This window comes from Pipistrellus kuhlii, unplaced genomic scaffold, assembly GCF_014108245.1.
Source record: "Pipistrellus kuhlii isolate mPipKuh1 unplaced genomic scaffold, mPipKuh1.p scaffold_m20_p_7, whole genome shotgun sequence".
Lineage (NCBI taxonomy): Eukaryota > Metazoa > Chordata > Mammalia > Chiroptera > Vespertilionidae > Pipistrellus > Pipistrellus kuhlii.
Window position 1 is genome coordinate 32490395 of NW_023425573.1, and position 144179 is coordinate 32634573.

At 39.7% G+C, this 144179-nt stretch overlaps 1 protein-coding gene across 3 annotated transcripts; it reads right to left on the reverse strand.

Annotated features, from left to right (window-relative positions):
• Positions 1-36545: 36545 nt before the first annotated feature.
• Positions 36546-109891, reverse strand: UBE2E3 (ubiquitin conjugating enzyme E2 E3). Of its 3 annotated transcripts, XR_004984923.2 has the most exons (7): positions 109523-109891; positions 108140-108358; positions 106288-106338; positions 42832-42964; positions 38909-39056; positions 36930-37181; positions 36546-36600 (listed from the first exon to the last, which is right to left on the reverse strand). XR_004984923.2 is itself a non-coding variant. In XM_036421414.2 (6 exons), the coding sequence occupies exons 2-6, from the start codon at positions 108331-108333 to the stop codon at positions 37084-37086; spliced, it is 624 nt and encodes a 207-aa protein (XP_036277307.1). In that variant the 5' UTR covers positions 108334-108358; positions 109523-109891; the 3' UTR covers positions 36546-37083. The 3 variants fall into 3 exon arrangements, 2 of the variants coding, with proteins under 2 accessions (XP_036277307.1, XP_045431216.1); XM_036421414.2 differs by having other exon boundaries at positions 36546-37181; XM_045575260.1 differs by lacking the exon at positions 109523-109891 and adding an exon at positions 108874-108889 and having other exon boundaries at positions 36546-37181.
• Between the last annotated feature and the right edge of the window lie 34288 nt (positions 109892-144179).

Here is a 144179-nt window from a genome sequence, read left to right on the forward strand (position 1 = left end):
CGTACATAAAAATCAAACAGGACTTCTATTACCAGTAATGATAGAAATAGTGCACTTGTGTAGTTTGTGTAGCTTTCATTATAGAAACAATTATTAAGAAGTGATTGCCAAAATCAAGTAATTCATAATCATTAAATCTGCAGTACAATGAAACCTATTTGAGCAAACACTAGAACACATATAGTCAAACGTTTGCTGCCATCAGTCTCTCTGCAAGAAATTGTACAGCCAATGCTGCTGCCTTTTGGAACTGAAGAGAGAATCTTCAGTATATGTGTGCAAATTGTTCTTACTTCATAGCTTCGTGGCCTTTCTTCCCTTCCTTCCATCCATTCTTTCTCCCATCTTTCTTTGACCTAAGAGTTTACTAGAAATCAACCACCTAATGTAATCACATATGGCTTTTACTGACCTTCATAAGTGAAATGTCAAATCTAGACAACTGTTGCAGGTTTGCCACCAATGAAATATTCACCCACCACGTAACTCATATTTGTAGGGCAACATCTTTACCTATGGAATGCAAAGTCATGAGAAATATTATCCTTCACATACTGTGAATTTACTAATGCTCAGTAGAGCTACTTTTTCATTTGATAGCTATGTAGAATAGATTCACCCTAAAACAGGGTCTATCTAAATTAGAGTAATACAATTTTGCTATAAAACACCATTCCAAATTATTAGGATAATTAATCTTCTCAGTCTACTACAAAAATTTCACCTGTGGACCTTTACCTCCAGCTGGAAAACTCTTTTTCCAAAACCTTACATAATCATACTTACTTCTTTAGCTTCCTATACTTATTGACTAGGAACATAAAATCCTGGATTTATCAATCAACTTGTTTTGAGACATTCTATTCAGATAAAAGAATACCTTTGCACCCACTGGGCTGATGTGTTTGAAGCATCAGCATTGGGAATTCTCAGAGGGCGTCCCTGCGCTGTCCGGAACACTGCCCTAGGCTCCGTGTCTCACTGATGAGGTCTGTCATTACAGAGAGCTGCAGGCTTCTGTCAGCTCAGGTTTGTGTGCAGAGAAGTCATGTGTGTAAGGCGCACTGAACGCCAAACTAACAGATGTCCACAAAACATGCGACGGAGAAGTCATTTTTAAAGCATCTCAGAAACAAAATCACTTTTTCCGAGGCACTCTGAAGGTACTAATAACAAATGTAATGTTTGTGATTGTCACTGGTCGATTGGGTTACACACAATTGGCCTCCAGATTCTTTCAAACCTGGGAATGGAAGGATCCCCATTTGGAGATGAACCTCACAAGCAGACAGAAGCCACTTGACATAGTGTGATTTAGAGAGATGTATTTGAAAAGGTCACCAGTCCCTCAATATTGCTGGTGATGGCTTTTGCCAATAATGGCCTTCATTTCCTGGTGTGTTCAAGACTGCAAAGACTGAGAGGAGGGTCACAAAAAGGGCAATGGACCACAGATAAACTTTTCTCACCATCTTGTATAGGACCTCACTTGATTATGAAGGCATAATTCTAATCTATGTAGATAAAGCATAAACTGCCGTTTCCTCCTAATAACATCCTCCATTAATTTTGAAGATTACTGATCCAGATTACCTGTTAACACCTTTTCTCCCATATCTATTGTCTAACATATTAGATGTGTTTTCCAGAAAATTGGTAAAATAATATTCCTTGATTTGTATCTACTTGTTGACTTCCAATGCAATTTTAGGATTCAAAAATATCAGCCCTAAAAATTCACTTAAAAATCACCTTTGAGAATATTAGCAGTCTCCTCCACATATTCTGGATAAGAAAGCCCAATCCCCAGATGCTGCATCACCAGTGGTGGCCCATCCCTGCTTCTGCAGTCTAGACCCTAAGCCATTCTCTTTCCTCCCAGCTTTGAATCTCATATCATACGTTAGCTAGCGATCACCACTCCTCTCTACGGATCATCAACCAGTTCCCCGGTCATTTCCCACCATTTCTTGAAGAATTATTCCCAACCAGCTTCCAAAACTTCACATCTTGAATCATATTTCGGATTATATCTAATCCTCTCTGCTATAGAGTGAATATTTGTGGCCCCGCCCCAATCATATATTAAAACCTGTGAGCCCAGCTGGTGTGGCTCAGCAGTCGAGCGTTGACCCAGGAACGAAGAGGATGCTGGTTCCATTCCCAGTCAGCAGGGCACATGCCCAGGTTGTGGTCTCAGTCCCCAGTGGGTGCTATGCAAGACGCAGCCAATGTGAGCCCTCATGAATAAGATTAGTTTCCTTACAAAAGAGACCCTGGCAAGCTCCATTGTTCCTTCGACAGACAGCAAGCCAGGGATCTATGAGGCAGGAAGCAGGTCCACTATAGATACCAAATTTGCTGACACCTTGATCTTGGGACTTTCTAGCCTCCAGAACTGTGTGAAATCAATTGCTGTTCATAAGCCGGATATCCAGACTATGATATTCTGTTCTGGCAGCCCAGACCAAGACCAGCACTCTGCCCTGCTTATATTTGGCTTCCTCCATCTTTTACTAAAACTTGGTGACTTCTATTTATCGATATTTCAGCTCCTCTCTGAAGCTTTCCATAATCCTTCAAGTCCAGGGCTTTCCCAACTTTACTTCATGTCGCTGGGGCACCTTGTTAAAATGCAGATTCTTATTCAATAGACCTGGACTGAGTTTGAGAGGCTGCATGTCTAACAACCTCCTAGGTACTGCGGAGGTTGCTGGCTCTCAGGTACACTTTGAGTCACAAGGTTCTAGCCTCTAAGTTCATACAGGGCGGGGCGGGCACTATGCATGATTTATTCATGTTTTATCTCCAGTGACTCACAGAGTACTTGACACACCAACAAATTCAGTAAGTATTTGTTGAGTAAATGATTGACTGAATGAATAAATGTGTAATATTCTGGCACTTAGAGCATTCTGTTTGAAATGGAGACGTTTTAGATGCACTTTTTCTTTAAAATTTCATTGAGGGCAGGTATTGTATTACACTTCTTTGTATCTTTAATGGCCTGTATATGCCCTTTGTGTCCAAAGAAAATAGGCACTCATAAATAGCGATTAAGCAGTCAAATGTTAAAATGACTGGATAAGTACCTAGCAAAGGAGGGGTATCAAGAGCTACCTAGAGTGCAGGGGTCATTTGACAAGCTGGCCCTACCAGCAGATAGAAAAGGCAGAGGAAGGGGGGCAGAAATATTAAAATGAGCCACCAGAAAAAAAGGTCCTTTGTAGACACAGACACACTCTAATGAGAAAAGTGCTCGGTTAGTTAAAATGCCACGCCAGTGGTTGACATGCTTGGGAATACAACCAAGCATTATTACAGTGGTAGGCAGATGGTGCATTTTTTTTTTTTTTCTTAATTCAGAGCTTCACTTTTGTAAATAACAATGGAAATTGAACAACTGGCACATTCCAGGCTTTGCAGACTAAAATTCGGAAGTGAATTTCCTCAACAACTTCTGCCTGTGGAGCAGTTAAATGTACACGGACTTGCAGCTTTATTCAATATTTCATATCCCTAGGTCATCTTCATAACCGCTCTGCAGCCGCCCAGGAGAGAGACCTTATCTGTGCAGAGAATAGACACAGGGTCTATTGAATCAGCAGACCTGGATGGCACTCATCTGGTTCCAGACGTGGGTCTGGTATTGAGGAGAGCAGAGCAGGGAGGGTCAGGGAGTGGAATCCGAGGCGTGTAACTTGAATGGCTTCCCAGCCCAGAGAGGGACTTCCCCTGCACTGGGTGTGGGTTTCTTTCTTCTTTTCCTTGTTCTTTCCTTGCACGCCCAGAAGAACTAGAATTCTGCCGTTAGAATTCCCCCAATGACTAGTTCCTAAAGAACATCATGTCATGTAAATAGGTGAGAACTGCTGTGCCCTAAAGCTTTCAGAATCTCATCACCACAGTGTTGACTGTCACCACATTACAAGCAAGCCAGATACAAGTGATGTATCAGGAGGGGCACTGTGCTATTATATTCTGTTTATATTTTATTTGCCAGAAAAGTAGTAGTTAATACGTTGATTCTTAAAAATATAGGGTATATTGCCAGAACCGGTTTGGCTCAGTGGATAGAGCATCAGCCTGCCGACTGAAAGGTCCCGGGTTCGATTCCGGTCAAAGGCATGTACCTTGGTTGCGGGCACATCCCCAATTGGGGTTGGGCAAGAGGCAGCTGGTCGATGTTTCTCTCTCATCGACGTTTCCAACTCTCTATCTCTCTCAATTCCTCTCTGTGTAAAATCAATAAAAAATATATTTTAAAAAAATATATAGAGTATATCTATGTGTATATGTGCATATATATATGTGTGTGTATAAATATATATAAATATTTTTATATATAAATATATATATAAAGATACAGATATCTATATGGTTCAAAATATACCTATAATGCTTAGGATTCACGTGGGGTTTTTTTCTATTAACTACCTATTCTATAATTACTTAGCCAATTATGCTTTGATTCAGCTTACAAGGTTTCTGCAAGTACATAGAAGCTTCTCATATAAAGAGTATTTAAAACGGAATCGAGCTAGCAATCTGTAACTTGAAATTATACATCACATTTAGCTTCATTTAGAATGAGAGTTCCAGAAGACGCCGATTTCCATGGCATTTTCATTATGCAGAGAGGTAAACAACAAATAAATACGAGGTACATGAATGTGAAATTAACACCACGATAATTGCTTTACTCCTAGAGTGTGTACGATATTAAATCCTCAAATAAACACTTACTTAACCTCATTCTCACATCTGCCTATTGCCTCTATCAAAAGCGGTATACCTGGAACATTCACACCAAGGCACCTTCCGCAATGGGAGGCTAAGACCACAGATTTCTCTGCCAGCCCCTGGAAATTTCAGGGTGATTTCTTGGCAAGCTCTGGTATTTGGAGATGCGTTGTACAACTAGTGGAAATTTACAAGTCAATGAAGAATGCGTTTCACATACCATTATTGCTTTGTATGTGACATATACCTAATTTCTCTGCTACTTCTTTAAAAAGCCTCATCCCGGTTCTGGTGGTGTTGGTCAGTGGTTAGAGCATCCACCCACACACCGAAGGGTCTCGGCGCAGGGCACGTACTTGGGTTTCAGGTTTGATCCCCGGGTCCTGGTGGGTGCAGGAAGCAGCCAATCAATGTGTCTCTCACGTTGATGTTTCTTTGACTCTGTCTCTCTCTCTGTGTATCTCTCTTTGTCTCCACCTTCCTCCCTCTCTTTCACTCTCTCTACAAATAAATGGCGAAGAAAAGCCTCCTCCAGGTCATCTGCTCAGCCACCCAGGGCAGTGTTACCACCCTGCTGAGCTCAGGGCCATGCTCTCCCTCCCTGTACAGACGCCTGCTGACGTGCTTTACCACGTTTATGCAGGAAACTGTTAAACCCGGTTTCTGCTGAAATTTCCCTTCCCTGCGGTAATGTACAATAGAACGGCTACAGTCTATCTCGCATTCGGGGCTCAGCCTTGCCCTAAATTTAACCCCAAGTAATGGTTTCTCCTTCTTACTCAGACCCTGAAACTGACTCATTTCCAGCGCGCTTCTGGCACTCGGGAGTTTTCCACTAAGCAAGGGTTAAAGGGTCACTGATACTGTTCCCTCTACTCCTGGGAGCGCAAAACCGGCAGAGTTCAAAGTTATTTGTTGTAACCTGACCAAGTCTCATCATTTTCCTCAAACGTACTCAAAGGTGAGATTCAGACTAGGCCTGTGGCTTGTGCACACAGGACACCCTCTTTCCTAGCAGGACGTGACAACTGCCGCTTTGGAAGCCAGTGACTGAAACATTAAAAAAAAGTCATAAAATAAGAAATAGAACCGTTAGAAACGAGGTCCCCAAGGAAAGGAAATCTCGTCCTCCCAAAAGAGCATCTTCAGAAATTATTAAATCCTGTTGCTCCGGTGATGAAATGAGTGCGTCTTTGTTGATCCAAACTTAACTTGGACACAATGGGCGAACTGCAGCCCGAGGCATTCCTGCCTCTGTCAGGGAGTGCTTTAAGCTAATTACATTTGATGCAGCAAATCAACAAAACCACTGCTGGGTATGACCTCTGCCAAGAGCACTAGCGAGCTAGACAAATGGAGCTTAAGATGCTGTTAGTTGCTCTGTTGCGAAGTCCCAGATACAAACCCGACAGGAGGCTGCCGCGCGGCCCGGGCAAGCGCCCTCCAGATGGCATTCCGCACTGGCTTGTGGCAGAGCTCACGGGGAGGCTGGCACGTTTCCCCCGTCAAAATGAAAGTTTTCCAATTACAAGGAGATAATGTGAGGAGATGCAAACTTAATCTCTTGGACAAAAGGTTGCAAGCTGTGTAATAGCCGTTTTCAGGGGAGAGATTTCACTATCGTTCAATTGATTTAAACATCGCGGATCACAGGACGGGCTATGGTTCCCAGTGAAGCCGAGGCAGCGGCGGCGGCGGCGGCGGCGGCGGACTTTATTTCCCGGAACGGGGTTTGTAATGGTTTCATCACGGAAGGGAGGCTGCTTTTAAGCGAGGGCTCTCCCATTGAATGGACCGCTGCGGCTTTTTCCTGATGTGTAAACAGACGCAAAGCAGCCCTGTTTCCTTTTAAACACCCAGGGGCTTAAACGAAGGCTTTAGGTGCGATGTTACAACAGACTGCTGGCTATCAGACCCTAGAATTTCATGAGCAAGGCTGTACGTGTTGAATAATAAAAAGGCTCTGGCTGGTGCGGCTCTGTGGGGAAAGCACTGGCCCATGCACCAAAGGGTCACTGGTTCTATTCCTAGTCAAGGACACATACCTGGGTTGCAGGATTGATTCCCAGCAACCAGTCAATGTATCTTTAAAATCAATGGGAAAATACTCAGGTGAGGATTTTAAAAAAGAAAGATTATCATCAAAAATCTTTTAGCAAGGCCTGGCCAGTGTACCTCAGTGGGTTGGGCCTTGTACCATGCACCAAAGTTGCCAGTTCGATTCATGGTCAGGGCACAAGCCCAAGCTGTGGGCTGGACACCTCCTACACTCCTCCCCACGAGGGAGCATGCAGTAGGCAGCCGATGGATGTTTCTCTCTTCTCCTTTCCTCTCTCTCTTAAAAAAAAAAAAAAATCAATAAAAACTGATTTTTAAAAACCTGTTACTAAAATTCTGTGTCTTCATTTTCTAACCTGGTGAGCACTAGTAAAAACGATATGCAGAACTGTCAATAGTTCACCTAAAAATGAGGTGATATGCCTCAACGGTTGTCCAAAAATAACGGACCCATCAAAGCAAGTTGGTGGCATGCTCTGCTGAAGGTTACTTCTCAGGAAGATGTGGATTTGCCACTTGACATGGACACGCAGTACAAAGCGGGAGAACCGCCATCCAGCCTCCTGTGAGCTGCATCAGGGACTCTGCAGAGGGAGAGCCTGCCTGTGCTGGCTTCGAGCAGAGTGTTTTGCTGGGTAACTGTGACCACACCCCTGTAGTGAACCGACTATACAGAATTTCAACAGAGTTCATGCAAATGATTCTGCAGTTCTAACGTAAGCAAAGATCCTTCAACAGTTATGTTGGATTCCTTTTCGTATGTGGGATTTAAGAAGAATTAACCAATCCAAAACTTCTAAGCACAGATTCAGAATATTAAAAGGGACAAGGTAGACTTCCAAAATTTAATTAAGCTAATCCACCAACAGAAAATGCTTTTATATCACCTTCCAAATTCAGGTAGAATATATACTTTACTCATTTCGATGAAGACCAATGATATAAGGTGGTGCAAAACACCAAATTGCAGTCAACAGGGTAAACCTGTAGTCAGCGGATGCCTTTTGGCGTTGCTATAGAAAGCAGCTAGGAAGCTGTCAAGTCTCTGTGAAAAATTCCGTCAGCTAAGTAAAGCAATATTATAAATTCTAAGTAGTCTCAACTGTAACATTGTAAGATCTGTAAATCAGTCAGAAATATAAGCAAGACCTTCAAATCACTCAGAAAACAGACTCCTACCGAAGAGTTAACATTTTCAAGCATTGTTAAAAGTCTCAGCATCAACATAAAGTGGTCTACAGCAGCTGTTGTAAAGCTCCACATCAATTTTATGTCAGCTCAACTGCTAAAGAGCAATCACAGTGACATCCCTTAGGAGGTATTTAAGGGCCCAAGCGTATAGCAATTTAAAAACTGAGCAGGAAATCAAAAATAATTCCTGGCCTGCTTACGAAAACATTTCTCCCTATGTTCTTGTACCACCACCTAGTGGTTACAGAGCTCCCAATCGGCCCATTGATAGAAAACAAATAGCTGTTGTGATGTTTTAAAATGGAAAGGAGAAAGACAGGAAGAAAAAAGGGGAAGGAAAGGGGGAGAAAGGAAGAGAGAAGGAAAAGAAAAACAGAGGTGAGAGGATGTAAAAAGAAAAGAAGAAGAAAGTAAAACAAACAGAAACAAGTAACATAATTTCCAGGTCGTAAGATCTACATCCTCATAAAATTCATAGAATGTTATCACTTGAAATTAAAATATCATTAAAAACCATTTTGCTTTGTGCATTTACCAATTACAAAATTCTATAGTTGACACGATGCCTGTTTTTGTGTGTGTGTGTGTTTTTTAAAGGTAGGTTTCTAGGGATTTATCCTACACTATAGAACATATAGATATATTTACCTATGCATATAAACTGACATAAGTACAAAATTATACAATTATTTGTAATTGCTTCCCTCTACTATTATGTAGTAGTAAAGCTATTTACATAAATTATGGCATATCCTTAAAGAATGAAATTCAATCTCTACTTAAGTGGAGGGAAAAGCAAGATGTAGAACAATGTGTTTTGCCTACACCTACTACTTGTTTAAAAATATGTTTGTTTGTTTTTAATATATTTTATTAATTTTTTACAGAGAGGAAGGGAGAGAGATAGAGATTTAGAAACATCAATGTGATAGAAACACCAATCAGCTGCCTCCTGCATACACCCTACTGGGAATGTGCCCGCAACTAAGGTACATGCCCTTGACCAGAATCGAACCTGGGACCCTTAAGTTCGCAAATCAGCGCTCTCTCCCCTGAGCCAAACCAGTTAGGGCAAAATATGTTTTCTTTGATATGTATAGAGTTTCTCTGAAAAGACAGACAAGAAGTTGGAAAAATCACCTCCAGAGGGAAACTGGGAGAGTTGGAAGCCAAGGTAGGCAGGACATTTTGTAGTTTAAACCATGTAGATGTATTCTCTATTAAAAACTAAACAAACAATTTTTAAACCTAAAAATTAGTACATGATTAAAAGAAACTATTACATGATTATTTTTCATCAATGTAATTGATTAGAATATAAGATTTTTTTCATCAATAAAACTACCTTTGAAAAAGTTATTTGTAAAAGGCATAAAATTAATGAAATACTAAAAACCCTTTCATCCTCATGGTTTGACAAGTTTTGTAGACCTGGACTGAGAATAGTCTAGTTAGAAGAGTCAGGACCCTCAGTGTGAGACCCTCGGTGCTCTGGGCAGAATTCCCTAGACCACATGTGTCAAACACAAGGCCCGAGGGCCAAATCCGTCCCGCCAGGCCTTGCAATGTGGCCCGCACCGCGCTGTCATCACTGCACTCCGCTGCGTTTCATCACAATGACAGTTTATGACTGTTCAGTAAACCATTCGGCCCGCGATTTAGGCTGGATTTTAGATTTTGGCCCCTTCTCTGATTGAGTTCGACACCCCTACCCTAGACAGTGAGACAAGTACATCGGAAGCAGTGGCAGTGAGACAAGAACTTCGGAAGCAGGTGTCTAAAGGTAGAAAATTCAAGAACTATTAGGAGGTGAAAAGAAGAAGGGAAGGAATATACCTTATTTAACAGGAGAGGTGTAAGATCAGGATGATTTGGACTCAGCTCAACCTTTTCAAAGGACTGTGCTTTCAGATATTAGCCGTTATCTTCCAAATGAGATTCCCCCACCCATAGCCACAGGAAGAGGTAAGATCAAGTGGCAGAAGATTGGGGTCCATTGTAAACTTTTGTGTTAAAATGTTCATTTGTCAAATACAAGCATTTAACATGCAGCATCATATCAGCACCCCTGACTTAGCTGTGTTTTATTTTTCTGAGAATCTCACAAAATGAAGATCTCTGAGAAGTTCTGGAGACAACCTTGAGTTAGTTCAGGGAAGCTGCAAAATGGGGTCAGAAAGGAGGAAAAGAATAATGAGACCTATGGAAGCTGAGTCCTGGGACTGAAAATGGGCATCTGGGAAACACCAAATGAAAAAAGTTCAGCATGGCCGAGGCACAGACAAGGAACTGCCATCCTGATAAAAGAGAATGCATGAAAAAGCTTGACTTTTTGCTTGGCCAATGTGGCTCAATGGTTGAGCATTGACCTATGAACAGGAGGTCACAGCTCCATTCCTGGTCAGGGCACATGCCTTGGTTGCAGGCTCCATCCTTTTCAGTTCTATTGGCTTTTGCTTCACATGTTTTGTATCTCTATTGTTTGGAGCCTCCTATGTAGAATTGCTATGTCTTTGCGGTGGATTAACATTTTTATCATTATATAATGCCCCTGTTTGTATCTAGTAATTGTCTTTGACCTGAAGTCTTCTTATCAAATAGCCACTCCTGCTTTCCTTTAATAATGTTAGCACAATATATATTTTTTCATTGTTTTACTTTCAATCTGCCTACATTATTACTTTTTAAGCAAATTTCTTATAGGCAGTGGGTCATACTTTTTAATCTATGTTGCCAATTTTTGTCTTTTAATTGGTATATTTATAACTTTATATTTAGTTTAATTATTGATATATTAAGGTATAAGTCTGCCTTTTTTTGTTATCATTTCTGTTTTCCTTTTCCTACCTTCCTATGAGTTACTTCAACAATTTGTAGAATTTTATTTTGATTCATCTAACATGTTTTTGAGTGCATCTCTTTCTATATCATCCTAGTGGTTGCTTTAGGCATTAATTATATATGCATAACTTATCGCAGTCTACTACCCTTTCAGCCTTTTACCAGTTTAAGTATGGAAATCTTACCTCCCTTCACACCCCTTTGTCTTCCTTCATTTATAATTGTCTTAAATATTTCCTCTACATACATTTGGAACCTTAGACAGTGTTGTTATTTTTGCATCAGCCATCAAACAGAAAGCTGAAAAGAAGTAAATTCTATTTTATTTGCCTATTTTTTGGCCAATGGAGAGGGCCTGAAACTGGAAGCATGTGGGCTCTCTGAAGGCAGGAACAGGTCTTGGAGCACTGACCGAAAGTTAAATTTATCTAAGGGGCTTGAAGGCTGAGAGGTATGAGTCTGAACAAAGCCCACGGGACATGCTCTAAAGAATCTTTAGACAAAAAATAGGAAAGCGAAGATAAACCGGTTGGGGTTTTGAGTGACTGCAGTACAGAGAAATGCATAAAAAGGCTCATTAATATGAGGCATGCTTGTTCAAGGGTTTAAATTTAATTCGTAACGTAAGAGACGCCATGCTGGTGGCGATGTTCACATTAGTACGGCTGCAATTCTTTTTTCACTCAAGCCAAAGATGAAAGAAACATTTGGGAGAGAAGCTGCAATAGAAAGTAATAAGGCACCAAACTAACTTGTTGTTTTCAAATTCTTATTCTGTCTTTAGTTTGCCGAGTTGTCTTGAACAGGTTATTTAATCTTTCTCATCTTGTGCTTCCATATCTATAAGAATGAGGATGACTATACTCTCTCACATGGATATGGAGATAATTAAATAAGAGGACATCTGTAAATGTAAAAACCAAATCATGTGGGACAAGAAGTCATGCTTCCAGGGAGCAGTTTGAAGGACAGGAAGTCTTAGGTGATTCTTCTGGAAGTGGGGTTTCACTGCCTCCTCATCACCGGGGAGAGCAGGGGGAAAGGAAGGGGAAAGGGAGGAGAGAGCGGGAGAGTGGGGGAAAGGGATGGGGTGCAGAGGGAGGGAGAGAACCCTGATCCCCCAGAAATAAAATGACTGCCATTTAGAAAAAGAATGTAAGTGGAGTGTCCAAGCTAGTGAGGCAGAGAAATGAGCTACAGGAATGAGCGAGGAGGAGGAACCTCTATAGATAAAATACGTTTTTTATTATATCCCTTGTTTGTCATTGTATGTGTAATAAAGTTAACTTTATTAATGTTAGTTTTATTGTTGACACTATTATAGGTGTCCCCATTTTCCTCCCCTTTGCCCACCCTGCACCCACCTCCCCATGCCCTTCACCTCCCTGTGGTCTGTGTGCATGGGTACGCATATATGTTCTTTGGCTAATCCCTTCACCTCCTTTCATCCAGTCTCCCGACGCCCCTCCTCTCTGACAGCTGTCAGCAATAAGGTTAATTTTAATTAGGACTTTGAGAGCTGGCCCAGAATTTCTCTTGGGGAGAGAACGGTCTCTGTTCGGGAAAATGTCCTGCCTATGCTCCTTCCCACCTCGGTGCCCAGCAGGGTGGTGACAGGAACCAACAAGCTGGAGGCCTGGGAAGCTGCTCTGCGGAGATAAAGGGAGGGATTGCTTGTCTATTCTTGGTTTTGTGGAATTTTTCCCCAAAAATGGATAAAAGGGGACAAAAATGAGTAAATGGCAGAGAGGGTAGGAGGAGAAGCCAGCAAGGTAGACACACACCTGGGAGGAGGTGGGAGGAATCAGTAAACCCTGGACTGGTGGAGTGGCCAAAGAAGAAATGCCCGAGGCTATTTTAGGTATCTGCTCTGCTGCATGGAAACTCACATTTCTTTAATATGACTTTTTCTCCTTCATCTCCTTTAAAATATATATATATATATATGTGTGTGTGTGTGTGTGTGTGTGTGTGTGTGTGTATATATATATATATATATATATATATATATATATATATATAGTAGCTATTTAATTAAAGAGAAACTTATCCACACAGCTGAGTCACCAAAAACATAGCATGGTGTTTACAGAGAGGGAGAGGGATAGAGAGTCAGAAACATCGATGGGAGAGAAATATCAATCAGCTGCCCCTACACACACCCCGCTGGAGATGTGCCCACAACCAAGGTACATGCCCCTGACCGGAATCAAACCTGGGACCTTTCAGTCTGCAGGCTGATGCTCTAACCGCTGAGCCAAACGGGTTAGGACAACCTTCCTCTCTTTTTGATTCAAACTGGCTGCTTCCAGCACCCTGCCTCCTCCTGCCTCCTCCTTCCAGGTGTGTGTCTACCTTGCTGGCTTCTCTTCCCATCCTCTCTGACCTTGACTCATTAGGCCCTCATGACAAGGTTCTGGTCAGCATCAAGCAATCTCAGGAACAAGGCCTCAGGGCTACTGACCACAAAGACAGAGTTTCAATCAAACTAAAAATAACATCTAGAAGTGGGATCGCTGGGTCAAATGGCAGTTCCACTTTTAATTTTTTACTGTCCCATTTTTACTGTTCTCCACAGTGGCTGCACCAGTCTGCATTCACACCAACAGTGCACAAGGGTTCCCTTTTCTCCACATCCTCGCCAGCACTTGTCGTTTGTTGATTTGTTGATGATCGCCATTCTGACAGGTGTGAGATGGTGCCACATTGTCATTTTGATTTGTGTCTCTCGGGTGATTAGTGACTTTGAGCATGTTTTCATATGCCTCTTGGCTTTCTGAATGTTCTCTTTCAAATTTGTGATACTTTAAACAATGAAATAAAAATAAAAAATAAAAAACACACACAAAAAAATATCTAGGCCTCAGTTGTGTTTTGGCTCGAGGCCCAGAAAAGCAGTGAAACCAAATAAAGCAGCATCATGGCTGACATCAGAACCAGATGCAATGACCAATGACCCCCTTACCCTAGTGCTGACCACCATTCAGTAGAGACCATGACCCTGGCCACAGCTCTAACTCTCTTAGTCCCCAGGATTAGATTTTCCTACCATAGAACTCACCCCTGGAAGTCATTGGGATGCCAGGTTTCTGAGCATTAGCTCCCCCGTGACTCTGGGTGTAGGCCACTTCCTAATGAACCTTCCTTTTCTGACTGCAAGTTCCTGTTCCTGGTCTATTGGGCTTTGATCTGCTCAGGCCAATGGACCCCTTTAGTCTGGGAATATCAGGAGCATATAATTGGAAGATTCTGGGGCAGAAGATGTGGTGTGCCCCATCTAGTGGTTTTCTGTTTATTTATTTATTTACATAGGTGTCCTTTTTCCCCGTTACCCCCCACTAATGCCCCACCCCCCTGTTGTCTGTGTCCATCTGGTGGTTTTCAATGAATTCCCTTTTACAACCTTATTGCTCACTCCTCCTCGATGCCAGTGTTCTCCTACAACTACTTCTCAACACGTCATCTACCAACTGCACCTTTTCATTCTCACCAGGGCCTCCGTCCATCTTCTGCTCCCTATTTCATTTCCACACTAGGTGCATTCAAGAGCCTCTTCTTCCAGCCTTCCCGATTATTTGTCATTAATTGATGATTAATCTTTATTTTTTCACGTACATATACTATAGCCTCTACACCACATTGGGGGGGTGGGGGAATAAATCCAGTAAAAGTAACCTGAAACATGTGTGTGTGATTGTTTAAGATTGTAGAGGCAAATGACAAGGAAGTCTGAGTTTTTCAGCTCTTCAAATTTTTACAGCAGAATCATTCATAGCAACATAAAATCTGGTTCTCAGCTGAGATTTTAGACTAATTCCTTGTCACCATGCTTTGACTGGCAATCCTAAATTAATCTTCATTTTAATTACAAGCTACCAAACATGTTCTTTTGGGAGGGTGGACTCGGGCTCTGCCAGGGAGTAGTGCACACCTATGGCACGTATTTATCGAACGCTCAGTGAAGTATCTCTTCAAAAGGACTCCTTGTTAGTACTAAGCACAGTTTTCTGGGCACAATATCTTCTTGGTTAAGGGTCTTCAGTCAACATCTCACACCCTTAGCATGAATAGGGGCATCAAATTATTTTATCGATAGCTCCATAAATGTAAAAATAATGGAATTTTGGAGCCACAAAGCTGTCCACAGACCCACTCTACTCTGCTTTTTCTTGGGTCACTTTTGGCTTCATCTGACCCTGTCCGAGACAGCAGAGTGGTGATGACAGAGGGTGCTGTGCTCCCTATGAGACTTGTATTTGCTTCCCATTTATTGGCTGAGCATTGCGTTAGGGTACACTGCACAGCACTACTAGGATAACAGTGCCTTACTTGGGAGAAAAACATTCTGGGCCAAATCCAACAAAAAATCACTGCAGATGACCCCTACAGAATCATTTTTAAATGCCATGAAAATTGAACCCCAGTGTTTTGCAGAATATGAAATACCCCTCTCACCGAAGCACATCAACTTTTAACCAGCAAAAGGCATCTTTTAAGAAGGCTATCGATGTAAGTATCTTGACTGCAGCAATGATCACAGCGAACAAAAGACCTGTGTTCTTCTTATGCCCCTATATAGCTCAGGATATACGGAAGAAAAATGGACAATCAATGGCTGCAGGAAAAAACGTTTCCAGGGACCTGTTCTTGCCTGTCACCCTGGAACGAAGGCCTCTACTGTCAAGGCTACTGAATTGCAACAGTGATTCGTGTTCATACATCTTGATCAGTTGTTTCAAACGTCAGTGTGTATGAAAATCATATTAGACATTTATTGAAATGCAGATTCTTGGATCACTTTGCAACAATCTGTTAGAGTACATTTGGAGTGGAGCCCAAACACCCATCTATCAACCCAGCTATGGGACCATTTTTAAGAAACCCTGCTTTGGAACTTGGACAGTAAGGCGGCCCTACACGCCCTATTAATGAGAAATGGAAATAAGGTGGATGGGTCTCCCCCAGTACTGTTTAGGACACATGTGTCAAACACAAGGCCCGCGGGCCAAATCCGTCCCGCCAGGCCTTGCAATGTGGCCCGCACCGCGCTGTCATCACTGCACTCTGCTGCGTTTCCATCACAATGACAGTTTATGACTGTTCAGTAAACCATTCGGCCCGCGATTTAGGCTGGATTTTAGATTTTGGCCCCTTCTCTGATTGAGTTCGACACCCCTAGTTTAGGACCTGAGCCAACCTGGGCTTTGAGGCAGTGAATCATGCCTGAAACAGCATGCTGCACTAGGGAGGTTCCATGCCCCACTGTGGAAGGTTCCATATGACAAGGTCGCATGACTGACAATCGGTTTAGGACAAGAACATTTGATATTCAGTTTCAAAGCCTGTGCAAATGTATAATCAAAGACCAAACACTTCCATGCTATGTTTTTGGTGACTCAGCTGTGTGGATAAGTTTCTCTTTAATTAAATAGCTACCATTGCCTTGGCTATTTGGCTCAGGGGTTAGAGCGTCAGTCAGCCTGTGTACTGAAGGGCCCCAGGTTTGATTCAGATCAAGGGCATGTACCTTGGCTTCAGGCACATCCCCAGTAGTGGGTATGCAGGAGGCAGCTGGTCCATGTTTCTCTCTCATCAATGTTTCTAACTCTCTATCCCTCTCTCTTCCTCTCTGTAAAAAATAGTCAGCATTTGACGCGAACTGAGAAAATCTGAGTGGGTAGGCTGTTGCAGACACTGGGTGCTTACAATAATGACTCATGTTTCGGCATTTCAGTACTTAGAGTCATTTTTAGAATTGTGGCACAGTACTAAGCATAAGAAGCATCCTCACTTAGATTGTATGGCTTATGTTCCTATCACTGAGGTGTAACAGAAGGCCACTGGCTTTTCCGGACAGGGTCCTGAGTTTGAATCCTGATTCTGCCAATTTAGCTTTGCAACCCTGAGCAAATTACTTGGTCTCAATAAATTCTCCTCCTTTGAGGTTTTCTTAAGGAATTAAAGAAATCCCATATAGAAATGACAAGGTGCAGCAGTAGTGAGTTCCCAGACTCTTACTCTTGTATTCCCTTCCTTAGTAATATTTTCTTTCTTTGCCTCCTCCTTTGTATTGAATTCATTGGGGGTGTCACTGGTTAAGAAAACTATACAGGTTTCAGCCTTGGCCCTGTTTCTGTGGTCAGAGCACTGGCCCCAGCACAGAAGGGTTGCGGGTTCGATCCCCAGCCCGGTCAGGGCATATGCAATCAATGTGTCTCTTTCACATCGGTCTTCCTTATGCCAAAGAAATAAATAAGCCCCCTATGAGGAATGGATCAAGTCCAGTTAATCATGAGATTGGAGCTAGAAAAAGAAGCAGGCCAATCAGACTGTTTGGAAAATAGGGTCCCCTTTCAGAAAGTAAAGACCACATGGAGCCGTTTGATACTGTGTACACCCAAAAACGTATGTGCCAGGCTCCTGCCCAGCTATGCTACCCTCTTCACAGCCCTCGCTTACTCGATTCTCACAGCCACCCTGTGAAGCACTACTGCTATAGACATTTGCAGATGAAAAATTTAAACCCAGAGGTTAAGTAATTTGACAAGGTTAAACAGCTAACATGGAGTAGAAAGCTGTTTACTGCCACACTATATGTTGTTTTACCATGTAATGTTGATAGTTTTAACTAATCAATTTTTTTCTTCCTAAGTTAAGTTGAAAAAAACAAAACTTTATTAAAACCTTCAAGGAGCTACCAACACATTCTTCCTAGTGAACATAAAATCAAATACTTAAATAATCCAGATAAGTGGATTAAACTGTAAAAAATATATCATAACAGAGAAATTAGAGGAAGGGGAGGTACTATCTCCATGAAAGTTGGGGGATGGAAAAGCCAATAATGTTCTTCATGAAGGTTTAAATCAAAGTTGTCTATTTTTTTAAAAATATATATTTTATTGATTTTTCACAGAGAGGAAGAGAGAGGGATAGAGAGTGAGAAACAACAATGAGAAGAGAATCATCGATCAGCTGCCTCTTGCACACCCCCCACTGGGTATGTGCCTGCAAGGTACATGCCCTTGCCCGGAATCGAACCTGGGACCTTTCAGTCCGCAGGCCGACGCTCTATCCACTGAGCCAAATCAGTCCCGGCCAAAGTTGTCTATTTAAATGAAACAAAATTAAAATTGGCAGATGGTCCAAGATAGTAAGAATGAAACACCTAGGTAATATCTTTCATTTTAACTTATAAAAACCTTAAAACCTTTTTATATCTCCAACTCTTAAGTAATCTTAAATGTAGAACTAAATTGGATGCAAAAACATTTGCTTCTATATATTTCCCTATTGTCACCTTTTCATAATAAAAGACCGCCTCCCCTCACCCACCAGATATGGTGCCCGGAGTGAGAGCAGGTGGCTGGCGGGCAGAGGACCTGGGACAGCGAGGAGGACGCAGCCCGGTGGTCAGTGGACTAGCACTCACCTCCCTGGAAGAGGAAGGACAGAATGCGCAGGCGGGGCTGGGGTGAGAATGGCATGAAACGACTCACAAAACAACTTGAGAAGCATTAGAAACAGTGTGCCTGGTCAGCTAGCCCTTTGCTAGTCTGCCCCAGGGAGTCCAATCACCAAGCGAAAGGACACCAACGTCTCAGGCAGCACAGAAGTAGAAAATAACCCCCAACACTCGTCTCTACATGAATGTATTAAGGACAAAAATGTGTCTGCCAGCAGGTGAGATACTGAATAGAAAATGACAATTCTAGTTCCAAGGAGCCTGCTTACAGTCTAGGATGGGACAAGTAAGACTGACAACAGTCCCTGGATCCAGAGGTACTGCTGAGTCCCCTGGGAGTGGGGGCTAAAAGGTATCATTTCATGAAACGAAGGAATGGCCGAGGGATAATCAAAGACCAAACACTTCCAGTGAGTCTCAGGCCTGTGCTGGGAAGTCAGCCAGAGGAAGGCAAAGTAGCTACAGTTTAGCGGGAGGAAGATGGCAGCTGAGAGGCTTCCAAGCAATCCCTTCTCCATCATTTGAACTAGAGAGATATTTGAGGGATGAAAGCACAAAATAACTAATAATACACACTCCAAATGGCCCCCAAGGCTGAAGATCTAGGGCACTAATACCTGTTACCTATGAGTACAGAGGAATCTTTAATAGCAATCATTAATCATGAGGAGTTTTGAGCTACCAGCACTCTGCTGGGCTGTGGGTAGGGCGTTGAGGAGTAAGACAATGGCACGGTCCTTGTGTTTAAGTGCTCCCCAAGCCCAGGTGGGGAAGGGAGATAGTCAAAGAGCCACACCTGAGCAGATACCTGATTACAGACTGCAGTGGTTTCTACGACGGACAGAGTCAGGTTATACGAGAGCACCTATGACATGGGCTGGTGGGATGCAGGTTTCCCACTTGTAAATCATTTAAAATGATAGATAACGTACACTAATTCTTTATCTTGAAAGTGACCTAAGCAACCTGTCCACCAAAGAAGGCACAGAGGTTTCGGTAAGTATGGGAGAAGCAGGGTGCTTTGGGTAGAGTTGTTCAGGTTAGCCCTGCTAAGTAGGCCAGCCTCTACCAGGCAATGCTTATTATTATAGTTTCCTGTTATACATGTTGCTATGTCCCTATAAAACAAGGTTTCTTAGTTATTTCCTGTAGTGCTACCCAGCTGTGGCATGGGGGACTTTATTATTTATCAGTTCTCTCACAAATCCCCGAGGACACCACCGTTCTTAAATGCATGCCTGCTGAGAGAAATTTTACAAATCACAGCACACTAGAGCTCCAACAGAATGGCTATGCAGTGCAGGGTAAAGATAGGTTCACATGGAAAATAATCTAAGAATAAACTATTTACAACTGTAAAGCTACTTTTGCCACACCGTGTACACTAATGAGAGGAGTAAAACTGATTAAAAGGAGAAAAAATATATAATCTCCATACCCAACATGTTTAAAATATATTTTAAACATAATATTTAGCATATTTAATCTTTGAGACAAGTTATATTTTGATAACTCTTACACTGAAGCAATTATTATCAAACACTGCTACATGAGGGCCAAGGAGCTAGAACCCTGTTTTCTCACAACAGTAATGATATCACACGCAGGCCCTGAAGATTAAAATTGAAAGGGAACAGTTAGTTGAAAACAAACACTCGAGTACCAGTTGTATATTTTAAGCTGTGGCAATAATGATTAAAACTGAAATTTTTTTCAAGTTAACTTATTTTAAGTTAAAATACTTTTCTGTTTAGCCCCATCTTTACCCCTTTAACTTTCCAAAAGAATAAGCATTATTCTAAGAAGAACTTGAAGAAGTTTCTTCCAGTTGCCTATGGAATATTTTCAATGTGTTGAATTCTTAAATTTAAAACAAAGTAATTATTTCCAAGTTGTTAAAATATTTCTATAGAAGTTTTCACCGAAACCGGTTTGGCTCAGTGGATAGAGCGTCGGCCTGCGGACTGGAAGGTCCTGGGTTTGATTCTGGTCAAGGGCATGTACCTTGGTTGCGGGCACATTCCCAGTGGGGGGTGTGCAAGAGGCAGCTGATCGATGTTTCTCTCTCATCGATTTTTCTAACTATCTCTCTCTCTTCCTCTCTGTAAAAAATCAATAAAATATATATTTAAAAAAAATATATATATATAAATATATATTTTATTAAATATATATATATATATATTTCTATCGAAGTTTTAAAGAGTTTTGCCACCAAGAAAAGCCTGCAACATTTAAAAACAGTATCATTCTTAACACCTACAGAATATCCCTACGTTGTGGATTTTAAGTAATTGAACCCACCATGACCAGAAAACTAAGATCTAAATAATTTTTAGATTCCGGGCCTATAGAATTTCTACCCTTTATCCTCCTGAGTATGCAGACTATCAATATAAAATTTTCATCTTTCCGTGTGTGGCTTCCAACTATTCAAAGTTTACAAAGACAAAAAACATGACATTAAGAGAGCCTGAATGGCGAGATCAGCTAGCTCACTGGTCTGCAAACTCATTAGTCAACAGAGCCAAATATCAACAGTACAACGATTGAAATTTCCTTTGAGAGCCACATTTTTCAAACTTAAACTTCTTCTAACGCCACTTCTTCAAAATAGACTCACCCAGGCCGTGGTATTTTGTGTAAGAGCCACGCTCAAGGGGCCAAAAAACCGCATGTGGCTCGCGAGTCGCAGTTTGCCGACCACGGAGCTAGCTGCTCTTCTTCTGGCAAAATGTGAGGACGAGGGGCTCACCTTGGCATGTCAGGAAGTGCCCGCCACTTGGGACTTCAGCCTGTGTGGGACGGCAGGCCCGGGATTGCAGACACGCCGGGAGATGCTGTCTACTCTAGGGGCCCCACTTACTGAAGCAGAATCTCAGACAGGGTCCAGAAGTCTGTTTTAACGAGCTCTCCAGGTGATCCTTCGTCTCACTCAGGGGCAAGGAGCTCTGGTCCCGTGGGCCGCTGTGTGTTACAGGGCTTGTGTAGACATACAGGTGAAGGAGATTAAGTTCCTCCATGCCAGGGACAAGGACTAGCTGGAAATGCAGAGTCCCCTCCCCCAGCTCCACAGTCAGAATCCGAGTTTTAGTTGGAAATTGATCTTCTCTCTTCTCCTGGAGGTACTGCCCTGGGCAATAGAGCCCTGTCCATCCTGCCCTTCCTCTCAAGCAGTGGCTAGAGCGCTCTGGGCTTCTTTTCACTCTTCTCTGTGAATATCTTCACTTACCCAACAACTTGCTTCAGCCAGGTGTGGGGGTAGGGACGACGGAGTGCAGGGTGGGGGAGGGGATGATTTTTCAGAGCTAATGAGCTTTAGTGCATGATCACTGAATAAACTCAGCGTGTTATGGATCCCTGAAATATTACCATTAAAAAGAAAAGATTTCTAGAGATGCACACATTTTAAGACAAAGAATGAATCCCTACTGGTGGGATTCTACCCGCAGTGAGAAAGCTGGAATAGAACACAAAGGTCTTATGGGAGCTGAGGTTTTCGATGCGCTACGAATCAGACACGAGGCCGGAGGAGCCGACCTTGGTCTTCCACCTGGATTCTTCCCCTTTATATTGAACAAGAAATAACTGAACAAGGAGTTTACCTCCAAATAGGAGTCTAATCACCTCCACCAACCTATCACCTAGATTTGTTTCAAGTCTAATGATTCTGGGCCTCTATAAGCCCAATACTCAGGATGTTTTAGGCTAATAGCACTTTGTGGCTCCAGGAATCCAAGAATTAACTTACACTTGGGGGTGGGGTGACTTTGAAGGTTTAATATGCACCAGGACTTTACGGCACCCTGCAAAATCCCAAAATTGCACACTCTTGCCTCCTCCATCCATCTACTCCATTGCCAAATCTGGAAATCCAGGTTTCCAAATATCACAAGGATAGGCTGTGGATGGTGGCAAGGAAACACGTATGGTTTTCAAAATGTTTTCTAGGCAATTCTGGTACACATGCCCAACTTCTCCAACTGATAACCACTGGTCAGTTGGTTAAGTTTTATTTTTGTCCATTAAGTTTTATATATAATTCATTGGTGGCTACACTGTTATTTCTTGAAATGAGACATATCATAAAAGAACAAGTTTTATTTCATACGAAGTGCTACTTTATACCTCAATTTAATCCATGCATGATTTGATATGTATAGTTTTGAATCAAAACATAGGTTCAAGCATGCAAAATAAATAGCTATACAAAGGTTTAATTTTAAGAATCTTTAGAACTGGTAATTTTCTTAATCTTGCACCACTGAAAATGAAAACACAAATTAAAGAGAGCCACATTTACTAAACACTTCATCAATATACACATTTACTAAACACATCATCAATATTTAACACCAACAATCACTGTTGGGATTTGGGCAATCATTTATCTTTACTAAAAAGTCATAGTAAAATTTGAAAGTATGACTCTCTACATCTGCCACATAAAAACCTTGATTTAAACCTTGAAGTAAACAAACCAAACCAAATCTTGAATTTCAATAGTTTACAATGTACCTTATTGGTATGAAACAAGCCTTTCTAAAGCTGAGATTGTGGCAGATTTTTACAAGATGGATCATAAAGGAGAAATCACTTTTTATTTATCATATAAATAATATTAACCCATAATCCCACCACCCTAACATGTTTTCTGGGTATACTTTACATCTTTATTCACAATCATAATTTTATAGTTGTAACCTGTGTATTTACTCAATTTGGAGGAAATCGCTATTTAAATCCTAACATACAGGATTATATGCAGTCCCCTCTTTAATAAAATTATACAGTGTAAAAACCTACAATATACAACATGTCCCATTATCCCCAAATACCCAAGAGCTTCCCCATCCAGACAAAATTACAACAGCCTTTCTTTCTTTCTCCACTTGAATACATGAGTAAGATGAGGTTCACATCAGTCTGAGCTCACCATCTCATGTAAAATATAGTTCTGTCTTGGTTGTTTAGCACATTGTCTTTGTGCAACCTTTATAAAATCTTAAAATTCCATCTTAAAGATCATCACTCTCTAAGCTGATTATCTCAAACATCCTTTTTTGTTAGTCCTCTCTTTTGGAGTTTGTTTTTTTACGCAAGGTAGTTGATACTAATGGCAGAGGAAGGGAATCTGCGTCTAAATGTACTACCCACACACAGGAGAAACAGAACTATAGGGTGTCCCCCAAAATGCATACACACTTTGAATAATTATTAATTCCAATGGGTTACATCTAAAAAGAAACATCAATTGAGTTATCACTATTAAAGTGTGTATACATTTTTTTGGAGATACCCATATTTAGGCAGAGTAGACTTGGTGATTGCGAAATACCAGCCTGGATCTATTAGATGTCGACTGTGTGATCTCGGGCCAATCATTTGTCCCCTTGCACTTTAGGTTACTCTATTGTAAAATGTAAAATGACTGTGTGTATCCTATCTCTTTGTGAATATTATAAGAACCAGAATACAAGTGAAGCATTTTGAAATTCTCAGACGAAAGTATGAGTTTAAAAAATACATATAATTTTTATTAATATTCATTAGGACAAATATAACTTATTCCTAACCTACCTATGTACTAAAACTTCTCTGCATCATTCTGGTTAAATTCTGTGTTCACCTTTCCAATACAGTATGTTTCAAGAACAGGTCTGGAGAGCATGGGGAACTGGTCTCACTTAGGGACACACTGACATCTAGTGGAGATTTATGGTGCGCTGTGGGACACCACACCCCAAAATAACTCCTTTTGGTGGAGCAGAGTGGAAGCGAAAGCACCTTTTGGTCTTTATGCAAAACATTAAGAAAACATATAAACAATGTTTTTAAAACTGTGTTTCTTGTATCTATTTTTGCTTGTTCCATTAAAAACACTGGCCAATTCTCAAGACGTTAAATCAAAAGTTAGGAGTTGATGCAGGTGTTGGTGAAGAGCTGTTTAGTGTAGCAGTGTGAGGTCCCATAAGACCCCCGTCTCAGGGTTCAAAGGAACAAGTAAGTATGTGTTCATCTGCTCTTTTCTTTCTACCGTGAATGTCTGCAAGGGTGAAGGAAAGTGAGGGGAGGGGAGATGAGGGAAGGGAAATGTGGAGGAAGTTAAGTTCTCTAGGTTTTTCATTACAGACCCTTGAATTAGGTTCTGTACCTCTTTGTGGTGAAGAATTTTATTAACTCCAGAGGGAAGTTCCTTTAAGCAAATGTATATGTCAGTTCCTTGGCACATCACTAAGCATTTCTCTAACCTTGCTCATTGAATACACTGCATTTACAATGGCGCAGAAATACAACATAAAAGGCTTCTATGACCTGGAGCTTTCACAAATGCCTTTCATCATCAGTGGCTCTGTCTCTTCTCCAACTTTTCCAAAAGCTACAAGAGGCTGGGGGAAGGTTAATCGGGGGCGGGGGGAAGGGGGAAGGGGGGGAGAAAGGAGATATATGTACTATTATATGTAATACTTTAAACAATAAAGATATATATATTTAAAAAGTAAAAAAATTAAACTCCCCCTAAATTTATCTCCAAAAAAAAAAAAATGAAATGTTGAGCAGCTGTGGAAGTCATAGGTTAACATGTGATTATTTAAATGAACAACTATTCATTGGAATATTGTCACAATCACATTTTACCTGCTACAGCACAAATTACGTTAAATGTCGCCCCGAGGCAACCCCTCTCCCCCGCTTTCAGTGAAGTGGGAAGGGCTGAGTGTAACGCTCTCCTTGATCTAACCAGCCTCCTCCCTTGCTGCCTACCAGGGTTCAACCATGGGACTGGACTTCTTTACACCCCTGTTTAATGGCCTGGGAATCAGAAAAATCACCTAGAAATTATTAGGCCAGGCTAGACCAGCTCTCAAGTATAAAATCCTAAGAGAATCTATGGCAGGCATATTACTTGATTATGATCCAACACCCTCAAGTATGTATTCACTATTGGTAATGTAATTTTAAAAAAGAAATATACTCAGGTCCTTCTTGGCAGTTAATAGTAAACTTCAATCTTCAGAGCCGAGACAAAAACAAACAAAAACAACAAAAAAAAGATGTAACACTGCCTATTAGCACAAGGCAAAACTAAATTCTAATAGTGAAGCTTCATGCGGCACGCAAACATAGAATTATCCATACAATTTGCAACTCTATTGTTTTGCTGCTTTAGATCTTTCCAGATACTTTATACTGCCCAGTGTTTTACCACTAATTTTTTTCCTGTTACAACATTTCTGCAGTATTGTTCATTGTTTTTGGTTCACTTACATAATTGAGAAAATTAGGCCCAGAGGGAAAAAAATCTATATACATAAAAGCCTAAGCAACCAGCCCAACCAACTGGCTAATAGCTATGACATGCACTGACCACCAGGGGGCAGACATTCAATGCAGGAGCTGCTGAGTTGTGGTCACTTGGCAGCGGTGGTTCTTGGGTGATGCACCCAGAACCAGAGAGGAGGGAGCCTGATTCTGGGGTGCGTCACCTGAGAACCACCCTCTCACAATCCAGAGAGCCTGTTTTGGCCCCATCCCCGCAGGCCAGGCAGAGGGAACCCACCAGTGCATGAATCTGTGAACCGGGCCTCTAATATATATATATTATTAGGCCAGGCTAGACCAGCTCTCAAGTATAAAATCCTAAGAGAATCTATGGCAGGCATATTACTTGATTATGATCCAACACCCTCAAGTATGTATTCACTATTGGTAATGTAATTTTAAAAAAGAAATATACTCAGGTCCTTCTTGGCAGTTAATAGTAAACTTCAATCTTCAGAGCCAAGACAAAAACAACAAAAAAAGATGTAACACTGCCTATTAGCACAAGGCAAAACTAAATTCTAATAGTGAAGCTTCAAGCCTCTAATATATATATATATATTAGAGGCCCGGTTCACAGATTCATATATATTCCTACTTATAAAGCAAGGTCGTATATAAGAACTTTGAAACCTTACTTTATTACAGGCTGGTGATTGTGTTGGTCTCAGAAGTCAGAAGTAAAATAATTATTATTAGTATTTTGCTCACAAACTACTGTGATTAATCCATGACCTCTAAGTGATCTAAATGTTATGATCTCCATATTCATCTCTTTCATTTAGGTAAAAGGTCAAAATGTCAAGATATAACCCTTAGCAATTAATTTTCATATATGTGTAATATATATTTTATTTGATTATTTTAAAGCAGTAATTGTAAAGATTCCTGGGCAGGACCCTGACTTTGAGGCTAAGGTTACTCTCTCTGCTGTGTGAAGATAAACAGACTGCAGTGATTTTCAGAGAAGCCTTCTCTTTGGTGTGTCTTCTTAAAACACTCTTCCAATGCCGTTCTCCCAGGGTATGCCACTACGCAGTCCACAGGAACGGAGTCCTCCAGACATGCTCCAGTTGTAGATGCTAAAGAAGGGGCAACTATTAAGAGATCAGTCCATGGGCATGTTACATGAAATGAATCTAGATGTGGTCCGAGTACCTGTGCACAATAGCATACATGTCAGAAACAGGATGTATGGTAACATTATAATCAACACCAATAGCCCCACACCAGCACCGACCAGCCTCTGTGATAATGGCTTTTGAAAATGTAGAGAAAAGAGAGACAAGTCTGACTTACAGAATCCAAGGAAACTTTTTATTAATTTCTTTATCCATTCAGCATTATGAGAACAGGAAACACAGTATTTTTAACCCAAGCTCAAAGGTTTAAGCTTAATGGGCTGCGAGTTTTCTCCACGGTATAGTATTCTCTCCCAAATCCATAATCATCCTCCATCAACAGAACCCACAACCAGTACAGAATAGGGGGTGCTTTGGCTGTTTCTCTTCAGATGTCCCCTGGAGTGTTCTACTTGTGGGATTTGGCATTCTATACTTCACACCCAGTGTTCCCCAAATGGTCATCCCAGTTACGTAAATCCTACTTTGGAAATAGATGAAGAGAAAAAACTGCATGCCTAGATATCCACTAAGAAGGCTCTAAAAAGCTGCAAGGCAAAAGGAATACAAAATAATTTCTAAATTTATGTGACAAACACAGGGCTTTAGAGATGTTCTTCGTTGCAACCTTCCAGCCAGGCCTTAAACAAGGAAACGCTGTCTTAGGAAGGTGTCTGAGAACAGGTGTTAACCAGAGGAACAAAAGAAAACTGAAAGGAGACGACTGACATGAGACTTAAAACCTCTGCTTCTTTAAACTCACTTCAGAAACATGCGAGGAGCCTCCCACTGGATCTTAACTCACCTTAACCTAGCTAACAGGTAATAGCAGAGTTTTGTGCCCGTGTTTAAATATGGTCAAATACTTGTTAATCTTGCTAGAAACATACTACTATAAAGAAAATAAAAAAAACAAGTGGTACCATACACCAAAATGTTACACTGCTTACCCATTGATTACGCACTTGCCTGTCATATCATTTTTTATATATCTATGCTACAACACTTCCAAATACTCAAATCCAGCCAAAAAATAAAATAAAAAGAACCACACACAGTTGCCCAATCATCACAGACTTATCTCGGATGGCACAGGAGGCTCGATTTCAGCATGGCCAAAGGCTCTCGGGCACAGAAGCAACGCACTACCTGCCTTGAAGCACCAAGCACGTTAATTCAGATGTAAAACACCGGTGTGCCCAGCAATGTATCTTAAGCAATCCATTTTCTGATGTTTGACACTTAACAGGGCCAGCCACAGGGTTACATGCATCAATACTTTGAACTGCTAGTGGTGGGGGAAAAAAAAAAAAAAAAAAGATAAAAATGTCAGAACATGAAAGAGTGGCAGTCCTAGGAGCCGAAAGCCTTGAAGAAGAGTCAGAGGACTGGGGAAGTGTTCTCAGGGAGTCACTGCTGCCGTTTCTCTGGGAAAACCACCTGAGTGAAAGGTGGGGCTGTGGCCATTGGAAGGGCAGACAGGCCTTTCGCCACAAACACCACAAAACAGATGCACAGAGGGGCTAACTGCATCCCGGGAACACGATGTCCGGAGAAGCTGGACCTCGCTCTGTGAACAGTAGGCAGCCACGCAGTCTTCCGAGCAAGGAGCGCCCTGAGGAGGAGCTCACTCTGGGAGGCCGAGTGCGACAGGCATGTGAAGACTAGATGGGCGTCCTCTGTACCAAGAGGTTAACTTCAAAGGCTCCTGTGGATCAGGGGTTAGCAAGGGGCTGAATAAGACTAGGCCTGGAAAGGAGAGAACAGAATCAAAATGTGATGCGCTTCAGGAATAAGGGGGAAAGTCAGCAACAATCAGGCTGTGGGCATGTGAGACATTCTAGAGAATATTGATTAATTTCTGGAAAAAGAGACCTACCTTATTTTTTTTTTTAATGTTCAGATAATAAATGCGCAGTAATCACAGCAAAGGGATTGTTCAGTAAGACTCATTCAGGAGGGAAAAACTTAACTTCTAGATACTTGTTAATTCTTGACTCTCTAAGCAAACTTAAGTGGCTGAACCAGCTATGATTCTGCATCTGTCTCTGACTCCATTTTCAGAAAAGGTAAGCTAAGACATGCCCCATTTCTTATGTATGAACCTGGAGATGCAGGAAGTCAAGGGCAGGAGAAGGGAAATGGAATCACAACAGAAGGCATGAGCCCTGGTCATGAGCTCACTGCCCTATGGGCTCTCTGGGATCGAAACCTGCTCTTCAAATTCCCTACTTCTTGAGAAAGGTGTGGCCCCAGAGAACAGAAGGCCTGGAACCGGGTCTTACTCTGTGACTAGGGGGAGAAGTCAGTGGGTAACAGGAGTGGGAGTCACTATCCTCTGACCATATATCTCCAAAGCAGGCCCGGAATAAAGAATGCTCAGTTTTATAGAATCATCTGAATGGTCAAGAATGGATTCCGAGAAGCCGTTCTCCCCCATCCCACAGAGAGAAGACACCTGCCATGCCACCCACTGTGGTGTTCCTCCACACTCACCTGTGGCCTCTCTTTCCCTGACCAGACTACGATGAGCAATTTGGGAAACATCAGTTTCTTCTCTTTCTGGCATTTAAAGAAAAAATAACTTCTAATAAATATTTTAATTCCTCTAAAATTTGGTGTCAAGGTAGATTCTTCAATGACAAAAGGAAAATCAATCACTCAAAGAAAATATTAAGGTGCTTAAGATTCAAACCAACTATCAACGGCTAACCACACCTGATGAAAAAGAGACAATCCAGATGCCATGGGAATTTCAGCTACTTGTTCCTCACTAACATGCAACTGAAATTAAAGGCCCATCTAGAGAGACAATTCACGTAATCATTCTTTTATCCTCTCCACCACCAATGACCACTCCACTGGGCACAGAGGAGTCAACCAGACCAGTGAGCTCTGGTGCCCACACCCTCACTTCCAGCCAATAACCACTTTCTTTTCTAGAAGTAGATGCAACAAGAGAGCTTCCTACAATAGAATGGCCTCTACCTACCATCCTGGACCTATCCCCTTGTCCTTTGCCTGTTCTTCTGCACCTATGGATGGGATGAGATGCCTGAGCAGACACGGAATTCAGGAATCGGGATGCTGTGTCTCCAGAGTTCCTAGCCTAGTCAGAGAGACAAATGCCCAAAGAAAGTGCAGAGACCTTTGGAAACACCCTCAGCAAATGGTGCAGCAGGTGATTTTCCCCAGGACAGTGCCTCTCTGTTCCACATCATTTCTCCTCTCACACCAACATACCTCAGCTGACTTTGGAAATACCCTTCTGGAGCCTTTTATATAGTCACCTTTGAATTCTACCTATTGGTGCAAAAACACGTGGCAATAAAGAGAAAGTGGCCCGCTTGGTTCTTTATCCTATTTCCAGTTCCCATAAAAGCTAGAAGCGGGGAAGAAAGAAAAATGAAGAGACTTGGACATTATCTCAATATCCAACATTCAGCACTCAAGGACTTCCCCTTACTGTATAGCAGGCGTCTTCAAACTACGGCCCGCGGACCACATGCGGCCCGCAGAGGAGTCTGATCCGGCCCGCCAGGTTTTTTGGGCAGTGAGCGCAGCCGAGGTGTTACAGTAGGAATTAGTAGTTCATACAGTCCGGCCCTCCAGCTTTCTGAGGGACCGTGATCTGGCCCCCACTTTAAAAAGTTTGAGGACGCCTGCCACATTCCTTTTCCCTAAAATACTTCTCTTAAATTTTTTCAAGGGCTATCACTTTTCATTGTTCCTGTTAGATTTCCCTAAAAGAATATGGTAAGCAGGTACATATATTCCTTTGTATCCTTTTCTATTTTGAACAGAAAAGGGAATTTGGGAAATAGATCAATTAGAAAATAGTAACAATGATGGAAAATTATGTTAATTTTGTAAGACAAAAGGCATTTTGGTATATTTAAGGGCTTTTAAAATTACCAAATTAAATCATTCTCCATTTTAAACAAGTAAACAGTAAAGATGGAACCAACCCATTGCTACTTCTATTTAAAGTTAACAGGAATACACCCAGCACCCAGCACTGAATTAGAATGATGGGGAATTAAAGAAGACATGACTGATATGCTGCACATAGTCTCTGAATAACCTTCTGCAGAAGGCTCGCATCTATGATATCACACTCATATTCATTCAGCAAACATGTATCCTGTTAGATGTTGGGCTGAAAGATAAGGAATATAGGGATTATCTCCAAAAGTTCAATGCCCAGAAATATGTTTAAGGTGACAAACTACTAAGCGTAGTTTGAAGACAGTTACTAAGAGTAGTTTGAAGGACAGAGAGTAATTAGTAGTATTTTAAAAGCATCAAATAGTGTTAAGTATATTTAATATGTACATTAGGTAAAATTTAGGAAATCATTAATGTTTTCATAGTTAAATCAGCGAGGACATCTGTTAAATTTCTCATTCAACAGAAAAGGATACACATTAGTGAAGATGTGTTCTTCTGTGCTGAGAAGAGGGAAAATCTATCTGCACAAGAAATACTAAATTAAGGATGTGACACTGTACTATTCTCTGTGGACACCACAGTGCCTGAAAGGGCCTTCAATGAACAAACACTTAACATTTGTACAATCAACTTACAATGGAAGTCAGTCAAGGGGTCAAATAGCATAATCACCCTCCACACATGCCCTCAGAAGGAAAAAATAAAAAAATATTTTCTACAAGGGAGGAAACCTGGCTTGTAGTTTGCTTGTTATTTAACATGAACATGCTTGAATTTATTATTTCTTTTTTTTTTAAATATATTTTATTGATTTTGTACAGAGAGGAATTGAGAGAGATATAGAGTTAGAAACATGGATAAGAGTCATCGATCAGCTGCCTCTTGCACACCCCCTACTGGGGATATACCCGCAACCAAGGTACATGCCCTTGACCGGAATCGAACCCGGGACCCTTCAGTCCCCAAGCCAACGCTCTATCCATTGAGCTAAACCGGTTTCGGCTGAATTTATTATTTCTGATGTTTGTGCAGACAATTGTCTCAGAGAGAGAAACGGACTCTCAGAGAAACACGCTGACAGATAGAAATCACGTGATAGCAAAATGGAATGGTTTCATCAAAGTTGTAGGACTTGAGATAAACTTTAGGGATGGAAGGATTTGAGGGGTTGGGGGGTGTGGATGGAATGGTTTCATTAAAGTTGTGGGACTTGAGATAAACTTTAGGGATGGAAGGATTTGTGGGGGGGAGGAGTGTGGAATGATTTTAATGTTCTGTGGTGGGTAGACCTGCATAAACAGGACTTGAGCCTCATTGACTTTCAGCAATGTAACCTAAAGGTAGTGACGATTTAAACACACCCAGGACTGTGCTGCCTAAGCAGTCAAATCACTGGTTCTCATCTAATTAAATTAATTACTAACCACTGTTCACAGGTCCCTGTGCCTGATTCTGGGTAATGTTACCTTTCTACTTTATTTTCAAACTTAGCTTCTTACATTTGGTCTTACGAAAAGCATATTATCGTTTAACTATCGCCTTGGGCATCTAGTCACATGAGCTACTGAAACCCCAAGATATTGAGAACACAGGAGGTGGGCAAAGGAAAACAAGAGAGATACTGCTAGAAACCAGGATACTTACTCCCTTCAGAGAAGGGCTCAGTGTCACCATCAGGGAGGAAAGGAGGAAAGCCAGCCCTGGTGTGTCCCTATGCACCCGCCGCAGAAGGCAGAAGATCACTCCTCATGGCTAATTAACAAGACCAATTCTATCTGACGAGGCGTTAACACCACCTAACATGGTTGGCAATGCAGTTTACAAACCAGTTCCAGACATTCGCTTTATAACCATTTTGAAAGAACTATCAGTCCACGGTAGAAACATTCTATCAATCATTCTAGTACACATTTAAATCACTGAAGAACTCTATCCACCAAAAGCTGACAACAAAAAATGATGTTTCAAATAGTGCCTATCTACTAAAATGTAACTATGAATTATTTTTTATTTGGGTATTACTTAAAAAAAAAAACTTCATTTAGACATGAAACAAATTATTTATATATTCTATTTATCTAAAATAAGGAACACTAATGAAAATATATGTAGATAATGTAATTATTGTAGAATCAGCTCAGTCTTTTAAGATAATTTTCAATGGTTTTATAAAAATAGTTTCATATCATGCCATAATTCTTTCCAAAGACCACAATATAAAGGTCAACTGAAACTGTTCTTGTATACTACTACATTAACATGATTCTAATGCAGGTTAACATTTGAAGTCTGTATGACTGAAACTGACTTACATTTTACAAGAGAGTCATTCTTATGTTGTTACTAGAGGCCTGGTGCACGGATTTGTGCACCTGAAGGGGTCCCAGATTGCAAGAGGGAGGTTCTTGGTGACGCACCCCAGAATCAGGCTCCCTCCTCTCTGGTTTCGAATGTGATACCTGAGAATCGCAGCTGCCAAGTCACCGCAGCTCAGCAGCTCCTGCATTGAGCGTCTGCCCCCTGGTAGTCATTGCACATCATAGTTACTGGTCCAACGGTTGGATGGTCACTTCAGCTTTTATTTATATACATAAGAATACACGTGGGCAAGTTAGTGGACTCAGTTCAACTACACAACACCTCAACATTGTTATAAAGAGTAGCATGTACATTAGTCAACGCACAATTTTAACCCTGTGATTACTTAAGATTTCCTAGCAAAAAAAATAAAATAAAATAAAAATAAGAAAACAATGTTTAGATAACTAATACATCTAGTTATTGTGGAAAAGGTAGATTTCCTGATGTGATTTATGGCTAAACAGATTTAAAATAACATCATTTATCAATGATATTAAAAGTATTTCTATGACCAGTGTCTAAGTCAGAAGCTAAATAAACATACCTCATATTCATTGGAAAGTACAAATAAAGTCTTATTTTGCAAGGTCCCATTCAAGACTTTTAAAATAGACTATTAAAATGAGGGTTTACTAAAATAGAAAATTGTTACCTTATCTTACTGAATAATTTTTGTAAGTTATCAATAATATTAACTATGATATTATTACAAAAACTCTTAGCTTAGTTGTGAAGAATAGAGGCTCTACCTGCACATCATATTGGCTGCATAATCTGGGACAAGTTATTTAGCCCATTTGTGCAGCAGTTTCACTATCAACTGAGGATCACCAATGTCTCCTCTCCCAAAGCTCTTTAGGGGACATTAGATGAGCTAGGGCCCTTCCCTAACTAAGTGGTACCTGGCATAGCTGTATCTGACAGCATCCTATATAATAAAAGCATAATATACTAAGTGTCCAATCATTCATTTGACCAGTCTTTATGATGTGCACTGACCACCAGAGGGCAGACGCTTCGATCAGTAGGTTAGCTTGCTGCTGGGGTCTGGCCAATTGGAACTGGGCAAGATAGTCCCAATAGGGATTGGGCGAGATGAGCCTGACACACCCTGGAGCTCTCCTGCAGTCCCTCCCCTGCTGGCCCATCTCCTGTGGTCTCTCCCCAGCCTCTAAAATATTTCTTCTAATTCATTTCCTTTCTATGTGCATGAATCCAGGCACTGGGCCTCTAGAATGATCATATTTAGAACACTCCAGGCTCAATGGAATGCATGGTGCCATGACCATCCTTGAATACATTTAGACTTTAACTTGTTAAATTTGCTCTTAATGGGAAAAAAAAAAAAAAAGTCTGCATTTAGAAATATTACGATTTGTATCTAGAGCAAAGTTTCAAGGAAAAAAGGCCCTTATTTAAGTGTACACAGATGAATACTACCTATGTAACTGGGAAGTGGAGCTACAGTTTTTCAAAAGTAGAGAGATTTAAACATTTCATAATTTTAAGGAAACCTCAGAGGAAACCAAACAGTTGGTTTTTATTTTAGTTCATTTAAAGCTGTAGCCTGTTCCCTGACAGAGAGAGCAGAACAAGCAGAACAAATTTTATAAGGTTAGAATTACCTGAGGACTTTGAGGGTTAACAGAGACATGGAAATATTCAAATTCAGCTCTTTTGTTTCATACGAAAAAACTGAAACTCAAAGAAGTTTAAGTATCTATTTCACCCCCCAAGGTAGTTTGTGCAAGAGCCACAAATACTTCCAAGGAACCAATTCCCCCCGCTCTGCCCCAGGTGAGTTGAGAACACAGCCCACAAGTAAGCAAACTTGGGTTGTGACAGTCTGTAGGATGATAGCAAATGAAGAAAGTCTAATGACGGCATCCCCAGACATCCTAACGTTCAGTGCAACAAAGGCGTTTCTAGCACTGAGAGAGAAACGCAATACTTCCTGGTGGAGAATGGACAACACTGCGAGTGGGGAAAACTACTTCCTACAGCTGAACGACACAGAAAGCCTGGCAGCTTATAGAAAGGCCCCCACTTTCATCACATGAACTTGGACTCCATTACAGATTATTGGTCACCACTTACTTAATATAGTCAAAGCTTAGAGGTTTTCATAGGCTTAGGCCTAAATTCTTCAAAATACTCCCTTTGTTTGGCGTTCCTTTGTAATATGGAGAGATTTTTTTAAGGGAAGAGTCTAAGTGAAAAGACTTTCAAATAATTTTACTTTTACCCCAATTTAATACTTCTATTGACACTCAATAGGAGACCACTATTCTTAGTTACTTTATTATTTGAAGCTATACATTTTATGCTAATAATTTCACTCTATAAATTTTGAGATGGTATTCTATTTCCTTATTTAGGACTGGAAAAGACATGTGCCTCATATTCCACAACTTTGGTTCTATGACCAGAGAATTACCTCAGAACTTATCCCTGTCATAGGGAAAGTGTAGCACATTTATACTGTTTATCATATCTAAATACTGCAAAGCAATTCTAACTCCTTTTAAGAAATCTAATATTTAACAGATGCAACTAGAAAGAAGGAATTATATAACCTGGGAAACCATTAAGATTTGGTATGTTTGCAATCGAGAAAAAAAGCCACATCTGTACACCAATCCAGAGTTCTCATCTACCTTCAGGCAGAAAAAGGTTTCCGTGTTCAACTCTGCCTCTGGCTACAACTGCTGGCCAAGTGCCACAGTAAGAATGGAAATGCACACAATACACCATAGACATTCAAGACCAAGGTCAGAAGCAAACGAAAAAAAGTGCACCAAGACATACAACAGCAACCAGATTATGTCAATTGACAATATTTTCCAATGGTGGAGATATCACCAAATTTGGAAATGAAATGTTCCATAAGACAATATCAGATTCCTGAGTGAGCCTGAATTTCATTTTATTTTTACCGCAAATATCGTATTATCAAAATAGAGCTTTATATATTTTTGAGACCAAAAGCTTTAAAATCCAATTTTCCACCCTAGCCAGTTTAACTCAATGGTTAAAGCATCTCGGGTTCAATTCCCAGTCAAGGGCACAAACCTCAGTTCTCAGTTGCAGGTTCTATCCCCAGCCCCAGTTGGTACCTACAGGAGGCGATCAATATGTGTCTCTCTTACTTTGCATTTCCCCCCCCCCCACACACACTCCCAATCCCCATTACTCCCTCCCAGTCTCTCTAAATATCAATGGGAAAAATATCCTCGGGTGAGAAATAAACAAACAAAAAATAAAAACCAGTTTTCCATGTTTAAGTTCATTATATTCTCTCAGTAGGACTTAAAGGGGGAAAACAAAAAAACAATTATACACATTTAATAAGATTCCACATGTTTTCTATTTAATAATTTATTTGTACTGGTCTTTAGTAGTCATCTTCATATCTGTAATTTATTTCATCAACAATCATCTCAGACACACCTTCTAACAAGACTGACTTAAAATAGTACGACAGGAAACTATGCCTTCAGGAGCATGTTTATTGTGTTTGAGATGATACATCAGGTGCTCTCTGAGCTACAAAGGGTAAAAGGAAATCCTCCCATTACAAACTGACAAAGGTAAAAGGTAAAACATTTTTCACAACAGCATTAACCACATACTCAGAAATAGATCTGGGTTTAATACAAATGACATAATTCCTAGTCATCTACAGCTACTTTTATAACTTCATACAGATAATGAATTGGGCTAAAATGCACTATAATATTTGGTAGACTTCAGGACCAGTATCCTTAGTACATCACAAAATACATTTTGATATCCCAAAGAAGCAAGACTTGCAAGTAGGCATTTTAAACATAACTAATCTACAGCTACAAAGTTCTACCCTTGACAGCATTTACCTTTTCGGGGAGCCTCCCAGTCTCCAAAGGATAAAAGCGGAGAGTAGAATCAGTATAACATATACACAGAAGTCCGTATTGTAAAGGCTATAAAGATTTGCAGCACAGTGAGAAGATGCCTCTGCGCCTTCACACTGCATACAAATTGTGTGAATTATGTTGCGTATCTCTTGGTCCACTGTCTGGCTATCCTGTCATGTTCTGCTCTGTTGGTCAAATACTGAGTGGCTATGCTTCCAACCAGAGGATCCGCTGGAAAAGTGAGAAGAAGAATAAAAAATATTAGATATCTAAAAGGTACAGTTTTAACATTCTATTAAACGGAAATGCTGAGTTTTAGCAGCATCTTAATATTAATATTCAATTTAGCTAAAGGCCCTGTAACTAAAAAATGAGTGTTAATAAAAGAGGTATACTTTTAATATACAAAAACTGTTTTTTACTCTTGGCATTTTATTCAGTGATCAGTGTGCTGCTCTGGCCGGTGTGCTCCGTGGTTAGTGTCGAGCTGCACTGCACAGGGAAGGGTCCCAGGCTGGATTCCCAGTCAAAGGCACAGACCTGAGCTGCAGGTTCATCCCCAGCCCTGGTCGACTCAAATATCCTCATCTCCAAATGAAAACTTACCATTCTGCTTTAAATTGAATCTGAGATATAAACGTCCATTACTCAGGAGTTTTTTCCATGGCAAGTGATCGTTACCTGATTACAGCGTTTCTACCCAGAGATATACATGTGTACAAGCATGTAGAATACATCGTTATGCATATGTGTGTGTTTTCAGTGTCTTACTTCTTTTTTCTCCACATTATACATTTATTCTGCTTCACACAGAACTAATTTTAATGAATTCTCAACAATACATCTTAAATAACATGTTGCTGGAAAAATTAAGTTAAAATGCACTACGTAATAGTGCAGACATAAAGTGCAGCTGCCAATTTAATACATGAAGCAATGCTGAGTCAGTAGTGTTGGGAACTCATTTGGTTTTCTAGAAAGTGATACAATTTGTAGTATGCAGGCTGAATGACATAGAAACTAAAAAGACTAAAATACTGAGGACCAAACTGGGCTGCTCTAGAGTCACTTTTACAATGAAGTGTTCAACAGCAATCTGCCATATTCCCCACTGCCCAGTGTCTTACTTTTTTACTTAATATATCTTAGAAAGCTTTCTCTATCAGTTCATAAAGAGCTGTCTCATTCTTTTTAATAGGTAGAACCTCTATTAATGGACAGTCAGGTGGTTTCCAATCTTTTGCTGTAATAAATGATGTTATAATTATCTATCTATCTATCTATCTATTATATATGTATAACTGCTGGGCAAAAGATAGTAGTGATAGATTTTGGTGACTAATCAAATGTTTAGAAAAAGTAAGTTAACTTCTTTTAAAAACTGACCCCTCAGTGAAATAACATACAAAATTCCATTTTTTTCAATTCCTCAGTTAAAGATCACATGTAGGAGTTATGTATTTCTTTTAAATGTTACAAATTATGTCCTAATAACTTTAATCTCTAAGTTTATATAATCATAATCTAGTCCAACAATCTCATTACCTAGTTTTTTAATATTCTTCACTATTACTACATCTAATACAACAAACTATAATCCAAAAAGGAATAGAAAACAAGAAGTTCTTCATTACTAAGTGGTTGCTTTAATGCACATGGAGGCAGAGAAGAAGAAAAGGAGGCACTGGAGTTAGAGACATCACTTTACTGCTGTCAAAATGGTCTGTACAGGTACACACCTCAGAAAACACAGCAGTCCATCAATGAGAAGCAGAAAATAAGTATAGGCTAGTAGTTATTGTGAAACTTTTGTCTATTCTAATAGAAATGGCATTGATAATTTCCTTGCTAATCTTTTATGCTGATCTTTCCACCAACAGTACTAACTTTCCAAATCTACCAAGAAAATGCACTGGTGTCTACAACCTCACTGTATGTGGTAATAAAGATGTGCTTACCAGGGTTGCAGTCTGTCAAAAGAGAACAAATCGACAGCAAAACCTTTGAAATAGTCAAAGCGGGACTCCAGTTGTCTTTGAGGATGTCCAGACAGATGACTCCCTGACTGTTGATGTTGCAGTGATAGATCCTGGTGCGGAAAGTAACCTAAGGGCAGTCACGTTACAAACAGGAAGAAAATTAAATGCTTTCTTACCAACTAAGACTCTCACCAGCAAAAATGAACAGTAACATATCACATGATACTAAATAGCAAATAATTTAACTGAAGAGATAATAGAATACTGAGTTTAAGTGCTAACAGAATCAAATGGTTTCATTTTAATTTGGTTAAAAAAATTATCTGGTTTTTACCCAGTATAACAAGAACTATATTGATTTTCAACCAACGTGAGTAGCTGATTTAATTAGTTTAATTAAAATGAATGACACGGCAATTCTATGTATGTATATGTGTACACACCAAACACACAAGCATGAGTGCACACAATACCTCTTTAAAGACAGAAGGGAAAAACAAAAATGTGTTGATGTCAAAGATAGATGAACTTTTAAATATAAGGAAAAAATATATTTTTTTAATTTAAAAAATATATATATATTATTGATTTTTTACAGAGAAGAAGGAAGAGTTAGAGAGATAGTTAGAAACATCGATGAGAGAGAAACATCGACCAGCTGCCTCCTGCAACTCCCCTCTGGGGGTGTGCCCGAAACCAAAGTACATTCTGCCCTTGACCGGAATCGAACCCGGGACTTTCAGTCCGCAGGCTGACGCTCTATCCACTGAGCCAAACCTGTTTCGTCTGGTAAAGAACTTTTTAAACATAAAGTGAAAAGTTATATTAGTTTGTTAGTAGAAAATATCAGTATCGACTCAGCTAATTTCTTGCCATATGTCAGAAAATACTAAAGAATTTAGAGGAAGATTGGTTAAATCACTAACCTATTTCTTACTCTTTTATTTCCACAACTGGCTCACTGTCTCGTTGGATAATTACGTAAAATAAAACAACCAAGGTCTTAAGCTACTGAATAAAGAAAGTGTATCTCCAGATGCATGAAAAAAAAAAAAAAAGGATAAATCCTAGGAACAAATACTGTCAAGTTTGAAAACAATCACAAACACTGAGTAGTTAATCTCAATTTGGAGTTTTGGGGGGGAGGGGGGGGAAAGGACAGTTTTTGATCCCTTAGAACTAGTATAATATCCCAATGGAGTGTGGGAAGAAAATATTAAAGTCCTCAAATATGTATTTCTGATAAGGGTACAAAATTAAAAACAAAAAAATTAAAGGTAACGGGGAAGAAACTACTGGCCTTGCAGGGGTAAAGGGAGGGGATCATGAACCTCTAGAGTTGCTTTAATTTAGTTACACAGAGCTCTTAAAATGTGGCTAGTTGAATTGAAAAGGGATAAAAGTGTAAATTACACACCATATTTCAAAGACTCAATACCAAAAAGAGAATGTAAAATTCCCTCTTATACTGGTTACAGGCTTGAAATTACAATATTTTAGATATACTGGGTTACATAAAATATATTATTAAAATTAATTCACTATTTCTATTCTTTTAATGTAGCTACTAGAAAATTTAAAATTACATGTGTAGCTTGCATTATATTTATATTAGACAGTTCTGCTATTTAATACAGGAATAACACATATTCAGATTATTGACAGCTGACTATATGGTTTACAAACACAATACAATTAATATTTTGAATGTGTTTAGCTATTAACGAGTGAACAAAATAATTAAATTTTTATTATTCTTTAAGAAGCTCAATACCTTCTCTGAACTTCAAAAAGAATCAGTATGCAGAGAAATAATTGTACCTAACACTAAGATAACAGAAGTCTTATTTCTTTTTCACTTGTCCACCTAGAGATCTGAATGCTTCATAATACTGTATATGATACCTTAGGCAAAAGGAATTAATAAACATTAAAGGGTTAGAAAATTAAAATGAGACCAGTAAAAATACTTACATGCTAAATTAATTTTTTAAAATATTAACCAAAACAATTATGATAAATCACAGATAGGTAACCACAGTTTGAAACCTTTATTTCAGTCAGTCAATTTCTATTTTCCATTAAAGATACTAAGAAGTCTTTTTCTTCAACAGATTTCCACTAAGGTACAAAGTTTATTTTGAAAAATATAAATCTTGCAAATTTTTTGTTAATTTTCTATCATGTTAAAATCACTTTTCCAATATGCAAAATGAGGCATGTAAAAATAAATATCACTATATAGTAATGAGCTATTTTGCTGAAGTTTTGTTTTCTATAATACCGAATGCAGTTGAACAGTTGGTGACATGCTGCCATTTAACATGTCATGTGAATATGAATCAAGTTTATGTTATTATTAACATGAGGGTCTTATGCCTTTATTTGATTGATCTAGCAAGACATACACTATATAACTGAGAGCATTAAGGCAACCATTTAAAGATCTTAAATTCTGATGGGACCAAAGAAGAAAATACTCAAAAAACTGATGGCCATATTTGAGAGCTAATACCTCTAGGGTAGGGGTGTCGAACTCAATCAGAGAAGGGGCCAAAATCTAAAATCCAGCCTAAATCGCGGGCCGAATGGTATACTGAACAGTCATAAACTGTCATTGTGATGGAAATGCAGCGGAGTGCAGTGATGACAGCGCGGTGCGGGCCACATTGCAAGGCCTGGCGGGACGGATTTGGCCCTCGGGCCTTGTGTTTGACACATGTGCTCTAGGGGCTGGGAAGCCTTGATATCTGCAATTTAAGGTAAATAGCACTTGGAGGGAATATTCTTTCCTTCTTAGATAATGTACTGTCTGGGTTTTATATTTTTCTTTTTCAGGCATTAAATTGCTATCTATATTTTACACAGCTTTGGCAACAAAATGAACTATGTTGAAAAGGAAAAAGTTTTATCACAGTTAAGGGCTTGATGGCACGGGTTTCCCTAGCATGTCAGAAATCTCTGAAACAAAATTACGCTCAGGCTTAATATTGGTGGTTTTACCCGCTAGCCTGACAGTTTTATTTTATAATGAGAAATCCGAGGAGAAATTTATTTAAATAATGGTTATGTTCAACTTGACAAATAATTGCAAATCATTACAAAGCACAATTCAACCCTTCTCTGTTATCATCTAATTCATATTCAGAGACAACAAGAAGGCATTAAGTCACCCAGCCACCCTCATTCCCATTACTACATGCTACCAACAGAGGGCACAACATACATTTACTAAATGGTATTAGTTTCCCTCTTCTTTGCCATGGTTTTCTAGATTTTGCTAATCTATAAAGATAAGGTATTTAACACAAAATTCAAGTTATTTAACCCTTTATTTCTAGAAGCTGTTAAACAGGTTTACTTTTGAATCCCAGTATTTTTCTAAGGAAGTTCACAGAATATTTTCCCTCGTATCAAAAATCCATCTGCTTTTCTGATAGTATACTTTTTTTTAAAAATATATTTTATTGATTTTTTTTTTTTTTTTACAGAGAGGAAGAGAGAGGGACAGAGAGTTAGACACATCGATAAGAGAGAATCATTGATCAGCTGCCTCTTGCACACCCCCTACTGGGGATGTGCCCGCAACCAAGGTACATGCCCTTGACCGGAATCGAACCTGGGACCTGTCAGTCTGCAGGCGGAAGCTCTAGCCACTGAGCCAAACCGGTTTCGGCTCTGATGGTATACTTTTATTTATAGTTAATATACCCTCTTTCTGCTGATTACAGTTATTTGTAACAGACAGAAATCAATTACTTTCAGTTATATCTTAATACATGAAAGTTTTCATATCACTCATAAAAAAAGTTAAAATGACTGCATTAATACACATTTAACCTCTGAAATAGACTGATTTTAGAGAAGGATAAATATTAAAGAATGTACCTCTGGGTTCTTACCTTTGGTGGCTTAAATGGATAATCGGATGAAAACGTGATATCCAGAAAAAACACACCACCTTCATATACAGAACCTGGTGGACCAAGTATAGTCGATCTCCATTCATAAATATTATCTCCTTTAGGCCCAGCACTATTTAAAAGAAATTAAAGATCAATGCGTATATCTGTAAGCAATGAATGTTAAAAGCTATTACCAATTTTTTTTTTTTAAAAAAAAAGCTTATATCAATTAAATATTAAAGGTAAATTAGCAAATTAGAGTAATAAGAGGTAAGTTCCAATGAGTGCATGCATATGTATAAACTTATTGGAAATACTTCAAATCTATGGAAAACTTGCAACAAAGAACATCATATTACTTTACCCAGATCTCTTTCTGTTAACATTCTGCCCCATATGCTTCATCTCACCCTTTTTCTCTTTCTATGTATACATACACCCACATATACACAAAGTGCTTTTTTATGAGCCATTACCCCATAAATACATGAATTTTCTAAAATAATCCCCAGTATACAATCACAATACACCTATAATTTAGTAAATATAGTATTAACACATTACTTCAACCTACAATGTGCAAAATAATGTTGTCAACTAATCCAAGAATGCTTTTAAAACAAAAACAAACTTCTAATTTTTCTCCAGTTATGGGATCCAGTCTTGGGATCATCTAAGTATGTCCTGCACCTTTACTCTTCTTTAATATAGAGCCTTTCTGCCTTTCTTTGACTTTCGTAACATTAACATTTTTTAAAACTACAATTCTTTTTTTAATAGAATGTGCATCATTTTGAACTTTTCTGATATTTCCTCAGGATTAGACGCTGGTGGTGCATTCCGGGCCAGGACAGTACACAGATGATGTGTCCTTCTCAGGATATCACATCCAGAGGCATATGGTCTTCTCCTGTCCCTAACTGGTGATGCTAATTTTCATTGCCCAGATCAAGTGCTGTCCAATGTTCCTACTGTTTACTTAAAACCTTTTCCCTGTAACGAAGAGGCAACCTTTGGACAGACACTTTAAAACCCTGTAAATCTCCTGCTGTTCATCAACATTTCTCCCCTAGATTTAAGATCCACTTGTGAGCCCTGGCCCGTGCATGGCTCAGTTGGTTGGGCGCTGTCCAGAGAAGGGAAGCTGGTTACATTCCTGGTCAGGGCACACGCCTGGGATTGAGGGCTCCATCCCCAGTTGGAGGTGGTGGGGAGGGACTAGAGTAGCAGGAGACATTATATTGATGTTTCACTCTTGCATCAATGTTTCTCTCTCTCTCCCTTTTTCTTTCACCTGTTTTTAGAAGCTCATGGAAGAAACAATCTTTAAAAAAGATCCGCTTCTGAGTCTTGGTTAAACTGAATTACTGTGATGGTGATAAAATTGTGACTTTCCAAATCCAGTATTTCCTCCATATTTATCAGCTGGCTCTTGAGCCCTTAATTCTCCCATTTGTATGAATGTATACCAGGTGCACTGGTTAATAATGCAGATTTTGTAACCAAAGAAAACACAATAATTTCAAGAGAAACATCAAAAGCGCTTTATTCAAAGTAATGTCCATTGCTAGCTACACATTATTCCCATCTTTCAGGTAATTTGTGGATACCTCCCAATAGAACTTTTCTTATTTTGAGGCATACTCTTCAGAGACCAAATTTTCCACATCATATGTTTTGAAGTGCTGCTCAGAAAGTGTGTGTGCCATGGATCGGAACAAATGGTAATCTGAAGGAGCAAGGTCTGGTGAATACAACGGGTGGGTTAAGATTTTCCAGGCAAGATCTCTTAACATGTCTTTAACTGGTTTTGAAGTGTGTTATGGTTCATGAGCATGAAGCAACAATACTTTACCATGTCTTCTGGCACATTCTGGTATTTTTATGATCAAAGCATGGTTCAAATTGATTATCTGTTGTCAGTAGTGATCAATATTAAAGGTTTCACCTGGTTTTAGAAGCTCATAATACACCATACCTTCCTGATCCCACCAAACGCATTGTCCTTTCTGAAGCAATTGGCTTTGCAGTCAATGTTGATGGTGGACGTGGATCAACCCATGATGTGCATTTGCAATTCTCAGTATAAATCCACGTTTCATCGCCAGTCACAATTTAATGCAAAAAAGACTTTCTATTGTGCTATTGAAGCAGCATTTTATTGATGGCTTTTCGGTTTTCCATTTGTCTTTTGTTCAGTTGATGTGGCACCCATTTTCCTTCCTTTATAATCTTTCCCATTGCTTGTAAACGATCTGAAATTGTTTGCTGAGCAACATTTAATCTTTCTGTCAGTTGTTTTTGAGTTTGACACACATCTTCATCCAATAAAGCTTGTTATTGTTGGTTTTCAAACTTTTTCGGTTGACCTGGACGTTCTGTCTTTCACATCGAAATCATCACTTTTAAAGTGTTTAAGCCAGCATTCACAAGTATCTTGAGATGGAGCATGTTTGCCATAAACTTCCCGAAGTATAAGATAATTTTCAGTAGCACTTTGCTTCAAAATAATGAATTAAAACTTCCCACAAATGCTTTTTTTTTTTTTGGCATGAAATTCAACATTTTTAAGCATAAAAATATCTATGCTGTTAACACCTTCAGAATATTTGACATATGAAGTTTTGAAGCTTGCTGTCAATACAAAATGGCATACATATCAAATGCATACGTACCAACATATGTGTAACTCCATCTATTGAAAAAAAAAATCCGCATTATTAACAGGTACACCTGGTATATTACTGGTGAGGCTATGTAAATTCCTATTTTTTTTACCTAATGATATGCAATAGTTCATTATAGCCTTCAATTATTTTGATGCTAAAATTATCCCAGACTTGGCCAGTGGGACCTTCTTCAAGTGGCCCCATCGCCTGGTGATAGGCCACCATCGGTTTCACTAAGCACTTCATTACTTCCTGGCATTCCAAGAAGTTCTAGGCTTGCAACCTTGGAATCAGCCATTTTTTCAAGGAGCCCTCCTGGTGGGAAAGCTTTCAGTGGGGAGGTTTTAGAAGCCAAGGTTTGAGTGCTAGACACTACTAAAGTCCAAGTACATTGTACTATGCTCAGTTTCCTTTATAAAATACAAATGTGAGAGGTAATTCAAACAAAATCTAAATTCACAATTACTTGTCAGTAGGCCCCTCCAATAGTTCTCAAAACTCTTTTCAATTTTCTCTTACAGCTTCCATTTTCTCTAACCTTCACATCACAAATTACCTTGATTTTCTAAACTAATGTATTATATAAAGCTTTTTTCTTTTAAAGTGGCTATCAGTTTAGAAATGATCTGCATGTTTTATTTAAAATAAGTGCAAACCAGCACTGATAACCCAACCACATTAATTAAAATACACTGTTCAGTATAATTAAAAATGATTTAACTAGTATATCTTATTTGTTCTGTAAAACATAAACTACGAACTGTGAATATCAGGAAAGTAATGCTATAAATAATCAAATATGTGCTCTGAAAAATAGTTCATACAGAAAGAGTATAGAAAAGTTGATGGTATAGTCAAAATATATTTACAGGATGCTCCAAAAATCTATCTTTAAGAAATATATAGATGACAAATAAAATCTTATAATTTTGGCCTATTCAGGAAAAATATACTTTTAAAAATAATCCTACTTCGTAAGTTTTAAGTATCACAGCAAGTGGAACTAATTACAGTAATAGCTTGTTGTTCTGTCGTCATTTGAGAATCGGTATACCCCTGAGTGAATTTTCACTGTAACTAAAGACATACAAAATAGGGTATCAATTTGATGGTACATATAGATGATAGAACACTATTCCAAACAAATGAGCTATCAAACCATAAAAATAAAAATAAAAAAAGGAAACTTAATGCATATTAGTAGGTGGAAGAAGCCAATCTAAAGTCTATACATTTTGTCTGATCCCAACTAGATCACATGGTGAAAAAGACAAAACTATAAAGTCAGGAAAAAAAAAAAATCAGTGGTTTCTAGGGTTTAGTGGGAGGAGGTATGCATAGGGAAACACAGAAAATCTTTAGGACAATGTATCCAATCTGTATGACACTACAGTAGTGAATGAAGGCCATTATACATTTGTCAAAAACACATAGAATGTGTAACAGCAAGAGTCAACCCTAATACACATCAGAGACTGAGTGACAATAATGTGTCAAATGTAGGTTCATCGATTGTAGTAAATGGACCACAGCTGTGGGATACTGGTATTGGGGAGGTGGTGCATGCAGAGTCAGCAGGTTCATGGGAACTCTTTATACTTTCTGCTCAATTTTGCTGTGAATCTAAAGCTGCTCTAAAAGATAAAGTGTACTAATTAGAAAAAATACAAATAATGTTTACAAGAAATGTCATGCCCACACACTACCAGTGGGAAGAGAAAAGAGTATGGCTTTTTAAAGGCTTAAACACATGTATTAAAAGCTATTTTGATTAAGTAAACTCTCTTCCAAAAAGCTGTTCTAAGAGAATATATAAAAATGTGGATAAGGATTTTTTTACAAAAAGGATCAAAGCAAAGTAACAATAATGAGACTCAAAATCCAACAAAATGGAAAGTTAAATCACCTCTGACTTTAAATGAACTATGAGGTAGCAACTGAAAATCAAGGTTTGGAAGATTATTTAATGACATGGGGAAATGCAGATGTCAGAGTAAGGTAAACAGATCATAAAACTATATAATATTCAAAGTGTGTAAAAAATATGGTTATGTATCATATTTTAAATGTGAATATGGTTATATCTACAACAAAATCATAGTTGATTTTTATTATGTAATTTTTGCTTTTGTATATTACCAAATACTCTACAATAATTATACTTTTATAATCTTACCTACTAAAATAGTAATGTGCAAATTAACACCACTCAACTACACCCACAAGCCACACCCACCAGCCAATTAGAGCGAGTATGCAAATTAACCCAATCAAGATGTCTGCCGCCACAGAGAGGAGGAGGGAGGCTTGGGTTTCTCCGGCAATGGAGGAAGCCAAGCTTTCCACACACCCTGGCTGGCCCAGGCCTCCACTCAAGGATACAAGGTTTTAATTATAGAAGGTAAGTCCCAAGAAAAATGGCGGCAGCCACGGAGCTTGCGAGAGCAAGAGGCTAGGGTTGTCCCTGGCGACGGAGGAAGCCAAGCTTTCCACCTGCCCTGGCTGGTCTAGGTCTCCACACCAAACCACAAAGTTTCATAAATTCCAAGAAGATACATAAATTCCAACAGAAATGGCTGCTGCCACGGAGAGAGCGAAGGCTTGGCTCCACTCCAGGCTACAAAGTTTCAATTGTAGAAAATAAATATACCAGTATCCCAGATTCCAGGGCCTCTGCTTGGGTCTCTGAGAGGCATGGCTGGCCTGCAAACCACCACAGGCCCCTCACCCAAGCTGCCCCATGCCCCAAGGGAACCCCAGCCCTTATCTGGGACACCCTTTAGAGCAAACCAGCTGGCCCCCACCCATGCATCAGGCCTCTATCCTAATAAAAGAGTAACATGCAGATTGACCATCACTCCAACACACAAGATCAAGATAGCTTCCCCCATGTGGACACAAGATGACCACCACAAGATGGCCAGCACGGGAGGACAGTTAGGAGGCACCAGGCCTGCAAGGAAGGGCAGTTGGGAGCAATCAATCCTGCAGGGGAGGGTAGTGAGGTGTGACCAGGCCGGCAGAGGAGGGAAGTTGGGGGCAAACAGGCTGGCAGAGGAGCAATTAGACATCAATCAGGCTAGCAGGGCAGTGGTTAGGAGTGATCAGGCTGGCAGGCAGAAGTGGTTAGGGGCAATCAGGAAGGCAGGCAGGTGAACTGTTTGGAGCCAGCAGTTCTGGATTGTGAGAGGGATGTCCGACTGCCCTAAATGGGAAGTGGAACATCCCCAAAAGGGTCTCAGATTGAAGAGAATGCAGGCTGGGCTGAGGGACACCCCCACCCCCCCATGCATGAATTTCGTGCACTGGGCCTCTAGTCTATATAAATAAAAGCCAAGTGACTGGAACACCAGAATGACTGGTTTCTTTGATGTACACTGCGACCCCGATCAGCCCCTCCACCTCGATCAGGGACAGGGCCAGCTGGCCAACTGCCTACGGCCCCTCCCCTTGGCCGGTCTGGCCCCAATCTGTCCCAATTGGGGAAGGCTGGCCGGAACCCAGCTGTGCATGAATTCATGCACCGGGCCTCTAGTCAGAAAACAAATACTATTTTTTAAAACGGTACTGTCATTTACTGTTCCAGGGTTAAACAGGCATAAAAATTCACGTTTTTAAGTCTCTTTCCTCACCAGGCCCTCCCTATCCAGTCATTCAGCAAGTTTTTTAAAGCAACCTTTCTTATAACACAAGAATGAAGGAGCAAACTGGAAAGCCAAGGAAATTCTTCAGAATCCTTGGGAAATCCCTCATATCTTTGCTCCTGCCATATTCCCAACCTCCCTGATCACTTCTGCCTCTCTGAATGTTCTTTATCTGAATTCATTAATAAACAGAAGGCCCTCCCGGAAGCTAAAAGTAACATATCTAATACTCGCTGCTGTTTAGCTTTCTGGTGAGGTCACACTGATGAGGGCCAACTAGCAGCAGAGTACAGCAGCTTGAGGTCAAGACAGAAAACATAAAATAGGTAAACAACCCCTGAAGGCACGGAATGTTAATGTCTTTCACAATAATGGTCTTGAGTTAAGAAGAAAAGAATGAGTGATGTTGTTCAGAATACACTGTTTCTTAAGACAGGCAAACATTACTTTTCAAATATCTGGAAAACTTAAAATATGCTTGGGGGAGAAAAGATATTAGTGAAAAAATGATTAATCTGAATAAAGCCTAGGGTTTAGTCAATAGTAACTTATCAACATTAATTTCTTAGTTTTGGCAAATGTAGCGGAAGGCTCCACAAATATTCTCTCATTTATGACTACCCTCCATGGCCTAAAGTAGGGGTGTTGAACTCAATCAGAGAAGGGGCCAAAATCTAAAATCCAGCCTAAATCGCGGGCTGAATGGTTTACTGAACAGTCATAAACTGTCATTGTGATGGAAACGCAGCGGAGTGCAGTGATGACAGCGCGGTGCGGGCCACATTGCAAGGCCTGGTGGGACGGATTTGGCCCGCGGGTCTTGTGTTTGACACATGTGGCCTAAAGGATAGGGACCACTATTGTACTAAGATTGCCCAGGTCACCTGCCATTGTGTGATGGTGCAGATGAGGTGTCATGCCTCACACTCCAACGCTCTTCCAGACCATAATGCCTCATGTCCAAGGCTTGGGTGTCACTGCAGTCACCAAGTGAAAGTATAAGCCATGAATATAATTATATTTGACAAAACCTTATCACGATTTAGAGTATTAAGAATCATTGTTTCACAGTACTCACAGAAAACCTTGAGACTAATTTTAACAATTAGTATTGAGTTTTAATGATCTTCTATACAAAATATATTTCACAGTACGCTTCTATTTACTGTTCAATGTCCCTCTAAAGAGAGGTAAAGGGCTCCATTCCAAGTGCTATTTGATACTCTATATGAGGACTGAAATCTACTTTAAGGAAAAAAAAAAAAAAAAAAGGCCAGTGACTCTTTGAGGCATAATTCTTCATTGTACTTCTTTAGAGAAAAGGAAATGTGCTGACGACTCAGGAGGAACCTCTAAGAGATGCCTAATGAAAATTCAAGTCTTCTGCTATTTTAAGATAAAATGTTTTTCATTTACTGCACAGTCTAACTCCTTTGATCAATCTAACAATATGACAGTAAGGAGAATACTTTTTTAAGAATCCCAGAACCTGTTTTGTTAAATGACTTTTAAACTATGGTTATTTTGAATATTATAGCTGCTAAAAAGATATTTCCTTTGTCATCCAGACTAAACTGTTTTTCTGGTACTTTTAACCTATGATCCAACTGAAAGCTCTAGTGATTACCCATCTGACTCCTTTATATTACACCTTGCACTGCATAGATTACATTTTATTCTAATCTTATTTAGATGTTACAGCATTGTTACATGTCCCCAAACAGCTAGTATAGTGCTTTCCACATAACACTTAATACATGAATAAATGCTCAATAAGATAAAAGACATCATGACAAAAGATTGATTCTGTATAAAAAATTTTTCTTATCTACCCTCCATTTTATTTTATGTACATCAGAAGGCAGGGACTATAGGCTGTGGTAAGGATAAAAGTCAGGATAAATAAGATGCCACCTAACTGAATTTACAAATATGAAACTGGTTAAATGCAATACAGTGCAATGTGTGCAGAACTGGAGATAGTTCTGCTTAACTGGGTATAACAGAAAGCTCTCTGCATGCCTGAATATAAGCCAATCCTCCATTTCCCCAGTAAAGAGAAAAAACGTTTTTCCCAAGGCAATTTTGTTGTTAATCCTCATCCCAAGGATATTTTTCCATTGATATTTTTTAGGGAGGGGGAGAAAGAGAAATATAGATGTGAAAAAGACACACAGATTGGTTGCCTCCCACATGTGCGTGACCAGGAGTGGGAATGGAGGTTCCAGGTTCGAGGTACGTGCCCTTGACCGTAAGCAAACACAGGCCCTTTAGTCTTCAGGAAGATGCAATGTCCACTGGGCCACACCAGCTAGGGACCCAAGCCAATCTATTTTTAGGAATGCCAAAGAAGCAAATGAGGGCTAGTCTGTATTTTATGGTGACAGTAAAGCCTCTTAGTGTGTGGGCCATGCTAAGCTCTGGGTTGTTCTGAAAGAAATGGGTGTGCCTCAGCACCTGACTGCCCTATTGCATAACCTGTATTGTGGCCGAGAAGCCAGTCAGGGCAGGATGATTTCCTAAGGGCAAAAGTGTCAGACACACTTTATCTCCCTATTTGGTTCATCTGTATACAGAACAAACACAAAAAACTGGGCTAGACTCCGAGGAAGAAGGAGTGAAAACTGGTGAAAGAAATATCAATAACTTAAGATATGCAGACCACACCATCTTCCTGGCAACAAGTAGCAATGATCTGAATTCTAATGAAGGGAAAAGATAAAAGTGCCAAAGCAGGACTACATTTGAACATCAATAAGATAAAAAGCATGACTGCAAAAGAAATATACAATTTTAAAATAAACAATGACAATATTGAAGTTGTTAAAATATTTTGCTTATCTTGGTTCAGTATCATTTCAAATGGAGACTTGAAGCAAAGGAAAAAATCAAGAGAAGACAGATTCTAAAAGGCAATAGAGGTATCATCAGAGACCAAGATCATTCACACTCTCATGTACTCAATTACTATGTACTCATGTGAAAGTTAGACAGCGAAGGCTGACAGGAAAGGAATGAAATATGGTGTTGGAGGAGAACTCTTCAGATACCCCAGACCACCACAAAGTGGGCCCGACAGCAAATTGAGCCTGAAACATCACTGGAGGCAAGTATGACGAAACTGAAGCTTTCTACTTCAGGTGCATCATGAGAAGGCAGGGTTCTTTGGAAAAGACAACAATGCTGGGATAAATAGAGAGCAGCAGGAAAAGAGAAAGACCAAATATGAGATGGAATGACTACAAAGATGCCATAGGCATGAGTCCACAGGAGTTGAGGCAGGCTGTTGAAACCAGGACACTGTGGACATCACTCATTCATAGGGTCGCCAGGAGGTGGAGGAGCCCACTCAGCAGCTCGTAACACACACACAATCATTTTCTAGTTTAGCTACAAATATTTAAAATCATCCAATAAAATAATAAACTAACTTGCAAATAATGCCTCTATCCACTCTTATGTTTCATTAAAATTTTATTCAACTTCTTTTCAGCAGTTTTTATCACTACTAGAATCCTTTTGTACAGTACTACATTGTCTTCACTTTAAGTTACTGGGATTCAGCACTTTCTGACTAAGCCATTGAAAATTATCAGAAATTTTATCCTAGCCAAAAACTTTATCCATGCATTTTTAAGACAAATATTTTCATTCAACCTGGAAGCTATTCATTATCTGGTCAATGTTATTTATTATATTCCTTTTAAAATGTTCTAATCAGCTCTGTTGGGGTATAATTCATTTAAAATAAAATTCAGCATTTTGAAGTGAACAATTTGATAAATTCTGACAAACATATAGTCCTGCTACATCACAATCATGATATAGCATATTTCTACTATCTCCAAAGGGTTCTCTGTGTTCCTTTGCAGCTAACCTCTTCTCTCCACCTCTAATGCTATTCTTTCTGTCACTATAATTTCGCCTTTCCTATAATAATAATTTCTAGAATATCATATTAGTAGAAGTGTACAATGTATAGAATTTTGTGACTGGGTTTGCTCATGTATCATAATCCTTCAGACTCATCCATGTTATAACAGTAGTTCATTTTATTATATAGCTATATCACAATTTGTTAGGCATTGGTGTTCAGCTTTTGGCTATTAGGACAACTGCTATAAATATTTAAATATATTTTTGTGAAAATACGTTTTCATTTCTCTTAAGTAAATGACTGTACATGATATTGCTGGGTGCAATAGTTTCCTAAGGCTGCCATAATAAAGTATCACAAACTGGATGGCTTAAAACAACAACAAAAATTATTTTCTTATAGTTCTGAAGGCTTAGAAGTATGAAATCAAGGTGTAACAGGGTCATGCACTCTAGGAAAAAATCTGTTCCATGTCCTTTTCTTAGCTTCTCATACTGTCAGCAATCCTTAGCTGTCCTTGGCTTATAGCTGCCTAACCCCAGTCTCTGTTTCCATCACCACATGGTTTTCTCCCTTTATGTCTGTCTTCAAGTGGCAACCTCCACTCTTTGTCCCGTGTCTCCTCTTCTTGTAAGAACACAAGCCACACTGATTAAGAACACCCTACTTTATTATAGCCTTATCTTATCCCATTTCCAAATAAGGTCACATTCAGGGGTACTTGAGGGTTAGGACATAAACAGACCTTTTGGGGGGGACACACAATTCAACCCACAACACTGGGTCCATAACAAACTGCTAAGTTACTATTCACAGTGGATATATGCCTTCTCAGCAGCAATATATGACAGCCCAACTACTCTATATCCTCCCTAACAGTTGCTTAGTATTATCTGGTTTTGTTTTTTAATGTTAACCATTTTGTTCCATGTATGGTTGCATTGCACTGTGGTTTTAATTTGTATTTCCTTCATGACTAATTACATTAAGCATCATTAGAATTTATAGCTTTGTAGGTGACTTGTCTTAAATCTTATACTGTACCCATTTTGAACTTCTTTATTTTCTCTCAATTAAGAGTAGAGGAGTAGAGTTCTTTGTATGTTCAGGATACAAGTATTTTATCAGATTAAGGTTTTGCAAATATTTTCTGTAGCTTGACTTCATTTTCTAATACTCTATTTTGATGAAGTCCAATTTACCTTCCCCCCCCCCCCCGTTTATTTCATGCCCTTAAAAAATTATTATGTAATCCAAGATCATGAAAACTTTCTCATGTTTTATTCTTAAATTTTATTGCTTTACCTTCCACATTTATTTCTATGACCCATTTTTAAATTTTTTAAAAATATACTTTTATTGATTTTTAGAGAGAGGAAGGAAGAGATATAGACACATCCATGAGAGAAATATCATTGATCAGCTGACTCCTACAAACTCCTATTGGGGATCAAGCCTGCAACCCGGGCAATGTGCCCTGACAGGGAATCGAACCAGCAGCCTCTTAGTTTCAGGGTCGATGCTCAACCACTGAACCACACCAACCAGGCTAGTTAGTTTTTATATATGATGTGAGGCAAAGGTCAAGTCTTGTTATTTTGCATGTGGGCATTCAATTATTCTAATACCATCTGTTGAAATAATTTCCCTACTGCATTACCTTGGCACATCTGCCAAAAATCATCTAACCATTTATATGTGGATCTATTTTGGGGTTCTCTATTCTGTTCCACTGATCTATATGTCTATCCTTATGCCAATATGACCCTACCTTGGTTACTGAGGCTTCACACAGTATAGTGTGGAATTAGGTAGTGCACACTCTCCAAATTCCTTCTTCATTTTCAAAAATTAGAACGTTCAAGATGGTGCTAGCTACGATTTAATCTCTCCATCCTGTCCATTTCAATTAAGTTTGGTATTTCAAATATATCATTCGAGAAAGTGAGGATGATGTCTGTGCTGTTTAACGAATGTACTGACTATATTGATATCACCTACCATATTGGAAGCTTACTTTAATACAGACCTATACAGTTCAAAGCACACAGAAGAAATACTGAACTCTAGGACAGCTGACTGCTGACATAAAAGAGAAAACCCATTATGAAGTTCATATTGCCTAATATTATATGACCCTCCTCCTGCTCCCATCCCCCACTGTGAGAATCCTGAGAACATATAGAGTAAGACTTATATTAGTAATAAAAATTATTTAAGAATTATTTAGAAACACCTTTTTAATTCTTGCATATAAAAAAACTTAGTAGTGGCAAGACCTATTGCAATGACTAAAAGAATATCTCCATAAAGGGATTTATATATTGTAGAGGGCCGCCTGGGAAGACACATGGGCATTTTCCTTAATTATCTTCAACTCAGGGTGTAGGCAAAGCCACGCCTTGGGGAACATGTTTCCCTAAGATGGTGGACATGTTGTCAGCTTGGCCTTCCTATCAGCCCAGGTGAGGGCAGGGGCAGGACTAGATATGTAAATCCAGGCATGCTAGGGTCTGCTTAAGAATGCAAAAAAGTTGGTGATACTTCCTGGTATTGGGGGTATAAAATAAATGCACTAGGAGGGGTTGTCATCTTCTTCCTGCCTCTCCAGCAGACAGGATGGCAGCCCACCCAGCTCCCAGCTTAAATCTATCTCTGTGTCTTCTCTCTTTATTTCTAAATCCCTGGCCGCCTCCACCTAGAACTGGTTCATTCATCTCTCTTTCCGTGTGGGACGCGGAAAAGGGAGATCCCCGCCATGTCTGGCCCCCATGGCATCAGGCCCCCACAATATATAATACTAGAGGTCCGATGCATGAAAATTCATGCACTGGAAATGGGGTACCTCAGCCCGGCCTGGCCCCTCTCACACCCGGGAGCCCTCAGGGGCAGGAGGCGACCTGGCGATCAGGGTGAGGCAATGTTCCCATCACACCTCTGTTGCTGCCACTGCCAGCAGCATAAGCCTCAACCGGCCCTAGTTACCTGAGCCTCTGGTTGGCCCTGGGTGACTGGGGGGCTGAAGGCGGGTCCAGACACACCACATGCCTGCCACACACACCCACTCCCTTGGCATGGCTGAAAGGACTGAGGGACTCTGGCGGGGCTGAGGGGACTGGGCTATGCCCATCTTGTGGCTATGGGCACCGCCATATCTGTGACACTGTGACGGTCAATTCACATATTCCCTCTTTATTAGATAGGATATACACACAAATATACTATATACAAGAATTTTATATATCCTATCTAATAAAGAGGGAATATGCAAACGGTTGTTACGCCATGGCATGTATCGACCCATCAGCAGGAGGGTGGGGCAGCAGCAGAGAGCTGCGGAGAGCTACAGGAAGGCGAGGCAATGAGTTATGTGCGGTGGAGAGCTACGAACAGTGATGGGCAGGGAGGCCAGCTGAGGCAAGCGGGAGTGAGCTACTCGTGCACTGATTCATGGGTAGGGCAGCTAGTGTTATTATATATCCATCCTAATATTCTCTTATGTAGCTGTATCTCCCTATCTTCACACATATATCTCAATATATATCCTTGCATTATACAAATCAGAGAACAACTGGTACGTAAGAAATTTTTCACTTGTAGGTTTCACATTTCACTCTTGAAACTGGTATTATCCTTAAAGAGAAAGATTGCAATTACTGAAACCAAATTGTCCTTTTGCTATAATATACATAAATTAAAAATTATGAATGCTAACCCTAAAATACTTCAGTGATTTGAATAATTTATAATTACATGTATATTATATATATTATATAGATTTTCCAAAGGGGATTTTGCTAATAGAATTTACCTACCTAGAATTATCTAAAATATTAGTCTATTACCTTTTCCCTTTCTCTATTTTTCACAAATTACAAGTCTCAAACCAATTCTTCCCTGAAGATGTTATTACATATTTTTTAAATACAATATCTTTAGAATATTTCCAGGACAATGATGCTGTGTTTCAATTCCAATTCTCACTTTTTCTATAACAGAAGCCTTTTCACCTGTTGAAAGCCACACTTTGCCCTTCTCAACACCTCTTTTGAGACTTCAATAAAAATGGAAATGAAATATAATGCAATGACATATTGAAATTTGAGTAGGCCTTCACATTCTAGCTCCAGGATTTTTCAGATAATGTTTGATAATTCTAACATTGCATCAAACACTTGCCCACAAATTTTACTAATTCTGAATCATAGTTGGGAAAGCACATTTTAAAGTATTGTTTTTTCAATCTCATTTTCTTTGCATGTGTGGCTATGGTGATACACTTAAACACTTGCTTTTATTTTTTCAAAGACTGTAGATTTTTCTTATTTATAAAGTTAAAAAATACTAGGTTAAAGAGATTTAGAGCATTAACAATAAAGAAATCCGTATAAATTAGAAAGTGCCAAAATACAAAGGACATGTTGAAAAACACTTAACTGATTCATTCATTATCTTATCCACACTATCTACACTATGAAGGTTTCCTTTGATAGAGACCGTTTTAATAAGGTAGCCAAATGATTCTTTGCAGTCCCTATATATTAAATGATACACATTTTTATCAGATAGCAGAAGCTGATTCTCCAGAGAAATGACAATTAAAAATTAATGTTGAATATGTATTTCATACAACTGCTACCAGATGAATAAGACCATGCTCTCCTTTTCTTTTTCTTTGAAATAATGTTCACTTTAGCTTTCATAAGATATTACTTCAATATAAAAGTTCATTTTGTCAGAGACACCTCCCAAGGAAAGCTAGGCACAGAATATGCACAAAGTAGCACCAGAAGTTTCTGCCTCTTCAGAGGATAAAAGCTCAGAAGTTTGGGTTTTCAGTTTTGTTAATAGAGTACCTCCCTGATACAGTTTTCCCGTTACAGAGAATAATTGTTGGATGATAAGAACAGGTTTCGTGTTATTTCAACACTGGCATTTGTGAGACTGGTAAACTTTAAGTTAGACAAAAACAATCACATTTATTAAATCATTAGTCTGGACCAATATAAATCGTGAAAAGAGTTGATGGGTATCTTTGTGTTATATATCAGGATGTTATGATATTAACTTGGGATATCTTTAAGTAGGCATGGTAAAATGTCAAGGGAACTATAAGAAAATAGAAATAGTGTAAATGAAAAGACCAGAGCTAACATACTCAGTGGAGAAAAGTTCAGAGCTTTTCCTCTAAGACTAGGAACAAGATGACTCTCGCACTTTTAGTTAATATACAGTATCATCCTATATAATAAAGAACTAAGATGCTAATTAGACCGAACAGCAGAACTGCCCGGATGACCTTCCAGATGAAGCCAGGGCTGCGAGGGCCGGCCAAGGCAGGTGGGGCTGCGAGGGCCAAGGCCCTGGCACGAGTTTTGTACATCTACATCAGGCCTCTACTTATATATAAAATGTAAAGTTTGGGCCGAAACCGGTTTGGCTCAGCGGTAAAGTGTCGGTCTGCGGACTGAAAGGTCCCAGGTTCGATTCCGGTCAAGGGCATGTAACTTGGTTGTGGGCACATCCCCAGTAGGAGGTGTGCAGGAGGCAGATGATCGATGTTTCTCTCTCATCAATGTTTCTAACTCTCTATCCCTCTCTCTTCCTTTCTGTAAAAAATCAATAAAATATAATACATTGGTTGCGGGCACTTATCCGGTAGGGGGTGTGCAAGAGGCAGCTGGTCGATGTTTGTCATCGACGTTTCTAGCTCTCTATCCTAATCTTTTAGTCTCTGTAAAAAATCAATAAAATATATATATATATTTTTAAAAATGTAAAGTTTGAAAAGAAATTGGGAAAAGTTCAAAGTATAATTTATAGTTCTACAATTCTATTTTATTGTAAAATTTACATAACCTGGTTATTGCTTACTCATTGCATGATGATTAAAATTAGTTCCAAAATACTTTATTAAATCCTTTATTGAAAGCTTCTCTGAATTTTATTTTGTACATGGTGAGTAAATGACAGGATGATACAGTAGAATGTAAGGATGGAGTCTCACTTTTTCTTAATCAAGTCTTAACATAATCCATAATTCACTAAGAGTGAACCTTATATACACTGACAACCATTTTCTGAAAACAAATCAGTCAAAAGATTTGTTTGGCTGGTGTTGCTCAGTGGTTGAACGTTGACCCAGGAACCAATAAGTCAGTCACTGGTTCAATTCATGATCAGGGCACATGCCCAGGTTGTAGGCCCAAGCCCATTGGGGGTGGGGGTGGGGGGGATGCAAGAGGCAGCCGATTGATGATGTTTCCTCTCTCATCAATGTTTCTATCTCTATCCCTCTCCCTTCCTCTTTCTCTAAAAATCAATTTAAAAAAATATTAAAAAAATAATAAAAGACTAATTTTGGAAGACAAATAAATTAATGAACATTTTTAAGAATAATCTTTTGACGACTCATTGCTAAAGTCCCCACATCAACCTCTGGCTCACACTGGAGGACTGAACATATATGTTTATTTCCTCCTCCTTCATGACTGCTTACAATGTTTAGGAGGAGAGATGGGATAGGGTGTGACTCATCAGATCTATAATAACCATGAGTACACAGAGGGGTTACAAATACAAGAAATATCACAAAACACAAGTTTTTCAATTGCTCTATCAATGCTGACAGTACAGGGTAAAGAAGAATAAAAGGGGTCTACTGACATTAAGGATGATAACAACAACAGTAATAACGACAGTTAACATTTACTGAGCATTAAGTGGTGGGCACTATTTTAAGTTTTTTCTATGTATCCATTCACTTAATTCTCACACTAAAATCAAAAAGTAGAAACTACTACCACCCTAACTGTATAAAAGAAACTGAGGCATAAAGAACTTAACAGTACTAAAATCATATCTAATAAATGAGACCAAGATAGATTAGATGTCCCTGATTTTTATGCCCAGAAATAACCAGAGTATGTCAGAGTAGAGTTACTTAAAGAACATAACTATGGCTAAGTCACATAATGAAAGAGATACCACACACTGACACTGGCCAAAGTCCTTTCTGATGCTACACAGGAATTCGTGATTCCTTTAAGTACCGTGTTTCCCCAAAAATAAGACATCCTTCGAAAATAAGACCTAGCGCAACTTTGGGAGAAAAAATTAATATAAGACACTTTCTTATTTTCGGGGAAACAGGGTAGCAGATTCCTTATCACTAAATAAAAGAGCAAGACCTTAAGTTAATTTATTTGTTACAAATATCATTGAAAATGGAGATTTTTGTGGCTCTATTGTTTGAGAAATCAGAAGACAAAAACAGAGGACAATTTACTATTAGCATTAAGATAAAAGTATCTGTGTCTAATCCAACTTTAACAACTTAATAACTTTACACAACTCATTCTTTCCCTGTTCAGTATATAGGTGATTCTTAATTTATTCATGGATTTTGTATTTGTGAATTCACCTATTTCCTAAAATGTATTTGTAAACTTCAAATCAATACTAACAACAGCCCTTCTGTAGTCATTAGAGGAAAGTGCAAAGTGGCAAAAAATTGAGTCCCAGCTGAGGTAGAACAGGCAACTATGCCTTCTAGGCTCAGCTCTCATACTGTAAACAAGGAAGCTTTTCAAGGTCTATTTAGCACCACATTTTTTGCATCTGTGTATTTTTTGTTGGTTTAGTGTTCGAAGTGGCCCCCGGGCATAGTGCTGAAGTGCTGCTAGTATCCCTAAGTGCAAAAAGGCTCTGATGTGCCTGCCTTATGAGAAAATATGTTAGATAAGCTTTGTTGAGGCATGAGCTACAGTCCGTTGGCCACAGGTTCCATGTCAATGAATTAACAATGTATATTAAAGGTGTCTTTTAAACAGAAATATAAACAAGGTTATGAACTAATCTGATGAAAAAATATAACCAAAGGCTCACAGCAGCATAAGCCTTAATTTTGTATTTCCCTTAGGAGCAATGTGTCAGCAATCACTAATTCAGTGTCTATGGCAGCATTTAAGAACATAAACACTGCAAATAATGAGAACTGACTGAATTTCTTTTTCCAACCATCTTGATAAATCTTCCTGAAACGAGTAGTTAGCAAAATTAATCTTATTTTCAAGACAGTCTCACTAAAAAGGTTAAACATTCTATCAGATAACTTAAAACATTCACACACAAAAAAAGATGGGCCAGCCCTAGCCAGTTTGGCTCAGTGGACAGAGTGTCAGCCTGTGGACTGAAGGGTCCTGAGTTCAATTTCAGTGAAGGACAAATGCCGGGGCTGCAGGCTCCATCCCAGTGCGGGCATGCAAAAGGCAGCCGCTCACTGATTCTCTCTCATCATTGATGTATGTATGTCTGTCTGTCTGTCTGTCTCTCTCTCTCTCTCTCTCTCTCCTCTCCCTCTTCCTCTCTGAAGTCAATAAAAATATATTTAAAAAACAAAAAGGTCCAGCCCTGCCCGGTGGCTCAATTGGTTGGAGTGCCATCCCACACACCAAAAGATTGTGGGTTCCATTTCAAGTCAGGGCACATACCTAGGTTATGGGTTCTCTCCATGGTCGGAGAGCCTATGGGAGGCCACCAATCGATGTTTATTTTTTTCTTTCTCCCTCCTCCCCTGAAAAAATATCAATAAACATATCCTCGGGTAAGGATTTTAAAAAAGCAACAAGGTGGTCTAAGAATCCTACATTTATTATAGTATATTGACCATAACAAATATTAACCAAAGGACATCAATATGCATTCTCACTTAAGTTTAAATATTATTGTTAATAACCTCTTATTATAGCTGAACTACATTTCACAATTTCCAAAATAACACACAAATTACTATTTTATATATTCACACAAGCTGTGAGTGAGGCAGGACAGGTTTTACTCTTAACAAAACAACTGATCAAAAAAAGAAAATTAGTGGTTTCATATATAAAAAAGAATAAGGTCATGGATTCTCAAGACTGTTACTTTAAACCTGCAGGTGCATTAACTAGTAGAAATCATTTAAGTTATGACAACAAAACCCAAAAGAATTTCCTAATAGAAACAGATCATTAGTCTACAAAAACATTAAGCAATCCATTGGTTCAAATACTATTAGATTAACTTGCTTTCATAACCACAGGTTCAGCTCATCTAAAAGAAAAATTGTAATTCTAAAGGGGGATTTACAGTTATTTAAATAATTGATTTTTAAAGCTTTGGATAAGGAAAGAAAAAATATTTTTTTTAAATCTTTTAAATAACAGTTTACACTCAATATCATTTTGAATTTCAGTTGTACAGAAAAATATAATTCAAATGAATACATAATTTCAAGGGAGAATTTCTTGTTTGCACCAATAAAAACACCAAGATTTTAACTCACGTTTTTAGTTGCAACTATGTGTGTGTGTGTGTGTGTCTGTGTATGTATATGTATATGTGTGTGTGTGTGTGTGTATTAGAGGCCCGGTGCACGAAATTTGGGCGTGTGTGTGTGTGTGTGTGTGTGTGTGTGTATTTATGCATGTATGTACATCACTACCATACATTCCTCCAAGACGGGTTAAATCTTTAAATATAAATAGTGTTCTTTAGATCTTACTGGCATTAAGTGCTATTATAATCTTTCTCAATAATATTCATTTTAGAAGAGATGGCCAATAAAGTACTAAGAGTAAGGCAATTAAAGTCTAACAGGTATGAATGAAGACAAAGCACAGTCACCATGGCACTCTCATTATGTGGAGCTTGGTAAAAATTAAAACAACAAAATTAACTAGGTTGATCTTCTAGGAAGAAAAGAGAAAAGCAGGAAGTAAAGACACTGTTGAAAGAAAATGGAAGACAAAGTAAATGGATCTGAAGGATGATGGTTAACAACATGAAGGACGAGAGTCTGTTACCCAGAAAACCTCTAGAGGCAGGCCTCATCCCTCAGGTCAACTGCTCTATCTCCTGGCCATCAAAGCCCACTTTTTACTTGGCAACTGAAAGACAAAGCAAGCTAAAGGAGTACTCTAAGCATTATTTACGTAAAAAGATTTAAAACCTCTTATTTAACATTGTTTTTAGATAAGCAATATATGACACAAGAGACTAAGTACTTGAATACAAAAATAGATCAAAGGAGAACCCAGATCTAGAAGGGACAGATGAATCAAATCTAGAAGATGCCACATTTACTGAAAAGAGTGATATGCATACTACCGCATGTACAAGAGACTTCAGACTGTAAACAAAAACTCTGAGACAGCATGGAGGGACCTGGACAGTGTTATGCTAAGCGAAGTATCACATGATCTAAAGAACAAAATAAAATAGAACCAGAGACAGAAACATGGAACAGGCTATGGAATCTCAGAGGGAAGGTGGAGGTGGGTGGGAAGAGATTAACCAAAGAACCTATATGCACATATGCATAACGCATGGGCACAGACAACAGTGCGGCGAAGGCCTGGGGTGGGCCACGGTGGGGGTGAGGATGGGCTAGAAAGGGCCGATGGGAGGAGCAGGGGAAGAGGACATCTGAAATACTTTCAACAATAAAGATACGTTTTTAAACGCTGTCTTTCCTTGGAGAAAAGTGAACAGAACCTTTGCACTGGTGGCCCAGTGAGGAGAAAAACTGGCGTAAAACAGGAGAGATTTATACTTCGTTCCCCCTCCTATACCCCCAACCCAGTCTCTGGAGTAGCAACCTCAGATGCACCCACCTCCAAGCTTTCATTTTTGAGCCCCTCACTGCCCTGCTCTTACTTGTGCCAGAGGCCTCTCTCGGGCACAGCCTTTACCTGCACACTACTCCAACCCCTAGACTCTAGGCCACATGTGTCAAACACAAGGCCCGAGGGCCAAATCCGTCCCGCCAGGCCTTGCAATGTGGCCCTCACCGCGCTGTCATCACTGCACTTTGCTGCGTTTCCATCACAATGACAGTTTATGACTGTTCAGTAAACCATTCGGCCTGCGATTTAGGCTGGATTTTAGATTTTGGCCCCTTCTCTGATTGAGTTCGACACCCCTACTCCAGGCCTAGAGGGTCCTGGCCCCTGGCCTCCTTCAGTCTGAGCTTCCCATCCTCTGCTTCTTTCCGATTTCCCAAGCCCTCCCTCTGCCCCTCCTTCAGGCTCTACCTGAAGGGAACAGTTCCACCCTCAGTTCCAGACCTTCCGATAATCGAGGTGCCATTCCCGGCCCAGCTGTGCATCCCACCCCCAGCTCTCTCTCTTTTAAGTCAGACCTAGTAACTCCTTACTCTATCCCCAAGTTCTTGTCTGGGATACAGTTCTCAGATGGAATCCAAACTGCCAGTCCTAAACCCACTTCTCTGAACTGTCCCACCAATTCCAGGCTCCAGCCTATAACCCAGAGATTTCTCTCTCTCTGGACTCTTGGTTCTTCCTACTTTTCATAGATTCTTTCTCTTTTTATTTTTTTTTGGTGGGGGGGAGAAAGATAGGGGTGTGTGTGTGTGTGTGTGTGTGTGTGTGTGTGTGTGTTTCAGTCTTTCATAACAGTTTTAGGATGTGTATGTTGTGTGTGTTTTTAACTTATCAAGTATTTCTCTCTCAAATTTAGATAAAATGTGAACATAATCAAGTAAATAACAGTAGTAGTGACACACTGATAGGGCAACAGTTGTTAAAATGGTACAAAAATGAAGTTTGTGGTCTACTGATGCTATGTAAAAAGCATTAGTTTTGGAGTCAAAAGTTGGAACTCCACCTTCTCTGACGAGGCAGGTAATCTTGCCAAGTTACCTAGCCTCTACTGTAAAATGGGGCTAGCATGGGCAGGCTCAATGGGTGTTGTAAGAATTAAAAGAGAAAGCATTAAGAAAATGACTACGCCTATAACATAGCTGGAGCTCAGTAAGTGTGGTTTGTTTGTTTGTTTTATAGCTCTGACTCCAACTCCACCACTTTATTGATAAAGACAAAAGGGAATAAAGATGATAAAGGTTACAGATCTTGTCCAGGTTTGTGCTGCTAAAGTGGCAGCAGATTCAGGATTAAAACTTTATTCCCCTAACACTGTACTCATTACATTGCTCACTACCATTTATTTCAAAGAATTTTTAAAAATCTTCAGTGGTAATTACTCCAGTCTCATGTTTATAGCTCGAACACGCTCCATGTACTATATAGCACTCTCAGTAGGATGAGGAGAGGACCTAATTTCTAGTTTGGGCTCTTCCAGTAGAGTCAGTTATGAACTTAGCTTAATCTTTTTGAGTCTCATCTTCACTCTGGGACAAAGACCAAGTGATCCTTTACTTACCACAGATATTCCGGACATCTTTGCATCCCAATTTGTTGTTACCATTCAGTTTGATGGAATTTGTTGCATCTATTTTTTAAAATGTCTATTATTTTGGGGGGACTCTCTAAGCCTATTAGCTTGTTTTTTTAACCTATTCTTATCTCTTGAAATGATAAGTTCAAAGTAAAAAACAGTCTTGCCTGTATCATTTAATGGAAATTATTCATTTTCCCCAGAATGCTGACATTGTCTTTTTAACACTGCCATTAGTTTTTTTTCCTCAAGAGTATTACTTTGTCATTTCACCACCTGATTTTTTAAAAACAAAAATCCTTTATTTTTGCTCACCTTTGTTGTAAATATCCATCAAGTACTATCTATCTCTGCCTTGTCTCAATAAATACTGCAGTTATTGATAAATGTTCTAGTTTATTAAAACCAAAAAAACTGGGAGTGACCAATTTAGTTTGGGAAGAACACACAGAAGCTACATAAGAAAGTAAAGCTGAGTAAAAAATCTGCATTTTTAAAATGGCCTATTGTACCTATACACTGAGTAGCCAGATTATTATGGTATCTGAATGCATAATAATCTGGCCACTTTAACCATACCTACTGTCATCTATGCATCTAAAATTCTCAATATTTGTTTCCAGCCCAGCCTACTTCTCTGAGCTAACCTAGCAATATTCTGTTTACACTAAATATCCCTCATATAACTCAAACTCAACTCATTCAGAAATGAAGTCCGACTCTTTCCCCTAACTCACCCCACCACAACCACAACCAGTGAAAACAAAAATGAAAAAACAAAACCTCCATCCCACTTTGGTCTTTATCAGGATTTCCCATCCCAGAACATGGCACCACACCCACTTGATTGCTCATGTCATAGACAGGGGTCATTTCTAACATCCCATCTCTTTCACATCCACACCTTTCCATTCACTACGTTCTGTCCATCTTCTGGCATATCTCTTACATGCATCCATTCTTTCCGTCCCCCAGCCACATCGCCTCCTTCCTGGTCTACTAGAAGCATGCAGACTGATCTGCTAGCATCACCTCTTGTTCTCCCTTCTGAAATGGATTATATTTTCCAAAAATGACATAAATACTTGTGGCCCAAATGCTTTTCCAGAACCTTGCCATTTCCCAATAAGAGGCATGGACTCTTTCTCCTTTCTTGAATTTGGGTGGGACTCTAAGACTACCTTCATGAGCAGAATGTAACAGAAGTGATGCTGTAAGACTTCTACGGTTATGTCAGAAAAGGCAATGCAGCTTCCACCTGGTTCCCCCTTCCCTCCCTTCTCCCCCTCCCCAGACACATGCCCTTGACCAGAAATCGAACCTGCAAGCCTTGAGTGTGCCTGCTGATGCTCTAACCTCAGGCCAAATGAACCGCGTTTCCCCGAAAATAAGACATCCTCCAAAAATAAGACCTACTTACAGGTTTTCTTCTGAGTGAAATTTAAGGCATCCCCCAAAAATAAGGCCCCCCCAGGCTAAACATAAGAGATTTGGTCCACTGATTTTGAAAGAAATGGAGTCACAAGAAATTCACCAAGAAATTCAGGAATTGGATTGTTATGATGATGTTCCAGAAGATGATGACATGATTGTCATTGAATAAATGAATAAATTCTTGATACTGTAGGATTCACAGTTTGTCTGGTTTGTGTTGACAACTACCGTACTACCGTACCGTATATAGGTAATAAATTTCCTTTATTTTCATTTAACAATAAATGTGTACCATATTCTTCTTCATGGAAAAATAAGACATCCCCTGAAAATAAGACCTAGCACATCTTTGGGAGCAAAAATTAATATAAGACACTGTCTTATTTTCGGGGAAACAGGGTAGAAGCCATGTTCTCTTCCCCCTTCTCTCTTTCTCGCTGCTTATTCTGTAGGCAGTTAGCTGCCATGTTATAAGAACATTTAATAGCCTATTGAGAGGCCTTATACTGTAAGGAACTAAGGCCCCCTGCCAACAGCCAGTGAGGAACTGAGATCTCCTGCCAAGAGCTATGTGACTGAGCTGTTTTGAAAATGGATTCTCCAATCTAATCAAGTCTGAAGATCACTGTAGCCGCTGATACCTTCAATGCAACTTCATGGACCACCTTGAACTAGAAACACTCAGCGAATGCTCTCTCAAATTTTGATTCATAGAAAATATGAAATAATAATGTTTGCTATTTTAACCACTAATTTGTGGGTAATTTATTACATACCAATAGATAATTAACACAATCTTTATGGCACAACATAACACTTAGTAACTTTCCTTTTTAAAACTTAACATATTTGCAATTTTTAAAAGTTAATGTATATGTTCTCCTGACTAAAAAGGAAGGAGTATATATGCAAAAAATAAGCCTGATTTATTCAGTTACATTATTGACACCAAAAAAAGTCTAACACGTAGAAGGGAGTTCAGAAATATGCAGTATGAGAAATGTTAATATTTATCAATATCCTTAAATTCATGACTACATATGTGCTATAATAAAACTTTAGTCTAAAGTATGATGTCATCAAATGGATTACCATCTTAATTCAGAAAGTAAATATTTATTACAAATATGTATTCGTGTGTGTGTGTGTGTGTGTGTGTATTAAACCATTAGTATACAGAAAAGTATATTATACTTATTTTACTAGTCATATCTTCCAAACTGGCTTCAGCTATAACAAAGAGATTATTTTGTACCATTAAATGTTAAGCTTCTATGCGCTTATCAGTCATTCAGATAAATGACTAAAAATCAATCATAAACACACAAATATGAATTCATGAGAGCACATGTACATGTGCACTTGTCTGTATGTAGACACTCACACATATCCTTTGACCATGTTTGTTTTTTGAAGAGCTGGTAAATTATCTAAAATATACAGCAAACTACCAAGAAAATAATATAAATCCTAAGACAATTCTGATTCAAAGGACAATTTCACTGGCAAACACTTTGATCCTCCATCAACTGAATAAGAAAAGAAAAAAAATATTTGCCTGAATTATGTTTGAAAATTTACTATTTACAATATTATACGTAATGGATCTGTTAAGACTAATCTAACCAGTGTAGTATTGCTACACTAGAAAGGAATAGATAATACTATTCCAAAATGTCATTGTTAGCAAGAGGCAAAACAAATTAGTATTTAGTGATCAATCACATTGATTTCTCTCAAAAGATAATAATTAATTTCCCCCTCCCATCCACTAACAGAGTCCTCCAACTTGCAGTAGAGAAAATAGCACAACCCTTTCACATAAAATGATAGTTAAGAAAACACTAAAGTGACAGGGAAAAATGATGCATTCTATCGAGTTCACTTTGCTCAATAAACCTCAGTCAAAGAGGTTTATTGGGCAAACCTCAGAAAAGCAAATCAATATCCTATATAATAAAGAGGTAATAATCAAATTGACCCTCACGGTCTCACACAAGATTGCCACCCACACATGGTCAAAGATGACAGCCCCCATGTGGTCAAAGATGGCCACCACAAGATGGTCGGCAGGGGAGGGCAGTTGGGATGTCCAGGTCTGAAGGGAGGGTAGTTGTGGGCGATCAGGCCAGCAGGGGAAGGCAGTTGGGGGTTACTGAGCCAGCAGGGAAGTGCAGTGGGGGAGACCAGGCTTATAGGGGAGGGCAGTTAGGGGCAACCGGGCTGGCAGGGGAGGGCAGTTAAGGGGAACCAGGCCGGCTGGGGAGGGCAGTTGGGGGCAACCGAGCCAGCAGAGGAAGGAAGTTGGGGGCGACTGGGCCTGCAAGGAAGGGCAGATGGGGGTGACTAGGCTGGCAGAGGAGGCAAGTTGGAGGTGACTAGTCTGGCAGGGAAGGGTAATTTGGGAGGACCAGGCTGCAGGGGAGGGTGGCTGGAGGAGACCAGGCCAGCAGGAAAGGGTAGTTGAGGGCAACCGGGCCAGCAGGGGAGGGCGGTTGGAGGAGACCAGGCTGGGAGGGCAGGGCACTTGGGGGCGACTGAGCTGGCATGGGAGGACAGTTGGGGGTTACCAGGCCAACAGGTGAGGGCAGTTGGGGGCAACTGAACCAGCAGGGGAGCAGTTAGATGTCAAATAGGCTGGCAGAGGAATGGTTAAGGGGTGATCAGGCTAACAGGCAGGCGAGCGGTTGGGAGCCAACATTCCCGGATTGTGAGAGGAATGTCCAAGGGGGTCCCAGATTGAAGAGGGTGCAGCTGGGCTGAGGGGCAGCCCCCTCCAGTGCATGAATTTTGTACACCAGGCCTTTAGTGAGTGAGTGTGAGTGTGTGTGTGTGTGTGTGTGTGTGTGTGTGTTCTCATGCGCACCCAATATGCAAAATATCCCCTTGGGAGTTTAACAGGGCATTTTATCACTCGCTATGATGTGTGCTGACCACCAGGGCCAGCGTGAAACAAAAGGAGGCCCGGCTGGCAGCTGGCAGCCCGGCAAGGGAGGTCCTGGCCAGCACCCAGAAGGCACGCCCCAATCAGACCTGATTGCTGGCCAGGCCTAGAGACCCTACCCATGCACAATTTTCGTGCACCAAGCTTCTAGTAAATAAAATGTCTATAATATAAAATTAAATAATTGAAGAAGACCGTTATAGTCCATCTCTATCATTTCTTCTTACTAAAAGCGGTTAAAAAGACAACATATGGCTCACTCATTTCAAAAGTTAAAATGGGAGTACTCCCCCTCTGGAGCGAGCTATGTCTGAGTCTGTGTCTCCTCCCCTCCCTTCCCATCTTTCCCATGGGCATTACCGTTGTCTTTCTCTCTCCTAAGCTCTAAGGGCCTTTTTAAAATCTATACTAATAAAAGGGTATATGCTAATTAGACCGGGAGACCTTCCAAGAGACCTTTCAGATGTCCTTCTGCACAAAGCCATGGTGGCAGGGACAAGGCAGAGGTGGTTAGAGGCGATCAGGCCAGGAGGGAGGGAGTTGGGGGCAAGCAGGCTGGTGGAGGGGAGGGGGGAGAGGTAGGAGCAGGCTGGCAGACAGTGGTTAGGGGCAATCAGGCAGGCAGGTGAGTGGTTAGGAGCCAGCGGTCACAGATTGTGAGAGGGATGTCCCCTGAAGAGTCCCAAATTGGAGACGACACAGGCTGGGCTGAGGGACAACCCCCCAGCCCCACCCCGTGCACAACTTTCGTACACTGGACCACTAGTAAATAAATAAATAAATAAATACATAATGTTTTTAATTTTAGTTTGGAGAAAGAGAAAGGGAAGGGAGAGAAATATAAGTGTGAGAAAGATCAATCAGCTGCCTCCTGCACACTCCCCTACTAGGAATTGAGCCAGCAACCTGGGCATGTGCCCTCACCAGGAATAAAATCAGCAACCTTTTGGTGCACACAACAACCCTCAACCAAGTGAACCACACGGGCCCTTTATTTTTTTTTTTTTTTATCTATCTATCTATCTATCTATCTATATATATATATATATATATGACCTGTTTCCTGAGCCCACAGAGCCCTGCTGGCACACCTTTTCTACCTCTATGACTTTCTAAAAAAGTTTTGCATTATTAAAAAAAAAAAAAAAAAAAAAAAAAAAGCAAAACAAAAAAACACCTAAAATGAAAATAATAAATAAAGGTATGATCAAATTTTATAACACTAGTTGCCAGAGGATCTCAGTGGTTAAACTGTTATAGCTCACAGAATGCTGTGTGAAAGCTGAAGAACAAGAGAAGATTACCTGGCAATAATATACTTAGGAATTTTCATTTCTGTATCATGGTTCCTTTGTAGCAACTGGGTTATCTTTCAAGAAGAAAATTTTGTTTGAACTTCTGGCTGAAAAGAACACTGAACTGGAGCTTGAAGATAGACTTTTGTTTTCGTTTGGTACAAAATGAGTCAAGACCCTATGGTCACCCCATCCTTGATTTTACTAAAGAAGTGATGGGCTGATGATAGTATAGCACACAAACATTAGGGCAGATAGGCAAACCTAGAAACACAAATATCCCTTTGATTTCTTCTAAGGTTAAAAATATCAAACACTACTCTTATTTCAAAAAGAAATAAAATAAAAGCACCATTTCCAAAGTAATGCTTCAATATTGTAAAGGACTAGAGGCCTGATGCACGAAATTCATGCACTTGGGGGGAAGTGTCCCTCAGCCCAGCTTGAGCCTTCTCGCAGTCGGGAGCCCTCAGGAGACGTCTGACTGACAGCTTAGGCCCGCTCTGGCAGTAAGGTATCCTTAATGTGGCCACGGAGGCCAGAGGCTGCCGCAGCTGCGCTCACCAGTCAGGAGCCTGGCTCAGGGCTTCCAGCTGAGCGGCGCTCCCCCTGGGAGAGTGCACTGACCATCAGGGGCAGATCCTGAGATGAGCATCTGCCCACTGGTGGTCAGTGCACATCATAGCGACTGGTTGTTCAGCCATTGGGTAGATTTGCATATTAGTCTTTTATTATATAGGAAGGATAGTACAACCAAGAAATAGGACAATGACATGTTAATAGCCAGCTCTAATACACCTGAAATAGAGCCTTCTACTAATTTCACTCAGTGGAAATGAGATCTACATTGAGAAACACAATCCTATAAAATAAAAGCCTAATATGCTAAGTGTCCTGCTGTCCATTCAACCAAAGTGTAATATGCTAATGATATGCTAAGGCCACTCAACCGCTCACTATGACATGCACTGAGCACCAGGGAGCAGACAGTCAATTGGTCAACCAGTCACTATGGTGTGCACTGACCACAATGAGATGCTCCGACCAGTAAGATAGTTAGCTGCTGGGTCCAGCTGATCAATACTGAGCGAGACAAGCTGGACAAACCTTGGAGCCCTCTCGCGGTTCCTTCCTGGCTGGGCAACCTCCCGTGTCCCCCCCTAGGACTGATCATGCACTAGTGTGGTCCCTCATACCGGCCTGCACCCTCTCACAATCCAGGAACCCTCCAGGGATGTCGAAGAGCTGGTTTTGGCCTAATTCCACAGGCCAGACCCACTGGTGCACAAATTCTTGCACTGGGCCTCTAGTTAAAATATAAAAGAACACAACTCACCACAAACATACTTTCTAATAATTATACAAGTACTATACATACCAGAATTCTTTGGTAAACTTTATTTTTTTTTAATATATATTTATTGATTTTGTAGAGAGAGGAAGGGAGAGAGATAGAAACATCGATGAGAGAGTGTCATCGATCAGCTGCCTCTTGCACACCCCCTACTGGGGATATGCCCGCAACCGAGGTACATGCCCTTGACCGGAATCGAACCCAGGTCCCTTCAGTCCCCAAGCCGACGCTCTATCCATTGAGCCAAACCGGTTTTGGCTTTTTGGTAAACTTTAATCTTACTGTTTCTAGTTAGTTAAATACTATGATGATCCAAAAAGGGTAAAAAAGTATTAGGTCTAGTAATAATTAATGTCGTTTTCTAATACTTTTAAAAATCGAATTTATTTAAACAATACAACAAAATTTAATCAACAATATAGTTGCCGTTTTCTACTACTTGTGCCCAATGCTCAGGAAGCATTTTAATCCCTCTGTTGTAAAATTCTTGTGATTTTGATGCAAAAAATTCGGTCAATGCATTTTTGAGGCATTCTTCATTTTTAAATTTTTTTCCAAGAAGAAAGTTTTGCAAAGAACGAAACAAATGGTAATCGGAAGGGGAAATATCAGGAGAATATGCAGGTTGAGGGAGAACTTCCCATTCCAACTGGCGCAGTTTTTCAGCAGTGATTCTTGCAGTATGCGGTCGTGCATTATTGTGGTGAAGAATTACGCCCTTCCGATTAATCAGCGCGGGTTCTTTTTCTCTTAAAGCTTGGGCTAACCTTTCCAATTGGGCACTATACACTGCACTTGTAATGGTTTGGTTAGATGGTAAAAGTTCATAATGAAGAATTCCTTTAAAATTCCACCAAACACACAACATCACTTTTTTTGCATGCAAGTCAGGTTTTGGTGTGGGCTGCAGAGCCTCATTTTTGTCCAACCATTGAGGCCGCCTTTGCAAATTAACATACAGCACCCATTGTTCATCTCCGGTAACAATTTGCTCTAAAAACGGCAAACGGTTTTGACGAGAGAGGAGCGAACTGCAAATTGTGACTCTTTGATTACGGTTGTTGTCGCTCAACTCATGAGGAACCCATTTTCCAAACTTTTGGACTTTGCCAAGTGCACGCAATTGATTGGAAATTGTTTTTTGTGAACAATTTAAAGTTGTCGCAAGCTCTTGTTGGGTAATTTGAGGATTTTGCACCAAAAGAGCTTGAAGAGCTTCTTGATCAAAATTGGACACACGGCCTCGACCACTCTTGTCATCTAACGAAAAATTTCCCTCGCGAAATTTCTCAAACCAACGCTGGCATTTTCTGGCGATAACTGCATCTTGACCAAGAGCACTACAGATGTTTTTTGCAGCCTCACTTGCTTTTCTTCCTAACTGGAACTCATAAAGCATGCAGTGCCGAATATGCTCTTCATCCGCCATCTTCTTAGCCCTAGTTTTGCAACAAAAACCAAACCAAACACAAACTTTTTCAAGCAAAACTTGTTAATTGCACTTCACACGTTCTGTAGATACCACGTGTTTGAAGGTTATGTCAATACAAGTCAACGCCAAGCAAGATTTTAAACGAATGTTTAAAAACGACATTAATTATTACTAGACTCGATAGGTTATTACTGAATTCTTATTATAGCCACTAGAGGTCTGGTACATGCAAATTCATGCACTGGAGGAGGTGTCCCTCAGCCTGCCCCTTCTCACAGTCCGGGAGTCCTCAGGGGCGGGAGGCGACCCAGCAATTAGAGGAAGGCAACACTCACATCATACCTCTGCTGCTGCCACTGCCGGTTACGCAAGCCGGGGTCTGGGGAACTCCTGAGGCAGGCTCACAACAAGGCCTGCTGCCCCGGCGGGACTGAGGGGACTGGGCACCATCACCTTGTGGCTGTGGGTACCACCATCTTTGAGGGTAGAGCAGTCAACTAGCATATTCCCTCCTTATTGGCTGTGGGTGTCGCCATCTTTTGAGGGTGTGTCAATTAGCATATTCCCTTCTTATTGGCTGTGGGCGCCGCCATCTTTGCAACAGTGTGAGGGTCAATTAGCATATTCCGTCTTTTTAGATAGGATGTTTCTGGATAGAAACAGTGTTTACAAAATCAAGCTACGAATACATTAGAGAATAATTAATGAAGGGGAAAATGTGGAAAAGTTTCATTTATCAAGAAAAATAATAGATTGTACTTTTATTATAAAAAAGCATTTATATAACAGCTAGGCACCAATATGCTTTATTAATACCACCTTACAATTCTTTTTTTTTTTTCATGTTTCTATTGGTTTTCAGAGAGATGAAGAAAGAGAGAGAGAGAGAGAAAGAGAAAGAGAAACATCAATGATAAGAGAATAATCGATCAGCTGCCTCTTGCACTCCTCCTACTAGGAATTGAGCCAGCAACTTTGGCAAGTACCCTGTCCAGAAACTGACCTTGATCTCCTGGTTCATGGATCAGTGTTCAACCATTGAGAACCATCAGCCAGGCACTACAATTCTTGATATCAATAAATCCTTAAAATGCTTCTTACACTTTCTAGTGGAATTAGTGTCAGCATATACAGGAGTCAGAAGAAAATCTCTTTAATAAAAGAAAAATACCCTTGGCTGATGTGGGTCAATGATTGGAGTGTTGGTTCATGCACCCAAGGGTTTTATTCCCAATTAAAGGCACATACAGGTGTTGCAGGTTCAATTCCCTGCCTCAGACAGGACAGTGTGGGAGGCAATGGATATCTCTCTCTCTCTCTCTCTCTCTCTCTCTCTCTCTCTCTCTCTCTCTCTCTCTCTCTCTTCCCCCCAACCCCTTCCTGCCACTGTCTCTCAAAAAAAAAAAATCAGCATGACCTCGGTTAAGAATTAACAAAATACAGGGGGAAAAAGAAAATTAGAATTTTTCACTAATTGAATCAAGTGAACACACTACAATAAGCAAAAGCAACATGACAATTTAATAATTCATAATGGGCTTTATAGGGGTAAAAAGGTCATTTCCTTTTCAGCTACTTGTTTTATAATATGCCTAATCTCTCAACACCAAAAATATTATATGCCTAGGAAAATCATCACAATACCATTAAATTAACAATTACTGAGGAATTAACAATTATAGGTCATTCTTTCTTAAAGATTCACAACAATATGAAAAAAAAACTTCATATATTAACTTTGTAGCCTAGGAATATTGAAAAGGTTAAGAGAAAGGTGTATTATGAATGTATAAAATATACTGGATGCTAGTCCATTTTATCATTCACTACCATAAAATATATACAAATCTATTACAAAAGGTTAAATTTTAACAAAATGTACACACATTCTTACAGATCATGCATGGTGCCATTTGCAGAGGAGAGAAATGTAAACAAACGTAAAGATGCAGTATTAAATCATAACTGCATAAAATTAACTGTACTGTATACTGTACCACTGTAATAATTTTGCTTCCACCTCCTGTTGCTATTGTGGTGAGCTCAAGTGTTTGAGTATCTGCTTAAAATGCCAACTGATGCTAATCACCTCCCAGTGAGCAATTCACTTCCCCAGTGAATTACACCTCTCAGTGAAAAGGGATCTCTGGTGGCTCTCGCACAGTTTTCATCATGTTTAAATGCAATACCATAAACCTTGACTAACACCCTGGGATCCATACAAATTGCCACTAGTGATGCTGGAAGTACTCCCAAGAAGCGGAAAAAAGTCACGACATTACAAGAAAAGAAGTTGGATTGCTTGATATGTAGGTAGATTGAGGTCTGCTGCCGTGGGTGCCCGCCATTTCAAAATAAATGAATCCAGCCTAAGAACCACTGGGGAAGGGGGAGGAAAAGGAAATTCCCGAAGCCATTGCTGCAGCTTTTCGCACAATAGCTTTTTATCTTGTACTGAAATGCAGCTTTTATATGAGTGCAGGATAGCTATAAGAATGGCATAACTGGAGACTAAAATGATTCAAGAAAAATCAAAGTCATTGTATTACCAATTAAAGCAAAAGGAAGGTGAAGAATCTAAAGCTGGAGAATTTATGCCAGCAACGAATGATTTGATAATTTTAGAAAGAGATTTGGCTTAAAAAAAAAAAAAATCAAGATAACAGCAGAAACAACTTCTGCCAACCAAGAGGCAGCAGATGAGTTCTCAGACAGGATTAAAAAAATGATTGAGGAGAAAGGGTATCTGCCTGGAACAGGTTTTTAATGCAGGCAAAAGTGCCCTATTCTGGGAGGGGGTGTGTTGTGTGTGTGTGTGTGTGTGTATGGTGGGGGATGGGGGGAGTGTTTATTAGCAAGAAAGAGAAGCAAGCACCAAGATTCAAGGCCAGAGGAAGAAACTAACTCTTCTGTTCTTTTGCAAATGCAGTATGATTAGGACTGCCCTTAATCCATAAAGCTGCTAATTCCAGAACCTTGAAAGGAAGAGAAACACCAGCTGCCATTGTTTTGGTTGAATGACAACAAGAGGGCCTGGACAATGAGAACCCTTTTTCCGGATTGGTTCCATTGATGCTTTGTCCCTGAATTCAGGAAATACCTTGCTGGTAAGGGACTGCTTTTTAAAGTTCTTTTGATATCGGACAATGCCCCTGGCCACCCAGAACTCCGTGAGTTCGACACCGAGGGTGTGCAAGTGGCCTCCTTGCCCCCAGAGACAACTTCTCTAATTCAGCCTCTACACCAGAGAGCCATTGGGACTTTAAGGCTCATTACACATAGTGCCCTCTGGGAAGGGCTGTCAACACCATGAAAGAGAACTTGGACATAGAGAACATCATGGAAGTCTGGAAGGATTACACGGTTGAAGGTGCCACTTCGTTATAGAAAAAGCTGTGAGAGCTATCAAACCCAAAACAATTATTTCCTGCTGGAGAAAACTGAGTCCAGATGTGGTGAATGACTTCACAGGATTTATGACGGAGCCAATCTAGGAAGTCATGAAATTGTGAGAAAAAAAGGTTGGGGGTAAAGAGTTTCAAGATATGAATCTTGGAGAAATTCAAGAGCTGACAGACACCACGCCAGAGGAATTAGAAGATGACTTGATGGGGCTGAGAGCTTCCACATCAGTGCCAAGTGATGAGGAAGAAGATGTAGAAGCAGCAGTGCCAGGAAGCAAATTGACAATAGCTAATCTGGCAGAAAAGTCCCAATTATTCGAGGCTGCTTGGGACTTATTTTACGACATAGGATTTTCATGATAGAGGCACTGAAACTAGAGCTAATGGTGTAGGAAGGATTTGTACAGAAACATTTTTAGAGAAATGAAAAAGCAAAGACGTCAGACAGAAACGATGTATTTCCATGAAGTTACACTGCCTGAGCTGCCTCTCCTGCCTCCCCTCTGCACCTCTGGGACAGGAAGAGCAGCCCTCCTCGGCCTCCTCAGCTACGCAACAGGAAGACGTCAAGGAAGGCCTTTCTGATGACCCACATCCACTTAATGAGCAGTACGTAAACATCACGCCGTGCCCTTAATAAACTTAGCTGCTGGGTATGTGTATCTTCGCATGTACATCTGATAACTATCTGGCAAGAAATATGCAAGATGTTTTTGTGTCACCAGCAACATCATTACTAAGTATTCAAGTGCAAGACTTGTATGGAAGTGGATGGCCTATCCTTACACAGTATATGATGAGTGATATCCTAATATATAAAAAGTCAGGGGCCGCCAAAACCTAAACAACTAGACGGATTGACCAAACAGCAGGCTGCGTGGGGGTGATCAGGCTAGCAAAGGGGGCAGTTGGGTGTGACCAGGATGGCGGCAGGGGTGGGGAGGAGTTGGGGGCGACCAGGCTGGCAGGGGGAGGGAGAGAGGGTAGTTGGGGGCGACCAAGTCGGCAGGCAGGTGAGCAGTTAGGAGCCAGCAGTTCCAGATTGTAAGAGGGATATCCAACTGCTGATCCAACCAGCAGTCGGACATACCCCAAGAGGTATTGGAGAGGGTGCAGGCTGGGCTGAAGGTACCATACCCCATGCATGAATTTCATGCACCAGGCCTCTAGTTTCATATAAAACCAACAATATTAGTTTTCTTACTGTTTTATAACTCTGCTTTCAAAGAATCGCATTATCTTACCATATGTGCCTCTCTGCCCCTACATCCTCCCACTCTCTCAAATGGAGAAACTGCATCATTTTAAATGTAACCATGTTTCCAATGCTGTATTATTAATATGACTGTGATACTACATGCCATAAACATTTTATGACGACTCATTAACTAGTATGTAGGCTAGGCTACCATGAAGCAATTGTATAGATTACACTAGGCTACCATAAAGCAATCATATTGCTGTTTGTTTGTTGTCTGATGCATGAATTGTTACACCTGTAAATAAATATGAATTTATTTTTCACATTATGTTTTCATTTTTATGTTTAGTGTTAGTAATTCATATAACACTTACAGTGTTTTATATCATATAAGACAATACTGATATATATATACTGACAGACAATATAAACTTATGGTCTCAGTAAATACAATCTATAGTACTATAAATGTATTTTCTCTTCTTTATAATTTTCTTAACATTTTGTTTTCTCCAGGTTATTTTATTGTAAAAATATAGTATATAATACATATAACATACAAAATGTGTTAACTGACTTATCAGTAAGGCTTCTGATTAACAGTAGTATATTAAATTTAGGGGGAGTCCAAAGTTATACATGGATTTTCAACTATGTGTGGGGGCCATGAGGGTAGCAATGTTTATTCTAACTCCCCCTTGTTCAAGTGTGATGTGAGACTCAATGACTTTTTCAAAGACTATAAGGCAAAAGAATGGTAATAGTTTATCAAATAATTTTTCAAACTTAGCTCTCAGTAACTATTTAATATCTGCTTGTAAGAAGCTGGCCCGCCTTAAGCATGCCCAGAACACTGGCCCACTTTAATTATACCCGTTTCCCAAACCAAACCCCTCCACTATCCTCACCACCAGACACTGTGACAGCCAGGCCCAATCTCTCACTCTGCTAGATCCTCAGCTCTGGGACAGAGAAACTTTTTCTTATACCCTTAAGACTGCAATATATATATATATCTCCCTGGAACTAAGTGGATTTTCCACCAACAGTCAGCTTCTATGTATGCAAACAAAATTCGATGGCCATTTGAACAACATGCAAGACGAGTGCAGTATAGCTGTTCAGAGCATAAAGTCTGGAGCCAGTCTGAGTTCTGTGGTTCCACCTTTTACCAACTGTATAATCATAGGCAATTAATTACTTTATCTCTCTGTGCCTCAGTTTTCTCACCTCAAAGTGAGAATAACATTCATCAAGCTGTTATGAGACTTGAAATAATGCCTAACACAAAGTAATCCTATCTAATAAAAAGGGAATATGCAAATTGACCATCATGCCATCACAAAGATGGCAGTGCCCATAGCCACAAGATGGCAGCACTCAGTCCCAGCACTCAGTCCCCTCTGCTCCGCCAGAGTCCCCTAGTCCTTTCAGCCCTGATTGGGGGGGGGGGGGGGGGGGGGGCGGGCGGGGCTTAGTGGCAGGTGGCTAGACCCACTCTCAGGCGAGTCCAGCCACTCCAATGGCTTAATTTATTTCAGCTACAATTTCCATCTCCTCATTAGAGAACAACAATGTTCTAGAGCTATGTGCCCAGGATAAAGGAAAAAAAGAGAATCAATTTTTACTTTGGTCCCAGTTTTATTCAGTTTCCTCCCCTTTCCCCCAGTGTAGCATATTCTGTTTGTTAAAGTGTTGTAAGGTTTGTTTACCAATGGAGAGCACCTGGGATTGACTAAGCAGCGGTGTGGGAAACGTGCGGCCACGTTTCTCCCTGTGCCACACCATCTACAGTCCAGGTGACGGAACAGAATTAGCAAGCCAACCGCTCCAAGGGGGGGGACATATAGGCTCTGATTTATGCAAATTACCATTCCACAGTTATGAAATCACCACAAACTGCTAGAAAAAAATAGGATTATATAACCCTCTTGCCAAATCTGGGTCAAGGGAATTGGGATGACTTTGGAGGACTGGGGAATAAAAAAGATCTGAGACCACATGGCTCAAAATATTACCTGCTCAGAGCTGCCTCAAGCTAAATTAGTTCATTGTTTCATAACATTTCCAGGGCAGTATCTTGCAGAAAGGAGATTAAGGACTAAATATTCTAAATTTTGCGTTGCTTTTAACACAATTTTATTTTGAACTTTTCAAAGTGTTGATGTAATAGCAATTATCAGTCTTATCTGAACTATCAAAGAACTTCCAAAGGGATTCTAACTAATATTTATTATTTGCAAAACATATACGTTTTAAGGTTGGATTTACTTATAATGAAAATATCTGCCGAGACCAGTTTGGCTCAATGCCAAGACTGGTTTGGCTCAATGGATAGAGCGTAGGCTTGGGGACTGAAGGGTCCCGGGTTCGATTCCGGTCAAGGGCATGTACATTGGTTGCGGGCGCATCCCTGGTAGGGGGTGTGCAGGAGGCAGCTGATCGATGATTCTCTCTCATCGATGTTTCTAACTCTCTATCCCTCTCTCTTCCTCTCTGTAAAAAATCAATAAAATATATATTTTTTTAAATCTAAGAAGGGTTGTCAGATTTAGCAAATAAAAGTATATGGTGATCTCTCTGAATTATTTCTTACAGCTGTATATAAATTATAATTATCTAAAATAAAATTTAATTAAAGAACATATGATACCCAATTAAATTTAAATTTAAGATAAACATGAAAATTTAGCATAAGGATATCCTATATATATCTGGAACATATAAATAAGTTCAATTTAATTAGGTATCCTGTATTTTATCTGGCAACTAACTCTACACCCCAAAATTTTAGCCTTCATGGAATCTGAAAAGGCAACAAATGGAAGCTGACAAAATCTGAAATCACAATCAACATGGACAGTGTCCAATAGGCACTAGACAGGGAGGTGAGCCTTCAAACAACCGAGGTGAGCCTTAAAGAGCAAACCTTAAGCCTCTGAATCCAAATCCAATGCACGAGAATCTTGTCGGAGTTTTTTTCTGTATACATTGTGCTGCATTCCAGCCACGGTGTGGATACAAAGCCCACAAGTCCCACAAAACTGTGCCACGCCACCCTTCCCGGTCTGGCTTGCTTCCAGAGTAGGTTCTTTAGAAATGTCTCCTTATTCTGTCCTACAGAAGGACTGGGATTGCACCCTCTCCCTTCCAGTTATGGCAGCCACCTAACAACCCTCAGCCCAACCTCTGGTAGTTAGATCAGTATCTTGGTTTAGTTGTAACCATACGTACAAGCCAAAATCCTGTCTATAGACTCTAAAAAAAAAAACTAACAGAAGCAATTCAAAACATCTAGCTGAGGTTTAACCAAAAAGTACAGAAATACCTTAGAGATATCGTGGGTTCCATTCCAGACCACCATAAATAAAGTGAGTATCTCAATAAAGCAGGTCCCACGAATATTCTGGCTTTCCGACGCACATACTAGTAAAAGTTAAGTGTACACTATACTGTAGTCTTTCAGGTATGCAATAGCATTATGTCTAAAAAAATGTACATACCTTAATTAAAAAAAACTTTATTGCTAAAAATTTCTAACTATCATCTGAGCCTCAGCACGTTCTAATCTTTGTGCTGCTGGAGGGTCTTGCCTTGATGTTGATGAAAACACATCTGTGAAGGGCAATACAACAACAAAACTTGCTTTGGAAAAGTCACACTAGTTAACCTAACTCTGTAAACATCTGTGTCATTCCACAATTCAAACAAATGTAATTTTATATTCATAAAAATATTTAAGACAAAAATTTCCAAAAGATTAAGGCTATAAAAATAGATCTGTTAAATGGAGCAGAGGAAAAAAAAATACATTTATTTAACCACAACAAATTCAATAGTTCTGTAACAAGATGCTATAAACCAGGGGAATCAAACCCAAATGTTCTCGAAGGCCAAGCAGGTAATGTAAATTAGTTAAGTAAGCCAGCATACTAGGGACAATCAGGACTATGGAGAGTGCCTGCCAAGTGATTTTGTTACTGAGTTCCATTCTCACTTGACTTGTGGCAACCCATTTCACACTTGCAGCCCTTCTCATACCTACATGCTTCTAGTGCATTAATGCTACCAAGTCTCAGGGAGAAAGCAATCACCTAGGCATGAAGCATAGGTACATGACACTTCACTCATCTCCCCTCTCCCATGGTCACTGACGCAAAAAGATGAACCCAATTAGAGCTAATGGGGTGCTATCAGAATTCTGACAAAAATACTGGGGCCAGGACTTTCACACTATTTCAGAACCTGAAGGATGTAGCTGGGAGGTACTAGCAGTTATCTTAGGACCACAATGAGAAAAGCTGTCTAATAATGGAGCCAACCAAGAGGAAGCAGAGTTAGCAAATGAAAAAGTAAGGTGTTGATGGTATGGCTGAGGCCAACTGTACCCCAAACGTTTTGGTTATGTGAAACAACTTATTTGGTTGTACCATTATTTAGTTACTAGAGGCCTGGTGCACAAATCAGTGCAGCAGTGGGGTCCCTCAGCCTGGCCTGCAAGATTGGGCCTAAGCTAGCTCTCTGACATCCCCCAAGGGGTCCCAGATTGCAAGAGAGCATAGGCCAGGCTGAGGGACCCCACTAGTGCACAATCAGGGCCAGGGAGGAACACGGGAGGATGGCCAGCTGGGGAGGGGACTGCTCCAGGGCATGTACAGCCATTTCATTCAGTCCTGATCAGCTGGATCCAGCAGCAAGCTAACCTACCAATCGGGGCGCCTGCCCCATGGTTGTTAGTGCACATCATAGCCACTGGTTGACTATCTGCCCTCTGGTTGTCGGTGCACGTCATAGCAAGCGGTATTGTGGCCTTAACATATCATTAGCACATTGTGCTTTGATTAGTTCAACGGCTGACCGGATGGCAGGATACTTAGCATATGAGGTTTTTATTATATAGGATCCCAACAAAGTCATGTTTTTCTTGAGCCAGTTTGGTCTGAGTTTTCTACTACTCAACAAAATGAGCCCTGATTCAGGCATTCAAAGTCAATTTTAAAAAATAACTCACACACAAATACAGTGCTGAGTTTGGCTGACAGATTCAGCCAGTATGCAAGTATATGCAAATATACTCTTGGGTTTTATTTAAAATTCTTTCAAAACATTTTCCTTCTAAAATATAGACTCCCGAGATTTAAAAAATACTACCCTTAAAAACTACATTTGGCAAAAGTCCAAGAAGCAACGTTGACCTTGGTTGTCACATAATATATGTTACTTTTTTTCCACAGTATAGCATACTATAATGCCTTGGCCTCTTTAAAAAGAAATAAGCCCTAACCATATGCATACAACACAAATAAATTAAAATATATTCCTTGTCACAGATTACTGTGCTAAATTGATTATCCTTATCTTTTCACCCCCATTCCATATACACACTCTCACACAAGCAAACGCCTCCTGCCACCAGAACATCTATAAGGCAGTATGATGAACAGCAAGACTTTTGGGATCAGACAGACTTGAGTTTCAATCTTGTTTCCATCATTGGTTAGTAGGTCTTTAGACTAATTACATAACCTCTCAAAGATTTATTCTTCTAATTTCTAAAAAAATAATATCTGCCTGAGAGAACTAAGAAGTAACACATGTAAATTAACTACAAAGTACCTAGCATAGTTAAGTAATAGCTGTTATTTTGAATGGGCATGCATACCTGCAATTAAGTTACACTTGTCTTACTTAACACACAAAAAAGGTAAAGGCAATCAAGATGTATACGACTAGAAGTCTTAGAAAACATAGTCTAGTTCTAACATGTACATACTATGTAAGAACAAATAAATTTTGTTGCATGAAGCATTTTAATAATCAAATTTAGTAAACTGACTTATGGAATTACAGTAGTAAAAAAAAAATCACAACAAAACAGGGAACTAGCCATATCTTATTGAAAGTTTATATCAAATGAAGTCCAACCATAGTTAGATTAAGTTAATTTTACACCTTGAGAGAATATTATTCCTCCTGGAATTAAGTTCTTCAAAAGACATAATTTTAATTAAAGTTACTTACAAAGTATTTCTATAAAAGTCAGAGAGAAAACACCGTTTTTGCTCATTAGAAACATAACTATTATTGCTAATGGCAAGATTATCTATAAAAAGGTACGTAAAGCAATTACAAATATATTAGTTCACATTTGCTTGAAAGGTATTAATATAAAAATTTTAATTCTTAACAAATAATATTTCAGCTTAGAAAACCAATGAAAATATATTTAAGTCCAATATAAGCTCCTTATTAAATAAACTCCATCCAGGAATCCCACTTAAGCTGAATATACTTCCCGTCACAAAAGTGATGTTCAAGATACACTGTCCACTTTCCAAAAACAAAAAGAGACTTCCTCTCAAACAAAAAGTATGCATGTGCGACCATAAAATCCCAATAATGAAAAATCATGGGCAGAGAGATAGGTGTTTCCAAAAATATCTTTTGGAAAATAGCCTGCATTTCTGGGTATTAAAGCTCTCTTTCAGACCTTTCACATAGAATCACCACTAAAAAGGCTTATCATTAATCTTCCTTTTACAAACAGGAGTTTGCCCCAGTTCTTGAAATCTATGCACAATAAAAAGAGGCAAGAGGGAGTAAAATACAAGTTGATCCATGACAGGTAAGAGGCCACGGGGCAAATATTCTAAATCCAGGCTTGTCCAAAACAGTACCTGTGGCTATGAAGCACTTACAAAGTCATTAGTGATTAATATGTTGAAATATGTTAATTGTGAAACACACACCAGATTTCAAAGGTATTATACAAAAGAAAGGTACAATAGCTCATTGGTAATTTTATATTGTTTACATGTTAAAATAATAAATTCAGATGAGTTACTAAAAACACATTAAAATTAATTTCACATACTTTAACTTCCAATGTGGCTACTAAATAAACATTAACATAGATTATAACTGAAAATAGATCAGAAGACATTACTAGTGCTAAAACTGACACACATTTTTACTAAAGCAGCAACCATTAAGAAAATCTATTCAAAGAGGTGACTAGTAGGCCAGCCTTAAAGTCAACCTAATTCCTAGAACCTCATTAGCCAGCGAGGTGTGGAAGGCCCCACGTACTTCCAGCTAATGCCACTGAGCTTCACGCCCTTGGATCCCCATGGGCAACAGCTAGAAAAGTACAACTTCTTTCTAAACTTACATTATTACAGCACTAAGACATGGACAAACATCACATTTTTATGCCCAAATATTTAATAGTGAAAGACAGTATCATCTTACCAGAGGATTAAAAAAATAAATTGTAAAACCTCCCTACCCATATTTGAAAATAATATATTATGAGATTAGAAAGGTGGAGTGCATGCAGACCATTTTCCCCAGGGCCATCCATTTCTTAATTGGTTACCCAAGTCTCTAACCACCACAACTCAAGTTATAGGCTAACCTGTTCCTTCTAAAGCCAAACTCCTCCTTCAATAACCTACAGAGATATCCTATTGTCCTTACATGTCAGGGTCCTGACCATCAGTTTTAAGAGGTCTGGTGCCACTTCAGGCCTAATCTGTACGTTTTTTCTTTTCTTCCTATTCCTTCCATTGTTCTTGAGCAAACTTACTTATCTGGTGCTCCATTAACCCATCACTTTTCCAAGTCATCTCTTTTGTTATATTTCCACTTCTTGCTCCCCTACACATCGTAGCAAGAAGGGGGACTTCCAGGTCTCCAGGCAAAACAATTTTATTTTATTTTATTTTATTTTATTTTATTTTATTTTATTTTATTTTATTTTCCCCAGCAATTTAAGAAGCTCTTTAAACTCTACTTTCAACATACAAGCTTTCAACTTTCTGGAGGCTATAGTTATTTCTCTCCCACCTATCCTTCCTGAATAAGTGACATCTTTGACCTTGTTTCTTCACACTGGTTTACATTGAAGGTATATATATATGCCTTAGCGACCATCACAACCAAAACAACCGAACTGATGACCAAACAGGCTGCATGGGGCAACCAGGCTGGCAAGGGGGGTTAGTGAGGGCTGACCAAACGACCGAGTAACAGCTTGTGTGGGGCAACCAAGCAGCAGAAGGGGACAGTGAGGGGCAACCAGGCTGGGGGGTGGGGGGACATATGGGGGAGAACAGGCCAGCAGGTGGGGCAGTAAGGGTGACTAGATCAGTGATGGTGGAAGAGTTAGAGGCAACCAGGCCGGCAGGGGGAGGCAGTTGGGGTTGGCCAGGCCACAGGGGGCAGTTAGAGGTGATCAGGTAGGTAGGCAGGTGAGCAGTTAGGAGCCAGTGGTCCCAGATTGTGAGAGGGATGTCTAATAGGAATCAGGCCTAAACCAGCAGTCGGACATCACCCCGAGGGGTGAGGGGACCCCCCCCCCAGGGGGGCAAAAATTTCAGGCACCAAGCCTCTAGTTCACTTACAAACTCTAGAGCTTAGAATGAATTTTCCGGTCTCCTAACCTCCTGAAATATCATGCCTAAGTGTTTTTTTCTGAAGAACCCAAGCTTTCAATGGGTTTTTTTAAACAGCCTAAGGACTGCAACCCCTCTCATGTCATTTCTAATTTCCGCCTCTAAGAGCCTGTGTGAATTCATATCCTTCATCCACAATCACGAATCTTATTATATCATTAACAGGAGTTAATACTTTATGAACAATACACCTCTCTGTAACACCACTACAAACACTTTTTCTGTATTTAAAGGTTTTGTGCCCTTCATGGCGCTTACTTTACACATTGGAATTTCAATAATCTCCTTTATAATTTTGTTTATGGATTCAAAATTAAAGTTAACCTTCAGGGTCTAATCATGACCACCAAACTGCGTAACTCCAGAGTGTGTCATTCACACAGTATTGTGTTTAACTCAGCACAGAGTGCAGAATGACACCCCTGGAGTTGCACAATGTGGATGTTCTGGACCAACCAACAACACGTATGTCCATTTTGCAAAGGTTTCCAATAGTTTGACTTTTTATAATATATTTTTAAGACTGTCATACATCTGGAGCTTATGTTGTAAAAACTGTAATTAACAATTTTTAAATAATTCATTTATTCCAATTTCACTTAGTAAATCATCTTAACTCTAGCTTTGAAAAGTTAATTTAACAGATTATTTTTTAAATATACTTAGTCTCAATCTGAACTTCTATTCAACAAAACTTTAAAAATATGTATGTACCTTCTATGTGCTAGAAACTGGGCTAAAAGTTGATAACGAAAAAGGCAAAAACGCTTGCTGAAAACAAAAGTCTTAGTCTTATCAGATAAATAATCTATTACTATACTGCATACTATTTTTTATTCTGTCCCACTCATCATTGCTATTTGTGGACTAGAATTATTTTTTAAATCTTTGTATTAGAATTGATTCTAACATATCGCTTTTCAAAATGCTCTTTCATAAGCATGCCTATTTATCTTCCACATAACAATTGCTATTTACCAATATGTGCAACACATATCATGTATTTAATACCTAATCCACTAAAAGAAGATGAAAGAATTACTCTGAAAGAGGCATTAAATAACTTGCTCAAAATCTCAGTTCTTTCTGGAGCTGGGACTTGAACTTGAATCTGTCTAATTCCAAAGCCCTTTATCTGAGTCAGCTGGCCTTCCTGGATGCACAGAAAGAACAATTATTTTTGATGGACGAAAGGATTACTCTGTCTTTGCCTTCAAGTTGTTTAAACCTTTTATTTTTTAAACTTTATATTATAATCACAGTTGTTACATAGCTGCATTGTAACTGACCTCCCCCCCCCCCCCCGCCCCATTCACAAGTATTTTTTAATAAACACAATACTGGCTTTTTGTTAAAGGAAAGCCTATTTTATTATTCTAAGAAAGAATTATCTTCTCCTTCACTGTTTAAATTGGGATTCCATCAAAATATATCAAATGATGCTCAACATCACAAGTGATCAGGGAAATGCAAATCCAAACCACAATGAGATGCCACTTTACACCCACTAGGATGGCTATGATAATTTTTTTTTAAAAAAGAGCAAAAAATAAGTGTGGCAAGCATATGGAGAAATTGGACAATTGGACAATCCTCATACATTGTTGGGGGGAAAGCAATATAGTATAGCCTTTGTGAAAAACAGTTTGGGGGTTCTTAAAAATGTATACAGAGAATTACCATATGACAAAGCAATTCCTAGTTCTAAAAGCAAGTATGCAAACACATGCATGAACTATGCATGAATAGTTCATAGTAGCACTATTCATAGTAGCCAATAGGTAAAAACCCAAAAGCCCACAACTAATGATTAAAAATACACCAAATACTAGCCCTGGCTGGTGTGTTCACTGGTTAGAGCACATGTGTCAAACACAAGGCCTGCGGGCCAAATCCGTCCCGCCAGGCCTTGCAATGTGGCCCGCACCGCGATGTCATCACTGCACTCCGCTGCATTTCCATCACAATGACAGTTTATGACTGTTCAGTAAACCATTCGGCCCGCAATTTAGGCTGGATTTTAGATTTTGGCCCCTTCTCTGATTGAGTTCGACACCCCTAGGTTAGAGCATCAGCCTGCACACTGAAGGGTCTTGGGTTTGATTTCCACTCAAGGGGAACACCAGGACTGCAGATTCCATCACAGGCCATGGTTGGGGCACATGCAGGAGGCAACCAATTGCCTCCTTTCCACTCTCTCTAAAAAAAAGTCAATGGATCCTCGGGTGAGGATTAACAACAATAACAACAAAATATATACTAGAGGCCCTAAGCCTGCAATTCATGTAAGAGTAGCCTTCCTTCCCCTGGCTGCTGGCTTCCCTCCGGCACCCGTGACCCAGGCTTCCCTCTGGCCACCAGCAGGCACCGGAACCCGGGCTTCTCTTGCAGCACTGGCTTCGTCTGGAAGGTCGTCCGGAAGGACATCTGGTCTAATTAGCATATTATGCTTTTATTATTATAGATATATTATAGATAAAGAGCACAAATACTTTTATTTCATATTGTGTATTTCTTGAAATACTTTATCTTCTTTAGTCTATTATAGCAGTCAAAGGATTGGGAACTGCCATGCTATTATTCTTCACAGTCCTGTAACAAACTTCCTTCGTTAAGGGGTAGTATTCTCTTTCACTAAATGAATTCTACTTTGTTTTTACAATTTTAATACTTCAGTTCATCTATGAGATTAGATAACTGTCATTTTGATAGTAATGGTTATCATGCTTAGAGATTTAATATTTGTCTCAAAATATGTTTAAGGTAAGTTTTCCATCTTTTCCTATGCTCTAGAATAAAAAATAACATGGGAAATACCTACCACTTAGAAATTTAAAACATCTTACCAGTAAATCTATAAATAAACATATTTAACAAAATTCTAAATTTTTAAAGTTATTTTATAAATCTAATTTATATTTTCAAATGAATCATCCTCTGTTGATTATCTGAAGTAGGGGTGTCGAACTCAATCAGAGAAGGGGCCAAAATCTAAAATCTAGCTTAAATCGCGGGCCGAATGGTTTACTGAACAGTCATAAACTGTCACTGTGATGGAAACACAGCGGAGTGCAGTGATGACATCGCGGTGCGGGCCACATTGCAAGGCCTGGCGGGACGGATTTGGCCCGCGGGCCTTGTGTTTGACACATGTGATCTGAAGAGATGGCTGCTATTTTTTTTTCTTATTTTTATAATTAAAAACCTGTATTAGGGAGATTTAGGGATCTCTGATCCTTTCAGCTCACATAATCAACTTCCAAAGTTGCAACTTATTAAGTTCTTATTTACTTCTATTTTCAGCTGTTTGCACCCAAAATTCCATGCCCTCATGCACTCATTAGCTATGCAGATGTGTGTGCACAGCCTCAATGTTTAGGAGATCCTTCCACACACTTTTACCCAAACTTTTCTATTATGACAGGCAATCAAGGTAGGGGATGTATAAGAAATAGCCATTACAATCAAATAGTGAGCTGTTAGAATCGTTACAAACATGATCCTAACTGACCTCTAGCTTCACAGAGAATAAGTGGTATTTCATTATCTCCCCAGCCCCTTCCCCCTCTCCACAACCCAACTAAGTCCTTACCCCTCAGAGTACTACTTTCCAAATTATGACTGCAAGGCTGACAGTTCCTGAATCCTAAGAAACATGCTCCCTAAAAGGCGCACTCAGGCCTCCGTTGGACTAACTGAATCAGAATCTCTGCTTTGGATAATTGTTGATTACAAGAATCTCTTAATTCACAACAAGCCCAAACAAAACTGCCCGAGTACATAGCATCAGGGTAAGGTAGCCCTGTAATTTATCATACAATCCAGGGCATTTCTGAAAGTGAAAGGAAATGCTATTAATAATGAAGACAATAGATATAAACACCAAGACAATAGATATAAACCAGGATATATGGTCTAAGCAGGATTCCTGCGGTGCTCTACACTCGGAATTTGGCTAAGTTTATAGGATTGCTTTCAACTAATAAGTTTATTAAAATCATTCTGAAATGTAGTGCAAGAGCATTATACTAAGTCTAAAAATATAAGGAAGCAAACCTAAGATTCATATCCAGTTCTGGTGCTCAGTCCAGATGAAAAGAAAGATCACATGACAAGAGTCAGTAAGTAGCAGAAATAATGCGTGGGTCTCTCAAAAGAAAGCAGCAAGTTTTGAAATAGGCCTTAAAGGATCATCACTATTTGAAGGATGACAGCCATTCTAGACAATGAGAGATGATCAACAAAGATGCAGAGTCTAGAAAACCCATGCTATGCCTGGGAGGTGGGAAACAAACCACTTTTGCTAGAACATAGGGCTTTTATAGGTAATGGAAGATAAAAATAAAGGTAAGTTAGGAGCCAGATGCAGAAGATTTTGATGGACAACCACTGAGATTTCTGAGGGAATTCCAGAATCAAACAGCAGAGCTGACAAACACAGCATGAGAGCAGGGGAGATAAAAAGGGATAGAAGATACAAGGGTGAAAAAAGAATACATATCACGCGGAGGAGGAAATAATAAATACTAAAGAGGAGGAAATAGGAGATAGAGGAGCTTTCAGGTTTGGCAAAAAGTAAGTTGAAAGTAAAGAGACATGAAAATGTGGGAACCTACAACAACAAAAAAAGTAAACTAAGTCATGAAGAAAGTATTACCAGCTAGATTATTAAATGGCATTATTAAAATAGAAAAGGAAAAAACAAAATAAAAAGATGAAAGACACACAAAATAGAAAAGTAGAGGTTTTTAGATTGATAGATAGATAGATAGATGGATATCAATAAATTAAAGATAAATGGGAAGCCAGATAGGGGTTAAGGAGAGAGAAGATGACAATTAAATGGGCTTTAATAATAAATCTTTTATAAACAGGAAGAGGTTAGCAATTAGAAAGAGGCTGGCCCTGGCCTGCTAGCTCAAGAGTCCTATATACCAAAAAGGTTGCAAGTTTGATTCTCGGTCATACAGGAGGCAACCTATCGATGTTTCTTTACTTCGATATCTCTATACCTGTGTGTCTGTCTGTCTGTATGTATGTATGTCTCTCTCTCCGTCTCTCTTTCTCCCCCTCTTCCTCTCTCTCTAAAATTAATACTCAATCCTCAGCTGAGGATTGAGAAAGGATAGGAAGGAGGGAGGGAGGGAAGAAGGGAGTGGCTAGAGGCAAAAGAAAAGAAAAAGTTCACTTTGAGCCAATGGCCTTAGCAGAAACCTCCAGCTAATAACACAGGTTTTCCATTTAATAAAATTAAATTCACCAATGATGAAAAAATCAGAGGAATATACAAAGATACATATTTGCAAGAACATGGGTATATACACATGATAAGCTCATGCATAAATTTCATATTTAGTATAAGACTTCAAAGTTTGGGGAAAGTGTAAAAGAGTTAACTGCTAGAGGAAGAAAATAGCATTTTTTGCATAGAAGATAATTGCATACGCAGTAAAATCATACATATTTGGTCAAGATAGGCTTTACGTAAGAAATCTATGACAAATTATTATACATTACTTGAAGCAACACTCTATAAAAATATTTTTGATACAGCATTATGATTTGCTCTCATTACAACTGGAATCTAGGCCAGTAATAACCCTTTCTCCCCCAGGACATGTGGAGAGGAAGGGGTAATTTCAGACGGCCACAATACTGGGAGGGGCTCTGCTCAAATTCAGTCAGCAGAGTCCAGGCATCTCTGTCTCCAAGGCAAAGCACAACCCCGTCCAAATGCCAAGGGAGGCCCTGATGAGAAACAGTGTAAGTACACAAAGAAGGTTACTTGCCTCGTATATTTAGACTAATGACCCGGTGCATGAAATTCGTGCACATTAAAAGGGGATGAATTAGGGGAAATAACTTAATATTGCTATTTTCCCTTTCTCTATAATAGAAGTATCAGAGATGAAACAAAATTAGTAATATGTATATGAAAACCTTCCTCATGTCAGTCTGGGACTCACCACGGGACCCAGGATCAAGTCCCCACCCACATGCACCTCAAAATCACGTGAAACCCAGACCCAGACACCTCTCACCCCCATTGGGCTAGATCCAGACCCCGCCAACCCCACCCTTGTCAAGCCCTGCTGGGCAGGGGGCATAGCCTCAGGTCTCCTGGCCCGGCGCCAGGATGGGGACATGGCCTGAGGTCCCCCAGCCCAGACCGGGGCAGGGGGAGGACGGCCTGAGGTCCCTCATCAAGTCCCGCCAGGCAAGGGGGTGCAGACTCAGGTCCCCCATCAAGCCCACTGGACAGGGTCACGGCCTGAGCCCCCCGACCCAGCACTGGGCTACACCTTGAGGTACCCCGTCAAGCCCGGTTGGGTGGGGGACATGGCCTGAAGTCCCCTGTCAAGCCCAGCCAGGCAGGGGGGCACAGCCTCAGGTCCCTGGCCCAATGCTGGGGCAGGGGGTGTGGCCTGGAGTTCCCTGTCAAGCCCTGCTGGGGGGGTGGGGGGGGCCCTGAGGTCCCCGGCCTGGCGCTGCATCAGGGGGAGCAGCCTGAGGTCCCCTAGCCCAGCACCAGGACGGAAGCACACTTTGAGGTCCCCTGTCAAGCCCCACGGGAGCAGGGGAGGGCACAGCCTCAGGTCCCCGCTGACTGATTGTTAAGGCTCCTTATGGGAACTTGGCCTCAGCTGTGGGTGCAGCCATCTTTGTGATGGAGTGATGGTCAATTTGCATATTCCCTCTTTATTTTATAGGATAATAGTGTTAATTTTTAAAACTCAATTCTTGTGATAAATTAAGTTGGCTCTAATAAAGGTCTTTGCGTTCTACCTTGATTTATCTTATTTCAAAACTTAAGACATCTCAGTTATTTTAATGCCAACATATTGATTGGCCCTTAACAAATGAAGAGGTGGCTAGGAGAATGCCATTTTTTAAAAACAGTAGCTTCAGTATGTATTCCGCTTTCAAAATAATAACTAGGGCAGATGTTAAGTTGAATGCATTATTTGCATTATTTTACCACCAAATTTATCCATGCAATTTTTATATACCCAAAGTTTCCTAAGGCAAAGCAATTTAAGTTGAAGCTTATTTAAAATTAAGGTCTATCTATATATATATTATAGAAGGCTAATATGCAAAGCATCCCCACAGGAGTTCGACTGGGAGAGTGGGAGTTCAATCGTTCACTATGACGTGCGCTGACCACCGGCAGCCAGAAAGTAGGCCCCGATCACCAGCCAGGCCTAGGGGCCCTACCCATGCACGATTTTCATGCACCATGCCTTTAGTCTATATCTATAATAATAAAAGCATAATATGCTAATTAGACCGGCATCCTTCTGGGATGAAGCCAGGGCTGCAGCCGCGGGATCCAGCAGCTGCGGCTGCGAAGGCCTAGTCTTGCACAAATTTCATGCATTGGGCCTCTAGTCTATATACATAAAAGCTTAAGCAACCAGTCATTGACTGGTTCATCAACAGCTCGCTCACTGACCACCAGGGGGCAGACGCTCAACACAGGAGCTGCACCCTGGTGGTCACTGCACTCTCACAGCGGGAGCCCCACTCAGCTGACCAGTGGGCACCAGATGCCGGGCTCATGGCTAGTGAGCCTACCGAGCAGAGGTACAGTGCCCAGCCCGGCTCAGGCTCCTCCCTGGCTGCCTGCTGTGGCCCAATCCCTGCAGGCCACGCCAAGGGACCCCATCGGCGCACAAATTATAACGGCACTATCCTGAAATACTGCAATGGATTGGAACACAGTAAATGTAAGTTTACAATTGATTCTGAAAAGGATACTAGGGAACTAACTTATTGTGAAAGAAATTAAGCACTTATTCTGCCTTCATTTATGTAACTTATCCAACTGAGGAATCAAATACTTACAGTTAAGTTTCTCTTTAGAGATATATTCCAATTACTGCCAGTATCCCAAAGCCCACCAGAACTTATGTGTCTCCAGACAGAAAAGCACACTGCTACCTTTGAAGCAGCTTTGTCCAAAAAATAAAAATAAATAATAACGTGACACTGATGAGAAACATTAATCAGCTGCCTCCTGCACACCCACCTCCTGGGGATCGAGCCTGAACCTGGGCATGTGCCCTGACTGGGAGTCCAATCAGTGACCTCTGTATCTGTGCATGGGATGATGTTCAACCGACTCAGCTACACTGGCTGGGCTTGATCAAGCCTCTTGACCCAACACCCAAATTTACTGGAAACACTGAACACAAAAAAAGATATTAAGCTACACTATAGGAATGCAATAAGCCATATCTATAGTCTGAGAAACAGCCCCATTTCTTCATTAAATAAATTTCAAAAATGAAAAAGAGGGAACGTATAGATTAGAAGATCATAAAAGACATCAACCAATCACAATGCGTCTATTTTATTTGAAAACGGATTCAAATAAGTTAAGGAGGAGGAAGGTAGGGATTTTCTAGGACATCCATAAAACACTTGTAAATCTGAACAGTGACTGACCTAGGAACTTCGATAAAACTGTATATGTGTTGTCAGGGCTGGTGTTTCTCAATGGTGTTAGAGCATTGGCCCATGCACCAAAGGGTTGAGGGTTCTAATCCCACATCAAGGGTATGTACCTTGGTTGCAAGTTCCATCCCTGCCTAGGTTGAGCTGAGTTCGGGAGGCAACCAATCAATGTCTCTTTCTCACAATGTCTCTATCTCTCTTTCTCTCCCTCCCGCCTCCATTCCTCCTTTTCAACTCTCTAAAAATGAAAGAAAAAAATATCCTCAAGTGAGGATTAAGAACAAAAATTTTTAGATGTGTTAATGACATTGTGGTTAAGTAAAATGGAGTCCTTAGTTTTTGAAAATGCACACTGAAATATCTGTTCTTAAAAATGCAGATTAAACGATGTCTGAGATTTGCCTCATTATAATACAGAAGGTGAAATGGGAGGGGTTTATAAATGACCAAGTTTGGTCAGGGTTAGTTAACTATTCAAACTGGGTGAAGACTCCATGGGGATTCATCATACAAGTCTGTTTACCTTTGTATATATCAAGTTCTCCATAATAAAAAGTTAATTTTCAAAAATTAAGAAACCTCAGCAGGAGGGAAAAGAGATCATTTGCAGCATATTTATTTTCGGGTTTAAAAAGAAAATGAACACTTGGCGCAGTCCTCTAATGGATGTGAAGATATTAGGCATCTGGGAGGATATAACAGAAACGTATTTTAAATTTTTAAACAGACACTGGTGTAAATAAAATAAAGAAAATCTAAAGGTACACTAGTTAAAACTGCCACTGAATTCCACATAGATCACAAGCATCTAAATTTGTATCTGAACCCTTCAAACTGCCAGATTCCCCATTATTACAGCAAGTAAATTCGCTACAAGCATATACATCTCAAATCCAACAAACGTTACCAAAACCCTTAGAAACAAGAGTGAAATAAAAATAAAACCATAAAGCTAAGGTCTTACGGTGCCCTCTAGATTTTGTTGTTGCTTGTTTAAATTGAGAAGACTACAGAAAGCAACAGGAAGCTATAAACAGTATGTAGTCACAATCTTCTATGATCAATTCTCTAAGGGGACCCTGAATAAATGGATTCTTAACCTACTAAAATTTAATGTGAAAAAATGTTCCATTTGTAAAGGACCTATAAGATCGTAAATGGCAAAGCAAACTACAAATAACCACCCTCAGAAAGGGGACGAATGGTGTTTACAAAAAGTGAGACGCATGGATGTAACGGAAGGATCATCATGGTGATTTATAAGTAAAGGAAAATAAAAGAAAAAGGTAACAAAATTCATGTTTCCCTAGGCCTTTCATTCAGACCAAAACATGTGGAGCTATACTCCCAAAAGCAATTTCAGACTAGAGATGTCTTTATTTTTCCCCAGACAAGCAAGAAGTCAAACAGAATGACAAAGTATGTTTGCTCTGGGACAGTGAAGCAGCAAAGAAACTTTGGAATGGCATAAATCGCCCAAATCCCTCCCAAACAGGCAAACTAAGCCTCGGACAATGAAGGAACATAGCACTTCCTTTCAGAGTTTTATTTGTTGCAAATAACCATAAAATTAAAACAATTGTTATATACACCAGAGACCAAACAGAGGAAACTGGCATTTAAAAAAATTTAAATGCTTCTAGAAATTTGACCCTATAGTTATTATTCATAAGGTTAATCACTTTCTACTGACCATCTAAAAGAGGCACTGAAAACAAGTTTATGCTATTTACCTAAACACCTTATAAAACCCATAAAATGTTAGCAGAGAGAAAAATCTCAAAGCTTTCGTACTTAACTTTATATTGCATTTAGACAAGATGCAAGGCACAGAGTGAACTGTAAAACTCATTACCTTCATCAATCTAAATGAACCATATAAACCTTGCAGGTCACCCAGAAAAACATTTTCCTCAGCTCCACTTTCAAAGAGACTTAATTAAGAAAAAAAGCAAATCCCCGTATTAATATCTAGGAATAATTTCTGTACATATTCACAAGCTTAGGAAAAACAGTACTTACGTAAGCTATGAACTTATGTAAAACAAGACAAAATTAAGGAATGTCATATAATACCAAATTGCTGTAAAAAAAAAGTAGATCTGGTACTAGAATTTAAAAAAAATAGTAAGTGTACATGTTGCTAATAAATCAGTAAAAACAACAACAACAAAAAAAAAAAAACTCATAAAATCCTATGTGATTGGGGCTTTTCTCCATAAAGCTAAAAATTCTTATCTGCGGATTTTTTTCCAACTTCAAAGCAATTTCATAAACATCAACTGCTTCACAATACCCCGAAGAAAAAGGTAGAGGTACATTAAAAGTTATTCTTTAGCCAACAGGAAAGCCATAACAAAGAACTACTAAGCATATATATATATATATATATATATATATATATATATATATATATTTATTTATTTTTTTTTAAAGAAAAAAAGAGCCCAGCACACCCAAGACCAAGAAGAAAGCTTACTTTTCTCCAACTTACCATACCTGCCAAGTTCTAAAACCCCTAAAGAAACAGTATTTTGGAACCTACAAGAGACTATAAGCAAACAAATGAGATATATTTATTTACACTAAGCATGCACCTCCAGACCCATAATCAACTTTGAATCCTCTTACCAGATTTCTCAAGCAGCGCTGTATGAAAGCAAGAGTGCTTACTTTCATGTCAAAAGCAAGCCTCGATTTCTGCCCTGATCTGTTGCATGAACTACATATGTGACATCTGGCAATTTTCTCAACTCTCACAATTCAGTTTTGAATTATAAACAAGACACCTATCTCATGCTAGTAGGGCTGTTTTGAAAATCAAACAGTTTAAATCAATAGGTACTATACTATGGAATTCAGAACAGGGTCAGGCTGGTGCTCAATAATTTCCTCTTTCCGCTTTGCAGTGACAGTGAAAGTCATCCATTCGTGGAAGTACTGGTGTATATCCTGTGTGGCAGAGAAACTGATTTCTCACTGAGCTCCCATAAGTTCCCCCACATTTTCCAGCCACCCTGCAGTTAGTCGAGGCCATGTGATTAATTCATGTCCTACTTCCAGACCAAAGCACTTAAAAGTGGGCACATGACCCTCCAGCTCTCTTGCCTGGACACATGTTCCAAATAGCAGAGTTGTAAGATGCAAGCATACATCCAAGTCAATACATCCAAGAGCTAACCCTGAAGACTTCTGGGCCTACAGTGGATTTCATATGACCAAGAAAAATAAAGCTTTATATTATAAACCTTCTAAATTTGTTTGTTAAATGCAATACAGCTAGCAAAGTTTAGTGTACCCTTTTACAGCCAAATTGCCTCAAATGCTGCAAGACAAAATGCGTACATAAAAATGGCAAGTCCTGTGTTTAAGTATTAAAGGTCATCTTCCTTTCTGTATATCTAGAAAAAATGGAATGATTAAAAGACAATATTTGATCACAAAGTGGAAAAGTAATCCAATATACACAGAACATAACTTAAAAAGAAATCGATACTTATAGTTTCACCTTAAGGGGGGGAAAAAAATTCTAAAATAAAGCATCTAAATTTTTTCTAGTAAAGCGTACAAATTATACAACAGCAAAAAGTAATAATCTAAAAATAATTGAGAAATTGAAAACAGCTATTAGAAACAGGTAAAAGAAAGAAAAGTGTAGAGCAAGACTTTAAAACACCCTTTCCTCATGAGTAAAACAGCTGTAGTAATTCATCATTGTAATAGAAGTAGTACTGCTTATACACAATTCTGGAACCCCAAAAGCTCTGTAGAAAAATCAAAGGTTTTTTAAAAATAAGTTTGAAGCAAAATAATTTGGCAGTCACACCAAACATGAAGTACCCTGAAACTATCTGAAATCTCTACTTATCTCACTTAGTATGAATGCTCATACAGTTTTGGTGTAGAAATATGAATGTCTGATTATGGAGTGCTGCCCCAGATCCCAGGAAGGGTGTTGCATAAAATACAAAAGGCACAGCATACTCCCTTTCTAAAACCTGAAAATTTCTGCATTCTGAAACATCCAGTACCTGGCACCAAAGGTTTGAGATAAAGTGAGTTTATAACAATAGAAACAAAACAAACAAACAAACATCTCTGTATTGTCTTAATGATAAAAATAAAAAACCAAGTGAAATGTAAAACAGAATTTTGATGATTTTCTTTCTAATGGCACTTCTCCTTGATGGTATTTCAATATTCCTAGTACAACACAAACACAACTCACCTAAAGTTAGTAGAAAACATAAAAGATATAAAAATACTGTTGTAAGCATTTCTGGCCTCAATAGACCATAATTTAGCAGGTATTCAAGATAGCCATTTCTGTGGGTTCACATTAAAAATACCATATACATACATTAGGTAATATAATATAAACTACAGCACAATAGTGGGAGGTAAGCACACCGGCTCTGAGGTAGGTGTAGGAGAATATATGAAGCAGGCATCACTAATAAGGTAGAAAATAGTGAAAAAACAAACTGCAAATTCAACAGGCAAGAGAATAGAATAAACACCTACAGCAGGATTTCTCAACCTCAGCCCTACCAACATTTTAGTCCAGATCATTCTTTGTTGTGAGGAGTTGTATTTAGCAGCATCTCTGACCTCTATACTAACTAAAGGTCAGTAGCAGCCCCTTTCTATCCCCAGTTATGAAAAGCAAAAAAGACACCTAGGCATTGCCAACTGTGGATGGGCTGGGGGTAGGGCAAGCAGGGAGGCAAAAAACGGCCCCCAGTCTAGAACCACCCATCCATAGGTAAAAGAAAGATCAAAAGTTTAAAGACGCTTCTTCTTATAGATTTTTTACAAAATGTCAAGCATACTTCCCTGTCAAAAGCAGTATGGGAAGAGAAAAAAACAACATTTTCTATTTCTCTAGATCTACAAGTGGTTTTATTACATATTTTTAATCTCATTTTGTAGGGAAGATGAGAAGAGCAGATCAAGTTCTCCATTCTCATTCTTGCACTATACAAGCAAAAACGATTTGTTGATTTTCTTAGGAGTAAACATACCCAGCTGTTGTTAAAGCAACTCCTTTAAGGAGGGAATGCGGTAAAAACCGGCTTCCTACAGAAAGGAACGAAAGAATCTGGGAGTCTTGCATGTAGCTAGCTGCAAAGCAACCATATCACTTTTTAAATTGCACACACTGTTCCCCCCACTTTCTAATAACATTATCTTCATTAAACTTAATAGATCCCGAATAAAAATATGTTTTTTTGAGAGAAAATAAGTTTCCAATCAAATCATTCTTTTGGAAAAAGTATTTAGTCACAGCAATATTGAGTCCTTCTGCTACACTGGCATATGTGATGGAAATAATTAGACTTACTGTGATTTTCAATTTTCTTTTATTAAAAAAGGTAGCTGAATAATATTAAAGTTATAATTAAGAAAAAAGTAAAAAAATATATATATGGGAAATTCAAGATTTTCTTCACTCCAAAGTCATTATTTTGCCTTAAATTTCTATTTCTGTTAATTTGACAGACTTCAATTTATTAACAAATTTTAACATGCAACAGCACTATGTGATGCAAGACATAAAAATATATGAGAGTCCTTCTTTCAAAAGGAGACTAACTCCTACCAAAGGTAAACAAGTAAATAATTACAGCATATTACCTAGCATATTAAGAATTTGCAAGTGTGTTGAAGCAACAATAAGTTTACTAAGAAATACAATACTTAAATTTATCAGTAATGTCCAAGTGCCAAGAAAAATCCTCATGATTTCTGAGGTCTACATTGATGCCAAAAGTTAATTAATTAATTAATAATAAAATAATAAAAATTCACCATTGGTATATGACCACAGTCGGGTGGAATGGAAAATACCTTCCCTGAAGTAGTTCTGTATTTATCTGTTTTACAAATCAAGCTTCCAATTACAATTTAATTTTTATAAAAAGGTAGGCCCAGGATATTTTTCAGAAGAGTTGAAAATAAAATGACGAGATGAATTCATGAGACAGAATTTTGTTTTATAAAATAGAGTGTATTCACATAGCTCACACTTTCTAATATAAACAATACCAACAATTAAATGTATAAGTAAAAAAGAAAAACTATAGCTGTGAGTTTACAATCCAGTAGTACTGAATAGACAAGCAACAAAGCTATGTCAATATCACATGCTGCTTTGATTACGAACTGCCTTCATCCCCAATTAGAAAAACCTTTCAAATCTCTCCTTAGATCACAGATAAGGAAAGAATACTATGTATAGATAACTAAACTATAACAATCCAGAATCTAAATTTTACTAATATTGATATAATCTCTTTCTTCGTAAAACTGCAAATTCTTACAATGAAATATTTAAAAGGGAAAACAGCCATCACCCTTATTTTAAGGTTTTTCATTATAATTTCCTGGACAGTCAAAGCATTCTCTACTGAACTGTAAGTATCATTAACCTTATGCATATTCCTTTAAAAGGGATATACTATTTGTTTATTTTTGCTCAATTTTCTTATGTTTTCTTTTTTATTCAAGTGCTAAGCCACTGCTTTTACTAACATCAAACAACTTCTTGCTGTCCTTAATAAACAGGTGCTGCACTGACTGACTGAAGTTATTCAGAAGGTAGGACAATGATATGCTGCAGAAAATGCAAGCAAGCGTGAGGGAAAGCTGCAAAGCCACCTCTTCAGCTTTAATCATGCTGTGGCCACTTTATGGAACCGATTTATAACTGTTACAAAACTAAAACACATTAACTCATCTGCTCCTCCCAACACACCTAAATGGGGTGTCATTTTACTCTCCATTTTACAGCCAAGGAAACTGAGAGACAGAGCTATTTGATAACTTATCTAAGGTAACACAGTGAGTAAGCCCCAGAGCAGGGATATAAACTCAGACAGCCCAGTGCTTTTCTTTCTATTCTTTCTTTTTTTTCTTGATTTTGTACAGAGAAGAAGGGAGAGATATAGAGTTAGAAACATCGATGAGAGTCCTCGATCGGCTGCCTCTTGCACACCCCCTACTAGGGATGTGCCCGCAACCAAGGTACATGCCCTTGACCGGAATTGAACCCGGGACCCTTCAGTCCCCAAGCCGGCGCTCTATCCATTGAGCCAAACCGGTCCCGGCAGCCCAGTGCCTTTCAAACCTCAATGTATATACAATTCACCTGGGAATCGTGCTTAAATTCAGATTAGGATTCAGTGCTTCTGCAGTGGAGGAAGGCAAGATTCTAACAATCTCACCTAAGATGCAGATGCTGCTTGTCTGAAGATCACTCTTTGAGCAGCAAAATATTAGTCTATGTTAAAAAATTATGGTAAATGGCAATAATCCTCAAACAGAGGTAGTGTTCATCCACAGACAGAGGCATATGACTAAATCAAGAATTTCTAACTTCTGGTTTAGAACTTAATTGCTCCTTTTATTCATTATTTTTTAAAAGAAGGAAGTTATTTAGCAAAGTGTGCAAGTATTATAGTATCTGCTTTCAGGTTTTGCTCTATGAACATATTAATACTCTAACTTGATACTGTAACACCTTCCAATAAACTGTTTCCATATCTCAAAACTATTTACAAATGTCCCTGAATGTTTACTTTAACGTTAATTCAATCTGAACACATTAAAGAATATTCTAAGAATGTATATTTGTCTCATATATGTGGGAAAATTTAGGATTTGAGTTTAAAAATCCAGCATCTTTCTGTATTTTTGTACAAGTGATAACTGAGAGGATAAGAACACACTTTGGGAAACAGGTGGAACCTAAATGTCTGAATAGCACTTTACTCAACAATTCTAGTCAGTCGCTTTCTCTAAAAACATACGGAAATGCCCAAAATACAATTTCCCTTCATTCTCATCAACTATTTATACCCTTCGTAATCTAGATTACAGTATGTAAAAAGTATAAACCAAAGCCACAAAATATTATGCCTTTGTTGAGGATGTTTTGGCCTTAGGCACTTCAATACCTAAAAATTGAGATGCCATCTAATCACTGGAAATAAACAGTTTAGCAAACTTTTATACTATCAGAAAAAGAAATATTAATACCCTCAAAATATATTCAAACAAGTTTAAAGCCACACATGTAATTCAACAATTAAGTCTACCTTAAGATCACCCTGAGTGTATACAATATAGAGATGGCTCTATAACAACTAAAGAATCTTTTACTAATTCAACATAGCAAATGATTTAAGAGAAATTTTAAACTGAATAATTTGGATTTTTGCCGCGTTTTCTTGTATTTCATTCAATATTTTCCTAAATGTACACGGATATACTTTCTTTTCTTCCCTGAGATACAATTAAATCTGTCACATACTTTGACAAACTTGTAAAATCATATTCAAAACCATAATGGAATTCTGATTACACATGAAAGTCAAAAGAATTGTTTCATTAATTTCAATCAATATGAATTCATATGTGCTAGAATTTATAAATATAGAATCCCGTTTTTAATAACATAAATGAAGAAATTTAAACTATATATTCATTACAAAGATAAAATTCTCACTGATGACCTTGTGAATCACAAAAACACTAGTAATGTTGTGTTTAATATCTGATGTGAGTAAAAATATAATACAAATTTGGACTTAGCTGTCAAAAATCCTAAAATGTCTCCACTAAACACTCAATTCCTGGACGATGACTGAATAATTCCACCCCAAAGAATCTTAAGACATATAATAAAACACACAAAAGTATCTGGATATCTTTGTCAGGCATACGGAAGACTGTCCCCAAACTACCAGTCTCCTACTAAGACACTTACATCCTGTCTGTTTTTGCTTTAATCAGATAGTCACAAAGAAATGCATACAGGGGTGGGTAAAAGTGGGTTTACAGCTGTAATACAAATAAATAATTAAATAATACAATAAACTGCGTTTCACATACTCACAACTGTAAACCTACTTTTGCCAACACATATATGCTAAAGAACTGAAGAACTGAAAGATGTCAATTGCAATGGTTAATGGTACACGTAAGTTATGACAAGGGAAATCAAAGATGACGTATTTCATGTTATTGCTCACAAGCAAGCCCAAAGGTTTGCTACTTCACTAGTCTTATCATTAAATGTGAAGCGTTCAGGAACCGCAATGAAAACAGAAAAATAAAGGGAAAAATAAAAACAAGTTAACTTTCTGTCTCCTAGAGAGATTCTACTTCCTCTAAAATAATCCTCCTTGACCACGTGGAACCATTTCTGCATTGAACTGTACAGCTCTATTCCTTCAGCAACTGCAATGCTACACTACTGCTCTAAAGACATTCAACACGTGCCTAGATTTGTACACTAGTACACTAGTTTGGGTCATATGCAGAAAATAAACAGAAACTTTTAAAAATGTTTGACCTTATGTGCAATTTTATTGAAGAGTTTTGAATGGACAGCGCTTTACATCTTTTAAAATAGGAAATACCAAAATACACTGCAATTTAAGTAATTATTCAGAGAGCAAGAGCAAATTTAACTTGACCCCTCTCCCTAAATGGCTACAGATTTGACTGACATACCATTTAGACGCCTAAAAATATTTTGATTTATCTATCCACTAAAGCAGTGCTGTTAAACAGAAATACAATGCAAAGCCACATATTAAAATTTCTAATAACCACATTAAAATGGTAAAAATAAAAGTGAAATTAATTTTAAATCATATTTTATATAACCCAATATATACAAATTATCATATCAACATGTAATAAAAAATGTTTTTAAATTGGTAAGATCATAATACATACTTTCCTTTGTACTAAGTTTGCAAAATCCGATGTGTATTTCACACTTAGAGCGTATCTTATTTTGGATTAAATTGATCAACAGCCACCAGTAGCTAGTGGCTACATTACTGGACAGCGTAGGTCATAAGTAATACTTTCAGATCTGACATGCCACTAACTGTTTAAATTATTTTGCATTCCTGTTTCCTTTTGGAACTGAAATAGCTGATTACAAATATAAGCAAAACTGTTAACTCACTGGATAAATCTGAATCCGATCACCTTATCCGAGGATCCGGTTAATACACATAGAAGAAAGCAACTGGATTTGCACCCTATTATATCTCAAACATACTTCAGAGATGGTTCTCATCATCGCAAGTGAACACAACTTGTAGCAAAAATATAGGTAAGACAAGAAAACATTCTCATATCAAACCATAACACTGCCTTGTTTCTAGCGGCCACTCTCACTTTTGAGCACATATCTCTATGCAAGTTATCTACAACACTGTTTTCTAAGTTTGATGAATTTCAAAAGCCATAGAGTCACTGTTGAAAAACAAAGCACTAAGTAAGAGGAATTGGAAAAAAAATGTTATCTTAATGCACCTTACACCAACCAAGAATCTTAAATTATTCTACGTGAGTTTCACTGATACAAATTCTTCCCACAAATTCCAATTCATCCACTGCTTCTCATACACATATTTCAAGTACCTAAATTACTGAGAATTCTTCTAAGTAAATAGGACATTTGATTAAAATGTAAATAATCCCAACAATATACTGTCTCAAAAGCAACTAAAACCATTAGCTTTTAGCACTTGAAATTTGTCCTTAAGGCAAGTTAATGAGTAAATCAAACAGAAACAACTTATACTCTTGTTTACTGGATTTACATTTTATAACACATTCGGTGATCTCTAAATTTGGAAGGTCAGTTCAGATTGCACACAAGCAGTAACTTTAAAGCTCAGCAAAAACTGTAGAAGTTTCTGCAATATACTTCTGAATAAACACACTACAGAAATACTACAACTGGGGGGAAAAAAAATCAGCCCCGTTCAACTCAACCTCAGTAAAAAGCACAAAATCAGTACATTCACACAAAGTCCAAAATGTGTATTACATGCTAAAACGTATCTTTCCTCCCAACTGTATTTAATTCACCCTAGAAAATTTTTATTTAATCCACTTGCAAAGCTGGAAAGAAGCAAATGCAGCCTCTTCTGCAGCACACACATCCAAGGACGATACATCAATCTCTCGATATTTTTCCCACAATTTGAAATTAAATCAACAAAATGTGTTTCTTACCTGCAGTTAGGAGGAGGATCAAGGGTTATTTCAGCTAGCTCCTTCTGAATTCTGTTAGTGAAATGAGAACAGACAAAAAGGATTTGAGATAGTCTACAGAACAACCGGGGAATTACACTGCCCTCTACCACCAAGCAGTTAAATGCAAGGCTGGCTCTGCCTTCAGTAATGCTAACATGGCTGCTTCCTCTTTGTTCTCAGAGGCATAACCCAAATCCCTCAACAGAAACTTTGCAGCTTTTCTTCTCACTTGCTACTGTAAATAAGTAAGACATTGACACCTGTTTTGAGAAGTAGTCCTCCACTAGCACTCAGCAAAGGACCTAAAACCTGTTTTAAAACACTTTTTACCAAAGAAATTCTCTCTTCAAGCTTATATGCAAATGAGACAAGAAGGGAGGAGGGAAAGCACTGGAATATTTGACAATGACTTCAAGTCACTTTTACCAAGGTAAAAACGAATAAGCTACTGCTCTCACACAGTAATAGTTCTGACAGTATTTTATCTGTAAAAAAAAAAAAGAAGTTTAAAATTTACAATTGTCTTTACCAGTGAAAAACTTCCAAAGGACTTTGGCATCATTTTACCTTATCTGTTTTCCCTGATCTTAAGTACAGCACTTAAATTTAATAAATTTGGGGGAAAGGAGACAAGAAGATATACTATAGTGCTTTGAGAAAAAGGGGGGGGGGGTGTCAATTATTGATTTTACTCCAATTTAAAATGCTCTCAAAGCTTAAGATGTTGAAAATGTTCCTCAAGAAGATTACAATAAATTGACAATCATTGTAAATTATTCCAAAGACTGCTGTTATTTAATAAAATAGTCTCAAGTAATTAACAGTTGTTGATACAAGAGATGAAAATGCACAGGAAAATAAGAGTACTTCTGAATCATTACAAGACGCCAATATTTGATCATTTTTATATTTTCGTGATCAATAAAAATCAACAAAATGTCAACACTGACCAATACTGTAGGTACATTTGATGTATAATTACTACAATTCAGGGATATTCCACTACTGCCACTGATGGCGTCCCACTTGACAGAACATTACTTTCACCATCACAGGTAATAAAAATTAACAGGAGACAAATGATCTTTCACTTATACCCAACAAAATATGTTTGTCCTGCTGCTGAGCATTAAGGTGTCAAGCATATCCGTAGGTTTTACAGGGAAAAGACACAAGGACAGTCTAAGTTTTCAATCACCAAGTGCCATCTAAAACTGTAAGTAGCACTTACCAGTTTTATTTGCCCTCACAGGAATTCAGAGGCATAACCATCATTTAACTACAAAAAAGTAATACCTGGAATGCATGACTTAATGTCACATGTGAAAAACAGAAAGCCAGTGTGAAGCAGTTTTTAAATCTGCTTTCCAATATAGCGGAGACCTTGAATTTGCCAATTTCTAGCCAACAGGATGGTTTCTGATCATTGAGTTCCATGCAGAGGCACTGCTGATCTATATAGAAGTGTCCATTTCGATGAAGAAGAGTGTGACTCATAGAAAGGAACATCCCCAATGTACCAGGGCCAATCGGGGTTCACCAAATTTTCCTTGCCAACTCCTTCAACAATCTGTCAGGGTGTCAGTCCAATCTCTACTCCAGGACGCTGTCCCAGAGGTTCCCAGAGTACAGGATAAGTTTGCTTAAAAAGTGTAATTCCAGGGAGGTGGCTTATGGGCCACCCAAAAAAGGACAACTCCTTCTAGCCCAAATGACACAGAAGGAAATATGTTTGAACTGCTTGCTCCTGATGTAAAACCACCAGCACAGCGCCGGGCCATGGGGAAGGGACACCCTGACAATGTGCTAACCCCCTCGCCTGACCCGTTACCTTTTAGCGCTAGTGGACAGCTTCGCAGTGGTTTTGCTGGACAGTTTGGTGTTCTTCTTCTGCTGGGTGGCAGAAGGTTTCCTCTCTTCTTGTTCCTCGGGCTCGGGGACGGCTGGGTCCCGCTGGTCTGCGTCTGAACTTCCACTGCTGGTGCTGGGGCTCTCATCGTCCGACCTCTGCCTATCACTGGACATCTTGGTGCAGTTAGTCCTTGGAAAACTTTTATAAAAAGGAAGAAAAAAAAAGGGGGGTGGGGAGAGGAAATGTGAAGTCTACGAAATAAGCCCATCGCCTTTTCTTCCCCTTAAATCGCCTTTTATAACGAAAACGCTTGCAAAGCGTCCCCACCAGCACAGCATCGCCCTGCAGGGCTGTGCAGGGCAGGGGATGCGCCTCATGCCTGCAGCAGCAGCAGCAGCAGGTCAGGGCTTTCCCCGAACTCAAGTTAGCAAACCCACTCGCATTTTTCCCCCCCTTCTTCTTTTCCATCCCATCCCACCCCACCTCGGACAAACTATCAATTGTCTACTTTCTCAGAAGGCAGCACGAAACAGATTGGCCAGGGAAACTTGGGCAAGCGAGCATTCATAACATATGACACGCTGTAAATAACAGACCTCGCTGGGGAGGAAGAGGGGGGAAAAATGCTAGAAAGTCACTAATAGCGTCTCAATATTGACACACTTGACACGGGTCGGAGCTACCCGATTCCCTTCCCGGGAGGAAAAACATACCCTGCTCCTCCTCGCCCATATGCTTAGTTAAGGTGGCGATGCCTCCTCAGTGCACGGAAGCTCTTTAAAACCCAACACTTAGGAATTTTAAAAAGAAAAAAATATATATAATCAACTACCGAGCTGCACCCCCGAGCCGTCCCCGCGGCCAATCGCGGAGGCTCAGCCGGCCCAGCCCGAGCGGCCGCGCCGGGCGCAGCCGGAGCCCAGCGGCACCTTCTGCACCGCTCCCCGCGCCCGCCGGGCTCCTCGCTCCATGTCTACATCGCGGACCGACATTTTGTCAAAAAAAAAAAAAAAAAATCACACGGGGGTTGGGGGTGGGGGGTTAAAAAAAACAACACATCGGAGAGGAAAACAAACACAAAAACAAACACACAAAAGCCCCCCCCAAGAAGTGCAACAAATTTCCGCGCCCGCGGAGGCGGCGGCGGCGGCGGCCACGCAGCCCCGCGGCCCTTTGTGGGGAGGGCGGGCGGGCGGGCGGCCCCGGGGGATGCGGGCGCCGCCGGCCCCGCCGCCCGGCTGGGCTCCGCGGACACGGGCGGCGCGGGCGCCCGGCGCGAACAAAGCTGCCGCCCCCGCCCCTCCCCCGCGCCGCGCCCGCCGCCCCCACGCGGCCCCGGCCCCGCCGCCGCCGCCGCCTTACCTCGGCCGCCCGCCCGGGCCGCTCGCGCGCCGCTACGCTGTGGGGGAGGGCGAGAGGAGGGAAAAAGCCTTCCTTGAGGAAATGGAGGCAGCCGGGGGGGGAAGAGGGGGGGGCAGGGGAAAAAAGAAGCCGAGGAGGCTCTGGCCGGGGAGTGTGGAACATCGAAAGTCGGAGGGGGGCTGTGCAGTGCCGGGCTCCGGCCGGAGGGTGGCGCCGCCCCGCGCCTTCGGGGAGAGGAGCGGGGGGGAGGGGGGAGCTCGGCGGGGCGAGGGCGCGAGCTCCCGGCGAGGCGGAGAGGACGCGGGGGACCCCCGCGCGCTGTGGCCGCCGCCGCCGCCCGGCCCGGCTCCTCCGGCTCCGGCTCCGGCTCCGGCTGCTCCGGCCGCGCCGTCAGCAAGTTCCGCGGCGGCGCGCGGGGGCGGGGCGGGCGCGGCGCGCGTGCTCGCGGGGCGGAGGGGCGCGCGCCGCCGGCGCTCGGCGGGCGCGAGCTGGCCCCGCGCGCTCCCTCCGCGCGCCTCCCTGCGCTCCAGGGGGAGGGGGGGGGGTGCACGCGGCCGCCCGCGCGCGGCCGGGACAAAGAGCGCGGCGGGGACCCGGCGCGGTGGCCCCGGCCGCCCTGGGCCGCGGAGCCGGTGCCCGGGAGGGCGGGGGCGCGGGCGCCGTCTCCCGGGGTGGCTTCCGGCCTGAGCCCGCCTCCAGGGCGAGGCTGCCCATTGGACTACCCGCCCTGGGCCCCGGGTGCCTTTAGGGCCGGGAGGGCGGACAGAAATCATCCCCAGGGTTATTATTAGCCACATCCCCAGCTGGGACCCTCGGACCCCCTACTCCTGGGCTAGGGTCCCGGGCGCATGGTGGGAAGGTTGCAACCCCCCCCCCCCTGGAAGGCTGGAGGCTAAGGTGTCCTTGAGGAGGCCTGCAGGTGGAGGAGAGCTGCCTCCTGCCCCTCCTGGGAGCTAAAGGGGCGAGAGGAGGTCTTGGGCATGGAGGGAGGAAAAGGGAATTCTAGATTATGGGACCTGTCTCTGCTTTCTCTTTGGCCCTCACAGTCTGTAAAAAGGGGACAGTCGTTTGGATGTTTTGCAAACTTAAAATTCCAAGGTTTTTTTTTTGTTTGTTTTTTTAAATGGCCTGTTCAAGATTGATTGAAGTGGAAGAGAGGGGTTAGGGGCTCCAACCCTGACAGTTTGCTGCTGCGGCACTATTCTGACATGCATGCTAGGTGCCAGTTCTGGAAAGGGAAGCCCGGCTGGTACGTGTCAGAATGTCCACCCAGGTTGACTCTGCCGTTTCTTTGCCCCAGGCACAGACGAGTCAGAAGTACAGAAACTTCCTGTTTGCAGCCCAGACTTCCCCAACTACTGAGAACTTGCTCCAGTGATGGAGCCCCAAAGGAATTTGTGGATTCCTCTCCCACAAGTGTCCAGGGGCAGAGGTGCTGGGAGAATGTGGAGTTCACAGAGGGAGTGAGAATGGCAGTCATAACAGATGAGCTAGAGTTAAAGAAAGGAAAAAAAAAGAAAAAAGGAAGTAAGCCAACATACTGAATTTTCCTACAGACAAAATGTTTGGTAGAGGGTTGCTTACAATTCTGAAGAGTTACATTTCTGTAATTTTCCAAAGATCCCGGCATTCAGTGAACTCGGTGGAGGGCTATGCTGCTAGGTGCTAGACACACAAAATGCACTCGCTCCATCTCTGTGACTAAAGCCAGGTCTCCTCCATTCTGTGCCTGGAGTTCCCAGTCCAGAAAGGGAGCAATTGCTTAAGGTTGATAAGGAGAAAGGCTCCTCCAGTCAGAATGTACAGCATAGCTCAAGAAATGGTGAAGAGAGAGAATGGTGTGCCTGTCAACTAGCAGTTGATTTGTCTGAATCAAAGGGAGCTTGTGGAAGGAACTTGTTAGTGAAAATAGAGACAGAAACATCCCCCCCCAACTCCACCTTTTACACTGTGACCCTACAGTAACAGCCAGCCAATCTTGAGTGTGGACTTTGAAATGGGGAACCATGTAAGAAAAGCGCTATGTAAAAGTGGATTCTTTTAGGAAAAGCTTTTGTAAAACTGGTTTCTTTTTCATCACAGAAAGAGCCTGAAGGACCCAAGGCCAGTAGCTTGATAGGATTTGGGTGGGGCCAGGAGATTAGGAAATAGAGATTTAGCTGTGTTTTGATAGCATCTTCTATAGAAGAAGCTGTATTGAGCTGAAAAGCTATGAAACTGGATTCTAATCTCATCCTATCAAGTTTATGTGACCTCGTGGAAGTTAACTTGTTCCGACTTGACTTTTCACATGTGTAAAAAGATTGTAGCAAAGGTATCTAAATCCTCTCTTGCTCAAAAGTTCCATGATTCTTCAATGAGCTTGAAATCGAAGGCTTCTACTTAACATTCACTCAACAGAGTCGTCAGAGTACTTCAGGAACTACCGAATGCTGGGAAAATTAAAGTGAGAAATGGGTGCAGCTCTCTCCCAGCTCTGGGAGTGGGACAGCTAGAAAGGTAGGCTATAGAATGAGAAGTGCTCTATGAAAGGAGTGAACAGAATTTGTGGAGCATTAATTATTAAATAATAATTAGCAATGGAATTATTAATTCAGCTCAAGATCATGGGGTGTGGGTCAAGAAAACTCACAATGAACTGGGCCAGAGGGATTACTAGGTGATAATATAGGTAATGCTCTTGGCAAAGTACTTGGGACATAATAGTTGTTCAGCAGTACTTACCATATACCCTGTTTCCCCGAAAATAAGACAGTGTCTTATATTAATTTTTTCTCCCAAAGTTGCGCTAGGTCTTATTTTCAGGGGATGTCTTATCTTTCCATGCGCTAGGTCTTATTTTCGGAGGATGTCTTATTTTCAGGGAAACACGGGTAGTTACAGTCACCATAAAGAGAATAAATGGCTCCATAAGGTTCGGGAAAGTAGTGGCCTATCCCCCACAATATTAGCTGCCCAATTACCTTTATCCACCTGACTGAAAGGGTCATCCTGCTCACAGCTTGCTCTAAGGTAACATGACATCACCATCTTGACCAGAAGCAACTCATATGTTATAAATTGTTTCTAACATGAAGTTCTTTCTCACAGGACACCCTGTTTTGTAAAAATTTTCTCTCTTTCTTGTTTTTGCCATTTCTACGCTTGAAATTAGGGATCATGTTTGGTTTTTTAAATCATCTCCTGAAGACATGCTTAGAGAGAGGGAGAGGGGAACATCAATCAGCTGACTTCCATATGTGCCCTGACCAGGGATCAAACCCACAATCCAGGCATGTGCCCTGACCGGGAATCAAACCCACAACCTTGCGCTGCAGAGGACGACACTCAGCCAACTGAGCCACTCTGGCCAACCAGGATCATGTTTTACAAGCACTTCTGAGGGTGCACAAATTTGACCTCATGCAAATGATTCCATAAAGCGTGTAATAAAAGAATTTCCCATATGACTTCTCAAAACACTAGCACAAAGCAGTACCACACCAGCTACCACAAGAATATCGTTCCCTCTCCGTGTCCTATTTTTCCTACTGGTATGAGCTCTGCCAGCTTCTAACTCACAACTCTGAGAGAGTTAAGGTAAGGGGAAAGAAGTTACATCCAACTGCAACAGATACTGCCACAATTACCGTATTTTTCGGTCCATAAGACGCACTTTTTTCCCCCCAGAAGTGGGGGGGGGGGGGGAGTCCCTGCGTCTTATGGTCCAAATATAGCCTACACATACACTTTAAAAAAAAAAGTTTTTTTACTTGCCCGGCTCTGTGTGGTCTCTGTGTGCTTGCCCGGCTCTAAAATGGTTCTAAATGCTGCTGTTTACTTTACAGGGTTGATTACATGTGTTTATGACTGTGATGTCGGGTTTTAATGCACATAAAATATTTTAGGACACTATTTGTTTCAGAATCTTTTTTTCTTCATTTCCCTTCTCTAAAAACTGGTGCGTCTTATGGTCCAGAGCGTCTTATGGTCCGAAAAATACAGTACCTCCTTTCTCTTCCTCCACCCCTAAAAGTGACCAAAAGGTACCTGTCATAAGGACAGACAAGGAAGATTCCAGAACCCTTTAGACCCCCCTAATTTTGGGAGGTGTTTTCACTGAGCCTTCATTGGACCTCAGTGATATTTATGTACACACGTATGTCTGTATAACCAAGCATTCTGCAGGATCCTGCCATCTGAGTTCTCTAAAAGCTTCTGAATTCAGCAATTATACAAGCTACAGTGAGGCTATAGAACTTTCCCATCACCACCACATGGCCTGCGACATAATTCCCACATAATGGATGTACAGTAGAATAAACACTAATTTGATTTGTTGGTTTCAGAGTGCTTTTGTTTGTTTCCTTCACTCAGTAGCTTTTCTCAATATCTCTTCTTTTTTCAGGCTGTTTCAGATGCTGCCCAGTTGCTTGTGTCCTTTTGTTCTCTGGCTATAAAACTTTCTCTTTCTACCCATGAAAGTGGGATTGGTTTACTAGGAAGTTATTTCTTGGTCCAGGCTTAATCCAAGAAGCCATGTTTGCCATTGTTAGTGGCAATGTCTCTAGACCTCCTGAGTCCAACGCACTGCTTTACTTGTGTTTTCCATGCTTGTGTCACATGTGGAAAACGGGCCACCTGCCAGACTCTGAGCTGGTGTTTCGGTTGCTGGCTTTTTAAATATATATAGAGATGATTCTGTGCAGACTTACAAAAATATCAAATCATAAAGGACATGTTAGAAATTTGAGTTGATTAAGCTATATATTGCTTAAAGGAGGTACTACGTTCTTGTACATAAAGTTTTCAAATCTAAAACTATGTGAAAAAAAATTAAAACTGTATGACGCCAAATACCTGTGAAATCATTATGAAAAGGGCACTTGTGTATATTGATGGTGGCAATGTAAATTGCTATAACTTTTTCTGGAAAGCAATTTGGCAATGTCTTCCAAGAGTCATAAAATGTTCATACCCTTTAACCTAGTAATTCTACTTCTGGGAATCTTTCCTAAGGAAATCATCCAAAATCCTAAAAAATGCCATATGCCTGACAATGTTTATCCCAGTGTAATTTATACTATATAAAAAATGGAAACCACTCAAATTATGTAACATCAAGGCTTTAATAAATTACGGTCCATTTACTCAATGGAATATACATGAATATAAAGTGGTGTGTATTATAACTATCGTTTTTACTATCAGTTTCACCTCATGGTTGAAATCCTTTCCTATGAGATCAGCTGATGTTTTCCTTAGTTAATAAAACTAACAAGAGATGTTGTGCATAATCTTGATTACTAGCATTTTCACTTAATATTATGTCACTTAAATTTTTCTGAGATACTTTAGAGTATTTCATGTGTGAAATCAGATTAAGTGTATTCTTTCTGCTTCAGAAAGCAAAAATCATATGCATAATATGATGAGAAAATGTATACAAGAGATTTGGAAGTAAAAGGCAAACAATCACTTTGGTTTAAGGGTCTGCCATCTTTTCTGTATTGCACAAGTGATTATTTAATGGGAGGAATTCAATAAGAGATAATATGCTTTAATTTGGGGCTACAAAGGAAGTAGTTCAATTTGACATTATGAAGAAGTTACATTTTAGTTCAATGTCTTTATAATTAAAGAAGTAAAACAGTATTTTTTAAATGGGGATATTAACTAAGTTTTTTGAGAGTTATACTTTAGTTTTTTTAGGTCCAAATTCTAGACGTTTATTATGATTTATAAAACATCTCAAATGTCTGCCTGGTGCATAAGATTTTAACTTTTCTAGATTATAATATCCCAAAGTAACTCAAATTAAGTAAACATCACAGAGTGATCCAAGTGGGTTTATGAAATGATAAATAATTTTCAATAAGAATATACACGCCCTGTGTGGTGTGTGTAAGTAGCACACCCAACTTGGATTCACAAAGTAGTGACCGCTGAGTACTAGTACTTCTGTTCCAAGAAAAGGATATTGAAATACTAGACTTCTTTTGACCAAGGAAATTGAGTCTGAGACATGAATTGTCTCCTCTAAAGTCTTAAAGATAGCTCTTGACAGAACTAGAGACAGAATTTTGAAATTCTGTTCCCGTTCCACTATTTTATCGTATTCACCAGGGCATACAGTCCAGTTTCCCAGGACATCAGCTCCTGCAGAGATGTCATCAGAAAGTTATTTTCTCATAAGAGTAACAATCTTCTTTTTTTTTCACCCTTGTTCATCAGCATGAGAAAGATCTCTGACATAGCGATAAAAATTTGGCAATCCTGTTATAATCACTCATAATACACTATAGGTTGCACAGTACTTATCATAGTTTGTAAATACATAAATATTTGTGTGATATGTCTTTAAAATTTTCTCCCACTACTAGAATAAAAGCAGGGACCATATCTGTTTTTTTGTGCCTAATACAATGCTTGGCATATACTATTTAGTAAATGATTTCTGAATGAATAAGTGGATGGCCAAGTTATTTTCACATTCAAAGTCAATTGAAGGGAATATTAAAGAATAAAAACAGCGCAAGCTGGTTTGGTTCAGTGGATAGAGCATCCTGTGGACTGAAGGGTTCCAGGCTCAATCCTGGTCAAAGGCACATGCCCAGGTTAAGGGCCACATACCCAGTAGGGTGTGTGCAGGAGGCAGCTGATCAATGATTCTCTCGCATCATTGATGTATCAATATCCCTCTCCCTTCCAATCTGAAATGAATCAAAATATATTTAAACAAAGAATAACAAAAACATGAAACATGATTTTTTTACACTTCCTAATTATTTATGGATCTGATTTTCATGAAAAGTAGCACATGCCAAATATACAGGAGTCTAAAAGTATTTAGAGAAATTAAAGAACAATAGGTTAATTAAAGGACAAATAAATTAATGGTGTTTGGTATGTGACCCTAACCTCTGAAATACATATCAAAAGAACAATGACCTCATTTTCTCACCAAACTACTTACAGAACCCTCATCAGAGAATGAATATTGGCTTATGTTATTTTGTAAAATACAGGAGGGCAGCAAAATTTTTCTAACCTGCTTTATAAAATATCTACATAGAAGAAATCAAGTTATGTTTTCTATAAAGCTAAATGCTAGCATCCTAGCTGGCTTGGCTCAGTGGATAGAGAGTTGGCCTGTGGACTGAAGGGTCCTGGGTTTTGGCTTGATCCCTGTTGGGGGGGTGCAGAAGGCACCCAATCAATGATTCTCCCTTCCTCTTTGAAATCAATAAAAATATATTTTTTTTTAAAAAAAAGATAAAGGTAAATGCTAGCAACTAAGATTAAAATCAATCAACCTTGATTAATCTCAGATTTATTGGCAGACTATTTTAAAATATTTTTACTGATTATTTTTAGAAAAGGGGGGAAGGGAGAGGGATAGAGAGACAGATTAGTTGGCTGCCTCCTGCATGCCCCCCACTGAGGATCAAGCCCTACCTGGGCATGTGCTCTGACCGAGAATCAAACCGGTAACCTCTTGGTTCATGGGTTGATGCTCAACCTCTGAGCCACACTGGCTCAGGCTGGCGGATGTATTCAATCAATATACTTTTAAAATATATATATATTTTATTGATTTTTTACAGAGAGGAAGGGAGAGAGATAGAGAACTAGAAACGTCGATGAGAGGGAAACATCGACCAGCTGCCTCTTGCACACCCCCTACCAATGTACATGCCCTTGACCTGAATCAACAAACCTGGGACCTTTCAGTCCGCAGATTGACGCTCTACCACTGAGCCAAAACCGGCTTTGGCTAAATCAGTATACTTTTTAATAAGGTTGTTTGCATCAGGTGAGAGTTCTACTTTCTGGGCAGATTAATTCTAAATTTATTTGTTTTCCTTATCCCTAGGGAGAAAAATGTTTTAATTCTACAACTTACCTATGGCCATTCCCCCCACACACACACCCAAACACCCACACACACACACCAGAAATTGAATTTAGAAAATACAACTATTTGCATATCTGAGACTTTAATCATGTAACAAATACCTTTTAAGCGACAAAGCACAGTGCTAGAAGATAGATGCCAAATGAGATATGAAGCCTGTTCTAAAGTGTTGATGACCTAGCAGGATGGTTTCAGAGGGAGGGCGTCAGGTCCAAGAACAGGACTTTCCTGCCTAAAAAACAATGGCAGATTTTCTTTTCTTTTTATTTTCCTTTTTAAAAAATAAATATATTTTTATTGATTTTTTTACAGAGAGATAGGGAGAGAGGTAGAAAGCTAGAAACATTGATCAGCTGCCTCCTGCTCACCCACACTGGGGATGTGCCCACAACCAATATACGTGCTCTTGATCGGAATTGAACCTGGGACCCTTCAGTCTGCAGGCCGATGCTCTAGCCACTGAGCCAAACCGGTTTCAGCAACAATGGCAGATTTTCACTCACCTATTCTTCATGAAATAAGCAGCCCCTTTAGACTTATGGTTTCACTGCCTACAAATACATTACAAGAGGAGCCAGAGGATGAAAAGAGGTATTTATATGCTTATTCAACAAACACACATTGAGTACCTAATTCAACAAATGAGAAAACTTATTTTTCAATGTAGATGGCTGATCCTTCAAAATACAATACATAGGGAGCAGGCTCTCAAGAAGTAGACACGGATTGAGTAGATGGAGAAACAAGTTCTATCTTAGAATAGTTCTATGGTATAAAAAAGCAACAGTTATTTTTTGCAGTGTAGCAAAATAGAGTTTATATGTAAAATAGAGTTCAAAGTTCAATCTTCCCATCTTTCAGATACTGGTTTTTTTCACTCACTCCCGGCCATCAAAGCTGTATTCCCAGTGTCTAGCACTGTGTTGGAGCTCAATAACTACTTCTTGAATAACAGCAAACACTTCAATAACACATACTGTCTTTTATTTAGACGGACTCATTTAATACTCTCAATAGCTCCAATGAAGCAGGTACTATTGTTATATATTAACTAGAGGCCCCGGGCATGAAATTCATGCATTTGGGGGAAGGGGTCCCCCAGCTAGGCCCTTGCCTTCTCAGTCTGGGAACCCCAGGGGATGTCACACATCCTTAGCGCTGCCTCGGAGGTTGGAAAGGCTCCCACTACTGCCACTGCACTCACCAGCCTTGAGTCTGGCTTCTGGCTGAATGGTGTTCCCCCTGTGGGAACGTTACTTACCACCATGGGGCAGCTCCTGCGTTGAAATGTAAAAGAAAATGTTGCATTTTAACATGAAATGTCCCCTGGTGGTCAGTGTGCTTCACAGGTACTGGGTGTTCCGCCATTCAGTCAATTTGAATATTAGCCTTTTATTATATAGGATGTTACAGATGAGAAAACAGAGGCACAGAAAGATAAAGCAACTTGCCCAAGGTCACATGACTAGTAAATGATGGACTCTGGCCAGGATACCCATGCTTTTAACTGCTATGCTATGCTACTTCTAAGTAAATAAATAGCATTCCAAGCAAGGGGATGGGAAGGAGAAGGAACTGATAGCGTTTGTGGTGCCACAGTCATAAAGGAAAGAATCGGGTCCTCTGGGACAGCCTGGAGATGTTGCTAGCCAGTGAAAAAGGAGGAAGCGCTGAGGTGTTAGCCGTCCCAAGGGAGTTGCTTTTGGACAATTTTCAGATGGTGCGATTGACAGACTGTCCAATAAGAAAGAGATATATAAGCAAGCCCCGGTAAAAGTCAGAAATGGTTTCTGGCCCTTTGGGGCATGTTTAGTTCTGCCAATCTCTCCTTCTTTATGCCATTCTCTTCCTTTGTCCCTTTTCTCTACTATCCCTTTTAGCCTGTTATCCTGTTGACCTACATTTAAATTATTGTATTTATTAAATCAAATGTGTATATATATATATATATATATATATATATATATATATATAATCTCTCTCTGCACTTCCATGAAAAGGAATTAATCGGGGTGATTTCAAACTTGTTCCTTATTAGTGTGTTACAAGCAGGTCGTGGCTCTTGACAGGAGAAAAATCTCTAAAAGTGGACTAAGCCTTAACAAACGAAAGATTGCGAAAATAAATCTTGGTACTCCATCCCTTCATTCTTAGAAGAGATGGTCAAATCTTAAACACAAAGCATTTCATGTTAAAATGCAACATTTTCTTTTACATTTTAAAAATATCTCCAAATTTGTATTTAAGAACATTTTAACGTTGATTACACTTTTTACTTTCTAATAACAGCAAGAACCCATTTTGCCTAATGTCAACTAAGCAACAGTTTATAGAATGCTGGAATTTCTGGGTTCCTCAAAAGAACATTAAAACACTGATAAGTTATGTTTGTGCATTTAACTATGTGAGTATATCAAAATAAGAGGAGTTGTCTGGAGTAAATTCGCAGCACCATCAGGCAATTTGTGCTTAGTCTGGAACAATGTATGGATTAATGAGTTAATCTTGGTTTACTTAGTCTAATTAGTAAAACAATGCAAATAGATATACGTGTGTGTGTGTGTGTGTGTGTGTGTGTGTGCGCACACAATCTGTTTGCTACAAGAACAAGCACTTGTTTGTTAAAGACTGAAAATAAGGATCAACATTGCAGCATTTACAACCACAAAAGTTGATAAACCACATAACTCAGGTGGGTAAATATGGAATAAATAAAACCAATATTGCCCTAACTGGTTTGGTTCAGTGGCTAGAGCATCAGCCTGCAGACTGAAGGGTCCCGGGTTCGATTCAGGTCAAGGGCATGTACCATGGTAGCAGGCACATTCCCAGTTGGGGGACGGGGAGGGGGGTGCGGCGTGCAGGAGGCAGCTGATCGATGTTTCTCTCTCATTGATGTTTCTAACTCTCTATCCTTCTCACTTCCTCTCTGTAAAAAAATCAATAAAATATATTTAAAAAACAAAACAAAGCACTATCAGGGACTGACATCAGGAGCATACGCATGGTCTCTGTTTTGCCTAAGCTCAGTCGCTGGAGTGCGGTTTAGTGCAGTATGTGTGATGGACAACCCAACAAAAAGGACCGGTTTGAAAGAGATTGATCTGGGGAAAGGGAAGGTGATGTGATATTCATCTCTGTATAGCTTCTTAAAACTGATTTACACAGTGGCTTGTGGAAGTAACAGATGTTTATTTGAATGAATATTCATTGGCTGACATCAAGTCCCAGTAGATGACACTTTCCTCTTAAGAGGTCATATTTTCCTCTTAAAGAGTGTTTGCTATTGCGGTTGCCAATTGTCTATTTACAAGCTCCTTTATGAAGGAGCTGTGTAAAGTGGAGTATTGATGTATAATGATGTAGAGCCTGAACCAGAGGTAATATGCTAATTAGAAACAGCCATAATGCCAGATATAAACATCAGAGTGACTTACCTTATCCTTCTTGACAGAATCATGATAGCTTCTCCCCACACAAACCAATCATGAATTTTCTTTCAAATCACCTTATTACTACACTGCTCGCGTTGTAAAAACATTTATTTAAGATAGAACATTACCAAGAAGTGAGGCGGCTTTAAAGAGCCAAAGAAACCAAATTAAAAAAAAACACCAAAAACGTTATTGTGAAGCTTTAAAAAAAAATTATAACATTTTGTATGAATAGGAATTATTATTACTTGGAGCCTAGCTGCATCTCTATCACTTGCTATACAGAGCCTTGCTTTCTTCTATGTGTGTTTTTAGAGAAAACAGCAATATCAGAAGTACAGATAACCTGTTACAATTGTTTGTTTCATGAATTCATGCATTGGGACCAGTTTATCATACTTAAGGTTACTTTGGCTTTGCAAAAGATTATTTTGGCAGAAGTTTTATTAGTGTGTCAAATTGTCTTTAAGAAACTTGGCCAGGATCACTGCCCAAGATGGTAACTTATAAATTTTAAACCTTATTACTACACACTCCAACTGCCATCCCCTAAGACAGTAGTGCTATTGAATTTTCTGGTGCTGTGATGATCCAAATGCAAACTTGTTACAGAATTCCAGAAACAAATAAAATAACTTTAGAAGCAGAGTTACAATGAGACAATAATCCTGTTATATTTCTTGGTTCATGAAATGCCTGAAGTATTTAGTAATATAACTAAGTCTCCATTATCTATGGTGTTAGGAACAGTAAAACATATACATGGAAATCTGTAGCTATTCCAAAAGCTTCGCTGTTAAGCCATTATAATTAGTCTTCTTTCTCAAACCTCACAGATGTGTTTTCTATTATCTAACCTTTTATATTAGTGGTTCTCAAATTGAGCTGCACATTGATGATGGATAACTTAAAAATATACAGATCAGCCTGATCAGCGTGGCTCAGCGATTGAGCATTGACCTATGAACCAGAAAGGAGGTCAGGGCTTGAGTCCCAGACAGGACACTTGCCCAGGTTGTGGGCTCGATCCTCCGTGTGGGGTGTGCAGGAGGAAGCTGGTGAATGATTTTATTTCATCACTGATGTTTCTCTCTCTCCCCCTCTCTCTCTTCCTCTCTGAAATCAATTAAAATTTTTTTTTTAAATATACAGATCATACTCCCAATTAACCAAATCATAAGCTGTGGGTGTGAGACCCATTCATTAGTAGTTTTTAAATCTCCCCTATTGAGTCCAATATAGTTAAGGTCAAGAGCTACTTAGTGGTAAGGATGCTGAGTATCAGTGATGAGGAGAAACAATAAGAAAAGAATGTCTGTTTACTAAATTAAAGAGTAAATGTCAGTGATTGTTCAAATTGCTATAGACCAATGTTATGTAGAAAGACATATTTTGGCTATTTTTCTTTCGATTTATTAAAAAATCATAACTTCAGTTCCATCTATTATATAAGAGGGTAAATTTTTAGATTATAGAAGTATTTACCTACTTACTAATATTGAAAGACACCAGTGATGTTACCCCTATACTTCAATATGTAAATCATTATTTTCTTAATTTGTGGAGTTATTTTTTCAGAGAAGTGGCTTCTAATAGATACTTAGCAAAAATATTTATTCTAAAACTACAAAAAATATAATTATACATATATATATATATAATTGCATAGCCATGATATAGAATGAATAATTTTTAAATGGTACTTGTAGGTATGAGGGATGTCCTTGAGAAGTGGTTTTTAGCTATTCTCAGTTTAGTGTAAAATGATAGATCTGTATTTTGTGCTTTTACTCTCTGAAGTTTGTTTGTTTTCATAAAGTATGTTTTCCTAAGGTATCTCATAAGCATTATCTAGTAAGAAAGATGAATTATAGAAGAGATGGAAACATCCCCCTAACTTTACTGTAATTTCAGTAAGTTGGAAGCAGTGATTTATTTGCTCTGATATAATTAATATAATCCATATAGAAAGCATTATGGTATATATAGTGCTTAGATTCAAACAAACCAGGGTTCAAAACTTAGTTATGTCCTTCCTCGCCATGTATCCTAGAACATACTTACTAGCCCAGGACTCACTTCTTTCACATTTAAAAGGAGCATATTTATATCTTCTGTGCAAAGTTGTTAGTTGTGGGAGACTAAATGTGGAAATGTTGACAGAGCTTTCAGCATACAGCCTGGAACATAGGAACCCCTGAATAAATAGTAGCCATTCAAGCTATTTTTTGAAAGCCTATTTTCCTCACTGGGTAATATATACTGATTTTTGTTTTTGTTTTTATAATTGCTTACTACCAACCTAACATTCAAGGGGGTTACAGGGAATCTTTGCATATTCTTAAATGCAAAGAGCCGCAGGAGAGCGTCAGTGGCTGCACAGGTACATGCGTGGCCATATGAGTGCAGTGTGTAACCTATGCCATGCTCATTCATGAACTGAGGGAACTCATTCTGTGAACAGATGGGTGACGTGCAATGTGTGCCTCAGCACAGCTGAAATCACCTCATATCAGAGACCATCTGAAGAGAGGGAATCAAGAATATTAAATCAGCCCTAGCCCATTTGGCTCAGTAAATAGAGCATCAGCCTGTAGACTGAAGGGTCCTGGGTTCAATTCCAGTCAAGGGCACATGCCTGGGCTGTGAGATCAGTCCCCAGTAGAGACCATGCAAGAGGCAGCCAATCAATGATTCTCTCTCATCACTGATGTTCCTATCTCTCTTTCCTTCTCCCTTCCTCTCTGAAATCAATAATAATGTATTTAAAAAAAATATTAAATCATCTTATTTTGAGGGTCTCCCATTCTACATATATTGCATTTCATTGATTCGAATATGCACATTTTAATATCTTTGAAACCAAAATGTACCATCCGATCGATATCTTAAATCACTCTCAGCCAAGCAGTACTTCAGAGGTAGTTGGCATTGCCTATGACTACATGAACTTGGCCATTGCTTTTCGTATTGCTGTGATGCATGATAAAAATACAAGGCCAAGCAAGTTTAAGAAAATTACTCAAATAGTAACTGTGAAATAAAAAATTCTAAGTGATGAAAAATAGTGTCATAGTTTAATTGGCAGTGATTTTTCTTCCTTAATGGCACATAAAATTATAATGCATCTTAGAATCTAATTTTTAACTTAATGTAATATTTTGCAATATTTTTGCAAAGCAACTTGCATGACAGGATGCTTCAAAAACTTCTACAGTGTGGATCTATCCAGCCATTTCAATGCTCCTAATTAATCCTAAAGAAAGAATCCAAATTAATCCACCTTAATTCTATCTCCATTGCTGTTTGGTCTACATTTATTAATGTGGTAGGTAGGCAGAATAATATCCCCATCAAGAAAAAGATGCCCATGTCCCCCAATCCCTGGAACCTATGAATATGTAAGGTTACATGACAAAGGGAAATGAAAGTTGCAGATGAATTAAGGTAATTTATAAGATGATCTTAGATTGATTATCTTGGATTATCTAGGTGGGTGATAAGGATTATTGCAAGGGAAAGACTGAAGCAAAGGGTCAGAGCCCTGCCGAGCCCTGCCGGTGTTGCTCAATGGTTGAGTGTTGACCTATGAAACAGGAGCTCACAGTTTGATTCCCGCTTAGGGCACTTGCCTGGGTTGCAGGCTCAATCCCTAGTGTGGGGTGTGCAGGAGGCAGCTGATTGATGATTCTCTCTCATCATTGATGTTTCTATCTCTCCCTCCCTCTCCCTGACTCTCTGAAATCAATGAAAAAATAAAAAGAAAATAAAAAAAGAAAGAAAAGAAAAGAAAACAGTCAGTAAAGGAGCTGAAAGGAAGCAAGAGGTTTTAGTAACATGACATAGTGTGAGAAGCACTCAGTCTGCTGTTGATGACCCTGCAAAAGAGCTACAAATCCAGGAAGGCAGGAGGCTTGAAGAAGCAAGGCAACGGAAAAGGCCAGGAGACATGTCTCCCCCAGGCCTTCCAGCAGGGAACGCAGCCCTTGCAACACCTCGATGAGAGGGAGAGCTAGTCAGGTTTCCAACCTGCAGAAGAGCAAGATAATATGTTTCTGTTGTGCTAAGCCTAAGTTTGTAGGAATTCGCTGTATCAGCAACAAGTAACTAATATAGTTGATAAGGTAGAAACACTTTTACGATTGGTTGTGTAAATTAGGTAAATCATCACTAGACTGTTGAATTTAATAGACCAGTAGAAGTTTCAAAAATGTTAGGGCCAATTGCCAACTTTTGATTTTGCCGCTTTATTTTAAAGTTTACTGTTTAAAATGATAACATCAGCATGTTATAACATCGTTTTACAAAGGGAAGCTAATATATATAAGACAAATGTTTAAATGACTTTAAATTAGAAAAAGAAAAAAAAAACCTCATTAAATTGTCTTTATTTTCCTCACTCATCTAAGGGCCAATAAAAATATCCCATACAGCACTAGAATATGACCAAGCATTTGGAACCTCTATATTAGCAGCATTGCCTCGATTTCAGCGTGTGGACTTTAGAATTCTCTAAAAAGAGGGGCATTGGGATAAAAACAACAACAAAAATCCTTGTATCCTAAGTTATTGATTTGGAATTGTCAGAGGTTTGGAGTTAGACATCTTATGAATACTCCTGCTGGGATTTCTTTTTTGATACCTTCCCCGTCTTTTCTTGCCACCTCGCCAGAACAGGCTGTATTAGGTTCCCATGGCTGTGGTCAAAAATTACCACAAACTTGGTATTTTAAAACCGACAATGAACAACGTTTCTGGAGGTCAGAAGTCTGGAAGCAGTTTCACTGGCTGAGTACACGGTGTAGGCGGGACCATGCTCCCTTCAGAGGCTCTGGGACATGGGTAGAATCTGTCTCCTTGCCTTTTCCAGCTTCTAGAGCGATCCTCCTTGGCTCCTGGCCCCTTTCTCCTTCGTCAAAGCCAACAGCATTGCATCTCAAATCTCCTCTCTCTGCTGAGGGGGTCACCTGGCCTTCTTCCATTTGTGTCAAATTCCCCTCTACCCACCATTGAAGGATATTTAGGATTACATGTTAGCTCCCACCCAGAGATCCAGGATCATCCTCCCACTGCAAGAGCCTTGATTTATTCAAACCTCCAAAGTCTCTTTTGCCATATTAGCAACATTCACAGGTTCCAAGGATTAGAAACAGGATACATTTGGGTGCCATTATTCCACCTACTGCATTTGCTTAGTTTATGCACATAGTGCATAGCCATTATATTTGTTTTAAGTAAGAAAAAATTTTTGTAAGAATATATTACATCACCTATTAAAGTTGCTACACAGTCTAAGATGTCTACACCCTAGAAATCCACGACTACCAAAGAAAAGAGGGTCATAAACAAGCTACCGTGTTTCCCTGAAAATAAGACATCCTCCGAAAATAAGACCTATCGCAACTTTGGGAGAAAAAATTACTATAAGACACTGTCTTATTTTCGGGGAAACAGGGTAGCAGTCTTGATTGATAGCCTACTCCTTGTGTTTAATAACCCCTGCAGAAAGCCCTCTCCTAGGTGGAAAAGTATAAACTATTGTACTTGCGAATATTCCACATTAATTTTGCAACATCCTCTGAAACTCCTGGTGCAAAAATGACAGACTGCTTGTGCAGAGCAGTGTGCCCAGCATTTCTCAACAGATGCTCAGGCACCCCGCGTTCCAGCAGTGCCTTCCTGGGACCCGCTGGTGCTCAGGCGTACAAAATGGAATTTAAGAAAGCTCTGAGGGCCCCTTCTTCCCTTCTACTGAACCGCTAGCAGACAACTGCAGGATCAGGTGTGCTGTCGGGGAAATTACGCAGGAACAAGCTGGCAACTTCGGTCCTGTTCCAACTGTGGCTGCTGAGGTTCAGGAAACAGTATCTGAGTGATCCTGACCCACCTCGTGCCCAACTAATCACCAAGGAAGAACGTGGGTAGAGGGAGGATTTGACTCTGTGCCAGTTCCTAATAAATAAAAACAAATGTCTTCTTATATGCCTGGAAAAGGAGAGGGACTCCAAATCAGTGGTTTCAGATTCAGTTCTACGTACTATAGGATTTCACAAGTATTTCCAAGGGGGCAACTATGGTAGAGAGAGAGACAGAAATTCAGCGTGAGCTCATTCACCCTAGGTTTACTCAGAGCAATCTCACTTTGATCTGTTTTACTTATTGGGGGGTCTGGGTGTTTTTGTTTAAGAATAATTCAACTAGACACCACACTATCTTTTTTTAAAATATATTTTGCTTCATCATGTTCCAAAATTATTTAAGGGCAACATTAACAAACTATAATAATAAAAGCATAATATGCTAATTAGACTGGACAGCTGAATGACCTTCTGGACATCATTTTGGATGTCCTTCCCGACAAAGCCACGGTGGCAGGGGCTGAGGCAGGGACGGTTAGGGGCAATTAGGCAGGCAGGCGAGCAGTTAGGGGTGATTAAGCAGGCAGGTGGAGTGGTTAGGAGTGATTAGGCAGGCGAAGTGGTTAGGGCCAATCAGGCAGGCAGGCAGCCAGGCAAGCAGTTAGGAGCCAGTGGTTCTGGATTGTGAGAGGGATGTCTGATTGCCAGTTTAGGCCCAATCCTATAGGCATCCCTGTGGGATCACCTAAACTGGCAGTCAGACATCCCCTGAGAGGTCCTGGATTGTGTGAGGGTGCAGGCCAGGCTGAGGTACCCCCTTCCTGTGCATGAATTTCGTGCACCAGGCCTCTAGTAATTATATAAGGCTTCAAAAGAGAATGAGGCTTCCATACATTTAAAAAAAAAACAAAAAACTGATTTGAGAGAGAAAGAGAGGAACATTGATTGTTTGCTCCAACTGATTGTGTGTTGAACCTTAAACCTAGGTATGTGCCCTCACCAGGAATTGAACCTGTGACCCTTCAGTGTATGGGATGACACTCCCACCAGCTCAGTCACAGGAGCTAGGGCACCATGCATCGGTTTTAAAACAAGAACTGATGCAGATAAGCAGAGAGAAGTGGAGAACATTTGAGTCAGGAAATAAGGAAAACTAGAAGGGTAATTGCTCCTTTGTGTGTCTAGGGACAACAGTTCAGTTTATCTAAAATGAAAAATTAAGGTTAAAAGACCTTATTAGTTTGCTAGGGCTGCTGTATCAAAGCATCACAAGCTGGGTGGCCTAAACAGAAATGTACTGCCCCACACGGAGTCCAGAAGTCTGAACTCAAGATGCCGGCAGAGCCATGCTCCCACGGGCGGTCCTAGGCGAGGCTCTGTTCTGGGCTCTCTCCAGCTTCTGTGGCAGCAGCACTCCATCGTCATAGGCATTCTCTCTGGATGCCTATGTCTGTGTCCAGATTACTCCCTTTTTCTGAGAACACCAGTCACATGGTATTAGCAGCCCACCCAGAATGATACTATCTTAACCATCACCCCTGCGATGATCCTATTTCCAAATCTGGTCACATTCCAAGATATTAGATGTAGAGACTTCAATAAACGACCTTGTGTGTGTGTGTGTGTGGGGGGGGGGGGGGGGGGGGGGAGACACAATTCAACCCATAGCAAAGCCCAACGAGTCTTCCTGAGTCCGCAGGAGGGGTAAGCTTTAAGTAATGATATTTTCCCCCTGCTTTCTTTGTGTCAGGAACCTGAGGTATTCCAAGATCTTCATGAGTAGAAAAGATATACCTAGTTGTCTAAGGCAATAATAATTAAAGGGCTATCCCCCGGAGGCAGAGAGCTAATTTTAGACTGTTTAAGGGCTACAATCTAGTACATTGCCTACAGGGGTTTCAGGATCTGTGTGCCCTCCCTTGTGGGCCTCGGGGCAAATCACTCTCCTCCCCTCTTTGTTCTCCAACCAAACAGGCTTTGCTCGGGGCTGGGAGGGCTCCTGTATTCTGAGTGCCCCAGGTCCTTTCCTCCTCAGTGTCTTTGACACATTGTTCTTCATGCCTAGATGGCTCTCTCCCAGCTTCACTGTTAATGCCACCACTTCCGAGATCAAGGCAAGTGGCACTTTCTCAAGAAATCTTCACTGGAGCTCTCCAACTCTATCTCTCTCTAGTTCTTTGGGCTTACAACCTCAGTCCTCCTTCTGTGAAGCATTACTACTATTGTAGTCACAGGGATAACTGTAGTATTTGCCCTGTACTGTCTGTCCGCACTGCCAGACTATGAATTCCTTGAGGGCAGGTACAGCATCTGCCCAAATATCATGGCTATTGTACGAATGCTCTGTGTAGAGTAGATGCTCACTGTGTACTGGTTGCATACACAAGGAATAAAAAAAACCCAAAAAACTGAACTTTGGGAATGAATACTAAAGAACAGAGAACAGGTTCAGAAAAGTTTATGATTCGGTAACTGGATGTGATAGGGAAAGGAGAGGTCCAAGGTACTTCAAAGATTTCAAATGTGAGGAAAGGTCAGCAACACTGCTAGAAATGAGGCTAGTGGTAGCCAGTTTTGGTGTCCTATTTTGGGCACTTTCTGTGTAAGATGGATGATGGGACACGTAAGTAGAAATATCTACCACTTAGTTAAAGAAAGGAAGGTAGACAAATATTTGAGGTTGCTGTATGGGCAATAATTGTTGAGGGACAGGAAGCTCCGTCTTATTTGATTGCATTTCTAATGCTATTAGCTTCACAGCCATTTTTCATATGTATTTTTTAAATTATTAAAATATTCATGTTTCATATAGATAATTATGACAATAAAGAAAATATATAAAGTTAAGTTCGGTGCACAAGTAGAAATTGGCTTGTTTACAACAAAAATGCATAAATTAGTATAACACTCCCAGAAGGTCATTGCTAACTGTGACATAAATGATTAAAATAAAAATACACCTCATACTATATCATTTCTGAGCTTAGGAATTTACTCAAAGGAAATAATCAGGTCTGTATATAAGGTTTGCATAGAAGTATAAAATCTCTTTACCTGGATAGGATCATTAAATGTTTGGATTTACTTTTAGTCATTTTTCTATGTTGGGCCTTATTGTATGTGATAGATCCTTCCTTCCCCCAACTGGTGGGAGGAGTCATGTAGCCACTACATTCCCGAGACATTGAACCACCAATCAGTGTGTGCTGAGTGCCCTGGGCCCCACCCCTTTCTGTTTTCCCCCCTCAAAAGGCATGTTCACCTCTCCTTGGGTTGCTCTTCTCCCCTGAGAGACAGCCCGCCTAGGTCCTCCTCCTCCTCTAATCCTGGTTTTTCTATCCTTTTTTGTCATGAATCTCACCTGTTAGTGTGGAATAAACTTCCTCTTTTAACTTGTCTTGGTCTCTGACTTCTTTTCCTGTGCCTCGAACCTTACAGTATGAATAATAATTTTTTAAATTCAGGTTATATTATATATACTATTTCAAGGTTTACTTTCTTCACTCTATCTTAGGTCATAATCACATATTAGGTTACTATGTCCTAATAATCTAAAATTAGGTTATTTCCATTTTCCCTTGTATCAAAATGTATAAACGTCTATACATAAATCTGTTTTATCCAAAGGAGGTGAGCAGATGTAAGTACAAAGTAAAATTGCTATGCATTTTTAATACTCTTCATTTATTACCAAATGATCTTTTTAACAGTTGAACCAACATATATCCTCACTAGCAGGATATGGCATTTCAAACTGACAATACATTCTGGCAAAGTTTAAATCGATCTCTGATTAGTTCTAGGCGACTCACCGGGTCTATTATGTCAAATAGGAACTTGTCTGGGCTTTGAGAAAAAAAGGGAAAAGGAGGTCACCACCACACTTTGGACACTAGTGACATAAATTTAGAATAAATTGACTTAAACCAAAGTATTAAGCATTTTGGTTTGTTTGAATTGCATGTAAGTACTTACAGCTATCGTGGATATGACTTCTTACTCTTCATTTTCATTTTTCAGAGAAAAACTCAGGCTTTTAAAAATTACTGATTTGAGAGAGCGAGAGGAGGGAGAGAGAAACGTCTATTTGTTGTTCTAATTATTTGTGCATTCATTGAGTAATTCTTTTTAAAAATATATATATTTTATTGATTTTTTACAGAGAGAAAGAGATAGGGATATAACGCTAGAAACATCGATAAGAGAGAAACATTGACCAGCTGCCTCCTACACCCCCCCCACTGGGGATGTGCTCACAACCAAGGTACATGCCCTTGACCAGGATTGATCCTGGGACCTTTCAGTCTACAGGCCTACACTCTATCTACTGAGTCAAACCGGTTTCGGCATTGAGTAATTATTACTTGGGCTCTGACAGAGAGGTGGGGGAAATTACACACAACCTTGGTTTATTGGAATGATGTTTTAACCAACTAAGTCACCCAGCCAGGGCCCCGTTCAGTTTTAAAGGGAAGCCCTATAGCACTCTACTTGCTGTGTATGAGATATCAGCACCTTATATTAGATATGTTGGTCTCTACCTGATTCCCCTCTGCTCTCTGCTGCAGGTAGTGGGGGAGGATTTGGCAGTATTAACAGTTATTAAAGAAACCTAGCCTGAGAACATTTTTCTCCCCAAACTGGGATTCATATGAAAAAAGCCAGCGTTCAAATGTTACGTGCAGGGTTCCTCTCCAATGAGCTTACATCATCGAGGCTTTTAAACTGGGAGTGTAACTTATTCCATTGCATTTGCTGCAGTAGAAGCTATGCAAAGCCTCTTTGCAGAGATAGGTGAGGACCCCTTCTCCTAGAACAGAGATATAGAATGTTGGTCAATTTGGAGAAAGCTTCTTTACTGCTCTTGTAAAAATTCTGCTCTGAAATGGAGGCTAAGAATTAAAAGTCAAACAAAAATAGGAAAAGACAGAAAGAAAACTAAAGATTATCTTAGAAAAGAAACAGAACCAGGGAGAGCAAAATATAACTACCTCAAAATTGCAGAGAACTCTGAAATTAAAATGTTTTTTAAGTTGAAAATTCCCTTATATTGGACCCTCCACTGAGATACTTTTTATAATTTTTAAATGATGCCCCTTTTCTCTGCTCAAATACTGCAACAATTAATCATGCATTCACTAAGAGCTTTCATGTGAACATCAGTGAGGAGTCATTTTTTCTGCATGGATGAAGAAATTTGGCTTAGAAATTGGATTAGTTATACATGTTTGGAAATAGCTTATACGTAATACACCCGTTTCCACTTAAACAAGAGGTTATGATTATGTACATCTTTGCAGATGTGAAATTTAAATGTAACAACATTTACCGAGTGACCCAATATAATATTTAACCACCCATAGCAAAGTGAACTGTACTCTGCTATTTTAAGACATTTTTATAAATGCTAAGAATTCACTGGAAGAGTTAATTCTGTCCAATTTCTGATGTAGTTTTTAGATGAGCACTTCCTTTGGCCCAACCAATCCTTACTAGCAATTCCTCCTTTTGTGCCAGGCAACAAAGAGCACCACCAAAAATTCTCACCGCCTGCTGCTGCCTGGCAATGTGATTCCCTTCCGGCCACAGACAAGTGGCAGTCTGCTGGACGTGGGTTAGAAGGTTCAGCCCTCCTACGACAGGAGCTACTCCTTCACTCACTCTTTCGGCTCGTTCTTTCCTGAAACTTAGAGATGGTGTGAGGGGGTGCAAGGAACCACAGGCAGCCACGAGGCAACAAACATAGGGAGGATGATGAGGATGATGGAAGACAAAGATGGAAGGAGCTGGGATCCCTAAGGATGTCACTATGCCTCACCATGTCCAAGCCCTAGACGGCTCATATCTAGTCTGTTTTTTTCATAACATGAGACATCTCTTCTAATTAAACTACGACAGCAGAGTTGTCTATTATTTGTAGCAATGCACAAGGCTAACTCAGACAGTAACTGATTCTCTCACACATTCTTTGCTCTTTTCTGTTAAGCTTAGCTGAGTAGCTGAGAGTGAGGTTGGGGGAGAGAGAGAAGGAAGGAGAGAGGAGAGAAAAAAGGAGAGAGAGAAAGCGCTTTATTTAAAATAGTGAAATGCTGCCATACAATTTATAACAAACCACTGCCCCAAGCTTTCCAAGTGCCAGACTCCTGACCCAGTGGTCTTGTTACTTCTTGAGACCACTTTCCAAAATCCAGCATGGATCCCGGACCAATGTCAGGTGCAGCAAGAGGCCTCCAGAACCTTGCTGTAGCTAGGCCCTGCATTCTTTCAGATAGGCCTTTTCATGTCTTAAGGTTGTTAAATACTTGGAATGTCATCTCAGATAAAACATCACTTCTTCATAAGAACAGCTTCAATGATAGTTTATCTATGTATATAAAACTCTAAGTGACTAGCCAACCGGCCGAACCTCTGACCGGCTGGTAGCTGTGATGCACAGTGACAAGCAGGGGGCAGATGCTCAGTGCACAGGCATGGAAACATGGAACAGACTGATACATTTCAGAGGAAAAGGGGAGGGGGTGGGGCGGGAAGAGATTAACCAAAGATCTTTTATGCATACCAAAGACCCGGTGCACGGATTCATGCACTGGTGGGGTCCCTCAGCCTGGACTGTTGTGATCAGGCTGAAATCGGCTTTCTGAGATCCCCTGAGGGGTCTTCGATTGCAAGAGAGTGCAGGCCAGGCTGAGGGACCCCACTGGTGAATGAATCCATGCATCAGACCTCTAGTATATTATAAAAGGTGATAATATACTATATGTTTATTGTCCATTTACTTTTTCTTTCAAAATCTGTCTTTTTTTATTATTATTATTGATTTTAGAGAGTAAGGGATCAGGGAGAGGGAGAGAGAGAATCATTGATCAGCTGCCTCCTGCATGCCCCACACTAGGGATCTAGCCTGGAACCCAGGCATGTAACCTGACCGAGAACTGAACCATGACTTTCTGGTTCATAGGTTGACACTCAACCACTAAGCCACGTCAGCTGGGCTACTTCTTTTTCTTATAGAAAACTTTCAGAATTTCCTTCTCACTTTTAAAAAGATATCCATTCATTTATCTTCCTTTACGACAAATAATCTGGATAACAATAGTCTTTTGTGTTCAGTTTGAAAAGATCAACGCTCTTCTGAATTTCTGTGATCAAGGATATTTAATCTCAAACTTGCTGCAGGAGCCTAAATCTTGGTCAAATATCCTCAGCTCCTCTTACCTCCTCCCTGCCTGAAGTAAGGCACAGAGAAGAGCCTGAATATTTGAACCAGAATAAACCATGAGTCATCTGCATTTAACACACTTCCTCATCATAAAGCAGGTATTTCTTACTCTCTTTCCAAATGCTCAGTTTTTATAAGATCTCAGCTCTTTCTGTAATCACTTCAAGCCAAAGAACATTTGCTTGGCTTCCTTCCTTTCTTTTTAAGATGTCACAAGAAGGCAGTCCTAAGGTCTGCATTTACTTTCCTCCTTTTTTAAACTTTACATTCCTTTAAGGGGCGGGGGGGGGAGCCACCTTTTACTTCTTCACCTTTATTTTTATCTCCAGTTTCTATTTTCCTCTCTCAATCTTACTTTTTCTAGTTAGATGCAATGTGAGCGGCTCATTATTGTCTTATATTAGAACTAACATTATTATAGTAATTGGAAAAAAAAGAAAAGAAAAAAAATACATACAGAAGGAAATATCATTTTTGGATAGAGTTAGGAAGAGATTGCTAAATTCAGGGAGATACTCTGTAAGATGACTTTTTTTTAAATTGTTTAAACATTATACTATAATGTATGCATTAAAAGATATGTTTTTAAAGGAGAGAGGAGTTCAGCCATCGCAGCCCAGCGAAGCCCAGACCTTGCTTAGTTGATCTGCATCGTAAATGCAATTATATAAGACTAGCACAAAAAGTCCAAGACTAGCAGGAAAACTACGTAACCAACCCACAAAATTATGGGAAATAATAAACTGTTCTTATTTCAAACAACTAAATTTTGAAGTGATTTGTTCAGCAGTAATGGGGAATCCATACACTGACTGACTCAGTAAAAAAGAGAATTAGGGCACATGTGTCAAACACACGGCCCGCGGGCCAAATCCGTCCCGCCAGGCCTTGCAATGTGGCCTGCACCGCGCTGTCATCACTGCACTCCGCTGCGTTTCCATCACAATGACAGTTTTATGACTATTCAGTAAACCATTCGGCCTGCGATTTAGGCTGGATTTTAGATTTTGGCCCCTTCTCTGATTGAGTTCGACACCCCTAAATTAGGGAATGAGAAGGCTGTCTGAGAAATTCACCTAAACTAGCACAGAGACAAAAGAGGTTAAAATATGAAAAGACAATGTGGATAGAGGCTTGATGGGCAGATTCTAACATTCTTCTAAGAGGAGTTCTAGAAGGAGAGATTAGAGGGACTGGAGGAGAGGTAATATCTGAAGCAATGATAACTTGGAATTTTCTAGAACTGAAGAAAGTCATGAGTCTCTATCCCCAAAATTATTAAGGTATACTCTGTGAATTTAATAATGAAATATATAGATGTTTGCCAACCTTATTAGACTTGAAGAAAGTATGAATTCTGTTCAAGTTAAACTGGAAAGGATCAGTTTTTCATTTTGAAATCCAAGTCTCTTAACATTTGACAGGGGGCCGGGATGATTGTGCCGAAGGCCTCCTGTAGCCAGTGTCAAATGTCGAACATGCTTTGCTTTTTGTCTGTCAAGCCTCCCCGTCTTTTAGCAAGTTACCCTCCTATGATTTTGAGCATCTCTAAATAACAAATTCTCAATCCCAGCTCCATTACAGGAAGGGGGACATAGGAACCAAGACGCTCTAGTTTTTTTATCTCCAAAAAATTTTACACTTCAGATAAATTCATTATAAAAGTACCCAACGTGCTTGTGGTACACACATACAGCATATTATTTCTTTTGTTTCTAAGGATTTGGGAAAGAAAGATGAGTCTACCGTTTTGATATAATCTTTTGTATGTGCTCTTATTCTGCTTAAGTTATTTATTTTTTTGAAAGAGCGGCAGAAAAAAAAGCAGCAAATTCAACATCAAGAAAAAGGTTTTAACGGCATTAAAGAATGACATACTAGAGTGTCATCATAAGGAAGAAAATGGAAAACCTTTAAAAAGGAGACACTACTAGTCAAAACACACATCAATGGGATGATATATCTATAATAATAAAAGGGTAATATGCCAATTAGACCAGATGTCTTCTGGACATCATTCCGGACATCCTTCCTGACAAAGCCAGGACCAGAGGGAAGCCAGCCAGGGTCCCAGGTGCCTGTGGGTGGCCCGAGGGAAGCTGGCCCGGGTCTCAGGTGCCTGCTGGTGGTCAGAGGAGGGAAGCAGCCCGGGTCCTGGGTGCCAGAGGAAAGCTGGCGCCGGCAGCTGGGGAAGAAAGATCTACTCTTGCATAAATTTCGTGCATCAGGCCTCTAGAATATATATTATGCTTCAGTAGACTCTGAAGGTACCAGTTTAAGTGGAATATACAGTGATAATTATATGGGTCCCTGGTCATTTAAAAATATTTTTTGTAGTCTCTGTTTAATAAGGCAGGAAAGTGGCAAGTGTGCCTATACATTTGTGAAAAGATTTATGTCAAAACAAAACTTTTATTGTTTAAAGGGATAAACACTCATGTGCAAAATTTATTCCACAAGAACCTTAGGTTTTACTCCATTAGCTAAAAGCTGACAGTTTAGGAATTCATCAACTTCCTTTTTTTCACTTTGTCATAGTCACATTTTTATAAAATGTGAAACTGGAGTTCTAGCCTGATAAAAAGATAATGTTTTTCTTTCCTTGGTAGGTAATAGTTTAAATTTTATCCAAGGAAAATTTCTCTTCTGTGTAATTCAGAATAGTTCTATTATATTTTCAACAGGGAACTGTGAGTACTGGTAGCTTCTTTGTATTGGAGGCACTGATTGCTGATTTTTCTGAATCACAAAAATATCGGAACCTAATTATTTTTGCTTACGAAAACTGTAAGTAGAACTTTATCCAAACATCCCTTTTCAGACATTTTTTGAATCATATTAAAAAGTTTTTTGAAATATGTTAAAAATAAGTTAAAGAATTACGCAAGGAATAATTTTTTCATATTAGGAAATAAAAAGATAAAATAAAAGTCCAGAGTTTCCCAGTTAGTCACCTACTCGGGTTAACTGCAGAGTTGTCATTTGGTCCTGCCCTTCTTTTCAAGGAGGAGTGGGTCCCTGTACTTCCGATGATTGTTGTCTAGTCTCTGCTTGGATGCTTCCGTTACAAGGGCTTTATAACTTTACAAGGCATCCCATTTTGCCTTTAGACAGCTCACACTGTTAAAACACTATATTGTTTATATTGAAGCAAATGTGCCTCCCTCTAACACATACCACCTAATTCAAAATAGTTCTTTTTGTGTTTCTTATTCCATATGTGGGTCCTTAACCTATCTGAAGACAATGGTCATAGTTCTCCCTTTCTATCTGTTTTCATTTATCTAAAATAAATTTCCCTAACTTCTTATACAGCCATTTTTAAAATGTAGATATTTAGAGACTTTTTTAACTTTTTTAAATTTATCTTATTGTTGAAAGTATTAGAGTTGGGCCCATCTTTTCTCCCATTGACTCCCTTCCACCCTGCTCCCAGGGACTTAGATATTCATCTATTATACTAGAGGCCCAGTGCACAAAATTTGAGCACAGATAGGTTCCTAAATTTGGCTGGTGATCTGTGGGGTGACCAGTGACGCCTGGAGCTACCCACCTGCCTGCCCCACCCCCACCATCGCAACTGGTGGCCTCCCTCTGCGGAAGGCGACCAGCAGGGCAATTGGGGGTGAGGCGATTGGAGGGCAGAGCTGTTCCACTTGCTAGCTGGCTCTGTCCCCCACCAGCACCACTGGTCACCTCCCTCTGTGGGGTGACTGATGGGGTGATTGGGGGTCCCTGCTGGCACCTGGCTGCCCAGGGGCCTGAAGGCTGGAGATAGCTCCTGCATTGAGCATCTACACCATGGTGATCAGTGTGCATTATAGCAACCAGTCATTCTACTGGTCGTTCTGCCATTTGGTCAATTTGCATATTAGGCTTAATTATCAATATATAGGATTTGACAAATATTTATTAAATCTTTACTATGTGCTCTGCTGTACAAACCAGCATAAATGTTATAAGCAAAGTCTCCATTTTCATGGGGGTAAAAAATATAAAAATAAAATTTACAATAATAAAAAATATATAGGACATACTATATTATATAATGATATAGAATACATTAAAATATAAAAATAATGATTATTGTACATTCTATGAAGGAAAATTAGGGTGGTGAGTTAACAAGTAAATGGAGAATGTAGTTTTCAATAGTATAGTCAGAAAAACATTCTTGGTGAGGGGGCATTGCAGACAAAAGAACAATAAGTGCAAAGGCCAGCTATGGGAAAGGGTTTTACTTGTTTGAGGGACAAAATGGAGACCCGTTTGGTTAGAGAATAAGGATGGAGGCAGAGATTTATATAATAGGAGGTAGAAGAGATTCAAGAACTCAAACCAAAAATTCTCTGTGGACCATAGTAAGGAGTTTGGATTTCATTTAAGTGATGGAAAACCACTAAAGAGTTTTAATTAGAAAGGTGATATCACTTGGTGTCAGGTCTAGCTGATGTGTGGATAACGGATCATCTGGTGGCAAGCATTAAAATTGTCAGACCAAGTGGAGGCTATTGTGTAGTGCAGGCAAGGAAGGGGTTGACGGCTAAATGAAAAACATGGTGGAGATAAAAAGCATTGGGTAGCCAAGACCGGTTTGGCTCAATGGATAGAGCGTCGGCTTGGGGACTGAAGGGTCCCAGGTTCGATTCCAGTCAAGGGCATGTACCTTGGTTGCGGGCATATCCCCATTAGGGGGTGTGCAAGAGGCAGCTGATCGATGACTCTCTCTCAACGATGTTTCTAACTTTCTATCTCTCTCCCTTCCTCTCTATACAAAATCAATAAAATATATTTTAAAAAAAAGCATTGGGTAAGTTCAATGTTTTCTATTGACTTCAGAGAGAGGAAGAGTGAAGGAGAGGAAGATAGAGACTTCAGTGACAATAGAGAATCATTGACTAGCTGCCTTTTGAATACCCCTTAGTTGGGATTGAGTCCATAACCAGGGCATGTGCTCTGACTGGGAATCAAACCATGACCTTCTGGTTCATAGGTCAACACCAAATCACCAAGACATACCAGCTGGCCTCCAGTTGAGTCTTGAGATAATTAGCTTAGGCTGACAGCTTGACTGAAATCTCAATGGAGAGTCTGAGATAGAAAGAGTATAAGGTGTTCCCTGATTGCCAACCCACAGAAATTGTGAAATGATAAATGCTTGTTCTGTGGACAAGAAAGGGGTGCTGTAGTAAACCTAGGCAAAGCTGACATTACAGGCCAAAATTTCTATCTGTGCAGGTCATGCATGTACATGGTCTCACCTCAGGCCTGTAACTTCCCTGATAAAAGGTTAGCTTTGTCCATTGTTTTGTGGATCTAGGTTAACCTGCCTTTGAAGTGCTTCTTTTTAGAATGGAAACCACCATAAAGAGAACCCAATCTTATTAACTACCTTGTAATGCAATCCCCACCTTGCTTTCTCCCACCTTCATCTAATCTTCCTTATGTTCCCTCCTTAATTCCAAAGGTATTACAAAACACTGCAAAACTGTCGTTCCCTGGAGCATTTGAGATATTCCTCCGAGGCATTGCCATTTGGCTCATAAACATTCTCTACAGATTTGGATGTCTTATGAAGACAGATCTTTTAAGCTGACAAGTTTTAGGGACAATTTCTCATACAGAAATAAAAAGCCAATAGACTCTATACAGTTAAAGAGTTTGAACAATATTAAACGTACACAAACACTCAAAAATTAGACCAGGAGACAATCCTCAGTTAATTTTATATGGAGAGCATAATGCCATTACTAAAACCAGATAAAAATATTACAAAAAATATAGACTAATTAGGAACCATTAACAAAATGTTAGCACATCAAGTTAATATATATTAAAACTCTAGTACACCATGACCATTTCGGGTGGAGATATAAAGTTAAGGTCCTTTTAATGTTAAAAATGACCATCATTCAGTTTACATTGTAACAGTTTAAAGTAGGAGAAAAAGCCACAATCATGGCAAGAAATGCAGTATTAAGCAAAATTTAGTACATATCTATATCTATATCTATATCTAATCTATATCTATATCTATATCTATATCATCTATATCTAAATCTATATATAAAAAAATAGAGGAATATGCTAATTAACCCAGATGCCATAACGGTCAACCAGACAGGAGGAGGTTGTGCACGCAGCATCAAGGACAAGGTGGCAGGGGTCTCCACACACCTGCCCTGGGGGAGGGCCTGGTCAGCAGCTGCTGAGGCTGATTCAAGGGATGGAGAGGAAAGCAGGGCTGAACCTGCAGCAGCTGAGGCTGCTGAGGGGATGGGGAGTCAGGCTGGGCCGGACCGGCAACTCCAGGGTGGGTAGCACAGCTGGACCCACCCCTAGGCGGGTCCTGCTGGTCAGCTTGACAGCAGACAGCAGAGCCTGCTTGGCCTTCTCAGAAGGAACCTGGGAGCAGGCAAGCACTGCCCGCAGGCAGCACCCAGCAGGCCTGCTTGCCCATCACCGTGGTGTGGAGCAGACAGGCCCTACAGAGAGCAGAGAACCACAGGGAGCGGGCCTAAGCCGTCAGTAGGACATCCCCTTAGGGCTTCCAGATTGGAGATGGTGCAAATTGGGCTGAGGGACCCTGTGCACCAGGCCTCTAGTTCATAATAAAAATTCACAACAAACTATAGATAGATGGAAACTTTAGCCATCTGGTAGAATGCACTTATGAAAAGCCTACTGTTCAGTGTTGAAACATTAAAACTTATCCCCACTGCTGTTCAACATACAACTAGGTAGACACTTTAGTCAATGCAGTGAGGAAAAAAGGCTTAACATATGAAGGAAACATAAAACTATCTTCAGAGAATATGATTGTGTACAGGAAAAGTCTCTATACTTATTAAATGTAAGTATACTTAACATGTTGAGTCTCTAAATATTTATTAAATGTAAATATACTTAACATGTTGAGAATGCAAAATAAGTGTACAGAACAATTATATCTCTCTATAATTGAAGAATTTCTTTAAAAATTCACATTTGCAGTAGCACCTAAAAACAGAATATACTTAGAAGTATAACAAAAAAAAATGTGTAGGATCCCTACATTAAAAACTGCAAGATGCTGCTGAGAGCAACTAACGCAGACTTACATAAATAAATAAAAAAATTCTACATTTCTTGAATGGGAAGACAGTATTTGAATGATGTAAATTCTTTCTAATTTGATATGTATATTCAATGAAATTTTAATAAAATAACTGCAAGACTTTTTGAGAAGTTGATGAGCTGATTCTAAAACTTGTAGCTATTGTAAAATGTAAAGAACCTAGAATTGTCAAAATAATCTCAAAAGTTGGGGAGCATAATGTGCAACAACATGATGGTCCTAGAGGGTATTGTGTCAAGTGAAATAAGTCAGACAGAGAAAGAGAAGTGCCACATCATCTCACTTATATGTGGAACCCACAAAACAAAATAAACCAACCAAGTAAACCAAGCAGAACATAAGCAGACTCATATTGACAGTTGCCAGATGGGATGAGGGTTGGGGGGGCTGTATGAAAACGATGAAGGGATTAAGAATTACAAATTGGTAGTTACAGTATATCATGGGAATGTAGAGTACAGTGTAGGGAATATAGTTAATAATGTTGTAATAACAATGTATGGTGTCAGATAAATATTAGATTTATTGGGGCAATCACTTCTTCAGTTATATAAATGTCTAATCACTGGGTTATACACCTGAAACTAATATAATATTGTACATCAACTATAATTAAAAAATTTTTAAATTATTTTTTAAAAGTTGGAGCTTATATTGCTTGATTTGAAGGCTTTATACAACACAGTGTTGTGATGGTCAAAATATAGACAAATAGATTAATGGCACAGAATAATGAGTCCCCAATAGACACATATAAATATAGTCAACATATTTGATACAAAAGTATCAAAAGTATCAAGGTACAGTACTGTATTATAGTTCTGTGGCAAAAGAAAATTTTGCTAACCAATGATATGGGAACATTTTGATATCCATATGGGGAAAAAATGAACACACCTACTCCACATTATATACCAAAATAAATTCAAGAGGACTCATAGACTTAACCATAAAGGCTAAATTTATAAATCTTCTAGAAAAATTCATAATAAAGGAGCTTTGCAACCTTTGGTAAAATGAAAATTTCTTAGCAATGACACAGAAAGCACTAATCATAAAAGAGAAAAAAGAACAGTTAAATCGCAGACTGGGAGAAAATATTTCCATCATATATATCTGACAAAGGATACATAGCTCAGCATCATCCAGCACAGGAAAGCAAATTGAAACCACAGTGAGACCTCCTGTTAGTAGGGTTAAAAATTTTACAACACCAAATGCTGTCAAGGATACAGAACTTTCAGAATATTCTCACAATGCTAGTGGGAATAAAAATGGTAAGCCACTTTGGGAAATAGAGTGTTAGTTTCTTATAAACATATATTTACACAGCATTGTATTCCCTGATGTTTATCTAAGAGAAATAAAGATATGCATCAACAGAAAGCCTAGTAGAAAAATGCTTAAAGCAATTCTGTTCATAATAGTAAAAACTGGAAACTGCTCAGATGTGTGCTCATCAGTATGAGAATGGGCAAACAAACTAGCATATTCATACAACAGAACACTATTCAGCAAAATGGATTACATTAGTGGCGCACTCTGCATCTCAAAAACTATTTATTATGCTAAGTGAAACAAGCCAGTGTCCAAAAAATGCATATTGCATGCACCTATATGAAGTTCCGGACCAGACAAAATTAACCTTTTGTGATAGAAATCAGAACAGTGCTGCTTTCTAGGTGGAAGGGACTAACCAGAAAAAGGGACACAGAGAACTTCCTGATGAGAGAAATGTCCTATATACTGAGATGGGTGTGGGTCACTTCGGTGCCCGCATTTGTTAAGACAGAAAGGTACCCTTAAAATCTGTGCATTCATGACATCTTAATCATATATCAATAATTTTAAAATAGCATACAACATTTTAATTGCCGCTCTCCATTGGGGCCTCCTCTCATCAATCCATGAATTATTTACATATTGGGTAGTGCAATTCAATCGCCAATGAATCAATCTATCTGAATCTTTATGCAGCCAAAGTTTGCCCATTCTTTCCAAGGATATCAGTTTCATGTTAAATAAAGATATGCTATGTTTGTGACACTCCTCAATATATCAATATTAATAGGCCCAGTAATTCTAACTATTGATGAAATTAGACACAGAAGTCAGTATTAAGTTTCACTATTCATTAAGTGTTCATTTTTTTACTTGTTTCCTCTTATTTCTTATATCTTGATATTTAACTCTTTTAATAAATCACATAGCATCTATTTCCTGGCAACTTGGATTTTGTTCCAAAATGTACAGTATATAAAAAAATACTAGCAGGATAAGATAAACATAAAACCCTTCTAAATCAAATGTTTGGGAGGGGTGCTGGGGTGAGAAGTATTGAAGCAGGACATTGAACAAGAGAGACTATAAGAGAAGTTAGGGAGTGATTGGCTGAGAAATTTAGAAGGTATGCTTGGAGCTGTCCGAGGTCTGAATCAAAGAGATGTCATGTAGCCATGTTTTTCAGAATAGTCCAAAAAAAATGGCAGAAAGAATGGGAAAGAAGCCTTCACTTAAATACAGCATGCATTACAAACCTCTTCAGTTGCAGAGGCAATTATGGTAAAATATTGCTATCTAAAAATTAAAAATATTTTTGTAGAGGTCTTACTCAACTAAAGATATTACTAAAAGTATTCCACTCTGTAACTGCTATAGTTCATGAGTTAATGAGAAGCTTTTGATCCCATCAATATCTGTCAATATCTAGTTCAATGATATTTGTGCATTATAGATAATATAATTTACTTCTTAATAGTAAATGTTATGTTTAAATCTAATCATTTTAGAAAGTTATTACTGCAATACACAAGTAATGTTTATAATGATGATAAGATAGCTAATGCTTCTTGAGTTCCTAGTTTGTACCAAGTAGTATTAAAATATTTTCCATGGATTTATCTCAATAAATCTTCACAACAATATTAGGACACAGTCCTGTTATTATTTCTATTTTGCAGATAAGGCAAGTGAGCCACATTCAGTTTTATTTAGCTAGCAATGGCTAAGTCCAAAGCTTTCCTCTCTACCAACATGCTATGAGTCAAAGATGTCAATTTGCCTGTAATTGAAGGCTGCTCTTTTCCTTTTAAAATATTCTACTCATAACAGTTTTGCTACTTTTAAAGCCCT

Bases quoted from the DNA above. Each gene is read 5' to 3' on its own strand.
- UBE2E3 (XM_036421414.2), bottom strand. From the start codon at position 108,333: ATGTCCAGTGATAGGCAGAGGTCGGACGATGAGAGCCCCAGCACCAGC. The intron at 106,339-108,139 runs GTAACGGGTCAG...TTTCACTAACAG, and splicing joins CTGTCCACTAGCGCTAAAAG to AATTCAGAAGGAGCTAGCTG. The intron at 39,057-42,831 runs GTAAGAACCCAG...GACTGCCCTTAG, and splicing joins ATCCATTTAAGCCACCAAAG to GTTACTTTCCGCACCAGGAT.